The 103,351-nt window shown below is 48.4% G+C and overlaps 6 protein-coding genes and 1 pseudogene across 6 annotated transcripts; 4 read left to right on the top strand and 3 right to left on the bottom strand.

The window, feature by feature from the left end:
- Nucleotides 1-2,510: 2,510 nt before the first annotated feature.
- Nucleotides 2,511-19,204, bottom strand: NUDC (nuclear distribution C, dynein complex regulator). The gene is made up of 9 exons (XM_063105397.1): nt 19,016-19,204; nt 16,612-16,689; nt 5,659-5,862; nt 5,500-5,565; nt 4,879-4,998; nt 4,580-4,774; nt 3,409-3,492; nt 3,198-3,316; nt 2,511-2,775 (listed from the first exon to the last, which is right to left on the bottom strand). Exons 1-9 carry the CDS (start codon nt 19,094-19,096, stop codon nt 2,724-2,726), a joined length of 999 nt encoding a protein of 332 aa, XP_062961467.1. The 5' UTR covers nt 19,097-19,204; the 3' UTR covers nt 2,511-2,723.
- On the top strand, nt 11,804-12,178 carry LOC134385187 (HIG1 domain family member 1A, mitochondrial-like; annotated as a pseudogene).
- A 7,625-nt stretch (nt 19,205-26,829) lies between the features above and the next one.
- Nucleotides 26,830-28,792, top strand: NR0B2 (nuclear receptor subfamily 0 group B member 2). The gene is made up of 2 exons (XM_063105727.1): nt 26,830-27,366; nt 28,551-28,792. Exons 1-2 carry the CDS (start codon nt 26,838-26,840, stop codon nt 28,790-28,792), a joined length of 771 nt encoding a protein of 256 aa, XP_062961797.1. The 5' UTR covers nt 26,830-26,837.
- A 7,478-nt stretch (nt 28,793-36,270) lies between these two features.
- GPATCH3 (G-patch domain containing 3) lies at nt 36,271-44,698 on the top strand. Its single transcript, XM_063106652.1, has 7 exons — nt 36,271-36,721; nt 40,443-40,864; nt 42,428-42,602; nt 42,929-42,988; nt 43,559-43,680; nt 43,813-43,940; nt 44,408-44,698. Exons 1-7 carry the CDS (start codon nt 36,271-36,273, stop codon nt 44,622-44,624), a joined length of 1,575 nt encoding a protein of 524 aa, XP_062962722.1. The 3' UTR covers nt 44,625-44,698.
- A 660-nt stretch (nt 44,699-45,358) lies between these two features.
- Nucleotides 45,359-54,272, top strand: GPN2 (GPN-loop GTPase 2). Its single transcript, XM_063105275.1, has 5 exons — nt 45,359-45,957; nt 46,536-46,692; nt 48,476-48,636; nt 50,269-50,399; nt 51,954-54,272. Exons 1-5 carry the CDS (start codon nt 45,547-45,549, stop codon nt 52,024-52,026), a joined length of 933 nt encoding a protein of 310 aa, XP_062961345.1. The 5' UTR covers nt 45,359-45,546; the 3' UTR covers nt 52,027-54,272.
- Nucleotides 54,273-61,964: 7,692 nt separating this feature from the next.
- SFN (stratifin) lies at nt 61,965-63,362 on the bottom strand. Its single transcript, XM_063105123.1, has one exon. It carries the CDS (start codon nt 63,197-63,199, stop codon nt 62,453-62,455), a length of 747 nt encoding a protein of 248 aa, XP_062961193.1. The 5' UTR covers nt 63,200-63,362; the 3' UTR covers nt 61,965-62,452.
- Nucleotides 63,363-69,430: 6,068 nt separating this feature from the next.
- On the bottom strand, nt 69,431-102,190 carry ZDHHC18 (zinc finger DHHC-type palmitoyltransferase 18). Its single transcript, XM_063104542.1, has 8 exons — nt 101,788-102,190; nt 96,299-96,459; nt 76,354-76,503; nt 74,697-74,834; nt 74,545-74,593; nt 73,937-74,039; nt 72,392-72,504; nt 69,431-71,399 (listed from the first exon to the last, which is right to left on the bottom strand). Exons 1-8 carry the CDS (start codon nt 102,102-102,104, stop codon nt 71,282-71,284), a joined length of 1,149 nt encoding a protein of 382 aa, XP_062960612.1. The 5' UTR covers nt 102,105-102,190; the 3' UTR covers nt 69,431-71,281.
- Between the last annotated feature and the right edge of the window lie 1,161 nt (nt 102,191-103,351).

Raw genomic sequence — 103,351 nt, 5'->3', positions numbered from 1 at the left:
GGGCAGTGCCCACTCCATGGTATGTTCTGTTAAGCAGTTTGTTCTGGTTCTTGGCTGGTGTTCTACATGTTAACATGACCATAATTGCAAGTACAAAGGTCATAGATGTCTGCCTGGTCATCTCAGCTTTGACATTGTCCTTTCTCTCCCATATGCCTTGCCTAACTGCTGCCCAGAGCAGGAATAGGTGTCCATCCTGGCTTAGTGTCATGGGGTTGAAGTCAGGTTAAATGGGAACAATTTTACTCTAAGTTCCAGGAGATAAAGCCAAGCAGTGTCTGTACCTGAGAAAGGTTTGACAAGTTTTTTGTCACAGGTGAGAGGGTCTTCTAGGGAGGCTGTCTGGACTGCCCCTGCTCTCTCAGTCCTCCACCTGCAGGCTGACCTGCTTCTGCCCACCCCTCAGTTTCCTCAAATCCTTGATCATTTGTCAGCTCCCAGCCTCAGGCCTGCTGCTCCCCTTCACCTCTCTCCCTGGTGCTAACAGAGTACTGTGGTTTTCACGGTTATTTTGGCCTTTTCAACAACCCTGGAGTGGGGTCATTGTTCTTTCAGAGAGGGAGCTTGGGGCTCAGAGTGACCAAACAGCTAGTAACTGTGGCTCTGGACCTGGAAGCTGACCTCATGGGGCAAAAGCAGGATCCAGTGCCGGCCTGTGGCTCACTCAGGAGAGTGCGGTGCTGATAACACCAAGGCCATGGGTTCGGATCCTATGTAAGGATGGCCGGTTAGCTCACTTGGGAGAGTGTAGTGCTGACAACACCAAGTCAAGGGTTAAGATCCCCTTACTGGTCATCTTTAAAAAAAAAAAAAAAAAAAAGCAGGATCCTCGTTTGGACACCAGCGCCCAACTGGGTTCCAAAGGACCCTGCTTAGCTGCTGCTCACATGCAGGTATGTCTATTACAGTCCTCTTTTGGCAGAGGCCAGGGCAGGCCCACCAGCCCATTCTTGGCAAACAAGCTTGAAGATGTTCAGGATCCCCCTGCCCCCACCTCATCTACCGCCCACATAGCCCTTTTTGTTCCCATGTGCATCCTTTGGAAAGTGACAACTAGACCAACTGTACTTGTTCATCCACTTTACTATCCAACACAAAGAATGGTCCCTTGGGCTATGACCACAAGGCCCAGTTGTAACTCCAGCTTTAGCAATAAAATTGGCCCCTTTCCGTAGGCTCTGCCATCTCATCCAGGTCAAGGCCTTTACCAGACTGAAATGACCACAGGATGCTGGAGCCCAGAGTAGGAGTGTAGCACCATGGTCCCTCCACTCTATCCTTGGCCCTAGGGTACCATCTTCCAAACTCAGTATTGCAAACCACTATTGCCATTCCCAGAGAAAAGGGCTTATCAAGTTTGGGAAACAGACAAAGGTAGGTACTATGCAGCCTCTTTGAAATCCTTAATAAGCTATTCTGAAATTCTAAAAAGGACATATATGTTCCAGAAATTCAAGGGTCACCTATGGTCCACAAAATAAAGCCCTCAGGACAAGTCAGCCTAGACGTTCTTGCTATAACTCCTGTGGCTACCTGCACTCAGAGACCTTCACCCTCTGGCCAAAGGTGGGGCAGGGGTCAGCTCTGTGGGCTAGATCAGGCAGAACGGAGCTGAGTGCCTCCTCAGCCCTGGCACTGCCCTGGACGCTGGTAGAGGAGGCTTAAGTTCTGCAGAGGTGAAGGTCAGAAACACAAAGATGGGACCCCACTGGACTTGACCCTGTCCTCCCAGCCAGGTCCCCCACCCCCTGATCTAGGCAACATCACCCTAGCCCTTGCTGCTCTTTTGCCCCTGTGATACAACAGTCCATAGTTTGAAAAACACTTGATTCAGGTCTGGAGAACACACCCTTTGCAGTGGGAAGCTGTCTCGGAGATGAAAATCAAATCAACAAGTCCAGCTGGTCTTAAACTTTGCTGAGTCATGGGCCTCTGAGAATGTAACATACAAAGGTACTTCAAAAAGTTCATGGAAAGAAAAATTTAAAAATTTAAACTTAATTTTTAAATGATTTAAAAAATCATTTAAAAATTTAAAAAAGTTCATGGAAAGATTCATGTCATGTTTTTTTCTATTTTTCCACAAACTTTTTTTTTTTTTTTTTGGGACCGGTAAGGGGATTGCAACCCTCGGCGCATTATGGTCTGCAACGCACCACGCTCAGCCAGCAAGCACACCGGCCATCCTTATATAGGATCTGAATCCGTGGCCTTAGCACTACGCACTCTCCCAAGTGAGCCACGGAACTGGCCCTCCACAAACTTTTTGAAGTACATGTATGTTTTGGTCTCTGTACCTAGAAAAACTCATCTTTGCTCAGAATCGTACACAAACTAAAAGCCTTGTTTTAATCCTCCATTTAAGTAATGAGGAGAAAGAGGCCTAGAGGGGGCAAGAACTTCCTTAGGCCACATGGCAGAATCTGGGCTGGAAGCCAACACCCAGATCCCCGCAGCAGCCAGAAGAGGCCCGCCCCCAGGGAAAGGCCAGAGGGAAGACAGGACACAGGTAGAGCTGGGTAAATAGCTTTAATATGGAACAGTAGCCAATTGGGGAGGACAAGACCTCCAAGGCCCCAGCCCTTCTCCCATGATGCCCTGGGACCTGCATGCCTGAGCCAGTCCCATGCCTGCCCCAGGCCCAAGGCCCAGAGAAGGGTGAGAAAAGAAGCCATATGGCTGGGGGCTCCCGCCCCCACAGTTCAGGGAGGCAAACACAGGAGCTAGTTGAATTTGGCTTTGGAAAAATCCATCTCTGGGTGCTGATCCATGAACCTGGGGAAGGGGAAGTAGGAAGAAGGTGAAACAGATTGTGTCTCTCCCTCAAAGCTAGTCCTTTCTCCAGCCCATGTCAGATCTCATCTCTTTAGAACCCCGAGCCAACCAGAGCCAGGCTGGGCAGGGGTGGGATCCCACATGTCTGAGGCCCATTTGAGCCCCTGAGGCTGGAAGCTGAGGTGCCAATACTGGCACTGTTTTCCCATAGCTGGCGATGACTGCCTGTTACCCCATACTTCCTACCCTGAGCTGGCCTTGCCCTCAAGATAACCTTGGCAAGTGATTAGGGTAAATAAGTCAAGGCTATAAACTTGGTTGGCTCATCCTGGAAGGGGGCAGGGCAGCTCCTGAGTCCTGCTTGGTGACCCACACGCAGCTGGCACCCACCCTCCCCATTGTGCCCTCTCTGAATTGCTCACTTCTTCAGAATCTCCTGTTTCTTCTGCTCGTCTGAGGTAGGCAGCCCCATGGACTTCTGTCTCTGATCATACATCATCTTTTCCACCATGCTGCGGGTCTCACTGTCCAGGTCTGACAGCTGGGGGCAGATAGTGACAGGGATGGGTGAAGCTCCAGGACCACCTGGGCCCTTCCTCCCTGCTGAAGCTTCCCTAACCAGTCAGGGCTCACCTTGGAGTTCTCAGGATTAATCTTCTTGGTATTGATCTCAGGGTCACTGGACACTAAGCGGCTCCACCACTCCATCTTATTGATCTGTGAGGAATAGGAGAACCAGGGGACAGGAGATGGCTCACGCTGTGCTCCAGTCCCTCAGCACTTCCACAACCAAATTCTCTCCCATCACACCCTGCACCTGAGCCCCCAGCAGGCCTGTACTGGGGACAGGTATGCCATGAGTAGGACTCTGCCCTTTTGGTGGCTGGGGGAGACAGACACAGAGGCAAGCAGTTTCAGATCAACAGGATAAGAGAAGGAATTAAGTATGGAGGGAGACAGTCATCCAGAGTGGAAGGAGAGCAGTTATAAAGTGACACTTGGGCTAAGACTTAAGACACAAGTGATATACCAGATTAAAAATGGGAAGGAAAAAAAGAAAAGAAAAAAGGGAAGGACATTCCACCTGGGAAGAAAAGCAAGTTCAAGGGCATGAAGGACGAGTGAGAGGCAGCCATGCCAGTCACGTAGGCTGGGACAGGGCCTGTGTGCCACGGGAAGCTTTCCTCGGACTCTTAGCCCTTTACAGAGACCATCTTTAGTTACTGAGGTTCATGTTCCATCTCTCTGTGAAGGCAATGAGGTAGAGAATGTAGCCTTCCTGAGGGCATGGATTTTTCTATGTTTTGTTTACTGTTCTCTCTCCAGCACTTAGAACAGTACCAGGCACAGAGTGGGTGTTCAAACATCTGTTGAACTGAACATATGTACAAACCTAATGGAAAGGAAGAAGCTGTGGTACCAAAGACTGTTTCAATCCGGATTCTGCCCCTTCCTAGAGACAAGAGCTTGGGCAAATCTCTGAGCTCTTTTCCTGACTCTAAAATGACGACAGACCTACTTATGTTATTTGGGTTTGTTTGTTTTTTTGTCAGCTAGCTGGCTGGTATGGGGATCTGAACCCATGACCCTGGTGTTCTAAGGCTGCGCTCTAACCAACTGAGCTAACCAGCCAGCCCCAGGACAGACCTACTTTAAAAAGTCTTGTTGGGGAGGTGGGGGCAGGGAGCCTTATTGTGGGGATTAAATAAGATCATTCCCCAAGTCCAGCCCCCGAGTGAATAAGCAGACATCCTCCCCTCTTCCTCTCTCGACACCCAGGCTGAGAGGGCTAGGCCTCGCACACCTTCTCCAGATGCACAGTCACCACCTTGCCATCTTCAATGAGCCACGAACTCTCCTCCACCTTCACTTCATTGTACAGCTCCCCGTTAATGATGGCCGGCTGCCCCTTGAGCCCCACCCGGAGGTGCCGCCGCTGGATGTCCACCACCACGTCCTTCCCCTTCAGCCGGAAGTTCACTTGGAAGGGCACTGCCAGCTACATGGAGCAGAGGCAGTCAAGAGGGGTAAGGAGGGGCAACGAGGGGCTGCCAGGACCCCAAGCTGGCTCCCTAGCCTCCTCCCCTGGCCCCTGCCACTCACGTCCAGCTCTGACAGGGTCTGGGTCCAGCGGTAATTGGGCAGGTCTGCCCCGTTGCCCAGGTTGGGCTTCAGTTTTCCTTTGTCCTTCTCGTCTTCCTCCTCCTCCTCCTCCTCAGCCTCCTGCTCACAGTCAGGGATGCTCAGCTACTTACCTGACAGACATAGACTAAACCCCCACTGGGCAAACAGCCGCAAAACAAAACAGACCTGGTCCCTGCACACTCCATGGAGGATAAATCCCCAAGCCTTGGCCAAATAGGAATCAGAGGTAAAACCTGGTCCTGATTTCCACCTGAGAGGAGCTCAGACTACTATACCACGTGACAAAGGACATGGCTGGGTCTGCTGACCCCCGCCCACCTCAGATGGTACCTGTACAGGTACAGCCCTCTCTGGCTCTTAGGCTCTTCTGCCCGAGGCTTAATGCCAGTAGGTATTTTGGTTTTTTGTTTTTTCAACCCGAACCCTCTGGTCCAATGTTTCTGAGTAAGATCATGAAGTACTGGGGATGGAGGTGGGGAGTCGGATAGGGTAGGGCATTCCAGAGAAAGGCGAAGGTCGGAGAGTCCCTGGAAATTCCCAAGCCCCCAACTAGTCCCGAGTGCATCCGGTCCATCTCACCTGCTTCCCTGTTGAGTCAAGGCTGCCATTCTTGAGCTGAGCCTCATGATTCTCTGCATCCTTTTTCTGTGGCAAAGGGCACATCAGTTGGCAACCAGGGCCCCGGCTGCCCGGTGCCAGTGGGGATCTGGGAGGTGGAGGAATGAAGCCCACCCTCACCTGGTCAATCTCCAGCTGCAGCCTCTCTGCCTCCTCATCAGTCAGCTCCTTGATCTGGGGCCCGGTGGTCTCTGACTTGGCTTCTTTAGCCAGCCTGGCCGCCCGCTCCGCCTTCTCCCGCCGCTCGGTCTCCTGCCGAGCTCTCTTCTCCCGTCGGGCCTTCTGTGCCAGCTGGTTGTGGTGGCTGAAGGTCTGTGTGATGAGCTGGGGAAGGAAGAGAAGGCATGGAGACATCACAGCAGAGGACAGTGTCCCAAGGCCTAGAGTCTAAACCCACTTCTCCCTGCTGGGTGCAAAGGCAAAGCACTGCACTCAGAACCTCAGTTTCCTCATCTGTAGGGATAATACAGCTATCTCATACAGTTGTAATGAGAATACCTGTGAAGGACCTAGCTCAAAAAATAGTGGCGACTTTAAAAAGTGAAGTGTTACAAGCAGAACTCAAGCCTTAGCCCCTCTAGGAAGGCTTTCCTGAGCTCTCAGGCCCACACCAACCTGCTCCTCTGACTGATCTCTCTTACCTGCCTGCATCCTGTCTCCAGGACCACAGCCCCAGCCATATAGCACTCATAGCACTCAATACCATACCCAGAATGGCCACATTAGCTGGAAGCCAGAGAGTTTTCCTGAGGGCAGAGGCTGGTCTCCCTCTCCCCAGCCAGCAAGCTATCAATTCCAAATCTTTTCTCTCCCACTACACCTTCCCAGGATGTTTCCACCCCACAACCTGCTATAGCTAGCCTCCCTGCCACCTGAGGGCTCCCCCATTACTATTACCACTATCTGGCTCTGTGGCCTTAGACAAGTGAACAACTTTGACTCTTTCTAAGCCTGTTTCCTTATCTGTCATGAGGCGACAGCACCCATCAAGAACCTGGTACAGTCCATGCCTCATCACAGCTACATAGAAAGGGTTGGCTTGACTGGCTGGGGCCATGCATGTCAGTTGGTGGGGGTGGGGAGACACACCTTCTCTGGGGTAGAAATATACTGCAAGAGATGACACTGCCTCGATGGTTACACCAGTAGCCCCCAAAGTGGGGTTCCCCGAACCTGAAGCATCATCACCCAGAATCTCGGGCCCCACTCCAAACCTACTGAATCAGAAATTCTGGGGTGTGGCCCAGCAATTTGTATTTTTACCAAGCCTGTTGGACAATTCTCATGCATACTTGAGCCACACCTAGATTGAAGTTCCTGGTCTACTCCTTCTACCTGTGTGAGCCCAAGGTTGTCTCTCCATTCCTCTATTTTATTACATCTAAAAGCAGTCTTGGTATATGCTGTTCTTTGCCTAGAACATCCTTGTCCCCATTCCCAGGTCACTTAGCAAACTCATATTCATCCTCGAAGATCAGCTCAAGCATCTCCCAAGTTTCCCTCTGGTACTTCAGCAGGCCCTTAGGAAACCCTATGCCAATCCACACTCGGCACACATGGATGCACATGTGCATACACCTGGAGGCCTCACAGGACACTCTCCTCGTCTCAGTGGTCAATAAGCCATCTTTCAAGCATCTCTGAGCCAGAGCTAGAGGGAGGGAGGTGTCTGCAAGGGCAGCTCAGGTTCACAGAAGTCACCCATGGGCTCCCAGACCTTAGAGTTCTGCCAGATGCCCTGTGGATTCTCATTCCTCCGAGGCCAATTCCTCGTGCTATTCCCAATCCCCCAGCTCCACGCCACACTGCTGTAGCTCCATACTCTGCAAGGTTAAAAAGTACCAAAAGTGCCCCCCAAACCACATGAGTTAACAAAATGGGGGAGTGACAGAAATGAGCCACCTGAAGGCCACTCTGCTATCAATAGAAACAACAGGTCACGAGATAATTATGCTGGTGGAGGCTGTTCCACCACAAGGCTTTTGTCCAAAGTTCCTAATCAGGGAAACCCTGAACTCAAGCCATTTGCCAACCAGTCACCAAGGGCAGGTGGGAACAGGACCCTCCCCTCTCCCAGCTCCAGTGAATCATGTCATATCCCATTCATCCTGTTCCTTCCTAGTTTCGGGAGGTTAAGAGAGGACAGAGCTAAATCACCAGGCAGAGTCAAGGCCAATCATAGTAGCCTCTGACTCCTCCTCCCAGTCTCCTACCACCAGCTTTACCCAGGTCCAGCCCCAGACAGACACCCCTGGTGGAATCAGGGTGGCCTACCTGGAGGCACCAACCCAGAGGTTGTCACAGAATCAAGCTTTGGTTGCTGAACACAGCTTTGGGAACTAATGCCCAGCAGGGAGGGGAAGGAATGAGGAGGGCTGGCTTGTTCTAGAAGACATGCCTCCAGACTGCTCAGTGGCCATACGTGAGCAGGGGCTTTCCCTGACCTAGGCTGGGAAATAGGGAGTAAAAAGTGGTTCCTACCAGCCTGGCCAGAGCACATCATAAGAGGTATTTAAGCTGAATCTGAAGGAGGTCCTGAACCTGACCACCTGGGGGCTTGGGGCTGTGATGGGGGCAGGGGGCACACATCTGAGAGACATGACACAGCAAACAGTAAGCAGCAGTGCCTAACTTTGGCAGGGATTCTCAACTAGGGGTCCCTGTTGAATTCCTCCCCACCTGAGAGATTCTCCTACTTGCCTCCTTCTACCTCATCCCTACCCCCTACCCGTACCTGAGAAACCACAGGGCTGGAGCAGTGCACAAGGCTCCTAACCCTCTCACCACTTCCCAGCTGCCCCTGACACAGGGCCCCTGAGGAAATAAGGACCAAAAAGTATCAGCCGTGGGAATGCCTAGAGGGAGGGGGAATGGGAGGTGAAGAGAAGGCAGGCCTTCATGTAAGGCACAGATCCAAAAGGTCCCCAACACTCCAACTACCAGAACATCACTGAGACCACTGCTGACCATCCCCAGAGCCAACTCGGGGTCTCTCCACCCTCACCCACAAGCCAGAGCCCTCAGCAACTTTCTCCTCTTCCTGTGGCTCCCATCTTGAGGAATGGCATCACTGTCCACTTATGTGTCCAGGGAGAGAGCAGAGAGTCATCTGTGAACTTCCGTCTGGTACCAATCCTATCGCACATACCATCCCGCTGTCCTCACCACCTCAGGCCAAGCCTGTCATTCTCCCCTGGAGTCTGGGCCTCCCGCAAAAACATCAGCAGATCCTGCAAATAATGGACCACAGCTCCCCATGGCCTGAAATGTAGAGCCCACGCCCCTTGGCCTCTCTCTGCATGGGTCTTTCTACCTGGCCTTCTTGTTGATCTTGATCTCCCGGGAGTTCCTCCTCAGCCCTCCAGATCAGAGCCAATTTGTGTGGACAGCAGCCATGCTCTCTCCCAGGTGGATTTAGGCTTTTCCTCTGTAATTCTATTCTGAGCACATGCTTCCCCACCTTTGGGCCTTGTCCATGCCACCTCAAACACCCTTCTGCCCATCCTCAGCTGTCCAAATCCTACTTCATCTTTCAAGACCATTCAGATGCTCAACCATTCTTACAGCACTTTCTTCCTTAAGTTTAATAATCAGGCTGTGCCTTATCTCCCTTGAAAGCAGCAGCCTTGCCTGATTTATCTTTGTAACCCCCAAAGTAGTTCAAACATTTCCCTGAAGGCTGAAGAATTTTATGAAACAACTCTTATTAAAATGCTAATCTACTAGGGAACTGAATCTGAATAAAAATAGGAAACAAAGAATCCCATGATACAAAATAGCCTCAGGTATCCACTCCTGAGAGCCAAACAAAAAAAGAGAGAGAAAGCATATTCACCTAAAAGTAAGGAGAGGGGATTTGGGAAGTGTGAGAAGGAGTAACAAAGAAATCTGCTGTGGGGCAGGGCTATGTGGCAATAATTCACATGGAGCACACATGGGGAAGGGGAACACGACTTCACAACGGAGGCACTGGTACTGGTTTGGAGTCTCACACTAGTATCAGGGGCCAAACTGATCTATCCTTAGAAATAGATTTCCACTTTGACTAACTCAATAAGAAATATTGAAATGACGTGAAACACAAAGTATACTTAAGCCTATGAGTTTATGACAGCAATGAAAAAAAGAACCCCACCTCATTGGTCATCTTTGGAAGATGCTAGGTGTAATTATTCAGAATAATTATTCTGAAAGCAGTTTTCCTGTGTATCCTCTCAAGGTAGCCAGCTAATGAGGGAACACTTCAGCTAACAAAGGAAGAAAGAATGATAGAGTATCAGCATTTTGCAAACCTCTAAGAATGAAATAATGGATTTAGGCATGATCAGAAATTACAAACACCACAAAAGAGACAGAGCCAAACACTATGTGCTCCCTGATGGAGTGAACAGACGATCTATGAAGTAGTCCTGGGAAACAACAACAAAAACAACGGAATCAAATCAAGCCTCTAGATATAACTACCAACATTTTGGAAATCCAAAAGACAAACAACAGGTTAAAGGACACCATGGGGATAAGTGACACAATAAGAAATACATATTTGGTCTTTGTCCCAGGTTTGTAACATGGAGCTCCTAAATTCCCTGGAATTTCCTGAGTGACAGGAGCATCTTTTGTCCTAACGGGGAAACTCTTGTTAGTCCCCTAGATAGCTCATCCCCACTCCCCAACCTCCTAGGAGGAGAAAAGGTCTGGAAATTTAGTCACCAATGGCCAATGATTTAATCAATCATGCCTGTGTAATGAAACCTCCACAAAAACCCCTAAATGATGATATACAAATGGCCAACAAGTATATGAAAAGGTGTGCAACATCACTAAACATCAGAAAAATGCAAATCAAAACCACAATGACATACTATCTCTCACACCCATTAGGATGGCTTCTATAAAAAAAAATAGAGAATAACAAGTGTTAACAAAGATGTGGAGAAATTTGAACCCTTACATACTACTAGTGGGAATGTCAAATGGTGTATCCACTGTGGAAAACAGTATGGTGATTCCTAAAAAATTAAAATAGAACTACCATATGATCCAGCAATCCCATGTCTCAGTATATACCCAAAAGAATTGAAAGCAGGATCTTGAAGATTTATTTGCACACTGATCTTCATAGCAGCATTATTCACAATAGCTGAGAGGCAGAAGTAACCCTAAAATCATCAACAGATGAATGGATAAACAGAATGTGGTATATACATACAATGGAATATTATTCAGCCTTAAAAAAAAGGGAAGAAATCCTATCATATTCTACAACACGAATGAGTCTTTGAGGACATTATGTTAAATGAAATAAGCCAGTCATAAAAAAGACAAATATTGTATTATATCATTTATATGAGATATCTAAAGTAATCAATCAAATTCATAGGGACAAAAAGTAGAATGGCGGTTGCCAAGCACTGGGGAAAGGGACAAAGAGGGAGTTGTTTAATGGGTATTGTTTCGATTTTACAAGATGAAGAGTTCTGCAGCTCTGTTTCGGGACTGTACACTTAAAAATAGTTAAGATGGTAAATTTTATGATGTGTGTTTTTTACCACAATTTTTAAAAAAGAAAAAATAAACAGCAGTATAGAAAGTATTGAGGGAAATGAAACCCTGAGTGGATATTTGGTAATATTTAAAGAATTACTATTCCTTTTTGGATGAATTGATAATAGCATTACAGTTACATTTTAAAACAATAACATGTGGTGCTGATAACACCGAGGTCAAGGGTTCGGATCTCCATATCAGCCAGCTGCCAAAAAAACAAAACAAAAAACCACACAATAACTTTTCCTGTTACGGGCCAGCTGCCCCCAAATATATTTTTTTAATTAAAAGTAAATGAATAGAGGGCCAGCCCGTGGCTCACTCGGGAGAGTGCGGTGCTGCTAACACCAAGGCCATGGGTTCGGATCCCATATAAGGATGGCTGGTTAGCTCACTTGGGAGAGTGCGGTGCTGACAACAACAAGTCAAGGGTTAAGATCCCCTTACCGGTCATCTTTAAAAAATAAATAAATAGGGGCCGGCCCGTGGCTCACTCGGTAGAGTGCGGTGCTGATAACACCAAGGCCCCGGGTTCGGATCCCATATACGGATGGCTGGTTCACTCACTGGCTGAGTGTGGTGCTGACAACACCAAGTCAAGGATTAAGATCCCCTTACCGGTCATCTTTTAAAAAAAATAAATAAAAATAAATAAATAAATAAAATAAAAATAAATGAATAGGGTTGGATCATGACGGTTTTGTTGCTCTCGATTCTTCAAACAATCACTATGTCAACCGACACAGATGTTTCTCTTTCTTCATATGCTGAAGATCAGGTATCCAAACAACCGAAAAGCTGAAGAAGCATCATCTTTCCCCATTGGAATGGTGGGTTTTACAGCAATTATTACATATGGATTATACAAATTGAAGAACAGGAGAGATACTAAAATGTCCATTCATCCGATCCACATGTGCACGGCAACCCAAGGCTTTGTTGTGGGAGCAATGACTCTTGGTATGGGCTATTCCATGTATCAGGAATTCTGGGCAAAACCTAAACCTTAGAAGAAGAGATGCAGTCTTGGTCTTGTTGGAGGAGCTTGCTTTAGTTAGACATCTCATTATTTAGGTTACATGTTTATGTTGAAAATAAACTGAGTGGGTTCAGACAATAACACGGTATTTTGAATACTGGCTTTCTTTCTTGCAGGTTTGATTTGCCTAATGACCAAATTAGTAGTGAGTAGTTCACTAACTTGGTCATTAAGGAAAGTCAACACACAAGAAACATGTCACTTAAATGCACTCGATGGTGTTAAAATATCTTTCTTAAACCTTTACAGTGAAATTACAGTAGTTCTAAAAGATAGCAGGCCAACCCTGAAGTATTCCCTGTTTGCTGCAGAATATCACACACTTTTGGATATTATGTAGGAGTCCTGATTACCCCAATTATTTTTTCTGCCTGCCTTGTGGACTGTTTGAGTACTTCAGTTTTTAGGACTGGTTGGCTCAAGCAAACTCTTTGAAAAAAGTACACGCAATGTGACTTGTAAAGCCTCCCACAATTGAGAGAGAGAGAAAGAGTGTGAGAGTTGCAGAAAAGTAGTATTTATTTCAGAATCACACTTGTAAACATGAGAATAACTTAACTATGGTTCCAGTTTAACTCTTTTGTAATTGCAGAATTATATTCTTGTTGCTAATGTTATATTTGAAGAATTTTTAAGTGCCAATGTAAAGGTAAACACTTTTTAAATGTGTGTAGTACATTTACTTTCTCTGTAAGAATTGTAAATGTTAAGCTACACAAATGACCTATAATGGAAGTGATTAATGATTTATGAGCAACTGGTTGGTCAGACATTATACACAAACTTTGGTATATTACAGAGTGCTTTATTACACTTGTGAAGTTCTCTTGTCTAACCTAAACTTACATTCCATGGTCATAATAAGGAATGTGCACTGTTATTAAAAGTAAGTGAATACAAAAAATAAATAGGGCCGCCCTCTGGCTTACTTGGGAAAGTGTGGTGCTGATAACACCAAGGCCACGGGTTCGGATCCCTATGTAGGGATGGCTGGTTAGCTCACTTGGGAGAGCGTGGTGCTGACAACACCAAGTTAAGGGTTAAGATGGTCATCTTTGGTAAAAAATAAATACATACATACGTAAATAAATAAATAGCTTTTCTTTTAGATGGAAAAGTCTGCCAGAGGGAGTAACTGCTTGAGCTAAAACTTTTGTTTTAGATATTCACAAAATATTTACTAATCTAAAAATATGCCTTTAGGGCTAGCCAGTTAGCTCAGTTGGTTAGAGTGCAGCCTTATAACACCAGGGTCACAGGTTTGGATCCTGTACTGGCCAGCTGCCAAAAAATAAAAATAAAAAAACAACTCTGTGTGTGCGTGCATGCGTGCGTGTATGCCTTCAATTTTTTTAAGTTATAGTAAAAAACATAAAATTTATCATCTTAGCCATTTTTAAGTGTACAGTTCAGCAGTGTTTAAGTATATTCACATTGTTGAGAAACAGATCTCCAGAACTCTTTTTAGCTTGCAAAGGTGAAACTCTATGCCCATTAAACAATTCCCCTTTGTCCCCTCTTCAAAGCCCCTGGCAACCACCATTCTACTTCTGTCTCTATGAATCTGACTACTCTAGGCACTTTTCAAGTGGAATACAGTATGTCTTTTTGCAACTAGCTTATTTCACTTGATATAATGTCCTCAAAGGTTCATCCATGTAGCAATGAACAAGATTTCCTTCCCTTTTAAGGCAAAATAATACTCCAGTGCATGTATACCACATTCTGTTTATCCATTCACCTGTTGATGAACACTCTGGTTGCTTCCACTTTTTGGCTATCGTGAATAATGCTGCCATGAATGTGGGTGTGCAAATAAATTTTCAAGATCCTGCTTTCAGGGCTGGCCAGCTAGCTCAGTTGGTTAGAGCACAGCTTTATAATCTCCAGGTCACGGGTTTGGATCCCCATACCAGCCAGCCACAAAAAAAAAAAAAAAAAAAAGATCCTGCTTTCAATTCTTTTGGGTATATACCCAGAAGTGCATTTGCTGGATCAAACGGCAATTCTATTTAAAATTTTTGAGAAACTGCCATACTGTTTTCCACAGTGGATGCACCATTTCACATTCCTACCATCAGTACATAAGAGTTCTAATTTCTCCACATCTTTGTTAATACTGTGGTCTTGATTTGCAATTTCCTAACGATTAGTGATGTTAAGCATCTTTTATAATAAAAAGTTTTTAAAGAGCTACAATTCACTTTTACCAGAAATGTCCAAGATTACCCTTTTCTCTACATTCCTGCAAAATATATCCTTTTTATTTTTGTCAGTCTGACAGGAAGAAAAGGGCATCTCAGTTTCTTTAACTTACATTTCCTTGACTACTAGTGAATTTGAACATCTTTTCATATGCTCTTTGGATCTGCTCTTCTTGTCTTTTTTTTTTTTTTTTTAAAAGATGACCGGTAAGGGGATCTCAACCCTTGACTTGGTGTTGTCAGCACCACGCTCACCCAGTGAGCAAACCGGCCATCCCTATATGGGATCCGAACCCGCGGCCTCGGCACTCCCAGCGCCACACTCTCCCGAGTGAGCCACGGGCTCAACCCATGGATCTGCTCTTCTTGGATTTGTCCATTTTTCTGCATATCCTGTTCTTGTCAACTTAATTTATAAATTCCTGCATATTAAATTAACTATTAGATTTTATTTGTCCTCTGCATTATATTTTTTCCTTAGTGTTCTTCCATTGACTTTATATGTCAATGTCTCTTTTACCATACACAAAATTTCCAATGTTTGAAGATGCAAACAGCTATCTTTTTTTATAGCTTCCAGTTTTCTAATCTTGAAAAGCCTCCCCCACACAAGGTTGTACAGTTTTGTAAGTTTCTTTGCAAGACTGTTACAGATCTGCAATTTATTTTTATATATGAGTAAAACAGATGGTACAATTTTATTTTTTACAAATATATATCCAGTTCTAGCAGCACTCCTTATTAAATCATCCTTTGCCTACTGAATTAGCACATTAGATGCATAGTCCTCACATATGCTAGACTTTATTTCTGGATTCTCTATTATGCTTCACTGGTCCATTTTTCTCTCATGGCAATACCATACTGACTGATCGTTATAGCTATACTCAAGTCCACAACTCCTTCTCCATCATTCTTAGCCCCAAAAGCTATAAAAACTATAAGTGTTTTGTACTTTTTGTAGGTTTGTAGCATGAATATTTACAGCCTTCATCTCTCCTACTTGGTAAGAATATCAATATACATTTCTCTGCAGAAACATTAATGTGTTTGATTACAGGATGCTGCTCTAAACCCCTGGATTGGAATAATGTATGTGATGTACAGTATGCACTGTACTGCCTTCATAAACTCCAAAGAATTCTAAATCCCAAAACACTCTGGCCCCATGGAGTTCTGAAAAGGGACTGCGGACTTACATTCTCATATGCCAGACACTTCATCTGTATTACCTTTTCTTATCCTCACAACAGCCCTGTAAGGATTACTGCCTCTTACAGGTGAGAAAAATCAGGCTCAGAGACTTAGTGATTCACCCAAGGCCACACAGTTGTGAAGTAGAGGGAATGGGAGTGGGAGGAAAGAGTAAGATTCAAACCCACATTTTCCTGACTCTAGAGCCCATGCTCTTACTCACTGCACTTGGAATTGATGTACCTGTGGCTCTGTACACAGTAGGTACTCAACACAAAAGAGTTACTGTGTTACAACTGGAGACTAAGTATGGAGGCTGAATAGGTTTCTACCTACCTGAGAGTCTGACCAACCTCGTGGAAAAAAGCTGACCCTACATGAACAAAGAGCCCAGGAGCATGACAGGGTCTAAGAAGTTTCAGTAGATATCAATATATGGTACCTATCATCATCCCCATGATATTTCTGAGGAATCACTTCTTTTTTTTTTGTCATTTTTGTGACCGGCCACACCGCGCTCAGCCAGTGAGCGCACCGGCCATCCTTATATAGGATCCGAACCCGCAGCCTCCAAGTTCCAAGCACCACTACGCTCCCAGCGCCGCACTCTACCGAGTGAGCCACAGGGTCGGCCCCAAAGCCTCAATTTCTAACACTTGCCCACTCTCATCTTCCAGCTAGATAATTAGTTAAAACCTCCTCAGCAGAAAAGGAATTGAGAACATGGTGTCAGGCGCAGGAGGCAGGTTTACAACAGACTCTGGTTTCAAGCCTGGTTCTCCCACAACTCAGCTCAAGACTTTGGAGAATGTGCAAAACATCCCTGAGCCAATTTCCTCATTTCTAAAATGGAGATAGTTAACACCTGCCCCTCTCATAAAACTGCTAAAGAATCATGGGTGGGGGGGAAGGTGGATATAGTACCTACAAAGGAGTGGGGCTTCAATAAATGACAGCTTGCTTCCCCTCCCCCACTCTTGACCCTCGGCATTTCACTGCTGCGGAAGGTTACTATTAAGCCAAAGGAAGGCCAGGTGAGCTTTTGTTCAGAAAAGAGCTGCCCAAGGGACAGCAGTTCCCAACACTCACCTTCTCTGCCATTCCCTCTTCTCCTCCAATGAAGAAGTCTGTTTTGCGTCGAAGGAAGCTGAAAAAGGTGTTCACAAGCTGCAAGACAAAGGGAAAAGACCGAAGTTGTGGAGGTGCCATATCGGGACCCCCTCAAATGCACAGAAGTCAATTTCCTTAGTGTAGGAGGGAACTTGGGACTTGACCATTTCACCTCTGAGCCTCCCAACGGAGGAGACATCCTCCCCACAAGACCCCCTTGGTTACTTCCACCATGAAGTCTACCCTAACCTATCTCAATCACTTGGAAGGCAGATCTCTCATTTCTCGTGTGTGTGTACACATTTCACCTTCCTTGTGGTGCTAGAAGTAGCCTGAGGATATGGAACACTCCTCAGCGTCCAGGGCATGAAATGCCGAGGGCCCAGCTTTCCTCATCAAAAAGTAGAAAGCCCATCAAGACACTAGCAAAGCAACTAGGGCAAAGCTGGAAGGAGGGGAGCACATGAAGCCACTTCAAAGAAAGTTAAAATAGACTGTCTGGGATATCAGTGTAGTCAAATGGTTAAGTGCATGGGTTTGATTATCAAACTGATATATATTAGCTCTGTGACTTTGGGGCAGTTTCTTAACTCTGCAGAACAGGAATAGCTGCAGGACCTATTTCTAGGGACCCTGTGAGGACTAAATGAGTAATGAAAGCGAGGCCTTTCCAGTGTCTGGCACTAAGCAAGAAACCACTGGTAAAGGACAAATTTCTCACAAGTAGGAACCATGAACTACGACTAATTCTGTCTACATATGCTATGCAAGGCACCAGATTTGGCTCAGAGTACATGCTCAGTAAAATTATTATAATAATAATTATTATCATTATTATTATTATTATTTTGGCAGCTGGCCTGTATGGGGATCTGAACCCTTGACCTCAGTGTTATAACACCGCACTCTAACAGAACTAACCAGCCAGCCTGCAGTAAAATTCTTGCTGAAAGAAATGCTTTAGTGATCTAGGGTTAGCACATACAAACTCTTCTTTTTCAATTCATTCAAAAATGAACTCACTCCCACATCCAGTTTTGTGTCAATAATTTAAGGGAAGAGAGACAAGGTGTCTTCTCACGCTTGCAAAATAGAAACACCCTCCCTACCTCTAAGGGCTTAGAAGCCCTTGGTCACCACAGGCACCTAGGTGAAAGAAAGGCAAGGTAAAGATCAATGAAAACCTGTGCCCAGTAAGACGTAGAATTAGCAACTGACTGTAGAAAGCATAGTGGACTATGGAATATGGTCCTGCCTGTGTCAGGAGCCTGTAGGGTGATCTTGAGTAAATCCCTGCCACTCTCTGGCCCTCAAATGCTTTACAGAATCAGAGTTCTGGACTGATCTTGACAGGCTTTTCTACCTCTGTTTCATTTCCAAAAAACCAACTCCAGTATCTACGCTAGCTGGTCCTCATCATTCACACACTATGTGTTATTGTGTCTGGTCACTCAGCATGAATTATGGTTTGTTTGTTTGTTTCTGTGACCGGTAAGGGGATCGCAACCCTTGGCTTGGTGTTCCCCGCACCACGCTCAGCCAGTGAGCGCACAGGCCATCCCTATATAGGATCCGAACCCGCGGCCTCAGCGCTACCAGCGCCGCACTCTCCCGAGTGAGCACGGGGCCGGCCCGAATTATGCTTTTGAAGTCATCTTTGAAAACTCCATCGGGGCAAAGACAGGTTCTGCTCACTTTTGTATCCACAAGATCCAGTTGCACGAGTGTCTGGCACACATTAATCACTCAACAAATACTCACTGAATGAACAAACCTCATTATTGAGAACTCACTGTCCTCCGGTTCAAGACAATAATCTCTTACGATTCAGGAAAATAGGAATTCGTAGTTCCGTCCTACAGACAAGGAAACTGAGGCTTGGAAGATGTGGAAAGGTCCCAAATTGGCGGTGAAAACCAACTGTGAACAGTCTTCCTATTCCCCCATTCAAGGCCTAAAAGGACCACGTGCTAACATTACCCCGCCCCACCCTAGCACACATTCGTCACTCCTTCCAGTCTTGGCAGATGCAAATCATAATGTCTGGGATGGTTCCTCCTAAGTGATGCTCTGTGACAGCGGCCATCAAAGGGGAAAAGACAGGAAGCATGTGTGAGAATACGGGAAGATCCTAAAGCTCTGGGGGAATTTCAGGGGCGGGTTCAGGGACGCCGGGGACTGATCCGAAGGGTGAGACCGGCCGGCAGATGGCCAGACCGGAAGCTGGGCGCGGAGAGAATGTGCGGGCATCCTAGAAGCCCGCGAGACTCGGGGGTGGCTCTCGGCCTTCTTAGGCACAGAAGGCCAGTGGGAGCGTGGCTAGAGCTGCCGGTGGGGCGGACGCCGCTGGGCCAGGCCGGGCCGACGCCACGCGGGCCGTTACCTCCTGCACGCCGCCCTCGTGCTGCTGCGCCATGGCCAGCAGCATGCCGTCAAACCGCTCCTCCTCCTGCTCCCCGCCCATCGCGCCGGCCCTGGTCCACGCTCCGAGCTCTGCACTCGCGTCCCGCGCTCTCCCCGCTCCTTCGAGTCGCGTCCGGTCCAACGGCTCCAGTCGTCCGCCTTTCGCAGCGGATCCGGAAATACGCAAGCGCCGGGTCGCCCAGGCCCGCCCTCTCCCCCGCTCTTCCCGCCTCCCTCCCGGCCCGCGGCCATTGACAGCGCGGCAAACAGCCGGCTTAGCCGACCATTGGTCGACTTGGTGAGCCAATCGAAGAGCTCGTCGGGGAAGCGGTGGGCGGAGCCGAGGGCTCGAGAGTTTGGCATGAGTTGCTATGGTCACCAGATGCTTTGGAGCCTTCTAGAAAGACTCGGGCTCGAATCTGGCAGGTTGGACATTAAAAAGGGACAAACTTTGCTCTTCCGCCTTGTTAATGACCTCCCAGCTTGTAGAACGGTGGAACTAAAAGTACCCCTAGTCATCTCAACCAATACTACTATGAGGCAATTGAGGCCCAGAAAAAAGAGGAGACTGGCACAGAGGACGGCCGACCTCCGTGCTTATCATCACGTACTCCACCAGAGCCGGGTTCATGGCCCTATGAACTGTGCAGACGCACGGGACCCCAGACTCAGAGGGGCTCCACGCCTGGTTTAATGATCTTCTGTAGCAGTCTTGAAATTCTTAATAGAGCTGGCCAGTTAGCTCAGTTGGTGAGAGAGTGGTGCTGCTAACACCAAGGTCCAGGGATTGAACCTGTACTGGCCCGCCGCCAAAAAGAAAGAAATTCTTAATAATTTTTTAGTAAGCCCTACATTTTTATTTTGCACTGGACCCCAGAAATTATGTAACAGGTGTTGTAATTGACCTTCATTCTTGTTAATGTGGGGGACAGGTCACAGCCATTCAAGGCGAACCATTCCACTTGTGCCATGAATCTCATCATCTTGGTCTTTTCAGGGGTCCTGTCTCTGTAATTATCCTTTTTTAAGCTCCAGCATCACAAGTTTCTTTCTTCTGGATCATTCCCTACAATACATGCTTTAATGTTTATTTTTTTACTATTCCATGACCACTTTTTCTGCCACCACCCCCCAATTTTTAGCTCTCATTCACATCAAAACTTGAAAAGATTGCTATATTTGTTTCTCCACTCCCTCACCTTCCATCTCTCTTCAAATTACTCTTAATAGTCTTTTCTTAAAAGGCTCTGATAAGGTTACAGTGCTACATATTGCCAAAGCCAATGAACCACTATTAGCTTACTCGACCTTTCAGGTACTTGTGACAACACAATTGACTCCTTTCTGGAAACACTTGTTTTCCTTTAGGCATCTGTATGGACTAAATTGTGTTCGCTCCTTTTGACTGGAGACTTTTCCTTTAGACTGGAGACTCCTAAGAGTTGACCTGTGTCTTCCCTATCAGACTGAGGGCTCCTGAGGGCAGAACTGTGTCTCCCTCTTCCGACTGGGGTCAGGGCCTGGGCAGAGGGCAGTTGATGGACCATCTCTCTGACAGAAGTCTCCCACCTCTGTGAGCAAAGGGCCTCAGTCAGGCTCTGGGATGTAGAGATCCCAGCCAAGGCCTTTCCTCACCCTCCAGGGACTCCAGAACTGATACCCTGGCCACACACAAGGCTCAGAAACCATAGTTCCCCACCATGCAAAAAACTCAAAACTTAAAACCCAGGGACCTAGCTTCCATACCAGCAGAGGGATCTCCTCCCTTCTCCTAGGTCTCCTACTCCTCAACTTCCTCTTCCAGAAAATGAGGGTGATAGCAACAGCAATAATAATGACACCTGCCATCCCCTATAGAGCACTTGCTGTGTGCCAGTCACTTTATGTCCTCATACTGACCTCATTTGAGCCTCATAAACACCTAGGAAAGGCAATACCAGAGGCAGATTTTTTGTGAAGCTGATAAAACTTGAACTTCAGGACCTTGCAGTTGCACGGGCTCGTCCTGGGCATAGGGAGAGGTCCCAGCAATGTCTTTGTAGGGTCAAATACATATTTTTTTCTCTTTTTAACTTGTAAAAGTGAACTTTTTTTTTTTTTAAGATGACCAGTAAGGGGATCTTTAAAAAAAAAAAAAAGATGACTGGCAAGGGGATCTTAACCCTTTACTTGGTGTCGTCAGCACCACACTCTCCCAAGTGAGCTATCCGGCCATCCCTATATAGGGATCCGAACCCGCGGCCTTGGTGCCATCAGCACCACCCTCTCCCAAGTGAGCCACAGGCAGGCCCTGTAAAAGTGAACTTTTAAAACTACAATTGGAGATTTCCTGTTTTCTGTGATAGTTTGGACTGAGATCTGAAACGATGAGGATCTCTGGCATGTTAGGAGGGCTCCTCATGCTTTTTGTGTTGATTTTTTTTTTTTTTTTAAGATGACTGGTAAGGGGATCTTAACCCTTGACTTGGTGTTGTCAGCACCATACTCTCCTGAGTGACCTAACCAGCCATCCCTATATAGGGATCCGAACCTGTGGCCTTGGTGTTATCAGCACCACACTCTCCCGAGTGAGCCACAGGACGGCCCCTTGTGTTGATTTTTGATCTTGGTGGATTGTCTGTAATCTGTAGTGCATCCTGGCTCCAGGTCAAACTTAGACAAATGTATCTAGTGCATGAGCTGCAATCTCAGCAAAACAAACTCTATCTAGGAAGCGGCTACCCTGTAAACATTATTGATTTGGATTTCTTTGAATTCCTTTATCTTGTATCTTATTGTGGCATCCAGGTTCATGAACACCCATTAAGTATTCTCAGTGAAGGTTCGATCACATATGAACCAATGAATTTAGATTTCAGTTACTTCAACCCAGTGTCATGCTACATTCAAAGAAAATTTCCAATGATCATAGTGATGAAAAAGGCGGGAGGATTATAGCTGTGAATCCAAAAGGCCAGTGGGACAGAAATGCTCAATGTCTTATGAAGTTGAAAACTTGGGAACCCTCCCAGTAGTGTCATTTGGGAACAGTCGTCCCTTGTTGAATCACATAGATTTTATCCCTTCCTATTAAGTGTAGGAATTAAACTATAAATTGTGGACAGTGAGGTAACCTCACTAATCCTGGTTCTCTGGCTGCTTGAGGACCTCACTGTCTCTTAGAAGTTGGGTGAAGGGCCGAGCCCGTGGCACATTCGGGAGAGTGCGGCGCTGGGAGCGCGGCGAGGCTCCCGCCGCGGGTTCGGATCCTATATAGGAATGGCCGGTGCACTCACTGGCTGAGTGCCGGTCACGAAAAGGACAAAAAAAAAAAAAAAAAAAGAAGTTGGGTGAATACCCATAGATATCATCTGTTACCATTTCAAATATGATCTTTTTAAATGAAAAACTTGCTCCACTGTCCATATTTATAAACTTTTTGAGTGAGGAAAAAGGAGCTTACCCAGATTTTAAATTTGTAATAAGGGCACTTTAAAAAAATAAAAACAAAAAAACTACAACTGGTTTAGACCACTGTTTCTTCCCACTCTGTCCCACTTTCTCTTGAATTAGGTGCTGTCAGAGAGGCCACAAGGATTTGGGGATCCATCTAAGGGGAAGTTGAGTTGGGGATATGCTTAGTTTGGATCTGGTGGGATGGCAGTTAGGTGGTTGGCAGTCATTTCTGTGTACAGTTAAGTCCTTGTGAGCTGTCCAGGTGTAGGAAGGGCGTTCAGCAATGCTTCTGCCATTCGCTGTGCAACATGACCCTGGCTATACAGGGTCAGAGGTCTTATCCTAATATAAATGATTCCCAAAATACCTGGGAGTATGTGAGTGGCAGGAGTGAAAGAAGTATATATGTAGAACAAGAAACAATTTGTGCAAAATCCTTTCAATCATCACATGTATAAATTGTCATTTCATATTGACACCAACTCAGAAACAAAGTTATCTCCTATAAGGAATATGCAGCATATACAATTGTAGATGCTCCGTGCATAGTTTTCTTTGATAGGAATTATACAGGCCGGCCCGTGGCTCACTCGGGAGAGTGCGGTGCTGATAACGCCAAGGCCACGGGTTCGGATCCCATATAGGGATGGCCGGTTAGCTCACTGGGTGAGTGTGGTGCTGACAACACCAAGTCAAGGGTTAAGATCCCCTTACCGGTCATCTTTAAAAAAAAAAAGGAATTATACAAAGTAGAATTTATCAGAATTCCTACTACAAACCTATAAGCTGTCCCACAAGTAGCGAATACATCTGTGTGTGAAGAAGTAATATGTTTTATGTATCCCAACTATGAGGAATAAAAGTTGTTTTAATCCATCATGCAAGAGGAAAGACAGAACCATCTCTTTATTCTCACTGTTGAAATTTATTTTATTTATTTATTTTTTGAAGCTGCCAGCACACGGATCAAATCCTGGACCTTGATGTTAGCAGCACCACACTCTAACCAACAGAGCTAACTGGCCAACTCAGAAATTTATTTTTAAAAATCGCTCCCCATTAGTATAGTGGTGAGTAAAAAATTTGATAAGAAAAAATAGAAAAAAAAAATCATTGACAGCTCTATCTGTTTCTCTTCCTGAAAATTTTAATCCTAAAAGGGTAGAGCAGAACTAGTCTGTGCCAGAAGAGAAGGGAGCCACAGTGGCCCAGAGCAGATGTCAGAGCCCGAGCAGGGCAAACAGAACATCCACAGAGCTGCAGCCTGGCATGGGGTGACAGAGGCTTAGCAGGGTGAAGAAGGTCTCTGAGCAGGAGGGGACAGCTTGGCACAAGGCATCACAGTCCAAGTGGGGTGAGGAGGGCATCTCACAGGCAAGGGGGTGATGGTGGAGATGGGAGAGTGGTTACAAACAGGGCTTGATCAAGTCAGTAAACAAATTAAGAATAACGGACACCAAGTTTCTCAGTGTGTCCATTATTAGAAGGGAGCTATAAATATAGAAAAGGGCAAAAACTAGAATGAACCCTGTCATTTTGGACTGGAATTGGAGATAATAGTCTGAACTCATGTTTTTTTTTGTTGTTGTTGTTTGGTTTTTTTTGTGTGTGTGTCTGTGTGTGTGTGTGAGAGAGAGAGAGAGAACATTCCTTAGTTCTGGGAGGGCTTGGGAGTAGTGGTACCCTAATAGCAATGGGCTATTCAATGAGCTGTTCTAAATACAATTCGAGTGCCCAAATCATGGTTTTCAAATACCAGAGGACAAAGGAGTGATCAAAGGATGGGAGCCTGTTAAAAGGACACAGACTCAAGCTTGAAGGGTCTCCCATTGGCCACATCTGTGACAATCTGAGCATCAAAATGAACAACGATAGTAACAGATTATGAGCTACCGAGCAACATAGGAGATCTTCCCCTGACCGGCCAGCTGCCAAAGCAAGCAAGCAAACAAACAAAAAAATAGAAGCACATGGGTTCATACATATGTAAATAAACAAAAGCAAGCAAACAAAGTACATACATACATGCAAAGTATGAGGAGGAATGTCTACACGGTTGCACAAAATACTGATTTCTTACCAAGGGGGAAAGAGTAACTACAGTGGAGAAGCAAATATTGTTAGGCACTTGATGAGTAAAATTATTTTATTATTCTCCTGGGTTTCTGATGTTTGTGTTTTCTGTCAGCTTATTTTAATTTGTAACTTGAATGATATGTTTTCTCACTCTAAATATTCAGTTTCTTTTTTTATTTGGTGGATATGCAGTTTGGGGATCTGAACCCTTGACCTCGGCGTTTATTTATTTTTTTTATTTTTATTTTTTTTTAAAGATGACCGGTAAGGGGATCTTAACCCTTGACTTGGTGTTGTCAGCACCACGCTCACCCAGTGAGCTAACCGGCCATCCGTATATGGGATCCGAACCCGTGGCCTTGGTGTTATCAGCACCACACTCTCCTGAGTGAGCCACGGGCCGGCCCCTTTTTTTTTTTTTTTTTTTTTTAAAGAGACCTCGGCGTTTATAACACCACACTCTAACCAGGTGAGCTAACTGGCCAGCCCAATATTCAGTTTCATACCTGATTTTCTACTCTTTTCTTGACGAGAACCCTCCAAATTATATAAGTTTCAGTTCCCATAAAATCAATATCCTCTTCTGGATATTCTTGTCACCATTTTAAAGATGAAGAAACTGAGGCCCAGAAAGAGAAAGTCACTTGCCCAAGGTCCTTCAGCTAAGTGATGAAGTAGGATTCGGACCCAGGCAGTCTGACTCCAGAGTCTCTTTTGAGGGGATGCTATGAGGATTCAGTGAGATAAAATGATATGAAAGGAAGTTTATCAATGTAAGGATTAAGATTATTTACAGCCAAATGAGAGATGCATGCCTCTTTGCTGGTACTTAGTTCCTTAGGTAGACGAGAGCAGGGAGTAAGGTCCCCCTACTGTATGCCCGAAACTGCTTGGAATCTGACATTCAGGACCTCCCTTTGTGCTCACAGCAGCCTTGCAGGCAGGCATTATTGTCCCTAATGAGGTACTGGAGGCTCACAGAGGTTTGGGGATCAGCCCAAGGTCACACAACTGGAAAGTGATGGAGCCAGGAGCAGCTGCCAAGGCTGCTCAGCCAGATCCTCTCTCTCAATCCAGGGCACCAGGCTGCCCAACAGCATGGCAGCAGAAGACCTTCCAGGCTGGGCTGGCCAAGGTCCAGGAACATGACACAACCAAGGTCCTCACCCCCACCCCCTCTTGTACCCCATGCCTTGAGACAGATGCACGGGACAGAGCAGCCACGTGGCAGCAGAGCAATGTTTCTGCCCAGATCACAAGAGGACGTTGCAGAGCAGGCAGCAGCAGGGTGGGGGCCTAGCTAGCCACCAGCTCTGCAAAACTCAGGCTCTGGCTGCACAGTTGGGCCAGTGAGTCCAGGAGAACAAACAAGGACTTTGGAGCCAGACACATCTGGGCTCTGTCCCTTCCTGGTGGGATGTCCTTGGGCAAATTGCTTCACCTCTCTGAGTTTCACAAAGTAAGAATCTAACCTCACAGGGAGGCTCTCAAATCAGAGTGGAAAGTACCTGACACATAGTAGGTGCTCAATAAATGGCAGCCATATTTCATTATAATTCTGTGATATAACATATCAGCAGACATGGCCTTCTAGGAGATGTAGGGATCTAGGCTGGGGATAGGGATGTCTGAAGGCCCTTATTCCTGCAGGGCCCCTATAGCTGGAATCAGAGGGAGGGGACCTCCTAGACTGAAAAGTGGGCAAAGTCCTCCCAGCCCCCCAGGGTCCTGGCTTCCTTCCCTGCAACCTGTTCCTTGCTGACAACAGAAGCAGGGCCCCAAGGTTGGGCAAACAAGCTAGCGATAAGGCATTTCCAGGTTGGGCCTTATGTTCAGGGTTTTGTCCAGCTCTGGGGCTGGCTTCCTGGCTTAGTGACAGTCCTGGTCTTGTGCACACACTAGAAGGGCACCAATAGGGCCACCTGCCACAGTCACCTGCTGATTGTGCACCTGAAGCCTTGGTGCCCTGGTACAGCCTGGGTTAATGACCCTGTTTATCCACTTGAGTCATCCGATAAGGTGTAGCCAGCCAGCCCTGTGCCCTGCACCAGCCATTTCATTGACTGAAGTGATACCAGCACCACGTGGAACTCCCAGTGTCCCATCCCCCACCACTTCCCCATCAAGCCTTCCAGGGTCAGTGTGTGTGTGTTGTTTTTTTTCAATGAACATGACTTCTGGAGTCAAGGTTGTCGGGCATTCCCCCCTTCCCCCACTGGGGACATAAATAGCACCCAGAGCTCAGAACAGAGGGCCAGAGAGCTGGGAGGAAGTAGGAGCAGATCCCAACCATGAGCTCCAGCCAACCAGCCTGTCCGTGCCAGGGTGCTGCGGGCCGCCCAGCCATCCTATACGCACTTCTCAGCCCCAGTGTCAGGGCTGTCCCCCCACCCCGTAGCCACTGCCTGTGCAGGCAGCACCGACCCGTCCAGCTGTGCGCACCTCATCGCACCTGCCGGGAGGCCTTGGACGTTCTGGCCAAGACGGTGGCCTTCCTCAGGAACCTGCCATCCTTCTGCCAGCTGCCCGCACAGGATCAACGGCGTCTGCTGCAGGGCTGCTGGGGTCCCCTCTTCCTGCTTGGGTTGGCTCAAGACACTGTGACCTTTGAGGTGGCTGAGGCCCCAGTACCCAGCATACTCAAGAAGATCCTGCTGGAGGAGCCCAGCAGCAGCGGGGGCAGCGGCCAGCCGCTGGACAGGCCCCAGCCCTCCCTGGCTGCCGTGCAATGGCTGCAGTGCTGCCTGGAGTCCTTCTGGAGCCTGGAGCTGGGTCCCAAGGAGTATGCCTACCTGAAAGGAACCATTCTCTTCAACCCTGGTGAGCTCCCAGATACTCCTGGGTGGGGGCCAAGGCTGATGGGGGCCAGGGCTCAGCCAGGGAAGGTACCTTCTAAGGGCTTGACATCCCTTATCTCATTGGGTCACCACTTTCATCAAATAACCATCTCACAGAAGAGGCACAGAGAGGCTAAGTGTCTAGTCAAAGGTCATGCAGCCAGGCAGGGGCAGAGCAGGGATGGGAACTTAGGTCTATTCACTCCAGAGACTAGCCCTTGCCACTCTGCCTGAGAAATTTACCTTGACCCTTAAGGAAGACAGGAGTGGGGGAGAGGGGAGGATGGGCAGACCATGTGGCAAAGTTCCGAAGGTAAAAAGTGGGTTCAGAAAGATCACATGAGGGCCGGTCTGTGACTCACTTGGGAGAGTGTGGTGCTGATAACACCAAGTCAAGGGTTGGAATCCCCTTACCGGCCATCTTTTTCAAAAAATTTTTTTAAAATAATAAACGAAAAAAAGAAAGATCACATAGAGGGGAGGAATGAACGGGGTGTGGGGGAGGGCAGGGAGGGAGTCTTTGTGGAATTCAGCCAGGAGAGGAACAGATGGTGATAGCGTTCTTTGTAATCCCGAAAACATCCGAGATGAGAGTTCCCCACCAAAAGGTCCTCGTGGCAGGCGTAAATTATAATAATTAATTGTAATAATAGCAGTGAATACTCATATTACACTTAGCATCTGTTAGGCCCTACTCTAAGGGTTTTGCATATAGCTCATTCAAACCTCACAACAAGCCTAGGAGATAGGTACTGACCAGTACAGGGATCTGAACTGTGAATTGGTATTATAAGGCTGTGCTACAACAAACTGAGCTAACTGGCCAGTCCAAAGACAGGTACTATTATTATCACCATTTTGTAGATGAAGAAACTGAGGCACAGGGATGAAGCCACTTACCCAAGGCCACCCAGCTACTAAGTGACAGCACTGGGACTCAAACCAGGCAGCCTGGCTCTAAACCTTTACTCTATACTGCCTCCCCATAAACGGATGGACAAATAAAATGATGACTAAATAGATGGACGAGGTAGTAGTGGGACTTCGAAGGCCAAGCAAAGGGGACAGAAGGGTGGCTGCTGGTGGCCTTGGATCTTGGGCCAGCCTCACCCTTTGGTGGCTGGGGGTGGGGTACTCACCAGCCCTCTTTGCCCTCTCTGCCCACAGACGTACCCGGCCTCCATGCCTCCTCCCACATTGGGCACCTGCAGCAGGAGGCTCACTGGGCGCTGTGTGAAGTCCTGGAGCCCTGGTGCCCAGAAGGCCAAGGTCGTTTGGCCCGTGTCCTCCTCATGGCCTCCACCCTCAAGTCCATTCCACCCAGCCTGCTTGGGGATCTCTTCTTTCGCCCTATCATTGGAGATGTTGACATCACTGGCCTCCTTGAGGACATGCTTTTGTTGTGGTGACCTGGTCCAGCCCAGGCAGCGATCAGGTGTAGGTTGGGTGGAGGCTGGCAGTGCTGATTCAGACTGGCTGTCCCCAGGGGTGACCCAATGCTCCTAGCAACAGCCCCTCACTCAGCCACACCGCATCTTGGACTTCCTTGGTTTGAACACAGTGCTCCAGCTGTCTGGCAAGCCGTTGGTGGTCCCCAGAGCCTCTGGGCCAAGACTCCTGTTCCTTCCTGGGATGGGTGGAAGCTTAGGCTGCTCATTGGGCCAGGAGTCCTACTGACTTTGTACAGAATTGAATTAAGTTATTGGTTTTGTAATAAAAGGTGTGACACCCTTGGAGCCTGACACTGTCATTTGTGCATATTCAAGGGACCATTTCACTTCCAAGACCCACCCTGACCTTATCAGAGTGAGCCCAAGGGAAGGTGAGCATACAGGCTGCAGGTGTCAGGCCTCAGGGAACTGGGGATTAATTTTTCAGGATGGTACGGTGATTTTATTTCTAGGGATGAGATTTATTTTACATCTGCGTCTGAATCCAGGAGATAGTATCAGTTTACAACTCTGTCACCTCCTTGCCTTTTTCCTTGGGAGGAGGGGTTTTCTCTCCCTGTTCCCAAACCCTCCACTAACCCCTCCCCTGGCTCCCACCCCCTACAGGCTACCTCTCAACTCAGTGAAAGTCAGATCACAGCCAATCAGGAAGGAGCTCATTCCCAAACTGAAACAGACAAGGTCACTGCAATTTCTGCAGTTTGGGATCATTCACTTCTCCCATTCCTGCAGCTGACAGAAGGCGGGGGGGGGGGGGGGGGGAGTCCATTATTCTCCCAATAGGAGGGGCAAGGGCACCCAGGACTGGACTGGCAGCTGTTTGGAGGCAAAGGCAGGCTGAGGTTTAGCTGGCCTGCAACGGTATGGCCACATCAGTTCTTAAGGTCAGAAACACTTCCAAGACAGCTGGTTCACAGCCACTGCCCCTCTGCCCCAGCCCCTCTCCTGGGATCCTCCTCCTGGACATTCTCATCGTCTAGCAACTAGAGAGGAATGCTTGGCGTAGCCATGACCTCCAGGACTGCTCCATTCAGAGCATGATTCGGGTCTGTTCTGATTGATTGATGTCTGTGCCTCAATGTTTGTTAAATATCTTGACCCAGTCACCCTGGGTGACTGACCTGAAGGGTGGACCGGAGGAAATGATAACAACACACATGCCTATAGGACTTTCAGGCCTCCTCCTTTCTCCAGCAATAAGGTCTGCCCTGACCAGCCCCACCCACTTCCCCACCACAGTTTGGATTCTTCTCATGGTGGCCAAGTTAATTATTGCTTAATGAGAGGTCATTCTCCCGGGGACCACAGTCTGGGAGTCATCATTTGGGCCTTTGTCCAGTTAGGACCACAGCTAAATGGGCCATGTACCCATTATGGGCACCCAGTGCCAGTAGCAAGGAGACCCCTCTCCCTTACCCAACCTTCCACTGACAAGTCAGACATCAGAAAGAGACAGAGACACACAGCTCGGATTCCACAAAAAAGACACATGCAACTCAGACCTACAACTCGGACACACACGTACTAAGACATACAACTCACACACACACAGACCCATAAAACAGACCCTCCAGCCACCCACACTCAGCACAGAAAAGCACAGCCCAGATATACTCACTCGGCAACACAGAGCAGACCCAAACACATTCACACAACAGAGGCAGCCACCCCACACCCCTGCACCCAAGGTGGGCACACAACACGGAGACACCCTCCCACCAGGGCACATTCCTCATCTTCCCTACGTCACAGTAAAGGGAAAGGTGGTCCCCAGAGTAGACAGACCTCCATCTGCACATCTTTAGGGTCTGCCCAGAACTTGCAAATCCAGGCCAAACTGGTCAGCCTGGCCTTCAGGACCTCAACTAACCAATCACCCCTTTTCCCCATGGTGACCCCAACATTCACCCTCCTCTCAGCCGGACCACACCATGCTCAGTAACTCCCCCCAGCCAGGATCTAATCAAATCCCCTAATAGAAGCATCCTTTAGAACCCAAAACAAGCCCTGATCCCCCACCTCTCCCCAGACCCCCAGACCCAGGCCTCAGGCCCCAGGCCTCTCCTCGCCCTGCCCTCCCCAGCCTTTTGGCACAGACCTCCCCATCTAAGCCTGCAGGCATGTGGGGCCACTCTTTTAAGAGAAGAAAACTTGTTTCCCCCGTAAGACCCAAATCCAGCAGACTGGGGGATTTGGGGTCATTCTACCTCTTTTATGCCCTTCACTAACTGCCTCCGTTCATTAACTGCTGCACCTCTCCGAATCCTCAGGCTGAGTCTCCGGCCTCTCACCCTTCCCCTCCTCCAACCCCGACCAACCATTAGGAAGCATTCCTCTCCATACCCCACCCTGGCCTTTTTTTCTTCAACTTATTTGCTGTTTCCATCATCCGAATAGCTTCCCTTATTAACTCTGCCTTGTTCCCTTTCTAGTTTCTTCCCTATCCCTCCACATGGTTGGGGAGCTGCACTCCTGTCTGTTTCTTATCTGTATGCCTGAGCCATTCCCCATGCCCTACCTCTAAGCCTTGTGCAAGAGAGACAAATATGGCAAAACTAAAGAGATAATTATGGTTCCATGTAAAAAGGCAATAGTGCTCTATCCTGCACTATTTTTATTTATTTATTTATTTATTTATTATTTGTTTTTAAAAGATGACTGGTAAGGGGATCTTAACCCTTGACTTGGTGTTGTCAGCACCACACTCAGCCAATGAGCAAACCGGCCATCCCTATATAGGATCTGAAGCCGGGGCCTTGGTGTTATCAGCACCACACTCTCCCGAGTGAGCCACGGGCTGGCCCTTCTCCGGCATTATTAAGACTGCAGGCTTTCCAAAGGTGGGGGACTGTGTCTCAATTTTCAGCATCCTGGGGTGTGACTTGTGTCTCATTTCCAGGGAGGTAAGAGGAAGAAACAGGCTCAGACATCTTACTCAAGGTCTGGGGTGATCACTGTGCTGAGATTTGAGGCAGACCTGTGTGACTCTGGAGCCTGAGGTGCCACCAGCACAGACTAGTATGAGTCATGACTAGAATCAGGCTGTCTGGAGCCAGCTCAGCCACTGTTTACTGACCATCTACCTCTCAAGTCATAATCCCTGTCCCCAGGTCCATCCAGAGATGACTCACTGGAAATGAGGAGAGTGGCTGTGGCTCTGCGCTAGCCTAGGGTACCATTTTATTGCCATCATTATCTCTACCTTCATTAGCCAAATCATTGACTGCTTATTAAGCAGTCAGGCAGCTGACACGTGGTGTGCCCTGCACTAGACCCACCCTGCCCTTGAACCTATGATGCCAGCAAAAAGCAACACCCACTCCCCCTCCATCCATTCATTCCATCACTCAATATCTCTTGGTGTCCACTTGTATCAGACCCTATGCTAGATACTGGGGTTGGGGGCACAATAAATAAGATATAGTCCCCGCCCTCATGGAACATCCTGTCTACGGCAGATGAAGACACATACGTAATTGTAATACAGAGTGATCTGAACTGTGATGGAGGGTTGTAAAACAGGCGGCAGGAGTGATTAAATCTGCCTGGAGGTAGGAAAAATGCTTCACCCAAGTGGTGACTGGCTTGAACTAAAGAGAATGAATAAGGGTTTGTTAGGCAAACCAAGGGTGGGCATTCCCGACAGAAGGAATGACATATACAGAGGCACAGAGATGTCAGAGAGCAAGGGGTGCCTAGCTAACTGCAAACAGTCTGGGGCACTTGGGGCCCAGGTCAGCAGGAGTTGGGTCTGGAGATGTGGACAGGGACCACATCATCACAGGACAAGAAAGCAGAGAAAGAAAATCCCAATGAAACTGGTGGAGGCAGCAAGGCTAAGGTCTCAGGGGAATCAGGATTGACAAAGGAGACCTCCTATTGCTGCCAGGGCCTGACCAGAGGAAACCCCAGGCTGTGACTCACTCTGTGCAGCTACTAAACAATAACCAGCTAACATTTGTTGGCAGCTGTGCTCTAAACACATTACATGGATTATGGTTTTAATTCTCACAACTCTGTACTGGGAGTACTGTTATTATCCCCATTTTATAGATGAAGAAACCAAGGTACAGAGAGGTTAGGTAACATGCTCAGGTTTACACAGTAAGTGGCAGAGCCAGGTTTTGAACTCAGATGGTCTGTCTTCAGGGTCCACGCTCTTTTTTTTTTAAAGATGACTGGTAAGGGGATCTCAACCCTTGGCTTGATGTTGTCAGCACCACACTCAGCCAGGTGAGCAAACCGGCCATCCCTATATAGGATCCGAACCTGTGGCCTTGGTGTTATCAGCACCGCACCCTCCCGAGTGAGCCCGGGTCCACGCTCTTAAATACTTCACTATCTTGAGTCTTTAAAAGTCAGGGATGATCAACTGGAGAATAAATAACAGCAACTAGACTCCTTCTCCTCCCCACCCCACTGTAAGGTGAAAGAAGAGTAAAAATGAAGTCTTCACTACCTTCAGGTTTTAGTTATTGATGAGAAATATGGCCTGCGAATTCCCCCAGGGAAGTGGCCCCCTTTCCCTAGAGAAGGTCCCTAGCCACACCCAGGGCACAACTCATGTCAGTGCCAGGAGTATTCATTCTGTCAGTGACGATTTACTGGCAGTCTCCTGTGTACTGCACATCATGCTAGGTCCTAGAAATTTAGTTCCACAAATGGCAACTGTGAATAAGTACATAAGTGCATAACTTCTTGGTCATCTAACGGCTCTTCCAGAGCACATCATCTTTATTTTAGCCTTTATTATTTGCTATAAAGCACTATATCTCAACTTCCAGATTTTAAAGGGTTGATTTAATTAATTTATTTATTTAAGATGACCAGTAAGGGGATCTTAACCCTTGACTTGGTGTTGTCAGCACCACACTCTCCCAAGTGAGCCACGAGCTGGCCCTTAAAGGGTTAATTTTAACTAAACATTTTCTGTATAATATACAGAAAAGTGCACAAATCATACGAGTACGGTTTGATGAATTATCACACAATGAGTATATCCCTGTAACTATCACCCAGCTCAAGAAATAGAGCACTGAGAATCCCCCAGAAACCCTCCCCATAGCTACCCTCTCCTTCCTCCCCAAAGCTCGCCACTAGTCCAGTTTCTAACATCATAACTGAGGTTCTTCATCTTAAATCTTACATAAGTATACGCAATTGCATGTACTTTTCTGTGTTTATCTTCTGTCACTCAGTATTATGTCTATGAGATTCATCCAGCTGCTTGGGTGACAGTAACCTATTCATTTTCATTGTTGTAAAGTATCCCCTTATACCACAATTCATTTATCCATGACAGTGCTGATGAACCTTTGGTTTGTTTCCTACTTTGGCTATTACAAATAATATTGCTAGGATCATTCTTACACATCTTTGATGCAGAGATGTTTGCAGATCTGTTGCTATATAGAACTGGAATTACCAAGTCGTAATGTGTGCTCAACTGTAGTAGATCTTGCCAGTTTTCCAAAGTTGTTATACCAATCTACACTTCCACCAGCAGATGTTAAAATCCAGATATAATGTCCTTATGTGCAATTATCCAAACATTCATTACAACCGTTTTTTATTTCTTTATTCACCATATAGGTGTATATTTGTGATCACTACAAAGTAACACTTGTTTTATTGCTTTCTAAAATGAGTTATTTTCCCTTTAATTTTTTAAAAAATTAAATATTGAGCAAAACAAAATATTTATAAAGTATATGTAAAGTAAAAAGAATAACGGTACAATGAACCCTCATCATTGTTCCATTACTATCATCAACTTTGAAGTCCCCTTCCAAATCTATCATCTCCCCCCAAAAGTAGTGACTGTCCTGACTTTCGGGTTAATCATCACTTTTCTTTCTAATTTTAAGGCATACTTATTTATTTGCATCTTTTAACTTTATATAAATGGAATAATTCAGTGTTTTCCAACTTGCTTTTTTCATAAACCTGAGATTATTAGTACAATGTACCAAGTTTTTGCTCTTACAAACACTGACGCTAAGAATATTCATATATACTGTCAAATAATACGTAAATCTGGACTTTGTAAGGAGAGACTTTATTTGAAAGAATTACAACAAGGGAAGAAAGGAACTATTGCAACAGGGGGAAGGGGGCTATTGCAGTGGGGATAGGTCCGACCATAAGATCTGCAAGTGTCTCAAGGGTAAGGCAAAAAGGACTTTTCTTTCATAGGGGAGTAAATAAGATTAGAAAGAAGTAGGTGTGAGGAAGTGGGGTGACCAGGAGTGGCACGATGGGACAGTAGACCAGAGAATTTTTTACCCCGAAGCCAGCCTGTTCTCAGGAGGGGCTGTTGGGAGTTGTGTACTGGATCAAGCTGAGGGTGGGCCAAAGTTCAGGGACCTGAGGGAAAGAGAAATTTAACCAAAGTTTGTGCCGATTGATCAGTGGGGACAAGAAGTTCGTCTAAGCTTTTACGAGGCAAAGAAGTGGAATTTGGAGTCTGTGTCCGGCCTTGTCATGGGAAACAACGGGGGGCCTCCGTGAGTCTTATCTAAGTCATATAGGGAAGAGTGTTTGTTTCTCTGCAGGAAGCTGTGTTCAGAACACAAAAAAGGTGGGGGGATTTCTTAAACTTCACTGTTTTCCAGGATCACAGGGCTCGGGTAAAGTTCAACACTGTAAATACATCTCCTGATAAACATGTGCAAGAATTTTTTTAAAGTATTTGCTTAGAAGTGGATTTGCTGGGTCAAAAAATAGAGTAGCTTCACTTTTACAAGATAATGCCAAACTGCCTTCCAAAGTGTTTGTATCAATTTACACTTCCACCAACAGTGTATGAGAGCTCCAGTTGTGCCACATGGTCACATACATTTGAGGGTTTTAAAAATTTTGCCAATGTGGTGGATGTGAAGTGAGTCTCACTGCATTTCCTTCATAACTGAGATTGAGCATCTTTCATGGTTAATTGAACAAGTACCTGTTTCCTCTTTTATAAAGTACCTTTGGCCCATTTTTCTATTGGTTTATCTTTTTCTTACTGATCTGTGGAAGTTCATCAACATGCTTTGAAAGAATAGGGCCGAGCCCGTGGCGCACTCGGGAGAGTGCTGAGCTGGGAGCGTGACGACGCTCCCGCCGCGGGTTCGGAGACTGAGATTAGGTTTGGGAGATCCACAATTAAATATCTTAAAAATGACCACTCCTGCAGGCTTCTTACTTGTTCCTCATTACAGCCTTATGAAAGAGCTCTGTAAGTCCATTTCTCAGGTGAGTTTTTCCATCATCTCCAGCTTCCCTTGGTGGGAAAGGGACCTGAACGACCTATCCGAGCACATCTCACCTCCAGGTTCCATAACCACAACCAGGATGGACTAATCACGTGCTTGACAACAGCGCAACGCAGACGACTCGTGTGGCTCGCGGTGTTCTCGCGAGAATTGATTCAGCAGCTCATGTGACAAGCTAAGATGGCGGCGCCCAGCGAGGCGGAGGAGGAGGCGGCAGTTTACCTCGTAGTTAGCGGTATTCCTTCTGTGTTGCGCTCGGCCCAGCTACGCAACTACTTTAGCCAGTTTCGGGAACAGCACGGTGGTGGCTTCCTCTGTTTCCACTACCGGCATCGGCCTGAGCGGGCTCCTACCCAGGCCGCTCCCGACTTTGCCCTAACTTCTATTGACCCTGCCTCTGAGGGCCAGCTTCTCATCCAGACTTCGGCCACCGATGCCCAGGATCGCTCCACTCGGGACTCAGCTCCGGTCCAGACCCGTACCTGCTGCTGCGTCATCTCGGTACGGGGGTTGGCTCAAGCCCAGAGGCTTCTTCGCATGTACTCGGGCCGGCGGTGGCTGGATTCTCAGGGTACTTGGCTGCCGGGTCGCTGTCTCATCCGCAGACTTCGACTACCTACTGAGGCATCAGGTACGAGTGAGATAACAGACTGGGCTTACGGGCCCTGGAACAGAGGCCCCTTTCCTGAGAGGTGATGATGATAAGTTAGGCCTCTGGTTCCAACTCTTTTAAGAGTTTAGGTCAAGGCCGGCCCGTGGCTCACTCGGGAGAGTGTGGTGCTGATAACACCAAGACCACGGGTTCAGATCCCATATAGGGATGGCCGGTTAGCTCACTTGGGAGAGCATGGTGCTGACAACACCAAGTCAAGGTTGAAGATCCCCTTACCGGTCATCCCCTTAAAAAAAAAAAAAAGTTTAGGTCATTTCTGAACAGAGCTTCAGGCTCAACTTACACGTTAGTTTATGGCAGGGAGGAAAAAAAAAAAGCAGAGAGAGGCCTATTCGGATGATCTTCCAATTTATTAGGTCCCTTCTAAGACCCTTTTCTGTCTGAGGGGTTGATTTTGCACTGATACAGAAGACAAAAAGGAAATCAGGTTTCTAACCCTCTTACTGTCTGTCTTGCACTCTCTGTTCCCCACCCAGTCCTTCCGGCAAGATACAAATGAAACGACAATCTCTTTCTCTGGACAGCTCCCTCTTTCATGGGAAATCTTTTTTTTTTAAAGATGACTGGTAAGGGGATCTTAACCCTTGACTTGGTGTTGTCAGCACCACGCTCTTCCAAGTGAGCCACGGCCGGCCCGAAAATCATTTTTATGGAGAAATAGGAACACAGTGGCCGGCCCGTGGCTCACTTGGGAGAGCGTGGTGCTGATAACACCAAGGCCACAGGTTTGGATCCCTATATAGGGATGGCCGGTTAGCTCACTTGGGAGAGCGCGGTGCTGACAACACCAACTCAAGGGTTAAGATCCCCTTACCGGTCATCTTTTTTAAAAAGAAAGAAAGAAAAGAAATAGGAACACAGTTCAGAGCCCTCCTATTCATTCATTCAACACATGCTCATATTGCTAGACATAGTGTGACTCTAGCTGGGTATGCAGAGAGTGGGTGGATACAGTTGTGCTCAGAATCCACAGAGGAAGACAGATTTGGAAAAAGGAAATTATCACAGACATGTCATTGTAATTGTTAACATTTATGGAACATGCTCTGTGTACTTACTACGCACTGCTCTAAGCCTTTCATTTTTATTGACCCCTAACAACAATCCTATGAGATAGAGATAGGAGCTATTCTTACTCCCATTTGATAGGTGAGGAACCTGAGGGATGCAGAATTTATGTGACTTGCTCAAGGTTACAGAGCTCCTAAGTGTCAGAGCCACAATACAAACCCAGGCATTCTGCTCCAGAGCCTATGCTCTTTATCACCAAGTGCTGTGAGATGACACAGAAAGAAGGAACTGACTTCCTAGAGGGATCAGGAACTGTGCAATTTTTTAAAAAAATTTTTATTGAATCATAATTGATTATACATATTTTTCGGGTTCAACGTTGACATATGTTGATCAAATCAATATTACTAGCATATATATTGTTACAAATCGTACTTATTCTTTTTTTTTTTTTTTTTTGTCTTTTTTGTGACCGGCCACACCGTGCTGAGCCAGTGAGTGCACCAGCCATCCCTATATAGGATCCAAACCCGTGGCCAGAGCACTTCAGCGTTCCCAGTGCTGCACTCTCCCGAGTGCGCCCCAGGGTCAGCCCTTTTTTTTTTTTTTTAAAGATGACCGTAAGGGGATCTTAACCCTTGATTGGCGCTGTCAGCACCATGTTCACCCAGTGAGCTAACCGGCCATCCCTAAATGGGATCCAAACCCGTGGCCTTGGTGTTATCAGCACCACACTCTCCCGAGTGAGCCACAGGCCGGCCCAAATCGTACTTATTCTTTATGCCCCTTGTCCAATCTCTCCCTCTCTCTCTCTCTCCCTCTTCCCTCCCACCTCTGATAACCCTAGATTTCTTCTCTCCTTCTGAAAGAGTAATGGTTACTCTGTTAATTTGTTGCCTAGATGATCTGTCCAATGCTGAGAGGTGTGTTCAGGTCCCCCAATATCATAGAGCAGATGCTTTTTCTGTCTGGGATGTGCTTGTGGAGAGAGACATCCTGTTCCTTTTTTAGGTCTCTGCTGATAACTCTCCTTGTGTCAATGCACTCCTCCAGTGGCTAGCAGACCATCTGCGTGGTGGTTGTGGCGTCTAGCCGCTTTCGTGGCAGTCATGATTATTGTGGTGGCTGTGGTGGTCCATTCACATGGAGGTGATGTTTTTGACATGCTCCTTCATGGCGTGCCTGGTTGTGGGACGGGGATCTGGTCCCTGGCTCCAAATCTCAGATCCCCGAGCTGGCCCTGCGGCACTGGCAGTGTGCCTGGGCCTGAACTAATTTTTTGTCCTTTGCTTACTTCTAAAATGGGGGAACTTCCTTTGGGGACCAGTACTTGAGCTGTGTGATTTAGCTAAATTGCTGCTTTGCTGCTGATTCCCTAGGGAAGGCTTTTTGTGCAGCTCAGGTTTAATGGTTGACTTTATAGGTACTTCTGGCTCTCTGGGGCACCTGGGTTGTGTAGAAACTCCGATCTGGGCCTGAGTCTTCTCATCAAACTGCACCCCATGCAATTATATATTCCTGACCAGTCTCCTCTGAGTGGTCCTTCGCTGATTGGGGTTCCGGTCAGCTGTCCTTGCTGTGCCCCAACGTTCCCCCATGGGCCCGTCTCCCCCACCACCCATGCTTCAAACGCTTCCCATGGGATGGGCCATGCACCAGTCCCTTGTGATGACTGACTGGCCTCTGAGTGGCTCCTTTTTTTCAATTGTTGTGGCTCCTTGCTCCTATGTGGGTTTACAGGAACCCTATCAGTGGTTTTTTTTTTTTTGTCTTTTTGTGACCAGTAAGGGGATCGCAACCCTTGGCTTGGTGTCGCCCGAACCGGGCTCAGCCAGTGAGCTCACCGGCCATTCCTATATAGGATCCAAACCCGCAGCGGGAGCGCCGCTGCGTGCCCAAGCGCTGCACTCTCCCGAGTGTGCCACGGGGCCGGCCCCCTATCAGTGGTTTTGTTGGCCTTAGAGCCACCAAGGCCCTCTTCTCCCCTGCTGCCTCCAAGCAACTTCATCTGAAGGGCACAGCTGTGACTTTTGCCAGCTCCTGCTCTGTGTGCTTAGCATCTCCAGCCTTAAAGCGGCCGAAATATGGCTTTTCAACTGGATCTTGAAACATAAGTAGGAGTGTGTAGGAAAGAATGGTGTTCAAGGTAAGTGACATTTGCAAAGACACAGACAGAGATGTGAAAGCCCATGAAACTTTCAGGGCATTTTTTTTTTTTTTTTTGTCTTTTTCATGACCGGCACTCAGCCAGTGAGTGCACCGGCCATTCCTATATAGGATCCGAACCCACGGCGGGAGCTGTCGCCGCGCTCCCAGCGCCGCACTCACCAGAGTGAGCCACGGGCTCGGCCCTCAGGGCATGTTAAATTGTTTGATGTGGCTGGAACACATGGTATGAGGTTGTGCAGGGAGTGGCAAGTAGTGACAGTTGAGAATCAGTAGGTCAGCAGGAGCCAGATCTGGAAGAAACTGTGTGCCTGGCTGAGGTGATGAGAAATGGCATGAAATTGCTAGGTGTTCTGTTTGGGAAGGGAGGAAGGGACTCTGGAGAAGTTTGAAAGGGAGAAACAATATTAGGCTAATGGGTTTAAACCTTGACTGATTTCTGGCTGAAGTGTTGCTGGAGGTTTCTGGGTTTCAAGATCCATTCTTCTCCCTCCTTCCCAAGGTTTGGGTTCCTTTCCCTTTAAGACTCGGAAGGAGCTCCAGCTTCGGAAAGCTGAGAATGAAGCCTTCACCCTGGCGGACCTGAGGCAACTGCCAGAGCTGAACCCACCCGTGCTGATGCCCAATGGGAATGTGGGGACACCCCTGCGGGTCTTTTTGGAGTTGATCCGGGCCTGCCGACTACCCCCTCGGATCATCACCCAGCTGCAGCTCCAGTTTCCCAGGACAGGTTCCTCCCGGCGCTACGGCAATGTGCCGTTCAAGTACGAGGACTCAGAGACTGTGGAGCAGGAAGAGCTTGTATACACAGCGGAGGGTGAGGAAATACCCCAGGGAACCTGCCTGGCAGATATACCAGCAAGCCCCGGCGGAGAGCCTGAGGAGGAGGGGGAAAAGGAGGAGGAAAAGTCTCATTCAGATGAAGTGAGTACAGTGTGCCATCCTGTTCTTACTGGCAGCTTAAAAAAGCCAATGCACTAATAATCTCACTCTTCTATTGTATATTACAAGGGTTCTTAACCTGGAGTCCTCAGAAGGGTTCCAGAGAATATAATTCCCTGACATTGAATGTAAAACCACATTTGCATGTGCATATATGTGTTCCTTTAGGGAGAGGATCCAGAGCTTTTATCAGAAGATTCTCAAATGGGTCTTATTTTCATTCCCTCAGAAGGAATATAAGGAGAGTTCCTTTTCATAGATGAAAACATGCTGACCAAGAGATGTGCATTGACTTGCCTAAGATCATCGAAAGAAGTAGAGGCAGAGCTGGGATGTGAGCCCAGTCTTCCTCACTGCGTTTCTAACCTCTGTGTGCTTTCATCATGTGGCTGAACAGTCACCTCTGTTTTCTGACTTTGAGTTGGTGGATTGAACACTAGCTTCCACTCTAACTTTATCAGTGAAATAGACATCTCATTGACTCCTCTCTCCAAACTTGGTTGTTCATCCATAAAATCAAGAGAGGTGTAATTTGTTGGGAAAACTTTTTTTTTTTTTTAATGTGTACTCTGGGTAAAAAGTAACTCATCATGTTTCAAAGCTCCCAACTGAGAGCTGGTAACACATCTGGACCACATCCTTAGTGTGGTACTGGCCTGACTTTTCTCCAGCACCTGCTCTGGAGCAGTGATTCCCGAGGCCCCTTGGAGTTTAACCAGGACAGAGTTAAGGGTTTCAAGCCAGGAGTTATCCTATCCACAAGTCTAATAATGTAGTTGTAAGACAAGGACTAGTGCAGGATTCCAAAGATATTCTAAGATCCATTGCCTGCCCTCGAAAAGCTTAAAATTTCCCTGAAGAGAGAACCAGCCTCTGGAGAGGCTGCATGGTGTGGTGACTGGGGTTTACATGCTGGCTCTGCCACTCTCTTGGTGTACTATCTAGGGAAAGTCATTTTACTCTTCTGAACCTAGGTTTCCTCAGGGTTGTTGGCATGATTAAAGGAGTAAAGTTATGGGAAGGGTCTGATACAGAGTAGACAATAAGTGTTAGTTCTTGTCCCTTCTTTCTTTGTGACATAATGTATACAGGCCTTAGCAGTGTGTACTGATTAGTACTGAGAGTTCAGAGACCAGTGACAGAGCTGTGGGCCTAAGTGTGAGGGGGTTCATGGCTGTAGGAGGATTTGACCCAATGGAGAAGAGAAGGCTGAGGAAGGATGAGGAGGATTCAACCAAATGGAGAAGAGAAGACTGTGGAAGAGGAGGGCAGATATTTCAGGTAGGGGGAATAACATGGCCAGAAGAGATAAGAGGGAGTCAGTCTTGTGGGGAAAGGAGCAAACTATGTTGAGAAATACCAGGGGATGGAGAGATGTGTTGGTTGAGGCTTGAAGGGCTAAATATGGGCTGCTTCTTGGAGAAATTTGAAGGAATGAAGTTGAGGCCCCAGTCTCACATGCCTCCTGTGCCCCGAGCGTCTCTCCTTCTGGGCATGAGGTCAGGAAGCTAGACCAGCACGTCATCTCTCCCTGCCTTCTCCCAGGATGATGACCGGGGTGAGGAGTGGGAGCGGCATGAAGCGCTGCACGAGGACGTGACTGGGCAGGAGCGGACCAAAGAGCGACTCTTTGAGGAGGAGATCGAGCTCAAGTGGGAGAAGGGTGGCCCCGGCCTGGTGTTCTACACCGACGCCCAGTTCTGGCAGGAGGAAGAAGGAGGTAATGCTGACACCCAGGCAAGGGCGGGGTGATCCCAGCTGCATTCTCTTGGGGTTCCCTGGCAGTAAGCCCAAACAAAAGGCTAGGGAATAGGCATACCTTTATTGTATATGAGAGGCCAGTCATTCTTTTTAGGAGTGGGAGATCAGTGGGATGTAGAGAAAAGCACCTCCCCCCTCCCCCCCAAATTCTGAATAACCCTCAGAGAGAAGAGATTTAAAAATACAAACAAAAGTCCCAAGTTCTGGAATATGTGTCTAGGTTTAGCTGTCAACAGAACTGAGAGTGCTTAACCCAATCTTCTGGATGCTTTTATATCCTTGCAGACTTTGATGAACAGACAGCTGATGACTGGGACGTAGACATGAGTGTGTACTACGACAGAGGTACTGGGCAAGGGGTGGCATTACTAAGAGGTGGAACTGGTGCCCTGGCCTTACAGTGACACTTTGTCAGAGACTCTTAGCAGAGGCTGAGACAGGGGAACAGTTCCTTGGGGTGGCCCACTGAGAGGGTTCCCCTCTTAAAACATCTCTAGTTGAATACAGTAAGTGCTGGTTGTGGACAAATTCTTTTTCCTTTGTGTGTAGGAGAGGAAGTATATATGGAAATAACCCTCAGGGAATTTTGGGTCTGATGGGCAGGCCTGGTAGAGTGGGATGGTTGGGAACTCAGGCTCATAAGAGTTTAGATTCTGGAGTCAAAAATGACCTGGAGGGAGACCTGGGTTCTAATCCCACCTGTCATTTGTTGGCTCTGTGACTTTTCTGCATCACAACTTCCTCATCTGTATGGTGGGGGAGAGCCATGGCTCCTACTCTTGGTGAGCTCCCAGTCTAATGAGAGAGAATATCATGAAAATTAATGGGTAAATCTTGTGAGGGGTTCCTAGAAACCTGATTTTTCCCCCTTCTGCTGAGAGGGACCCTTCTGCAAACTGGGATCTGGTTCCTCAGATGGTGGAGACAAGGATGCCCGTGATTCTGTCCAAATGCGTCTGGAACGTAGACTCCGTGATGGCCAGGAAGACGGCTCCGTGACTGAATGCCAGGTGGGCACCTTCGAGCGCCACACCAAGGTGAGTGAGCACTGTGGCCAATCCATTTGACCTCTCTCTTTTCCCTCTTGACCTTCATTCATTCTTCCCCAATCCCTTTCCCTCCCACTCCCAGGAACCTCATTTCTTGAGTCTTATCCCTTCCCTTTACAGGGCATTGGGCGGAAGGTGATGGAGCGGCAGGGCTGGGCCGAGGGCCAGGGCTTGGGCAGCAGGTGCTCGGGGGTACCAGAAGCCCTGGATGGAGAAGGCCAGCATCCCAGGTGCAAGCATGGATTGGGGTGAGTGTGGCTGAGGGACTTCTCTGGAGTCCCAAGCCTTTCTGCTGTACCCTGGTTTCCTTCCTCACTGGTTTTGGGATGGGTGCTGGACACTCCTAGGGAATGAACTTCAAAGCAGAGTTAGAAGAAAAAAGTGGATCTGGCACTATTTTTTTTTTTAAACCAAGCCGTAAGGCTTAACAAGATTATTGATCCCCTGAAAGAGTCATTCTCCCTAGTCTGAGGAATGAGACTTCATTGCTGTTAGGGAGTCTGTAGTGACAGAATAAGTTGTATTTGAGGCCCTTGGTTGCTGGTACTGATTATCAATGGATAGATGAGGGAGCTAGAGAACAAAGATCCAGATTTAAAGCCTCTGTCTTTAGGACAAACCAGATACATAGTAACTACACCCCTGTCCTTTCCCAACTGCTTTACGGGGGTTTGAATGAGAGCAGCCCTCTCATTGGGAACCCTTTTTTATCCAGGTACCATGGAGAGAAGCTACAGCTATTTGGGCAAATTAAGAGGCCCCGTGGAACCGGCCTGGGGCTAATCTCCACCATCTATGATGAGCCCTTTCCCCAGGACCAGAGGGAGTCACTGCTCCGCCGCCAGCCACCCACTAGCATGAAGTTTCGGACAGACATGTCCTTTGTGAGGGGTTCCAACTGTGCCTCAGACAGAACCTCAGAGCCTGAGTGACTGGGTTGGGGGCTTCCTTGGTCAGGAACACCCATAGCTGCATGAAGGCAGCCTCTGCCCCGCCTTTTCTACCACTGAAGCAGAAAGGAATCTGGGAGCAGCAATCTCCTTGGCTTGTTCCGGGTGCTTTGTTCTGAGCTTGCCAGTTTTCTGCCTCAAGGGCATTTTCACAAAAAGCTCTCTGCTCCCCTTGGATATTAGAGCTTAATGACCTCTCCTCATTGGTCTAACCTGACCCTAGACCCAGTTTGGGCTTTCTCCTGTTGCCTCCCCCCATCCTCTGAAAAGCTGGATTGACTGAGGATATCAGCACAACCTTTATTGACGGGCATAAGGGGTCACCATGAAGGCCAGAAAGAGGGGGGAAAGGACCCGTTAGAGAAGAGGAGTTGTGATGGTTAGAAGAGAAGAGACGGTATTGGGGCGGACCCTCCACCGCCTCTACCCTCGCTGGCTGAGACCGGGCAGCGGAGAGCCCGCAGGAGGTGGCTCAGGCTTGCGGCGTAACGGGGGAATAAAGAAGTTTACGATTGAATTTCCCAGGCCCGGGAAATCCCGAGAGAAGTTTTCGCTTCCGGAGAGAAGTCTCACCCTTCCGACCCACCCCCCGTGGCAGAAGCGCGGCTGCGCTGCTAAGCCCTTCGGCGCCGCGGTACGTCGTCAGCGTGAGGGCGGGACTTCCTCCCCGGGGCCCGCCCTTTCCGGTGCTGTCCGGAAGTAGAGGGCTGGTCTCGTTAGTACCGGGCGATTTCCTCGCCTTACGTAGCGTGGGTCTTTGCTGTTTCGCCTTCAGCAATCCCGGGCACCGCTGCCGGCCCCCAACGAAGTGCATCTAGGGATCCCTCGGCCTCGGCTCTGACGCGGCTGCCCGCCTTGTTTTCCCGCTGAGCCGGCTTGCTCCGCTCCGGGCCGCGTTCCGTCCATGGCGGAGGCCGCTCCGACCACGGCCTTCGGGCAGGCAGTGATCGGCCCGCCGGGCTCGGGAAAGACCACGTACTGCCTGGGCATGAGTGAGTTCCTGCGTGCGCTGGGCCGGCGCGTGGCGGTGGTGAACCTGGACCCTGCGAACGAGGGGCTGCCGTACGAGTGCGCCGTGGACGTGAGCGAGCTGGTGGGGCTGGGCGACGTGATGGACGCGCTGCGGCTAGGGCCCAACGGCGGCCTGCTGTACTGCATGGAGTATCTGGAAGCCAACCTGGACTGGCTGCGTGCCAAGCTCGACCCCCTCCGCGGACACTACTTCCTCTTCGACTGCCCTGGCCAGGTGGAACTCTGCACGCACCACGGCGCCCTGCGCAGCATCTTCTCCCAAATGGTGCAGTGGGACCTCAGGGTGCGTCTCTGGTTGGGCAGGCCCATTTTGCAGATGGAGGACTGAGACAGGGAGGACAGATGCCATGCCCCCATGTCACACAGCGAGTGTAGGGGCCGAGTCACTTCGGAGTAAAACATGTGAGTTCGAATTCTGGCTCTGCCACTGACTCGCTGTGTGGTCTGAGTAAGTCAGTTTATCTCTCTGAACCTCAGTTTTCTCATCTGTAAAATGGATGTGTTAGTACCCAACTTTGGGTTTTTGGAAGTATGGAAGGAGTTATGTAGAAAGTGACGTGGTGATTGTTGTTGTAAGTTGGCGGGCAAAAGTAAGAAAAAAAAATGGAGTTAGATGGAGTGGGATTTGAACCTGTTGCCCACTGGGAAGCTCAGTGCAAGGCATCTTGTAAGAAAAAAATGCTTCACGTCTCCTGGGAGGAGGAAATGAGGGTACTGTTAGAACAAAAAGGAAGCAGGAAGAGACTGATGGGTAGGATTACACTCTGTCCTCCAGTCCCCGGTCTGATGGAGGTGGGCATAGGCCCTGATCTTCCCTACCTTCCTAGGCCACTCTCACCCTGTCTCTTCCTCCCCTCCCAGCTGACTGCTGTCCACCTCGTGGATTCTCACTACTGCACTGACCCAGCCAAGTTCATTTCAGTACTGTGTACCTCCTTGGCCACCATGCTGCACGTGGAACTGCCACACGTCAACCTCCTCTCCAAGATGGACCTCATTGAGCACTATGGGAAGCTTGGTAAGAACTCCTGTTCCGGGCAGGCAGGGAGTAGGGCAGCAGCTGGCTTGGAGTGAAGCAGAGATCTCAGCTGAAGGAAGCTGCCTCTGGGACCGTGTGTGGCCTGGTGATAGGAGCCACAGGCAGGTCCCAAGTCCTGCCCATTTATTTTGTGCTGCTCTATGCCAGGTACTATTGTAGATTTTGAAGACCTGGAAGCTAGAGATGGTGATGTGTGTTATAAAGGAATTAAAACAAGGTGATGTGACAGTGAGTGGCTGGGAGTGATGGGACTGAGGAGCTGATCTGAGGCTTCTGAGCTGAGACCTGAGTGGTGAGAAGGAGCCAGCCAAGGGAGGGCTGTTCTAAGCACAGGGACCAGTAAGGGTAAAGGCCTTATCTTAGTCTGTGCTGCTGTAACAAAAATATCATAGACCAGTTGGCTTAAGCAACAAACGTATTTTTCACAGTTCTGGAAGCTGGGAAGTCCAAGACCAAGTCACTGGCAAATGCAGTATCTGGTGCGTGCCCACTTCTTGGCCTGTAGACAGCTGCCTTCTGTCCTCACAGAAGGAGGCTGTATGCTCTTGACAAAGAGGGGGCAGAGGGCTACACACAAAGTGGAGAAGATTGAGGGAAAAGTCAGCTGGTATGAGGCAGGGGAGTTGCCCAGTGTCCCAGTGGCCAGCACTTTTTTCCTGCCAAGTTAATGCTGTGCTGTGCTGGGGGCATCAGTTCCCTAAATAGCACCCCCAGCCACAAAGGAACTTAGAGAAGAACAGTTAAAATGACCAGCACATGAGCAGGGAAAGAGGTTGTTAGGAAGGTGAGGTGTCAGAGGCCTTGTCCAGCGAGGCCAGCTGGCCGCTAGTCAGGCCCTGGAGGGATGTCAACACCTTGGAGGGGCCACCTCAGCCCGGAGTTCCTCAGCTCTCTTTAGGACAGACCTGCCGAGGAGCCCATATGCTTAAATTTTTTTGTTTGTTTGTTTGTTTGGTGGCTGGCCAGTATGAGGATCCAAACCCCTGACTTTGGTGTTATAAGGCTGCACTCTAACCAACTGATCTAACTGGCAAACCCTCAAATGCTTAAGTTTTCTGGGCAGAAATGGGCAGTGTAGGGAGGCCCACTTTCCTTCTTTTAATGGAAAGTTATTCATAGAACTGCATCGGAACCTCAGAATCATCTAGTTTGTTCACCTTGTTTTACATTAAGAAGGAACTGGCCCAGAAAGAGAAAGTTATTTACCCAAGAAGCCACCCTGCTAGAATGTAGCATTCATTCAATTTGACCAGCATTTACAGATCCTTATAGTGTGTGTACCAGGGCCTGGGGTAACCATCTAATTGTGAGCTCCATGAGGCGGGGACCAAGTGCAGTTCTTGGAACATGTTTGATGTCATTATTTAACTATCAAGCACTTCTCTCTCTCTACCAGGCACTGGGATTTATAGCATGTAATCCTCACAACAGTCCCATGAGGTGGCTACCTGCCCATGTAGGTAGTAAATGGCAGAGCCAGCAGGTAAAACCAGGTATTTTCTCCATAGTAACATCATTTCACTGTGTCAAGAAATATTTGAGTGAATGAAGACAAAGGAAAAAAGAAAATACAGTCCTAACCCTCAGGTCTTTTTTTTTTTAGCAGCTGGCCAGTATGGGGATCCCTGCCCTTGACCTTGGTGTTATCAGCACCATGCTCTCCCAAGTGAGCTAACCGGCCAGCCACCCCCACACCTATCCCCCAATCATCAGGTCATTAGCCTGATGCCAGCTGTTCCTGAGCCCTGGTTTCTCTCCGTAGCCTTCAACCTGGACTACTACACAGAGGTCCTGGACCTCTCCTACCTGCTTGACCACCTGGCTTCTGACCCTTTCTTCCGCCACTACCGCCAGCTCAACGAGAAATTGGTGCAGCTCATTGAAGACTATAGCCTGGTCTCCTTCATCCCTCTGAACATCCAGGTACAGATAGTCCCCGACTTACGATGGTTTGACTTTGATTTTTCAACTTTACAATGGTGTGAAGGTGATACACATTTAGTACAGTATTCAGTAACTTACATGAGATATTCAACACTTTATTATAAAATAGTCTTTGTATTACATGGTTTTGCCCAACTCTAGACTATGTAAGTGTTTTGAACACATTTAAGGTAAGCTATGTTGTTTGGTAGGTTAAGTGTATAAATGCATTTTCAACTTACCAGTGTCTGTATGTGTGTGTGTGTGTGTATATATATATATATATATATATATTTTTTTTTTTTTTTTTTTTTTTTTTTTTGGTGGCTGGCTGGTTCAGGGATCCAAACCCTTAACCTCTTAACGATATTTTCAACTTACAATGGGTTTATTGGGTCATAAGCCCATTGTAAGTCAAGGAGCATCTGTACTGAAGTCTAAGAGACCTCTTAAATCCTTAGCTGCTGACTCTGAACAGTGCCTGGGGCTCAACAAGCCAAAGGCACAGGAAGCTTTGAAAGCTTAAACAATGGTCATCGGGCTGGCTGGTTAGCTTAGTAGGTTAGAGCATGGTATTGATCACATCAAGGTCCAGAGTTCCATCTCTGTATCAGTTAGCCGCCAGAACAAAACAATGGTATTTGTCCTAGGTCTCACTATAATTGGGTCCCCTTGGTTTTGGGACCAGGGGCTATGGTGGGCAGGATTCCAGTAAAGAGGGTGGACCAAACATTCGCCCTATCCTATGGCACTGAGTCCTGTCTCCACATTTCCTCCTCAGTGTGAAGATGGTGAGTTCAGAAAGTCATCAGCAAAGGACTTGACCAGCACCAGGGACAAGTGTCTTAGGCCCATTCAACTGGGCAACTGCCTGTTGACTTTGCAAAGTGGTACCCAGCCCTGTGCCTCTCACCTTGCACCCTGCAAAGATAACCTGGGAGACACAGGTGCATGTTAGACTCCTTTCTGCAGTGGGTGGACTTGAACTAACTTGTCTCTTCCCTTTCTTAATGCCACACTTTTTCTCCTCTAATATGAGGAGGTGAACTATATAATGTTAATCATAACAACTCCCACTTATTTTTGGCTTTCTCTGCTAGGCACTGTGTTAAGGACTGTATGTGCATTATTTTGATTTGTCCTTCCCATCATGTGATGTATGGACTGCTCTTACCACTATATGTGAGTGAGGAAATCATTATAGATTAAATAACACGCATATTTATTGGGTGCTTACTTAGCAGTGGTACTGTGCCAGGCATAGGGGATACCTTGACAAACAAGTCCCTGACTTTTGGGGTTGCATGGTCGAATAGGGGAGGCAGAGGAGTTAACAGGCATTAGTAAGCTAGTGGGGTTACCACCTACAGTAGAGATAAAGCCCAGGAGACTGTGGGTGTGCATAGAGGAACTTATCTGTTCTAATTTGGGTGGGTTGGTGGTCAGGAAAGATGGGATTTAGCCAGGCCTCTGGGGACATGTAGAACTATCCAGGCCAAGAAAGCTACATGTCCAGAGGCTTCACAGGGCAAGATGGAGGATGGTGTATTTGCACGTTGGAAGTATTTTGGTACAGCCTCAATTCTATACACTTCTGTTTGACTCAGAGCTGTTTCTCTCCTCTCTGCTCAGGATAAGGAGAGCATCCAGCGAGTCCTGCAGGCTGTGGATAAAGCCAATGGCTACTGTTTTGGGATCCAAGAGCAGCGCAGCCTGGAGGCCATGATGTCTGCGGCAGTTGGAGCTGATTTCCATTTCTCCTCGTATCCTTGCTCTCTAGCCTCACCCCATCCTGGCTGTAGCCAAGAGGTTGAGACATGGGGTCAAGGATGGCCACAGAGGTGCAGTCACCACCCTTGTGGATGACTGATTTCATGGTGACTAGCTGGGCTCCCTGGTGAGGGATGATACTGATGAGCAGGAGCAACAGCTACAGAGGCCCAGAAATGAAAGGCCATTGGTCATTTGGGAGAATCGCAAGGGGTTTAGCTTGCCTGGTGTGTTGTGTGTGAAAGAGAAGGGGAGACGCAGGGGAGCAACGGAGGTAGGCAGAGCTGGTGATGTAGGGCTCGAGCGCCCTGCTGAGGAGTGTGGACTTCAGCTCATGGATGGGCAATGGGGATCAGGCAACCAGTGCTGTTGAACAGGGTGTGACACAGTCAGGTGTACATTTAGAAAAGCTCCACCAGGTGTAAGAAATACATTTAAGGGATGTATTTTGAGGGGAGGAGAGTTTTTACAGTCTTGGTAGGTGAGAAGGGATGAAACATTTATAATGAGAATAGGAAGAAGGTGTGGATTGGAAAAATACAATGGAGACAGAGTACAAGAGTTGGTGACTGAATGGTTATGGGATAGATGGAGGTGGAGCAGAAATTAAAATCCCAGGTTTCTGGCTTAGATAGTGGGATGGAGGGCTGTGCTAGTCACTGAGGCAAGAAAAGGAGAAGGGGGCAGATTTGTCACATGGATGGAAGAGCTGGAAGGTGTCAGATGTGCTGTGTTTGAGAGGGCCATGAGACATCTAGAGCCGTCCAAGAGGCAGTCAGACCTTTGGAGCTGGGTTAGTGACCAGTGGGGGTAGAGCCAAGGTTATGAGCTGGTGTCCCTCTGGTCAAAGAGGCCATGTGTGAGACAGGACAGGGAAGTCCAGGCCCTCTAGGCTGATGGTCTCAGATATACAGCATCTACACAGTCATACCTCAGGCCAGCCGGCCCCACAAGGCTCCCTCAGCAGAATCCTAGTCTTTAACTTTGTGAGTTTGATTTGTGTCCTTCAGCTCCATTTTCCTGCTGTCCCAGAGAGAGAGAGGCACCCTATGGCCCAAGCAGAAATTTGTCATTGTCTTTGAGCTTCCATAAGTTCCCTCCCTCGGCAGAAAAAGAGAACTCACAACTTTTATTGAGCACCTGCTGTGCCAAGCACTGTGCTGGGAACTTCAGACTCATTGTCTCATCTGATCCTCACAGATGAGAAAAGGAAGTGGCAAAATCAGTATTTGAATCCCCATGGTATGGCTCCCGAGCAAGTACCATAACACAAAGCTGGAGGACTAGTGATCTTTGGTCCTTTGATCCTCATCAATGTGGGGAAGAGGCAGATAGAGGAGCATTTGAGTGTGGATGTTTTGGGGGGGATTCTCAGACCCAGTTGGCCCCTATTGCCTATGGCCCGAAGCTATAATTATGAGGAAGAGAGAGGGATGGGAGGAATCCCAGAGATGGTTGGAGGGTGGACTTCAGTAGAGGTCAGATCCTGTCCAGACCAGTTCCCCATCCTCTGCCTATACTAGCATCCTTGACATGCCTTCCCTCAGCACGCTGGGCATCCAGGAGAAGTACCTGGCACCCTCAGACCAGTCATTGGAGCAGGAAGCTATGCAACTATAGCAGCAAGCTGGGCCCTGGAGAGCAGGGTGCATAACCCAGCACTGGGGAAAGTGGAGGCTCCCAGTGAGCAATGGACAGCTCAGCAGGTTGCAGGCCCAAGAGCAAGTCCTCCCAGCCAGAGCTCGGAGACTGGCAAGGGAACACTCAGCTGTACAAAGGACTTCTGACCAGAAAGCCAAACCGCACCAAGCAGAGCACCCACCACACCCATCCTCAGTGGTGCCCATCAGCTCTGGGCCCTGCCACCAAGAAGTTGGTACTGGCCCCACTCGGGCTGTGGTGGAATGCCCTACAATACAGGAGTTTGTTTTCTACTTTTTGTGGCTCCCAAGCTTTTCTTCAGCCCTTCAGGCTCAGGAGGTTGGGGCAGAACACGGGACTGTCACCTTCCCTTGGTAGAATCCTGTTTTTTCATACAGATCAGTGTTTCCCCAAAGCACAGGATCCATCATACTGGAGGATTAACAGTGTCTTCAGTCTTGCATTTTTGTTCATATTCAGTTTTTAACAATGGTCCTCAAGCTCGAGGCTTCACAGGCAACACTTCCAGCTAGATCTTATTAGTGTTTTGTTTCATTTTGTTTTATTTGCATTTATTTCGTGGTTTTACTCTATCTTTGTCAGGTGTTAGCTAGTTTTCCATTTATAGTAGTGATTAAAAGTTTACTTCAAAAGTAAGATTATTTATACAGAGTGAGTGGCTTAAAGGGAAATATTAAGTATGATAGTTGTCATGAGGGTGTGGCAAAAATGAAGATAGCTTGAAGTTGGGAAATAGGGGCGTTTGCTTCCTCTGCTCTTCTTGTAGTGGGTCGAATGCAGTTCATATTTTCAACCAGCAGGTGGCAACCCAGACTCATTTTTTGCATTTGTAACCAAGAGGCAGAAGGAGACTGATGGCCTGGGGAAGACTTGTGCTGGAGGTTATTTGCAGACTTTCCAGCCTGCTAACGTACATGGAGCACTTGGCATTTTATAAAGTGCTTCCACAGACATCATCCTCATGCGGTTCTCATAGCAACCCCTGGAGATAAACAAGATGGGGGATATTACTAAGCCATTACCCACTTTACAGTGAGGAAACAGAAAGGAGTTCAAACTTGTGTTATCCTGACTCTTACAGCCCACTTTGCTGACTGAATTGTGAGTGTCCCTCCTTTGGCGTACTTATTGGTGAAAGTCACAGCCCTTATCCCACAGGATTTGTATCAATCAGGAGAGAAAATTTAGTCACCTGTAAAGTATTACTGTATCATAAATCAAGGAGAAGATAGGTCACTAGGGGTTTGGGCAATAGAGGAATTCAGTTTAGTAAAAATCTGTTCTGAAATGGCATTAAAATGGGGTGACAGCTTTGCTTTCCAGTTTGGGTAGCTAGAGCTGAAGGCAGAGGAGTGAGGGGCTAGGAGGAGGCCACTGGGGCTGGGACAGTATGAAAGCAGCCAACCTCAGCTCCCACGTCTGGCTGCACAGGGGATAATAACTGGGTGCTGCTTCCCCAGCCTCTTTCATCTGAGGAGTTCAAAGGACCTAACTCCTATTAACACCCTGCACAGTAGGTGGAAAACACCGACAGAGCAAGCTGGAGAAACTGAGGCCAGGAGGCACAGTCTGGGGCTGATTGTGAGTCACCTTTGGGTTCTGGAGCCCAGGAATCCTGACGCCCAAACTGCTATACAAATCCCTCATCGGTGCGTGAGGGTGGGTGCTGTGTTTTTGAAAACATACCAATTGCTGGGGTCATGGGTTTTGAAGACCTTCACAGAGGCCTCAGCTCTCGCCAAAACAAACCAGATGTGGGGGCCGGAAGGTGTCATTTAGAACTTTATTGCCTCATATCCAAGCACTCTCAGCATTTATTCTCTGCACTCATGAAGTGGAGATGGATGGAAATAATCCAGAACTTTATTTTCAGGCCTGGGTGTGACAGCAAAGGTATTTTCTTCCCTAATGAATATAGCTTCTATCTACCTTCCACTGATAATAAAACGACTTTCTGTTCTCTGTGTATACACTAAGGTGAGTGGGAGGGGACATCACGATGCAGAAAGGAAGAGTCTGGGTTCCAAGTGAGGCCAGTCCAGTGTGAAATGTGTAGGGTAAGAGAAGGACCATTGTCCAACGTGGCTGGCACATGGCAACCATCCTTAAGATTATTTTTTTCTTTTCCTGATAAAAATAGAGAAGTAAAAACTTGGAAAATGTAAACAGAAAATAAGTCACCCGTACTCCCATAAATAACAGAAATAATCATTAATATTTATAAGCAATAATAAATGTTCTGTTCAAATGTATAAATATGTTTTGTGTATTCTTTGAGTCTTTTTTGTTTTTTAATGAGAAAATGAAATTTGTTGCTTACAGTTTCAGAGGCTCAGAAGTCCAAAGTCCAGGAAACACATCTTGTGAACACTTACTTTGGTGGTGGTTTCAGTGATGGGAGGGTATCACATTGCAGAAATGGTGGAGCAGAGAGCAAGAGCTTATTTTTTCTATATGTACGTGGGGTGGATATTGTATTTAAGTAAGGGGGATTTGTTTTTGCAGCTGGCTGTTAGGGGGATCCAAACCCTTGACCTTGGTGTTATCAACACCATAGTCTAACCAACTGAGCTAACCAGCCAACCCTAAGTGGGATTTTTTTTTTTTTTTTTTTTTTTTTTTTTGGCAGCTGCCAGTACAGGGATATGAACCCATGATGCTAGTGTTACCAGCGCTAAGTGGGATATTTTATAATAGCTTTGTATCCTGTTTTTTTCAGTTAACACTTCCACATAAGACCTTTTTGATGTCTACATAGCAATATTCTGTGGTATGGCTATAACATTTTTCACCTATTCAGACTCCCATGGTTAGCCCAATTTTTTGCTATTGTAAATAGTGCTGTGATTAACATCATTGTACCCAAATCTTTGTCTGAGTCTCTAATTTTTAACTTGTGATAAGCCCTAAAAATAAATTAGTTGACGTTTTCCAGGTTCTGGATTCATTGTGAAAGTGTTTTCCAAAAAAGTGCCACTTTACATCTCGCTGATAGTGTCTGAAATTGTTCTTCTTACCTCCAGACTTCACTTGGCAATTTTAAACAATTTCTGGAGGGAGGAAACCTCTGAGTGCCTTAGAAGGGACCTTCCTGGTCATCCCTGCTAATCACTGGATATATGCATTTCCTGGCTCTGAATTTGGGACCCCCACAATTGGAAGATAGCATGGAATTGGAAGAACTTATGAGGGACACAAGCGATTGGCAAGGATTCAGGCTGACAAAGAGGCTTAGGAGTGAGGGTGAGGCCCCAATGCCTACAGAGCTGAAGCAGATGCAGTCTGCCTGAATTAGCAAAATGCTCCCCACAGCAGGCTGCGAATAGGAATTTTTTTTTTTTTTTTTTTTTTTAAAGATGACCGATAAGGGGATCTTAACCCCTGACTTGGTGTTGTCAGTACTATGCTCACCCAGTGAGCCAACCGGCCATCCCTATATGGGGATCCGAACCCATGGCCTTGGTGTTATCAGCACCACACTCTCCCGAGTGAGCCACGGGCTGGCCCTGTGAATAGGAATTCTGATCCCATTAGGGTCTGTGGGAAGGAGAAGGGGAAGGTAGATTTGAGGGATTCTCTGTACTTTCTCAAGAATCCTGAGGGGAGGGGAGTGGCTTCAGGCCCACCCAGCATTACTCAGGCCCATGCTGTTTTTGAAGCACTGGGGAGGCCCAACTACCCCAGAATCCTGAAGGGAAGTTCTCTAGCAAACTGGGTAGCCCCCTCCTCTCCCCTTTTCTTCTCCCTTGCCCCGGGTTTTTGAGCCCTTACACACCTGATCTGGGCTGCCCAACGCATCTTCCTGCCCTGTTTAGAAGGAAGAGTCCCAGATTAGCTTTAGCACACACCTCAGTGGCATCAGGCCTGCCGAGGATCGGGAAGCCCTGTGCCTCATCTCCAACCCACAAGTCCATTTCTAGCCAGGGAGCTAGCTCCAGACAGCCCCAGGAGCCAGGTGTCCAGATGGGCTAAGACTGAGGGGCTATGAGGAGAAGGGCTGGGGATTTGGGACCCAACTGAAGTGAAAAAAGATCACTATTGGTAAAATGCTCTGGGTGAGAAAACACAGCATGATTTTATTTTATTTTATTTTTATTTTTATTTTTTTTAAAAGATGACCGGTAAGGGGATCTTCACCCTTGACTTGGTGTTGTCAGCACCACGCTCAGCCAGTGAGCGAACCGGCCATCCGTATATGGGATCCGAACCCGGGGCCTTGGTGTTATCAGCACCGCACTCTCCCGAGTGAGCCACGGGCTGGCCCCCACAGCATGATTTTAATTTTTTCTCCTCATTCCAAAACCTTGAAGCAGTTGTGAAGGAGGGAGACGAGAAACCCCTTCAAAGCCATCCCATATAAACATAAAGTCAGAAGCAGTGTGCTTGCTGTGTAATTTAGTTTGAAGAAACATCCCCTAGTGCTTGCCTTCACTCTGGGTTGTTACCTCTAAATCCTTCCTGTGTATTAATCCCGGAGCCTCCACGTTGCTTTGTGGAGTCACAGAAACAGTAAAAGGGGGAGATTAAGACGTGGGTAAGATTTCCCCCAACTCCTAAATGATACTAGAGGTCACAATCTATTTTGAGCTAAAAGTCAGTCTCCTCTTTAGTCAGACAAGGAAATTTCAGGTTAGCTTTACTCTGAAGGAGAAAAGGTAGAAAATGTGTCTTCCTCCCTCCCTTCCTTCCCTTTCAACTAATATTTGTTGAATACCATAATCTGATGTACTAAATGCTGTACCTAGCCACAGATTTGAAGACTGTGCTTTTCAGAGTCCCGATTTCCCTCTTTTATCTCTAGACAGAGTTTAATTTCCCAGGGATCTGTAAGGAGAAGATTGGGTGGAGATGAGAGATGAATCAGCCTCTGACACCCCCAGGGTGACATACCTGTCTGCTGCCCCCACAGACATTCCTGGCTCCTGACTCAGTGGGTAGGTGGGACTAGGGGGGTTCTAAGGGGAGGGGAACCTACCCTGCAGAAACCTGCCTTCCCCACCCCGCACACACAGCAGGGATGGGGGAAGGGATGGACCTTGTGAACAGGGTGAAGAATTTAAAGGAATGAAGAATGGAACCAGGTTAAGGAAATCTAGACTTGGAGAGTGAGCCAGGAAATTGGTACACTTCACAGTCTTTTCTCATTTAAGACAATTCCTTTTTGCTGAGCCCTTAGGGTGGAGCTAGACTGAGAGTAGAGTAAGAAGAAGGCTCTCTTTCTTTTTCTTTCTTTCTTTCTTTCTTTTTTTTAAGACTAGGCAAGTGCAGTAGTGAGAAGGGGGAAAAAGAGTAGAACAAGGAGTTCGATCTGGAACCGACTGTAACAAGCAGTTGAGATTACCTTCAGACCAGCCAGAGGGAGGCTTTCTTGATTCTTAGAAAGTCAGAGATAGGAGCAGGGCAGCAGAGCATAATGTGGTTCTTCTTAAACTTATTTTTAACAAGTGAAACTCCTCTATACAAAACAGACCGTTATGTATGGCTATTTTAGCCACTGTGTGGAAACAGGGGAAACCCTGACCACTGGGATCCTACCAACTGGGCAGTTTCTAGGAAACCCTCTGAACACAGTTTGAAAACAGCTGTTGTAGTATAAGGACAGCCCGTGGCTCACTGGGAGAGTGTGGTGCTGACAACACCAAGTCAAGGGTTAAGATCCCCTTACCGGTCATCTTTAAAGAAAAAAAGAAAAAGAAAGAAATCATGGGACTTGGAGTCAAACCCCATTCCACTCCCCAGAACATAAGTAGTTGTATGACCTTGGTTATTAGGTTATTTAGCTGCTCTGAGCCTCAGTCTCTTCATATGCAAAACAAAGATGATAATATGTATTGCTGTGAGGATTAAGGCATGAAACTGCTTGGTGCACAGTAGCCATGCCAGCTGCTATTATCACTGTACTCTGTTCTCTAGGAAGAAACAGAAGCAGGGCACTGTTGGTCAGAAGAGCAATCTTGTAACACCAAGGCCGCGGGTTCGGATCCCTATATAGAGATGGCCGGTTACCTCACTTGGGAGAGTGTGGTGCTGACAACACCAAGTCAAGGGTTAAGATCCCCTAACCCGTCATCTTTTTTTAAAAAAAACAAAAAACAGAAGAGCGATCTTGGTTCAAGCATTTGAAATCAAGAGGTTTTCCTGGGCCGGCCCGTGGCTCACTCGGGAGAGTGTGGTGCTGATAACACCAAGGCCCCGGGTTCGGATCCCATATACGGATGGCCAGTTCGCTCACTGGCTGAGCGTGGTGCTGACAACACCAAGTCAAGGGTTAAGATCCCCTTACCGGTCATCTTTAAAAAAAAAAAAAAAAAGGTTTTCCTGAAAAGGCACTGGACCTTTGGACATTGGACGTGTATGTGTGTGTGTCTGGTGGTGGTAGGAGGAATACCTTGCTTTTCTGGAAGGAGCCATAGTGGCCTGCCTGACCCCAATGCCTTGGCCTCTATAAGATGCCCGGTTGGTTCTGAGAAGGCAATCCCGGCCTCCGTCACTTACTCCTGTGTATCTACAGAGCCAATTTGGACTTTGCTCTCTGAAGTAACTATACATTTATAAGAAAGAAAATTAGATAACTCTTCCAGAGAATTTTAGGTTGCAAATTTTCCCCATACCACTCAAATTCTTGGGAGGGAAAGATCTTTGCAAGCCCTGGGCCTCCGTTTCCTGGGGGATAATCTGGCAGTGTAGAAAGGATAGGGCTGGGATTGCTTGAATCTTTGTGAGCCCAATCTCTGTCTAAGGCAGACAGCCGTTTCTCAGTCCAGGACCAGCTGTATTTTCATTTCCATAATAGAGGATCTGGCACTAAACCTGGTTCCAGGCATTTGGAAGGATGGTTTTATTTATTTATTTATTTATTTTTTTTAAAGATGACCGGTAAGGGGGATCTTAACCCTTGACTTGGTGTTGTCAGCACCACGCTCACCCAGTGAGCTAACCGGCCATCCCTATATGGGATCCGAACTCGTGGCCTTGGTGTTATCAGCACCACACTCTCCTGAGTGAGCCACGGGCCAGCCCTACGGAAGGATGGTTTTAAACCTAAGTTCAGCATTAGCTCAGTTGGTTTCAGCGCAGTGTTGATAACACCAAGGACAAACGTCTGAATCCCCTTACAGGCCAGCTGCAAAAAAAAAAAAAAAAAAAAAAAAATCCAAAACCTAAGTTCTGAGCACCTTCTGGTCCACAAAACCTTGCTGGAGTCACTGAGGGAAGAAAGGAGGAATCATGGGACAAACTTACTAATTCTTAGGGAGCTCTCTGAGGAGATAAGAAATACACCCAGGTCACAGCTGCAAACTCAGAGGTAGAATCAAGTAGGTATGAAATCATAACTGCATAAACGTTCCTACATAAATGTAAGGCATTGGTAAAACAGAGAGCATATGCACAGCTCTGTATATGTGTTAAAGGGAGAGGAAAGGTGGCTAGTCAAGCTTTGACCTGAGGATGGGCTTTGAAATTGGGAAAAGGTTAAAAGAACATGATCAAATGGAGGGGACACTGGGAAGAGAATGGCCACCAAGAAATTTCCAGTGGAAGTTGTCATTCTTATCTGCTTTGCCTTCAGAAGCAGATTTTTCAACTGAAATATAATTCGCATACCATAAAATTTATCTTTCTAAAGTTTACAATTCAGTGGTTCTTAGGATTTTCATAAAGTTGGGTGACTATCAACACTATTTAAGTCCAAAATGTTTCATCACCCCAAAAGAAAGAAACCCTGTACCTATTAGCAGTGGGACCAACATTTTTAAAATGTCAAATCTAGGCCAGGAAAAGATGGCATGAAATGCTCACTGAGAGATCTTTTTTAATATACCGTGGACAAAAAAGTGGGATCCTCGTGGGCTAGACCCACATCTAGCCCTAATAAGTGTCTGATTTGGTGATCTTCCAATCCATAGCATCTGCTTTTGAAATCCTTCAACACCAACACACAACCTTAACCTCATTTCCTCCCACGCAGGGCAGCCATGAGTGGTCTGGAACCAATAGGCAAAAATCAGGCTGAGAAAAAAGAAGAAAGAATTCCCTTCTCAGCACCTACTCCATTAAGAGAAAGTCACCAGACCTGTGTGGTGAGAGAAACCGGGTCACCTGCAGAGCTGAGGGGAGTCACTTGCTCTACCAGAGTCTGTCTGGCTTAGAACCTTGAAACCAGACATACCTCCAGGAAAAGAGGGGAGAAAACAGGGGACCCAGAAGGCATCTGAGTGGTCCTGCCAGCTTCTCTTGTAGAATTAGGAGCTTTGACAAGAGCCCTTCAGTTTTGAGTCCCATGGGTGTGACCAAACTTGGACTCTGGGGAACCTGATGAGGCTGGACTGAGTTCCCGCAATCTTGCTGAGTGGAGGAGTGACCCCTTGATGTCAGGTCAGCATTCCCATGGCCCAGGGAGCATGCAGGTCAGCTTTGACAGTAAAGCTGCTCCTCAGGACTGGGCCTGACAGATTATCCTGCTTTTGGCACAGAAATGTTGGATAAATCCCAGATTTAATGATGCTGGAAGGATGAATTAGTAGCTAACAATTTGTTGAGCACATGCTATGGTCTACTTTATGTGCATTTGTTTTCTCAAACTTCGCAGCAGCTCTAAGGGAAGGTGCTGTTTTCTCATCCACCCCCTTTGCTAATGAGGACGCAAAGGAAAACAAGGTTAAGAGCCTTCGCCAAAGCAGGCTGGGAATCAGACCAGGCACTTTGACTCCAGAACCCAAAATGTTCACTCTGGCTGCCTCAGAGCCTTCAGTCCAAGCCCCTAACGATACAGAAGGGAAACTGAGGCTCAGGGAGGTATAATGGCTTTTCCTAGGTCGCACAGCCAGTTAGGGACACAATCCAAGCCTCCCGGCGGGCGGTTCACGACGGCCTGGACTCTGGAGTGGAGTGGGGGCGTCTTGGTGGCCCTTTCTAAGCCGAACCTGCCACTGGCCTGGCCCAGACACCGCGGGGTGGGCGGATGACTCAAAGGGCAGGTCCTGCCTCTTGCGTCCCGCCCCGTCCCGCTGCTCTGAGGCAGCGGAGCTCTCGGCCGAGCGGGTGGCAACTTGTCTGAGTGAAACCGGGAAAGCGCCGTCCCTAAGCGCTGGGCGGGCGGCCGGGTCGGGGAAGTCGCGGCGTCAGTCCGGCCAGGCTCGGCGGGGCCGAGAGACTAGCTGCGCGCGGGCCGCCGCTCACACCCTCATTGGCCGGTTCTGCCTCGGGGGCGGTACCCTGGGCAACTCCCTCCTGTGATTGGGCGGTATCGGCCACGGGCCCCGCCTCCAACGCCAGACTGCGAAGGCGGGACGCAGCGAGGCGGCCGCAGGTCCCTGCGTGCTGCTGGCTCCCGGCATCTGTGGCGGCGGGCTCGGCCGGCCGGGCTCCCCGCAGCCCTTCCCACCCAGCTTGCGCCTCCTCCCCGCCAGCCCGTTTCCTTTTGTCCCCATCTCTGAACGTAAGGGGACGTTCCCCCTCCTCAGATCTCTCCCCCTTGCCTCGGATCTCAGCACCTGATGGGAGTCTTCCCCGCTTCCAAGTCTGGCGTGCTCAGTGCCGCTCACCGCGGCGTGTCCCCGCGGCGCTGTCCTCAGACCTCACGCCTGAGACTTCACTGGTTTCCGCCCCAGATCTGAGCTTTTCAGCTTCCAGCTCCGTGGAAGAGGAGATTCAGCGCCGCCTTTGCGCTCACCCGACCCTCCCTGCACCAGACCGGTTTGACGGGGGCCACCCTGGTGGAGAAAGCTGGACCCCGGCCGCTCTCCTGGAGTCACTGGCCACAAAGTCTCGCCTGTGGCTCACTGAGCCGGCAGGGGAGGGCAGGGCCCTAACTCAGAGGTCCAAAGTTAGGGTCTCTGTAAATCATACTCCAATCCCATTACCAACCCGTCACCAATAACTGGAAAAGACAGGAGTGTCACGGGGGAGCTTTATTGAGAGGAAACATGGTCACACCCAGCAGACATGCTTTCCGTCTCGTTCTCACGCTCGCTGTCGCACACACTGTCACACAGTCTCACACACACACACACACGCCCATCTCCAGCCTCTGCCACACAGCTCAGTTCTCAGCCACAAGGTGGGACAATCCTCGATTCCTACGATCCAGAGGCAGCAGGAGCAGGAGGAAGGCAAGGGAGGGGAGGAAGTGGCCTGGCTCCTGGTGGGGTCCAGAGGAAGGGGGTGCAGAGAGCAGGGGTAGATGGGGTGACCAATGGTTAGGAGCATGAAAAGTGGGATCCCCCGGCTCCAGGTGGCCTCAGCTCTGCTGGTCCCCCTCCACAGAGCCTTTCTGAGCTGGGGCAGAGCACTGGGGAGAAGCACGGTTCCTCCCACCCCATACTAGTCCTCTCCGTGGGGGGTGGGGACTGGAGCGGCAGGGCGGGCAGGTGACAGGCGCGGCTCAGCTCTGGGGCTCCTCGGGAGCCTCACCCCCCTCTTCCCCGGCGTTGTCGGCTGTCCACAGCGTCAGGTTGTCTCGCAGCAGCTGCATGATGAGGGTGCTGTCTTTGTAGGAGTCCTCGCTGAGGGTGTGCAGGTCAGCCATGGCCTCGTCGAATGTGGTCTTGGCCAGCGAGATGGCCTCCTCGGGGCTATTGGCGATCTCATAGTGGAAGACGGAAAAGTTCAGGGCCAGGCCCAGGCGGATGGGGTTGGTGGGCGGCATCTCCTTCTTGCTGATGTCCATGGCCTCCTGGTAGGCCGACCGGGCGGAGTCGATGATGCGCTTCTTGTCGTCACCCGTGGCCACCTCGGCCAGATAGCGGTAGTAGTCGCCCTTCATCTTCAGGTAGAAGACCCGGCTCTCGGCCTCACCGGCCTCCTTGATGAGGTGGGTGTCCAGCAGCCCCAGCACAGTGTCGCACACGCCCCGGAGCTCGGTCTCCACCTTCTCCCGGTACTCTCGCACCTCGGGGCCCTTCTCTTCCGAGCCCTCCTCATGGCTCTTCTGCTCGATGCTGGACAGGACCCGCCAGGCAGCCCTCTGGCCGCCCACCACGTTCTTGTAGGCCACCGAGAGCAGGTTTCGCTCTTCACAGGACAGCTCCTCACCCTTTTCCACCGCGCCCTTCATGAAAGCTGCCATGTCCTCATAGCGTTCGGCCTGCTCTGCCAGCTTAGCCTTCTGGATCAGACTGGCTCTCTCCATGGCTCTGGGGACAGACAGAAGGGCGGCGGGCTAACTGGCTGCCTCGGGACCCGTGTGGGACTCTGCGCCTCTCCTGCTCACGGCCTGCCTTTTGGCTGGGTGGCCTGGCCCAGGAAGGGTGGGGAGAGGCAGGGGGCGGGACTGGGGCCCAGGACCTACCTCCCTCTCCTCTTCTCCCCACACCTTTTCCGGCTCTTCCTTAAAGGTAAAAGGGCCAGGAGTGGGGGTGACTCATCGGGAGAGTCAGCAGGAGAAACCTGGGCGTGGGCCCCATATGCACAGGCACCTTTCAGGCCTCCAGGCTGCCCCCTCTTGTTCAGGGCTGCCATTTCATGGGTGCCCACATTAGGCAGCTGCCCTGGTTTCTCAAGTAAGTTCCTCCTTCACAGTGTCCTTCCACCTGGCTGCTTCAGCCTCAGCAGAGCCCATAAAGCCAGGTGTAGGAGGATGGGGCTCCCAATCCTGCCAGGTTTGTTTCTCGTCTTGGTTCAGGTGAGATAACTCATGTTTAGGTAGGGCTGCACAGTTTCCCAAGCACTGTAATATCCATGATCTAATTTAATCCTCACCATGTCAGATTGTCTCAGAGAGGGGTGAAATTTGCTCACGGTCACACAGCCACCAAGTCCCTAAAACTCTTCCCCCGCACCCTACTTCTTTTGGCTTTTCTCCCTTTGAGGTCTCTGACCTATGAGATCCAGGCTTCTTCCTGAATGTGCCTGAAGGCACTTCCATCTTCCAGTCCTTACTCCCCCTCAGGGTGCCCTGTGAGCACCCAGAATGCACAGGTGGCAGCTTTCAGGGTACCACTTAATGAAGTGTTTAACAAGCGGCCTCTGACGCTCCAGCCCAGCCTTTGTAATTAGTCACCCAGTAGGTTTGGTTTGTTGGACACCTTCCCCCTCACAGCACAATTTTCCCTTTCAAGTTGGTGGCTTGTTGCCACTTGTTTGAGCACTACCCACTAGCTCTCCACACCAGGTCACCTGCCCCCTCCAAGCCGTCTGCCATCATGTATCAGCGGGGCTCACGGAGGGTGGGGGCCCAGCTCCCTGGCTGTCCCACTTTCCTGCCTGACTCAGCCTGCCCTCTGTCAGAGGCTGGGAAGCAGGCCACCTGGGTGCTCAGTCCAGTTTGGTCCCCCAGGGGGGACGCTAGCAACCTGGGGAGAGAGACAGGGCTGAGGAAAAGGAGGTGGCAGTGACACATACCATTTAGATTTATGGGGCAGCAATCCCAGCTGAGCCATGCCTCCCCTAGCCTGTCTCTCAGAAGTTTCCCTGACCCTTCCCTTTGGCCATGGCCCCACCTCTGACTCCTGGCAGAGGCCTCAGAGATGGAGACCTCTTCATTGCCAACCTTCTGTCCCTGTTTGCTGGAACCTAGTCCTCGAGTTTCACCAAGACTTTCACCTAAGGGTGTTGGCACGGAGCCTATAAAGATGGGTTCCTGCTTATCTGCCTCACCCCAAGCTAAAGACTAGATGGGGCTCAGGGCTGGGGCTCCACTCACTGGGATTCAGCCAGTCTAATCCTTTAGCCAGGACTATTTCACAGGCCTGTGTCTCCCCTGGTTCCTCTGAGTGTCTGAATACTCACCTTGCCCTCCTGGATGAAGGCTTAGGCCAGAACTCTGAGGACCAAAGATGAGATCTGCCTCTTTGCCACAAGGAAGAGTAGACCATGCCTGGGCTAATGCCACAGGTTCCAAGGAAGCAGAAGGGATTTTAAGCTTGACATCACAAAGGCTTTGCTCAAATTGGAGCACTGACAGAAAACTATGGAAGGAACTACACTAAAATACCAATTTATAGAGGGTATCTTTAGATAGTGAGACTCAAGGTGACTTTTTTTTCCATCTGATTTTCCTATTCTCTCCAAGTTACTAATGGTGAATATATATTATTTTTCTTTTCTTTTCTTTTCTTTTTTAAAAGATGACGGGTAAGGGGATCTTAACCCTTGACTTGGTGTTGTCAGCACCACGCTCTCCTAAGTGAGCTAACTGGCCATCCCTATATGGGATCCGCACCCATGGCCTTGGTGTTACCAGCACCACACTCTCCTGAGTGAGCCACAGGCCAGCCCTCAATTTTTCTATGAGAGATAGAATAGTACAGCCTAGTGTCTTTGGGATCAGACTACCTGAATTCAAGCTGTCAAGGGTTTGGATTCCTGTACTGGCCAGCTGCCAAAAAAAAAAAAATTCTTATAAGTGGTGTGGCCTTGGTCAAGTGTCTTAACCTCTGCAAGCCTCTGTTCCTATAGGTATAAAATGGAGCATGTTGTGAGGATTAAATGAGTTAAAGGAAAGCACTTAGTAGAGTGGATGGTAACTATTATTATCATGTGAGAAAACCAAACATCTTTATTATTATAAACACATACACACAAAGCTCTAACATAGAGCTTGGTTCTATGAAATGAGGAAATGCCAAAGACCAGACCTTGCCCAGCTGAGTATCCACAGGGGAGAAAAGAGGGTAGAGTTTGCCCAGAGGCTTCCCTCTCCACCTAGGACATTCCTCTGGCCTCAGCAAGCCCTGGACCTTCAAGGACCTTCCTTTGCACTAGTCATCCAGCCTGAGCTTCCCCAAGTCCTGGGGAAAAGCTGGAGATCCCAGGACACTGGGAACTGGAAGGCAGAGCCTGGCAGGCTGAGCAATTCTAGAGCTTCTTCTGAATCCAGGGAAGGAACATTCTCTTCCCACCATTTAGGCCAGGGGACCTGGTGGTGGTTCACACCAGGGCCTCAATGCCCTCAGCACAGCCCTGAGCAAGAGCAAGGAAGCCCCTTTACTCCTCCTCCTCCTCCCCTTCTGGAGCTCAGCGTGAATCTGGGAGCCAGGCTGCCTGACACCTCTTGCCCGCTCTGGCCTGTTGTTCCTGACTCAGTTCCTGTCTCAGGTACCTCCCTTTGCCTCCAGGCTTCCATTTCCCAAGTCCAGGAGCCCATGTGGGCAGGAGGCAGCAGGCCCTGGCAGGGCATGGAGCTCCACAGTCAGCCACCTGAGTCAGCAGGATAGACGCTGGGGCTGCAGCCCAAAGGGGCTTTCCTCATCCCGCCTTCTACCTCCTCACCTTTCTGCAGAACATCCATCCTACCAGCAGGCTCAAGGCCTCCGGGCCCACAGTCAACCTGTCCTTCCTAGCTGGTAATAACAGGCTTTGAAGGGTCCTGACATAGAGAAGGCAGCAACCAGTTGCTCTCTTCCTCCACTGAGAACAGAGGACAGGGCCCTGGCTACAGCAGGAAGGACTCTGGTTAGATTCCAGGAAGAACTTCCTAGGAAAATTTTCAGTCTTTGAATGATCAAACTAAATAGGTGACCAGAGGAGGCTCTAGCACCTTCTTCCTTGGTTAGTTATGAATAAGAGTCCAGTTATCTAGCCAAGAGCTCACTCTACTAATTGCCTTTGGGAAGGGCTATTAGTGTATTTCTAAGTGATTCAGCTGTTCTGAGTCTTTTTCTCCTCGAGGCACTACCATTTAGAGTATCCCACATCTCCTAAGCCAGCCCAGTCTAGGAGACAGTATGGAATTTATGGAAAGAGAATGGAATGAGGTCAGGGAGTAGGACTGCATCCCAGCTCTGTTATGAGGCCTTGGACAGGTCCCTTCATGTCTTCGGTCTGCAGTTTGCCCATCAGTACGAGGAAGCTGGCCCTCACCATCTCTAAGCCCCATACCAGCTATGATGTCCAATTTTAGGGTTTCTCTGAGATCCCATCCTCCTGCAGCTGTATTCCTTCCTTGGGTAGTGCAGATGGAACAGAGGCTGGGGTGGAGACCAGCCTCCAATCCTGGATTTGCTGCTTTACCAGCTGGGTCACCTTGGGCAGCTCCTGTACCTTCCCTGAGCCTCTCAGTCCCTCATCTGTAAAAGGGCTGACATCACCTTCCTCATAGCTTAAGATGAGAAAACGGACCTGGCACTGGGCAAGCCCTTGCTAAATGGTAGCGGTAATTATTTTTTTAGCTCTTAGTACAGTGTGTATGCGTGTGTCTCAATGTGGGGCGGCAGCTGAGGAAAGAGGTTTCCATGAGATTGTTACCCTGGGCTGGGCTCAGTTCAGGGGTGTGACAGTCCCAGACTGGATTTAAACCCTCTGTCTCTGCCTGGGCTGGGACCTTTCAGAGTTCAGAGGTCAGCTAAGGCTTGGTGGTCTCTGGAATTGAGACCAGGAGTTCTGGAGGGGCAGAGTGAAAAGGACGTTGGCCACTCTTCCCATGTCCCTTCTGGCTTCGTTGTGCCTCTCGTAAGTCTCCAGAGCAGCACTGACCAGCTGGAACAAGCTGGACGCGAGGGTAAGCCAGATGTTCTGCACACCCACCACAGACCCCCAAGTAAAGGCGGCATCAGACAGCCAAGGATATGGCAAGAAGAGGGGAATCTTTATTTTGGTTAAAAAAGGTACATGATAGCAGACAAGCACCCCCCTCCCTGGGCTCCGCTGATTTTCCGAGGCCTGACCCGGTCTCTTTTAGTTCCTCTGGAGAACATGGGGCTAGCTAGCTCAGCCCCTCAGTGCCTGGAGCCAAGGATACAAGCACCCTCCTCGAATCCTGCCTGCTGGGGGAGTGGGGAGGTAGGGTGGAGGGGGCCCGTGAGAACAGTGTCAAGCCAATTGTGCTTAGAACAGTCACCAAACTCGTTCAGCAGCGTCATCAACCATCAACACCCCAGACGGCTCCTGAAGAAACCTGCTTAGCTTGACTATGGCTCTACCTGATTGGGGGGGGCGGGAGCAGGCTGGAAGGCAAGATTCCTTAAGAATCTTGACACCTCACAAATGTGGGGAAGGGGCAGGAAGGCGGAGGAGGGGAGGGTTTAGCATAGTACTACATTGTGCTGACAGCTGTGTTATGGCTTTCTGCACTCTGGCCAGCATGGAGTGGGGTGGGGGCAAAGAGGCCAGCCCCTGCCCCCGCTGGGGGGCCCTAGAGAGCACACATGAAGGGCAGGCTGGGGGCAGACCCTGTAGGCACAGATGGTGGCAGACACGCCACAGGCTAGGCAGGTGGAGGTGCCGGGCGGCTGGCTCCCCCCAGGTCACTCCTGGAGAAGCAGAGAGCAGCGGTCCTCAGGAGGTCCTTAAGCCCCCGCACACACTGGAGATCCCCGGCAGGACAGCAAAGAAGGAGAAGAGAGAGGATTAGCAGGATTGGGAGGGGAGGGGAGAGGCGGCCTGCAGGGGCCCTGGCGGTGGGACAGGTGCTGCCACAGCAGCTGCCTCTCCCCCAGAGAAGGGCCAAGGCTCGGGCAGCAGGCGACAAAGCAGGAGAGAAAACGGGCAGGTGAGAGGAAGCTCGGCAGGGACAGAGAGCCAGGACGCAGGAGTGGTAGTGACTGAGGGCCCCTGCACACCAGGACACTACCAGAACAGGCCCAAGCACCTCAGAGCAGGTACCCCAGTCTCTCCCCAACCTCACCCTTCACCTCCTCTTCCAGGTGGAGAGCTGCTCTGCACGAAGCTACTTCCTCAGTCCAGAACGAGACTGGGCTCTTAGCCCTGCTCCACCTCCCGATCCTTCTGCTTAGCGGGGAGCCCTGGGGCCCCTACCACCGCCAGCACACACACCACACTGCACACCAACAGATGAATGGGCCCCATGGGGTCGGCGAGGCATGCAATGAGGATGAGATGGAGTGTGAGGGGCGGGCAGTGCTGGCCGACAGGGGAGATACAGTCTTACCAGCTAACCCTCTGCAAAGAGGCCTGGTAGCGCCCGGCCCTCAGGCTGTGCAGGAGATGGCAAAATCCTGACAGGTGTCCTCCTGGGGGAGATACCAGAGAGGTGGGCCAGGGTTATGAGTTATATGGTTGGGCCCTGCTGCCCAGGTGGGGATGGTGGCCAGGGAGGCTCCAACTCTCAAACTGGAATCTACTTCCTCAAACATTTTCTTAGCTGAACAGTCACTCTGGGGATCAGAGTGGGAAGGCAGCAGGGAAGAACTTGGGGGTCTCCAAGCCCCCGAGGTAGGGGAAACAGGAGGGGACAACGAAGGGACAGGATGGCCTCTTCTCACATTTCCGGGGGCTGCAGCCCTCTCTGCTCTGCCTCCAGCAGACAGAGCTCTGGCCAAGTGAGGAGACTTTAGCCAGATCACTGGGTTGCCTGCCTTCTCTCTATCTCCCCAGAAAGAACCAAGTTGGACTGAAAGAACAGAGGGCTGCCAGCTGGACCTCAGCAAAGGTAAAGCAAACAAAAACCAAACCAAAGCAAATCAGCTCTTAAAAACAAAAGTTTTATTACAAGCAGGAACAAAGAATACTGGCTTAAATAAAAGGCAGGTGGGAACCCCCTCCTCTAGCCAGCTTCCTCCCCACCTCCCAGGGCCACTGCAATGGCCCAGGGCCCTGAGGCTGGGGCAAGCTGTTTCTCCCAGAGGGGACCCTTTGTGGCTGGCACTTCCTAGCTCTATGACCCACTAGCCTCTGGGGTGAGGAAGGGCAATATCCAGGGACTTCCTATGTTACTTTCCAAGGGCTTCAGCCCACTTGAAGGGCCAAGAAGGGTGATCAAGGGACAATTCTCTATTTTGGTAAGAAACTACAGGTCCCAGCAGAGGAGAAACATCCTCTGAGTTTCTGGCCCCAATTTAGGCCAATCTTCACTTGCCTCTTAGTCCACCCTGTTCCTTCCTTCTTTCTCTGGATGGAGGCCCCCAATTAACAGAAACACCTTGTCCTATAGTCCCTGGCACTGGGTCCCATACTCAGAGCTTGGAAGAGGGTGTGTGGCTTATAGGGTGGCAGCCACTCCCCATAGCCATCACCCCACCCATCACGCCCAGCCTCAGCCTGTCTGGGCAGGTCCCAGCTGGAAGCCTAACCTGGGGGCTGGGTGGCAGGGGTGGGGTGGGGTGGCAGAGTCCCCCACTGCTGGTTGTCTGAAGTCCATGGAGGAAGGAAAGATAAGAGGATGGAGGCTGAGCCCTAGTGGGAGCCCAGGGGTGTCTTGTGATCAATGCATATGCTCCTTGTCCCCACGGCTCAGGCTGTTCCTGATACCCAAGGGGGATGGGGGGAAGGAAGGAAGCAGCCCAGGGGATGTGGGAGCCAGCCACATTCGTACAAGGGCACGCATGAACACACACACGCACACACACACACGCACTCACTCACAGCAGAAGGTCTCTTGTAATAAATTTAATAAAACCAACTAGCCTTCTGATAACCCTTCACCTGGCACTAAACAGATAGCAATGTGGTTGACTTCTTTCTTCTTCCATTTAAAAAAGGCTACGTAGAAAAGATGTCTATAAAAGTGTGCAAAATATCCAGCATTAATAAACCCATTTCAAGTATTGCCAGCATGAGCATAACCCACCCATCCCTAGACCCAACTTGGGAGACAGGTGGCGGGGGGCAGGCTGGGATCCCTTAGAGAGCCCTCCCTGGGCAGGGGGAGGGCAAGGCCTCCACTTCCTACTGTGCTGCCCAGGAGTCGTACAAGAGCTGAGGTTCTGGGTGCCTGGCTGGCTGGTTTAGCTTCCTCTGACAGGCTCCCCCCACCCACCCCCAACCTTGCCTTTTCTACTGGAAGCCCAGCTCTAACCTATTGGCCAATTCCATAAGAAAAGAAAAAAAGAACAATGTTCATTACAAAGAGAATGAAGGAGCTCACAAACCAAAGCAGCCCACCGAGGCTTCCTCTCCCATAGCCACTGTCCAGAGCCGATGGCTCATCAGTCCCGCTTCATCCTGAGGGCCCCAGGCAGGTCCCCCAACTGGGAGGCCTCATGCTCAGTTCATGCCCTCACTCACACAGGGCTCACCCTGGCATGGTCCCCTTAGTGGCCTGCAGAGGTTCTGGCCTCTCCTTTCACTCCTGCCACTCATCAGCTAAGGGGACCTAAGGCCCAAGGCTGTGGGACCTGGGTTTGGGGAGCAGAGAGTACAGCCAAGGAACAGTTCGGGGAAAGCCACGCAGGGTGGGAAATAAATACGAAAAGACTGGAGTCTTTGGCAGCTCTGCCTCCCTCAGATGGAATGGGAAGGGTCCCGGCAGGCGTGGAGGGCGGCAGGTGGGTGCAGAGGGTGGACAGGCCAGCAGGTGGCAAGTAGTGAGCCCTGTTCAGGGGTGGCCTCCTACCATACTGGCATCAGGCTTGGCTCTGCAGGCTGGCTCATCACTTCTGATGGGCGAGGGCACCACGGTGTCAGACTGCACAAATCCTCTCCGGTCAATCAGGCTTCCAAAATACAAGGGGGTGACACATGAGGGCTCTGCCCAACACCAAAGCTCCAGGCCAGGGATCGGATGGCAGAATCCATCTCCTGGCCAAGGAAAGATCCAGTCCTAGAAAGGCTGAGGAAGGAGAGCTGCTCTCCATTTGGAAGCTCAAGACCTTTCCCTTCTAGGCTGGCCAGATGGCTCAGTCAGTTAGAGTGTGGTGTTATAATACCAAGGTCAAGGGTTCGAGATTGCAGTACTGGCCAGCCGCCAAAAAAAATTTAAAAATTAAATAAATAAAATAACTTTCCCTTCTAGAAGGACTCCTCTCTGCCCTCTGGGCACCTGGCTTTTGGCTACAGAATTTATTCACTGTTAATTCAAACTGGCCCCCATCTGTGTGGCTGCCAAGAAGCCAGGCTGCAGGTGAGGGGAATGCAAGGATGAACAGGCATTTGGAGATAGTGAGATTCCTATTGTCCCTTCCCCCCCAGGCAGGGTAGGTGACAGGAATACTGGGTGGGGTTGGGGGACGACTGTGTGGGGAAGACTTGTCCCAGCAGTGTCCACAGCAATTTAATTCCCATTCTGGAGCTCTGGCACCCTCTGGTGTCAGGATGGACAGGGAGTTTCCCAGTAGGACTGAGCCACTAGGGCTCCCTCCTGCCAGGGAATGGAGGTCCCACATAGTCCCCGCCAGCAAGTGTAGCCAGACATCCACTGTGGTACCCCTGGGGATCAGGCTTACATGTAATATCTAATCTTCTTCTTCCCTATATTTTGTACCTTTTCTACAATGAGCAAATGTGATTACAAATTATAGCTCTCCACAGAATTCCTTTACATGACACATGCCCCAAGCACATTCAGCAGGGGATGGCAGACACAGGCATTTGTGATGTGGGGAGGTCTGCTGATATTCAGAACCTCTTGGAAAGGTGTAGACTCACAGGGCCGTCCCCACTAGCTGGGCCCAATGCCAAGACTTCTCTCCTGCATCCCCTGGCTTACCTGGGAGGTAGGGGGCCGCAGAGCACAGCGCAGCAGTTGGTGATAATACTTTTATGGCTGTAGGGGTTGACAGAGGCCTCACCGCCCCTCTTGCTGGACCACGAGCCTTTGATCTGCAAGCAGGTAGGAGGCCTGGGTCAGGTACCTCCTTTTGCTTCACTTTTCTAGGAGGAAGGTCTAGAGGCTGGGGAAAGCCGGCCAATTCTGAAACCAACTCTGGTTAGACTATTGGAGGGGATGTGGTGGGCTGCTGGATGGGCGGTGGGGTGGGCCACAGAGATTAGGAGACCCCAACCAAGAGAGAAGACAGAGCAGAGCTGAAGAGAATTCTCCGGAGGAAACTCCTTCCCTGGCCAGCCACCTAACAGGAAGGGTAGCATAAGGGCACAGGGCTCAGGGTGCTGGCAGTGAACTCCGGCCCTGTCACTCACTAGCTATAGGACTCTGGAGAGATCACCACTTCTCTGAGTCCCAATCTTCATTTGAAAAATAGAGACAATACTAGTAATCCTCAGGTACCATAGTTGGAGCATTAAATGAAATCTTGACCCTCTTGAGCTCTGTGAAGTCATGGAGGCATGGAGGAGTTTAGCAGAAAAAACCTGCTTGACTTTAACCCAGAGTTTTCTATACTTTTTGGCTATAGCACTCCTTTTTGTTTCATCCCTGGTAATATCCTGAAGAATCAGCACCAAAGAAACCACTGTGAGAGATGCTGGCTGATGGCATTTCTGCTCTTGCCAATCACCCAGCACACGATACCCTGTCATGTGTAAGTCTTGTTTCCTTAAGTGAGAGGCTAAGGTCACGGAGTGTATTTTCTGGTGGACGATGGTCTGTGATCAGTACCAGGTTGCAGGCCCTGGAACAGATGCTCTTGTTTGCTTTTTTATTGTTTTGAGGATGGGGAGGAGAGGTCAGGTCTGGCCCAGGGCTGGGCACACAGTGGGTGCTCAAACAATGTTTCTTGGTGGTGGTCTGCAAGACAGCAGGTAAGGAGGGTCAATGGAGCCCCACTGTCCTGTCCTGGCTGCCCCCTCAATAAGGATGCTTCAGGGACACCCTAAGAACAGTCACAGCTCTACAGCCTGGAGGCAGAAAGAACATGGCCACGACTTCTGGGCACCAGCCCTGGCTCTGCCCCTTCCCAGCCATGTGACCCTGGGGCATGTCCTTCAGCTATTGAGTGGAGAAAAAGCACCCCTGTTCCTTCTGCCTCAGGGTTGGCAAAAGGGCCCAAAGAGATGATGGCAGCTGAAAGAACTCTTAAGGGGTCAGGTGCTGACCAGACATAATGAGTGTAGGATGTGAGTGCTGTCTTGGGCTGTGGAGAAAAGCAATTTGGGAGCCTTGGGGTTGTGCATGGTGGGGCTGAAGCATGTGGGGCTCTCCCAGGCCACACGTCGAGCACTGGCCGTCGTCTGGAGGCCCATGTTTCCCCAGCAGTCGGCCCATCAGGACCACACTTGCTGCCCCAGGCTCCCTCAGCCCGCCTCGTTCCGAGGATCCTGCCCAGGAACGAAGGATTGCTCCAGCCTTACTCACATCTTCGTTTGTTGTCAGGTTGGAGGCGACGAGGTAAGTGTGAAACCCTGAGAGGCCCAGGATGGACCAGATGGAGAAGAAGCAGATGACCAACTCCAGCACGGTGAGGGGCAGTCAAGGACCCACGCAGGGTGGAGGGTGGGGAGCCTCCCCGGGTCCTGGAAGCTTGCCTTCACTATCCTTCCATGGAACTATTTCCCCAGAGAGGTGATAAGTTCTGGAACCTTCTTTTGGCCCAGTCACCACTTCTCAGCAGGATCACTGCCTGGGCCCCAAGGAGGGGTCAGTAGCCCCCACAAGAGCAAGACAAGATCAGGGCGATGGATGGCAGACACGGTCCAGGGAGCTTGGTGCCATAAGGGACACACTCTCTTCTAGGCCCCTGAAGACAGGGATTGTCCCTCTCGAGAGTTCTCAGCCACCCCAGCCCCACAATGCCCCATTTAGGATCAGCTCTAGCCTGGGTATGAAGAGAAGCAGCTGTTGGAGTCCAGAGGACAAATGCAGGCTCTATAACGCTCCCCTCTGTTTATAAGGAAGCATAGGGACTTGCCCCAGTAAAGGGGCCTCAGTTCCCACTGGGGTATCCACTAGCTGACAAAGGATATCTTGCTGGTGTCTCCTTCAGAGTGGAGAGGAAGTTGCTTCCCTGAGAGCCTGGGGAGAAAGACAGGAGAGGACACAGTTCAGAGGGGCGGCAAGCACAGCCCCTTGACCTGGCTGAGCCTGCTGGCCAGCCCCTCCCACTCCCTCAACTCACGCAGTGTCAGGTGGGTGACCACGCAGGCAAAGATGAAGGCTGTCAGGAATGACAGGGAGAGAATAAACGCGTAGAAGAAGCGGTAGTTCCGTCTCCCCACACAGTTGCCCACCCAAGGGCAATGATGGTCAAACCGTTCTGGAAAAGGGCAAGGGGAGACGGGTTAGTTTGGGTGTGGCCTGCAACCAGCACAAGTGCTCAGAGGCACACCCATGGGTGGGCTTTGCCAGTCCCTCCACTCTCTCCACATCAGCTGACTTCCAGGCCCCTGGACACAGCCTGCTTCTGATGCTTTGTGCACTGGTTCCCACTACCTGACACCTTCTTGTCTCTTTACCTGTCTCAGCTGCAAAGTCACTTACTTGTGAAAGTCCCCTCCAACCCCAAACTAAGTGAAGGTCCCCTGTTATCTGCCTCATCACTTCTCTTTTGCAGCACTTTGCCCATGTGTATCTACATCCTAATTTATAATTACTGGATTGGCCAATGACCCCTGCCTGATCCTAAGCTCCAAGAGGAGCAGCCTATATCAGCCTGAATCCCCAGGGTCCAATGCTGCACCTGGTACAAAGACCTACAAAAAGTACTTGTTGCCTGACCTACTATCCCAGCCACATGCCAACAGCCAATGACTCCTGTCCCTTGCTCTAGGACTGGAGGCCCAGGGAGGGGCTGGGCTGCTATGTAACTCATGGGAGCTGGCATCAGAGGCCAGGTCAGAGGGCTGAACTCATAGCAGCACTGTGGCCCCGGGGGTGGGTCACACCCAGACTGGTGAGGAAAGTCTCTGTGGGAATGTGGGTCACAAGCCCATTGCAAGCCTCATGCCAAGGCCAGCACCCTTTGCAAGGGACGGGTGGGGCAGATTCTCAGGAATGAATGACACCCACCGAGTCACCCACTTCACTGCTTGCCGTCATGGGGTGTTCCTCGCTATTCTCTTGCTCAGGTAGTGCTGAGCTAGCATGATGAGCTCACTGCCTTGGGAACTGTGCATAGTCACTGTGGCTCAGCTCACCTGAGTCCTCTCACACAGCGTTTCCCTTATGACACCCTCCCAGGGGACCACCTTTTCCCTATCAAAGCTGCATGGCCTCTGGAGAGCAGGGAGAGGGGACAAAACAACCACTGCAGTTGTGAGTCAGGAGCCTAGCTTCCAGCCCTGGTCATGTCCTCTCCACCTCACCGGTTTAAACTCCTCTGTTCCCAGATTCTTGTCCATCCCAAACCCTGGGAATAGATCAAAGTCTTTCATTATAGCTGGCCCTGGGACACTGGATAGTACATCATTCTCTTTCTGGCCTAAACATATCTGAGTGTTATTGCTCCAGTCTCTGGTTCCTAGAAACTTGGACCTACTCAGGACCAGGCTACAGCCTAGGAGAAGGTTTTAAGGCCTCTCTGTGTCTGCGGCACACTTCAGAGCTAGGGGAAGGAATCAACCAATCCTGAGCTGAAGCCAAGACACCACTGGTCACACGCAGAACCCCTACCCCTGAACCCTCCTCAGTCAGGGCACATCTGGGTGAAACCAGACTTCCTGCCCACCCCCGGATATTTCAGACACTGCCCACCCCACCCTCTGGCATGCCCCTTGTCCCCAGGATTCAGTCTCTCCTAGGAATCCCTGCATCCCTCCCTGCTGCCTCCCACTCACCCACACAGTTGTCGCAGACACTGCAGTGTGAGGTCCGGGGCGGCCGAAACATCTTGCAGGTGAAGCAGTACTTCAGCTTCACCATCTGCCCATTGATCATCACCTCCCGGGTCCGCGGGGGCGGCCGGTACGTGGAACTGCCTGTGTTGTCTGTGGGTGGGAGGAGAGAAAGGTGGGGGGTGGCCAAGGCAGCCCGGGGCCAGAAGCCCCAGCAAGTGGGGAGCTACTGCTGCCTGGCCAGAAGGGAGAAGCCTCAGGGAAACTTTCTCAGGAACAAATGTTGGGGAAAATGTCTGGCCTAAGGCAGGGACAAATATTAAGAGCTGCTACCACATCCTGAGACTTCCTACGTGCCAGGCACTATGCTAAAACCTCATACCTGCTCACACACCAGCTGGCCTTCCACAGCTCTAAGAAGGGCTATCAGAGAAGGAGACCCCAGCAAGGCTTAGTGAGGTTTATCTGCATCTAATCAAGCCCAGACCTAAGTTCCAGTTCACAGGAGGTTTAGGAAATAGAGGAACAAAGTAAATAATCCTATGAGGAAACAATCAGATTCAGAACATGGGACATCTACAAGACCTCTGGCCTGATCTCTAACAAAAGTCAATGTCACTTAGAAGAGATGGTTCTAAACTAAAAGAGATTTAGGAGACATGAACAAATACAATACATGATCCTTGAATGGATCTTGTTTTGGAAGATAAAGCAAAACACAGCAACAAAAGACATATGGAAGGCGATTGGGGAAATTTTTTTTTGGCGGCTGGCCTGTACAGGGATCTGAACCCAAGACCTTGGTGTTATAATGGTGTGCTCTAAACTGAGCTAACCAGTCAGCCCTCAATCGGAGAAATTTGACTATCGATTAAAAATTAGGGAACTATTCACTTTCCTAGGTACAATAATAGAATTGTGATTACATAGGAGACTGTCCTTAGATTTTGAAGATACATGTTGAAATATTTATGGGTACAGTATCTATAATGTCTATAATTTAAAAATTGAAAAAACTAAGAAAAAAGAAAAAAGAAAACAAAAAAATATATATAACGTCTGTAATTTACTATAAGACCATTTCATAAAAAATTATAATAGAAATATATATACATAAAGCACACTATTAAGTATTGAATCTAGATGGTGAATGTATAATCAATCATTCTTTATACTATAATTCTCACTTTTCTGTATGTTTGAAATTTTTCTTTTTTTTTTTTTTAATTTAATTTAATTTAATTTTATTTTTATTTTTTTTAAAAGATGACCGGTAAGGGGATCTCAACCCTTGGCTTGGTGTTGTCAGCACCATGCTCAGCCAGTGAGCAAACCGGCCATCCCTATATAGGATCCGAACCCGTGGCCTTGGTGTTATCAGCACCGCACTCTACCGAGTGAGCCACGGGCCGGCCTTGAAATTTTTCTTTTTAAAAAAAAAAAAAAATTTTTGGACTTGCGGTCAAGATGGCGGAATAGACGGTCCCTAGCGTCATTCTCTCCCACAAATCAACCGATCTAAACTATAAAAACATAACATCAAGTGCATACAGAATGGGGAGACGTCCAGCAGGGGAGGCAGAAGCTCCACGGAGACCACATGCCCTGCAGGGCTGCCGTCGCATGATGCAGCAGATAAGCTTCACCGCCGCCACCCAGCTCCATTCCCAGTCCAGCCCAGTGAGCACAGAGTGGGGAGACGTCCGGCAGGGGAGGCGGAGGTTCGGCAGAAACCACACACCCTAGGGGCAGAGCCCGTGGCGCACTCGGGAGAGTGCTGCACTGGGAGTGCAGCAACACTCCCGTCGTGGGTTCGGATCCTATACAGGAATGGCCAGTGCACTCACTGGCTGAGTGCCAGTCATGAAAAAGACCAAAAAAAAAAAAAAAAAGAAAAAAGAAAAGAAACCACACACCCTGTGGGGCCGCCACTGCGTGAACCAGCAGGTAGGCTTCACCACAGGCACCCGGCTCCATTCGCAGCATGGCCTAGTGCACTCAGAGCAGGGAGACATCTGGCAAGGGAGGCGGGAACTCCACAGGGACCACACCGCTGCCGCGCAATCCAGCAGCCCGGCCCAATGCGTACGGACCACAGAGATGTCCAGCAGGGGAGAAAGAAGCTCCATAGAGTCCACACACCCTGTGGGGGGGCTGCCGCTGCACAATCCAGCAGCAGGTAGGCTTCACCACCGCCACCCGGCTCCATCCCAAGCCCGGCCTACCGCGTGCGGAGCAGGGAGACATCCAGCAAGGGAAGGGGAAGCTCCACAGAGACCACACGCTCTGCGGTGCCTCCGTGCATCCCAGCAGCCCGGCCCAGAGTGCACAGAACAGGGAGAAGTCCAGCACGGGAGGTGGAAGCTCAGCAGAGACCACACACCCTGCGGTACTGCCCCGTGATCCAGCAGCCTGGCAGAGTCCAAGCTGACGAGACAGGTGGCTCCCCAGAGAGGCCCAAGACCTGAGGGAACCACACACGCAAGGCTAGTGGCCAACTGAGCAGTCACTGAGGTAGCCATACCAAATTGGCAACCACAGCAACATCTTAGTCAGTCAATAGGGTCAAACCTGTGGACCGTGAAAGAATAAACATCAAAGAAAAGATACCAGAAATATGAAAAATCAAGAAAGTACACCACCAAAGGGTAATAACTCTCAAGCTCTAGATCCTATAGAACAAGAAGCCCTTGAAATGACTGACAAGGAATTTCGAGTGATAATTCTAAGGAAACTGAATGAGATACAAAAAAACTCAGCTAGACATCATGATGAAACGAGGAAAGGCATACAGGACCTGACAGAAGAAATCTACAAGGAAATCAATGCCCTGAAAAAAAATGTAGCATAACTTGCCAAACTGAAGAAGTGATTCAGCAAAATAAAAAACACAACAGAGAGTTTTACCAGCAGGCTTGTGGAAGTTTCAGAGAGACCCTCTGAACTTGAAGATGGGCTGTTTGAAATAACACAGGCAGACAAAAAAAAAAAAAAAAAGAAAGAAAAAAGAATCAAAGGCATTGAAGAAAATCTGAGAGAGATATCAATATCTGAGCTCTCAAATACCCGAGTCATGGGTATTCCAGAAGGGGAGGAAAAAGGAGATTGCATTGAAAACATATTCAACAAAATAGTGGCAGAAAACTTCCCAGGCATAAGAAAAATCACAGATCTTCAGATCCAGGAAGCTCAACGATCTCCAAATGTATTCAACCCAAAAAGGTCTTCTCCAAGACATGTTATAGTCAAATTGGCAAAACTCAAAGACAAAGAGAGAATCTTAAAAGCTGCAAGAGAGAAGCATCAAATCACCTATAAGGGAGCCCCAATCAGGCTAACATTAGGCTTTTCATCACAAACCCTAAAAGCCAGAAAGGAATGGGATGATATGTTCAAAATACTAAAAGACAGAGACTGACAGCCAAGAATACTCTACCCTGCAAGGCTATCCTTCCGAAATGAAGGGCAAATAGTATATTTCTCAAACAAACAAAAACTGCGGGAGTTCACCACCACACAACCACCCTTATAAGAAATTCTCAAGGGAGTACTGGGTTTGGTTCCTGAAAAATAACTACCACTGCCATAAAAACCCAAGAAAAATCAAAACCCACTAGTATAAGAAAAATGGCAATCATGAAAAGTAAACACACAAACCAAAAGGCTATCTACAACCCAAGGAACCAACAAACACAGAAAACAAACAGTAAATCAGAAAGCAAGGAATAAAAGACACCTAAGACAACCAAACAATAATCAATAAAATGCTAGGAATAAATCAACACTTTTCAATAACAACTCAATGTAAAAGGCTTAAATTCCCCAATCAAAAGACACAGACTGGCTGACTGGATTAAAAAGGAGGACCCAACTATATGCTGCCTTCAAGAGACCCACCTCACCCATAAAGACTCACATAGACTAAGAGTGAAAGGATGGAAAAAGATTTACCATGCAAACAGAAAAGAAAAATGAGCTGGAGTAGCTATTCTTATATCTGACAAAGTAGACTTTAAACTAAAAACCATAAAAAGAGACAATGAGGGACACTACATAATGATAAAAGGATTGATCCATCAAGAAGACATAACAATCATAAATATATACGCACCCAATGTTGGAGCAGCCAGATTTATAAAACAAACTCTAATAGACCTAAAGAAGAAAATAGACACTAATACCATAATAGCAGGGGACCTGAACACCCCACTGTCAATATTGGACAGATCATTTAGGCAAAGAATCAGCAGAGAAACACAAGATCTAAACAATTGGACTTGGCAGATATCTACAGAACATTCCATCCAACAACCTCAGAATATTCACTCTTCTCATCAGCACATGGATCATTCTCCAGGATAGATCACATATTAGGTCACAAATCGAGTCTCAACAAATTCAGAAAAATTGGAATTATACCATGTATTTTCTCAGACCAAAATGGATTAAAACTAGAAATCAATAACAAACGAAATTCTGGAAACTATACAAACATATGGAAATTAAACAGCATTCTACTTAATGACATATGGGTCCAAGAAGAAATCAAGCAGGAAATCAAAAAACTTATTGAAACTTATGAAAATAATGATACATCATACCAAAACCTGTGGGATACTGCAAAAGCAGTACTAAGGGGGAAATTTATTGCATTAAATGCTCACCTCAGAAGAATGGAAAGATGGCAAGTGAACAACTTAACACTTCACCTTAAAAAACTAGAAAAACAAGAACAATCCATACCTAAAGTCAGCAGACGGAAAGAAATCATTAAGATCAGAGCAGAACTTAATGAAACTGAAACCCAAAAAGCAATAGAAAAGATCAATGAATCAAAAGGTGGTTTTTTGAAAAGATAAATAAAATTGACAAACCATTAGCCTGGCTAACAAAAAAAAAAAGAAGAGATTCAAATAACAAAGATGAGAAATGAAAAAGGTGATATTACAACTGATTCATCTGAAATACAAGGAATCATTCGAGACTACTATAAACAACTAAACGCCAACAAATTTGAAAATCTGGAGGAAATGGATAAATTTCTGGACACACACAAGCTCCCAAAACTGAGCCATGAAGACGTAGAAAATCTGAACAGACCAATAACAATAAAGGAGATTGAAGCTGTTATCAGAAGGCTCCCAACAACGAAAAGCCCAGGACCAGATGGATTCACAGCAGAATTTTACTAAACATTCAAAGAGGAATTGACACCAATTCTTTACAAACTATTCCAAAAGATTGAAACAGATGCTAATCTCCCAAACTCATTCTATGAAGCAAACATCATCCTGATACCAAAACCAGGTAAAGATATAACCAAAAAAGAAAACTACAGGCTGATATCCTTGATGAATATAGATGCAAAAATCCTCACTAAAATACTAGCAAACAGAGTACAGCAACACATACATAAAATTATTTACCACGATCAAGTGGGATTCATCCCAGGGATGCAAGGTTGGTTCAACATATGCAAATCAGGGGCCGGCCCATGGCTCACTCGGGAGAGTGTGGTGCTGATAACACCAAGGCCACGGGTTTGGATCCCATATAGGGATGGCCAGTTGCTCACTGGGTGAGCGTGGTGCTGACAACACCAAGTCAAGGGTTAAGATCCCCTTACCGGTCATCTTTTAAAAAATTTTAAAAAATAAATAAATAAAATAAATAAATAAATAAAAAACATATGCAAATCAATAAATGTGATACACCATATTAATAAAATCAAACACAAGGACCATATGATCATCTCTATAGATGATGAAAAAGCATTTGATAAAATTCAACATTCATTCATGACAAAGACCCTCTCTAAGTTAAGTATAGATGGAAAGTATCTCAACATAATTAAAGCCATATATGATAAACCCACTGCCAATATCATCCTGAATGGGGAAAAGCTGAAAGCTTTTCCTTTAAGAACAGGAACTAGACAAGGATGCCCACTCTCACCACTCCTATTCAACATAGTGTTGGAAGTACTAGCCAGAGCAATCAGAGAAGAGAAAGAAATAAAGGGCATCCAGATTGGAAAAGATGAAGTCAAACTGTCCCTGTTTGCAGATGACATGATCCTATATATTGAACAGCCTAAAGTCTCTACAAAAAAACTCTTGGAGTTGATAAATGATTTTAGCAAAGTAGCAGGATACAAAATCAACACACAAAAATCAGTGGCATTTCTATTCTCCAATAGTGAACATGCAGAAAAGGAAATCAAGAAAGCTTGCCCATTTACAATAGCCACCAAAAAAATAAAATACTTAGGAACTGAGTTAACCAAGGATGAGAAAAATCTCTATAATGAGAACTACAAACCACGGCTGAGAGAAATTAGAGGACACAAGAAGATGGAAAGATATCCCATGCTCTTGGATTGGAAGAATCAACATAGTGAAAATGTCCATACTACCCAAAGTGATATACAAATTCAATGCAATCCCCATCAAAATTCCAAAGACATTTTTCTCAGAAATGGAAAGAACTATCCAGACATTTATATGGAATAACAAAAGACCACACATAGCCAAAGCAACGCTGAGCAAAAAAAATAAAGCTGGAGGTATAACACTGCCTGACTTTAAACTATACTACAAAGCTATAATAACCAAAACAGTATGGTACTGGCATAAAAACAGACACCCCGATCAATGGAATAGAATAGAGAATCCAGAAATCAACCCACACACCTACAGCCATCTGATCTTTGACAAAGGCACCAAGCCTATACACTGTGGAAGAGACTGCCTCTTTAGCAAATGGTGGTGGGAGAACTGGATATCCATATGCAGGAGAATGAAACTAGACCCATACCTTTCACCATACACTAAAGTCAACTCAAAATGGATTAAAGAATTAAATATACACCCTGAAACAATAAAACTTCTTAAAGAAAACATAGGAGAGACACTTCAGGAAATAGGACTGGACACAGACTTCCAAAAGCACGGGCAACCAAAGGAAAAATAAACAAATGGGATTATATCAAACTAAAGAGCTTCTGCACAGCAAAAGAAACAATTAACAGAGTTAAAAGACAACCAACAGAGTGGGAGAAAATATTTGCAAAATATCCATCTGACAAAGGATTAATATCCAGAATATATAAGGAACTCAAACAACTTTACAAGAAAAAAACAAGCAACCCAATTAAAAAATGGGCAAAACAGCTAAGTAGGCATTTCTCTAAGGAAGATATCCAAATGGCCAACAGACATATGAAAAAATGCTCAACATCACTCAGCATCCGGCAAATGCAAATCTAAACTACACTGAGATACCATCTCACCCCAGTTAGGATGGCTAAAATCCAAAAGACTCTGAATGATAAATGCTGGTGAGATTGCGGAGGAAAAAGAACTCTCATACATTGTTGGTGGGACTGCAAAATGTTGCAGCCTTTATGGAAAATGGTATGGAGGTTCCTCAAACAATTGCAGATAGATCTGCCATATGACCCAGCTATCCCACTGCTGGGAATATACCCAGAAGAATGGAAATCATCGAGTCGAAGGTATACCTGTTCCCCAATGTTCATTGCAGCACTCTTTACAATAGCCAAGAGTTGGAACCTGCCCATATGTCCATCATCAGATGAGTGGATACAGAAAATGTGGTACATCTACACAATGGAATACTACTCAGCTATAAAAACGAATGAAATACTGCCATTTGCAACAACATGGATGGACCTAGAGAGAATTATATTAAGTGAAACAAGTCAGGCACAGAAAGAGAAATACCACATGTTCTCACTTATTGGTGGGAGAAAAAAATAAATAAATAATTTCACACACACACAAAAGAAAAAAATACCGGGGGGGGAGAAGAAGACATAATAATTACAATTCCTTGAAGTTGACATGACAAGCACACAGAAAGGACATTGTTGGGTGGGAGCGCGGAGAGGGAGGAGGGAGGGAGGTTTCGGTAATGGGGCACAATAATCAACCACATTGGAAATCGACAAAATAAAATTTAAAAAAAAAATTTTTTGGGGGGGGTGGCTGGCCTGTACAGAGGGATCAAACCAGGGACCTTAGTGTTAGCACCATGTTCTAACCAAATGAGCTGAAAATTTTCATAATAAAAAATTTAAGAGAAAAAAATGCAGAGATATGTTATATTCATGGATTAGAAGTCTCAATATTATAAAAGGATTTATTCTCCTTAAATTAGTCTGTAGATTCAACATAATCCCAGTCAAAAATCCTGGTAGCTTTTTGTTGTTGTTGTTGTTTTGGCTACTGGCCAGTATGGGAATTGGAACCCTTGACCTTGGTGTTACAAGGCTGTAATCTAACCAACTGAGCTAACTGGCCAGCCCCTGGTAGGTTTTTTTTTGTGGAAACTGACAAAATCATTCTAAAATTCATATGAAAATGGAACCGGCCAAGAATAGCCAAGGCAATCTTGCAGAACAAATCTAGAGGACTTATACTATCAGATACCAAATCAAGACCTATGATAAAGCTATAGTACTTAAGACAGGCTGGTTTTGGTGCAAAAGGACAAACACTGGTCCATGGAACAGAAATGACTCCAGAAGCAGACCCAACATGTGTTTTATGACAAAGGCAACACTGCAGTATAGTGTAGGAAGATGGTCTTTTCCCAATAAATGGCACTGGGTCCACTGGATATACAAATGGGGAAAAAAATGTATCTGCACCCATGCCTCCCACCAAACATAAAATTCAATTCCAGGTGGATTGCAACTCTGAGTGCAAAAGTTTTGCATTAAAGAAAGTAGAATATTTCATGATTCTGGAATAGACAAAGATTTCTATAACAACACACAAAGGGGCCAATCACGAAAAAGCAACTTGATAAACTGCATTATAGGGGCCGGCCCGTGGATCTCTTGGGGGAGTGCGGTGCTGATAACACCAAGGCCATGGGTTCAGATCCCTATATAGGGATGGCCGGTGCGCTCACTGGCTGAGCGTGGTGCGGTAACACCAAGTCAAGGGTTGCGATCCCCTTACCGGTCACGAAAAAAAAAACAGGGAAAAAAAAAAAAAGAAAAGACAAAGGTTAAGATCCCCTTACCAATCATCTTTTTAAAAATAAATAAATAAATAAATAAACTGCATTATATCAAAATTAAGAACTTTTCTTGATCTAAAGATATCATTAAGGCTGGCCAGTAAGCTCAGCTGGTTAGAGTGCAGCCTTATAACATCAGGGTCATGGGTTCAGATCCCAGTACCAGCCAGCCACCAAAAAAATTAAAAAATAAACATATCATTAAATGAATGAAAAGATAACCTTTGGGCCGGCCCGTGGCTCACTCGGGAGAGTGCGGTGCTGATAACACCAAGGCCACGGGTTCGGATCCTACATAGGGATGGCCGGTTAGCTCACTGGCTGAGCACATTGCTGACAACACCAAGTCAAGGGTTAAGATCCCCTTACCGGTCATCTTTAAAAAAAAAAAAAAGAAAGAAAGAAAGAAAAAGATAACCTTCAGAGTAGAAGATATTTACAATATGCTTATTTGACAAAGGACAAAGGACTTGTATACAGGATATATAAAGAACTCCTAGGGCTAGCCAGTTAGCTCAGTTGGTTAGAGCACGGTGTTGATAAAACCAAAGTCAAGAGTTCAGATCCCCATATGGGCCAGCCGCCAAAAATAAAAATAAAAAAGAACTCCTATAGGTCAGTAAGAAAATGTCAGACAATTGAATACAAATGTTGACAGAAGACTTAAGTAGACATAAGAGGCTGTCCAAACAGCCAATAAACACATGAAAAAGTGCTTACATTCATTAGTGAGCAGGGAAACACAAATTATATCAGTATGCTAACATTACACATGCACCAGAATAGCTAAAATGAAAAAAATTTAAAATGCCAAGTGTTGGCAAAAAAGTGACCAGAAATGTCATATGACCACTTCGGACAACTGTTTGGCAATAACTACCAAAGCTGAACATATGCACATCCAGCAACGCCGCTCCCAGGCATCCACCTGAAAGAAACGTGCATGAGATACTACGCATCAAAAGACTTGTACAAGAATGTTCACGGCAACAATTCTCACAACAGCCAAAATCTGGAACTACCACAAAGTCCCAATAGTAGAATGATTCTTTTTAAAAAGTAGTATATTCACACCATGGAATTCTATACAGCAATGAGAGTGAATGATCCTCAACTACACACAATATGAATGAATTTTATAAACCGTTAAAGTGAAGAAACCAGACACATAAGAACACAAAATGTTCAAAAACAAGAAAAAGTAATCTATGGTATTAGAAATCAGGATCACGGAGGTTGGCTGGTCAGCTCGTTGGTAGCTGGTTAGAGCACGTAACACCAAGGTCAGATCCCCATACTGCCCAGCTACCAAAGAAAAAAAAAAGAAAGAAACCAGGATCATGGTTACACTTGGAGGGTGACAGTGATAGGAAAGGAGCACAAGGGGGACTCCTGAGATGATGGTCAATATAGTATTTCTTGATCTGGGCACTGATTATGTGTGTTCAGTTCGTGCACATTCATCAAACAGAACACTTATGATTTGCATATTTTTGATAAGCCTGTTACATACACCACCATAAAAAAACAAGAGAAAGAAGAAAAAGAAAGGTTTATGTAACTTAGTGGAGGTCCTGCAGCTGGCATGCTGGCACAGCAGGTATCTGAACCCATGTCTGCCATATGCAAAGCCCCATATGCTACCCATTGAGCCTCTCAGTACTCCAGGCCAGAGAGGACCAAAGTCCCCAGAACAGTGGCTCCTTCTCAGATAGAAGTCTCAGAGCCACCTGCAGCAGCCTGGGATCCCCAGCTTTCACCCACATTCCCAGCCATCACTTCCACTGGATCAACTCCCCAGATAACAGCTCAAGGTTGACCACTTGCCTCTATGATTATTTATTGTCGGCATGTATCAGTGAAGCAAATAGACTCCAGTCTCACATCTCCAACTACCAAAGAGACTTCTGTTAGGTTGTTTCACCATCACCTCAACCACAGCGTGTTTAAAATGAAACTAAGCATCTGAGCATTTCCTTCCTAAAACCGACAGTATGGTAAAGGGCTGGGGATTTAGAGGCCAACAGATACACCCTGAAACCTGGCTTTGTCGCCTTAACTGGTTGTGTGTGAAGCCGAAGTCAAATAGACTTCTCTGAGCCTCAGTTTATTCATCTGTAAAATAGGAACAGCACAGAATGGTGAATGAATCCTGGCTCCACTTCCTCCCAGCTGGGTTTCTCCTGATGATACCATTTGCTAGGTGTGACTGGACAAATCATGTGCCCTCTTTGTGCCTCAGTTTCCCCAATCACTGAAATGGGGATAATCATAGTACCCACCTCATAGAGTTGTTGTGAGGATTAAGTGAATTAATATACATGAAGTGGCATAAAGCAAATGCTTAAGAAGTGTGAGCTATTATTATTAGCTCACAGAATTACTGAGAGAAGGGAAGAGGCATGGGAAAGGGAACAGTTCACTGAGTGCCTACCTTCTGCTGAGCACTTTGCAGACATGATCTCTTTAATTCTGATAACATCCCCTCAAGGTAAGATTATCACTATCATCACCATGATACAGCTGTGCAGACTTGTTCAGTGAGATTAATAGACTTGCCCAAGGCCATACAACTAGCATGAAGTAGACCAGAATGTGAACCCATGTTTCCAAAGCGTGGGCTTGAGATCTTTTTTGTAAATGTTAAAGTGTCATAATGGGTATTATTATTATTTTTTTTTTTTTTTGTCTTTTTCGTGACCGGCACTCAGCCAGTGAGTGCTCCGGCCATTCCTATATAGGATCCGAACCTGCGGCGGGAGCGTCGCCGCGCTGCTAGCGCAGCACGCTACCGAGTGCGCCACAGGCTCGGCCCATAATGGGTATTATTTATCCCTGCCTGGTTCCTTATCTCTGCTGATGTCACAATCCAAGAGCCGAAAGGAACCTCGGAGAGCATAAAGTATACATGGCACACAGTGGATACTTGATGAGTCCCCCTTTGCTGACTGCCTCTGTTCTAACCCCTTCAGTTTACAAGTAGAAAAAGAGAGGCCCAGAGAGGTTAGGGGATTTGCCCAAGGTCACACAGTGGCAAAGGCAGAGAAGCTGAGTCTGGAGTCTCTTTGCAGACACCTTCCTTCCCCTCATCCCTGCCTGGCCAGTCACTAGGTGTGGTAAGGTTCTTTCTTCATAATTCCTCACCCTCCACCTCCACTACCAGCCAGGCCCATGTCACCAGCCTCCCCAGAAGACTCCCCGCTCTCAGCCCCTCGGCTCTGCCTTTCAACCACTTGCACACACCGCCACATTCCTCTAAATACCTCTTTCAAATCACTTCCCAACTCAAAACCCTTTACTGGCCTTCCCTAAAGAAGCAAGACAAAGGACAAACTTCTTGTCCTGATATTTAGAGTCTTCCACAATGGGGCCCAACCTCCCTTCCCAGCTTTTCTCCTGCTCCTCTTCCCTGACAAGTCCCTGGAGCTTTGGTCTTCCTGCTTTCTCCTTGCTCACGAGGACTCGCTCAAGCCCTACCTAGCCTCCAACAGCCTCTCTGACCACTTCAGCCTCAGTGGGCTCTCTGGCCTCGCACACAGCACCTGAACACACTTGTCACTGCTGGATGCTGTGTTGTGATGGGCCTGCATGTGTGTACATTGTCTCTCTAACTAGACTATGCCCCTGTAGAGCAGGGACAGTGTAATAGGCATGTAGTACTGGGCCTATGAACTACGAGGCAGTAGGCAAAGAGGAGAGAAAACATGCTTAGGCAGGCTTGGGGTTCAAATCCTGACCCTTTCATTTATTAGCTGGTGTCCTTGAGGAAGTTACTTAACCCCTGTAAGCCTGTGGTTGCACCTGTAAGAGCAGACAAATAAAAACTACTTTGAAGGGTTGTAAGGATCAAAAATAGTACAGTAAAGGAACTGGCACTTGGTAAGTACTTACTAGTAGCTGTTTTCATGAGGGGCAGCAAGGCACAGGCTTTGGAGTTTGAGAATACTGGGTTCGAATCTTGGTTGGAATCCTACCTACTTGCTACTTAAGGAAGTCCCTTCAATCTCTCTGAGCCTCAGTTTCTTCATCCTTAAAATGGAGATAAGATAGTCTCAAACTCACAGGGTTGTGGTGAGGGCTAAAAGAGATGTTCCAAGAAAAGCCTTTATTATAGGGCTAGATTCACAGGAGCCACTGATATTAGTCCTGACCAACAGTTCACTCTGTGACACTTCAGCATGCAGAACTCCCCAGCTCTTTCCAAAGCTGTTGATGCTACTCCAAACCAAACCCTAAATCCTGCCCCATGCTGTCTCCTGGACGTGCACACAGGCTTTGGAATCAGACAGACATGTGGGTATGAACTTCAGCCCAACCACTTACTAGCTGAGTGAGGTAAGTCAAGTCACTTCTCTGTACCTTCATCTACTAAAAAAATAAAATGTAAAAAAAAAAGAAAATAAATAAAATAAAAAGGAACAGTCCACATCAGAGGGTTGTTGGGAGGATTATATGAGAATTCATCAAGGTTTAGCAAAGTGTCTAGCACCTGGCAAGAGCTTAATAAATATTACTCATTATTAATGTTGTTGCTATGAACCACTTACATTCCAAACAACCAAGTTATGAAGGAACCTTAAGAACACAACCCAACTGAGAGTGAAGAACAGCCACAGACCCTCCTCAGCACTAAGAGAAGTTACTGGAATCCTCGCTGGATTCCCACAGGTCCTCCCCAGGGTAAAGGGGAGCCCAAGCCTCTCCCCCAAGGCAGGGAGGGAACTTCTATCAGCATGTTCTGGCAGCCAGGCTTTCTCCTCTCTAGGACTCTGCAAAAGAGGAAGTGAAGTTCTGCATACCCAACTTCCTCAGTCTGCCAAGAGTCGGGGGACGAGGAGAGAGCAGTGTCATGCTGGAGCAAGGGTACTGCCCAGCTGCTGAGTGAAAGTCACCAGAGTTGGAGCAAAGGAGGCTGTGCAGGGTCTCTGCAGGGGTTGAGCCCCACAAGGTGGGGGAAGACAAGCAGCCATCCCACTGCTTATTCTCAGACCGGACAGTGATAACCAATCATCACCCCAGACTCAGCCTCAGAATCCTCCTAATCTCTTCCTTCTGGCAGCCGCTACCAATGGCAGCTTGTTAGCACCTGGAGAAAGCCTATTCACTATTCTTGACCAAAAGTGTCAAGCCCCTGAAGTTTCCATATGGAAAAATGATTTTCAAAGTGTATTGACTTTCCTGTCTCACTTGATCACAGAGAACGCTCTGGGCTGGACAAGGGGACACATGCCCACATTTTAAAGATGGGAAACTGAGTTCACTCCTGTAGCATAAGGTGGAACTGCAATTAGAACACTTGTCTTCCGGCCGGCCCTTGGCTCACTTAGGAGAGTGTGGTGCTGATAACACCAAGGCCACAGGTTCGGATCCCTATATAGGGATGGCCGGTTAGCTCACTGGGTGAGCGTGGTGCTGACAACACCAAGTCAAGGGTTAAGACCTCCTTACCGGTCATCTTTAAAAAAAAAAAAAGAGATGCTATCCTTGCCCTAAAGGAATCTATGATCTACTCCAGGGCTCCTTTTGCTATGTCAGTAAAAGTGTGCCCTCCTGCCAGTGAGGCTCTTCTGCTGACTTCGATATGGGAAACCACAGCCTCCAGGGAAGTGATAGAGAGGGGAGAGGCTCCTCCTCGCTGAATGGCTGTGAGAAGCAAATGAATTTCCCCACAGCTTCTGGTCTCCCACCCCAAGGCAGCCCTCACAGAAGAGCAGCAGGCATTCTGCAGTCAGAGCCTGAATGGCTGGGCTGTGACTGAAGCCCAGTGGCTGGTGAGGAAGCTCCTGGGGGCTGGCCATGGGCTACTGAGAAGGCTTAAGCCAGGGAAGGCTGATTACCCTTCTGACATCACCACCTGTGGAGGAAATAGCTGCAGGACTGCGGTTTCCTAGCTTCCAGGGCCAGCCCCAGTGCCCAGGCCTTGAGTGCTAGTCACATAATCCCCACCTGACCATTTCTGCTCATTCCAGAGGTTTATGGAGCTCCCATGACATACCAGGCTTAGCACCAGGCTGGGGATACAGGAAGAGCTCAGCCTGAGGGCAGGGTCAGACAGAGAAGCAGATAACTACAGAGCCTGTACAAGGCACTGTGAGTCAATTCCAGCAGGGTGGTGACTCTGGGCCGGCCTGGTATCATTCAGAAACCTGGCATGGCCACTTGTCAGCTTGTGACTTTGAGGAAGCTGCTCAACTCTGTGACCCTCAGCTTTCTCACCTCCAAAATGGGTAATAATATCAACCTTGTAAAATTTTTGACAAATTAGAGATGATATAACATCAAGGTCTAACCCCAGCTTGTCAAGGATATTATTGGTGTCTACATTCAATACCTCAAGAATACACAGGCGAGTAGAGCATGTGGGATGGGGGCAGAAGGTGGCCTTCAAGAAAGCAACAAAGAAGTGGCAATTGAGCTGGATCATTAGGAATGAGACCTCAGGCTCACCAGGGGAGGAGGGCATGCATGAGCACAGGCACAGTGCACCCATGGGCACCGAGAAGGGGTGCAGGGAGGCAGGGGGTGGGGGAAGGGCTAGACTTTGCCTCCACTCTTCATGCAAGTTTTCAGGAACATGGAAGATTTGTTTCCTGACCCTGACACTAAGCAACATTGAATCATGTGATGAGAAAGTTATTCTCTTTTCCAGTCTCTTTCAAGACTTTGACTCCATCAAGGAGAAAGTCTCAACTTTTTTTTTTTTTTTGGCAGCTGGCCAGGGATCCAAACCCTTGACTTGCTGTTATAACAGGGGACTTTAACCAACTGAGCTAACCAGCTGGCCCAGTCTCAACTTTTAATACCTAATAGTTGTGAACCTCACTCACCTCAAAGTGATTGCTTTCCAAAGGCAATTATCACCACCAAGAAATTTGTAACCTTGTTTTTGTTTTTATGATCTATTCAGCGTGAGTGAGTCTGGCTTTCCACTTACAGGGGTGATAGAAATTTTCCTTTTAAAATATATTTTAAAGTCAGCCATTCAAAGGAAAATACAAAAAAAAAAAAAAAAAAAAAAAAGAAGAAGGTACAGGGGGCTGGCCAGTTAGCTCAGTTGGTTAGAGTACAGCCTTGTAACACCAAGGTCAAGAGTTCGGTTCCCCTTACAGCCAGCCACCAAAAACAAAAACAAACACATCTCTCGATCATTTAAAAAAAAAAAAAATGGGGCCGGGGGCCGACCCTGTGGCGCACTCGGGAGACTGCAGCGCTGGGAGCGCAGCGACGCTCCCGCCGCAGGGTCGGGTCCTATATAGGAATGGCCGGTGTGCTCCCTGGCTGAGTACCGGTCACAAAAAAGACAAAAAAAAAAAAAAAAAAAGGATGCAAAATCGGCAAAAATCAAAAAGGCTGAACTCAAATGACTGATATTTAGGAAACACTGCTGTGTACACTAGGAAGTTACCCAAATTCTGAGCCAAGGAGGGCCTTGGAGAGATAACTACAACTGAGGGGAGAGACCAGGTATGGGGAGTCGGCAGAGCCCTGAGCCAGTCCAGGTGGAGAATGAGGCAGATCTGCCCTGGGCAGGTGGGCTTCAGGACAAGGACGGGGAGATGTCCTAAAGATGGACAGGATGGGGTTTGTAAGCTGGTGTGTGGTAGCAGAGGGAGAAGCAGCCTTTGCATCTGTCCTATGGGCTGCAGTTGGAGCTACGTGAGCATCTGTCACTCAAATTCCCACATCTCTATTGTCTCCCATCAGACCAGGAGTTTTTTGGGAGCAATATTCCCATCTTCTACCTCTTTTCAACTGCCCAGAGCTCACAGGGTGATCCAGCTTCATGGCTCACCAGCTGACAAGTCAGGATCTCAGACTAGGTGACCAACCACCCCTGTTTGGCTGGGATGAGGGGTTTCCCAGGATCTGAGATTTTTCAGTACAAAAACAGGGCAGTCCTGGGCAAACTGGGAGGAGTCGGACGCCCTACCTCAGACTATCCTTGGAGGGCAGGAACCCAGGGGCAGAACCTGTTGGGCTGTAGTTGCTGGCCTCTGGGGCTGAAGCGAGAATCCCACACAGTCTCCAGGGGCCCAGGACCAGGTCCTCAGTTCACGTTTATATGAACAGTGCCACCCATCTCAGAGCCAGCTCCCAACTTTCTTGAAAAGGCTCAGAGACCTTAGTCCTTTTCAAGAAAATATGTTTCACCTCGGTTAGAAGCCTCCTGGCCACACCCCAAAATTTAGCTTCTATTCAAGTTTGAGAATTCAAAGGCCCCAAAGATTCCACTTTCAGAATTGGCAAGTGTTATCAAAGGAAAGTCTTAGGTCTTGACATTCGGGGTCCTACAAGAACTGATTCTACCCTCTCCCTCCAGCTGTAAATTTCCTAAATCTCAGAAGACCTCCTTATGTTCCAGCCAACATGGCCTGCTCAGCAGCCCCATACCTGTCCTTCCTCCTTCCCACCTCTGTCCCCTCTTCCCTCTGTTCCATCTGCCTGGAGAACTCCCTGCACACATCTTCCTGGGCTTCAATTCCCCGCAAATTTCAAAGCTTGGCTCAAACATAACCTCGCCAAGTCCTCCAGGTGGAAGATGCTCCTGATTCCTCCAATCCCCTTCCAAAGCCTGCCTTCACCTGTGGTGGCCATCAGGCCTTCCACCGTGGACTGAACTAGACTGGAAACCACTGGAAGGCAGGGTTCACATCAGATTCATTCTTGGCCCTCCTCCTCTTTCCCCTGCTGTCAGAAGTCAGCATATAGAATTAATACACAAAAGACCAACCGGTAATGTCTAATTGGCAGAAGTTCCAATTGTCTCTTGACCTGTCACCTGGGGATAGCAAGGAGAGCCTTCACACAGGCTCGTTCATTCCTCAGTCATTCATTCATCCATTTACCCATCATCACCGAGCCTTTCGTGTGGCAACAAGGTTAACAAGACATTTGTGTCCTGTGCCCTCACAGTCCCATGGAAAGGACAATTCCATAATGGCCACTGTGCAGCACAGGGACAGAGAATGGAAGGAGAAGGCACTCTGTGTGTCATGGAGGTCCTGGCCCAACCGGGGTCAGGAAGGCTTCCCAGAGTACAGGACACTGGAATGGAGACCCAGGATGAAGGGATGTGTTCCTGCCACATTTCCAAAGAGAAACAAGGGGCTTGGGAGTCAAAGGCACCCACTCCATCTCTGCTCCTTCACTCCCAGGCATGTGATCACTGGCCTGTTTCTGCATTGCCACAACTGGTTAACACAGTCACCCTCCCAGAGTTCTTGTGAAGATTTGTGGGGATAATGGATGGAAGGCAATCAGCACACAGTCAAGCTCTCCCCAAACATGGGGATACTGTTGTCATTATCACCCAAGCAGCTCACAGGAGGCCAGTGAGCTGGACAATAATCCTGCCTCACGATTAGCCTCGACCTGAAAGGGACAAGCAGGGTTGCTGCTGGGCCTTCCCAGCTGCCAGGAGGACAGGCCCACGGGTCACATCACAGGATTCTGAAGGAGCAGATTCCAGGAGGCCAGCAGCCCAGGGGTGTGAGGAGGAAGGAAGCTGGCTGTAGGGGAGAGGAAGGCAGGCACCGTGGGCGTTGCTGAGGACAGGCCTGGGCAGAGGAATGAGATAAAGAACAGACAAAGCTTGAGATAACATCTCTCCCCATTGGCCTCCCTCTCAAGCTGCTCCCGAGAATGAGTCAAATTATTTCCAGTGATGGATGCAGCAGGGCTCTGACATTTACAGGCCACTAGAGCTCTTCAGGGCCAGCTGGGTGTAGGCCACCCCATTAGGGGAAGGAGCCAACCACAGAGCGGAAACCCCCGAGGTGTGCAAATACCCATGTCGTCACTTCTCAGCAGGAAGGAGCTGGGGTGGAGCAAGCTGAGATTAAAGCCCTGGCCCTAGTGCGCAGCACCCAGGGGAACTCACTCACACACCAGTCTGGGAGGATCAGGGACCACCTGGGATGCCTGGGAGCACAGGTGCTCTCTGCTCACACAGCCTTTCTGCTATTCTTCAGCATACCCAGCGTGTTTGCCACTCCGGGCCCTTACCGTTCCCAGATACTCGTATTCCTACCACACCATTCAGGGTTCATTTCCAGTGTCACCTCCTTCTAGAGGCCTCCCCTGACCACCTAATCTAAAGGAACCCACTCCCTCACATCTACTGTGTGCTTCCCCAGATACCCACATGGCTCAAGCCCTCATCTCTTCAGGCCTGTGCTTCTTTGCTCAGATGTCACCTCCTTCACGAAACCTTCCCTGACCACCCAATTTAAAATCACACACCCTCCCCCAGCTCTCATCTCTCCTCCCTTCTTTCTTGTCTAACATCCTAGATATTTAATTGTTTGTTTATTGTCTTCTCCTCCTGAATATCAGCTCCAAGAGGACAGGGATTATTGTCAGTATCATTTACTTCTAGAAAATCTAGATGCCAGCACCTAGAAAAGTGCCTGGCACAGAGTAGGGGCTCAATAAATGTTTGACGAGTGAATAAATAGGTATATATGAATGTTTAGGAGCAGGGGCTCTGGCCAGACTGCCCAGATCTCATCCCAACTCTTCCACATACTGTGTGACCTTGGACCATTTACTTAACTTCTCTGTGCCTCAATTTAACTAATCCGTAAAAGGAGAATGACAATAGTACCTACCTCATAGGATTATTGGGGGATTAAATAAAATCTTGCATATAAAGAACTTAACACAACGCTCGGCCCCCAGGAAGCAACTCAGTTCCATGTTGGCTGCCATCACAGCCTTTGCTTGCCAGCATTTCTTGCTTATTTATTGCTCAGTTGCTTATCATCTGTCTCCCTTTACTCCAGCGTCAGCTCCAGCCTGCCTTGCTCACTACTGCATCCCCAGTTCCTATCATAGTGTTGGAAGGGAAAATCAGGCCTCCTTTCAAGTTAAGGAATGCCGAGCTGGGGAGCCTCACCAATCTGTTTCTCCAGGGCGGCTGCCTCACAGACCGTGGCCCGGGGCAGGATCCCGGGATCGGTGAAACTCGTCTGCAGCAGGCAGCTCATGACGAAGAAGAAGAGGATGGCAGCGATGATGGGAATGGCAAGGGTCAGTTTGCGGGCCAGGTAGGGACAGCTAGAAGGAGAGATGGAGAGAGAGAGATCAGCAGATACCCCAAGGGCTCCCTGGGGCACAGGGCTACAGCACTAGGCAGGTGATGACCCCAGCAAACACCATCACATTCTTTTTTGTTTTTTTCTTCACCATCACAATCTTGAATAGAGCGTCTCCCTAAAACAGAGGTACAGCTCTTTGGTGAGTGTAGCCACTCCGCCTGTAAGTGTCTGGAACAGACATCACTAACTGATCCTTGCACTTTCCCCCTAAGCCTATGGCAGGTGTGATCAATAGATCCCAGTGCTCTTAACCCCCACACTTAGCTGCAGCCTCAGAATCCTTCTAAACCCAGAGCTTCAGGCAGGCACTGCCAATAAAGTGGACTGTTACTTGAGATGAACCATCCAGGAAATATCCATTCATTCATTCACTTAGTTACTCACTCCACAAATATTTACTGAGGTCTTCTTTGTGCCAGACAACACCTTCAACAAACAGAGGGGATAATGGCAGTGAATAAGCTAGAGTCCCTCTTCCATGTGGTATTTGGTCTAAAACAGACGTGTAAATAGGGAATTGCCACACAGGGTGAGGCATGCTGTAATGCAGGAGGAGAAAGCAGTGGAGCAGTCAGAAAAGGCTCCCTGAAGGAAATAATGCCTAAGTTGAAACCCGCAGAATGAGCAGAGGGTTGGGAGAAAGGAAACAGCATGGTCCAGCCACTGCCACTGTCATCCAAGGGATGGTATCCCCAGGGCAGTTGTCAGGCCCCCTCACCCTAATTGGCTCAGAGAACAGCCTGTGCCTCCTTTTCCACCAGGCAGGCTGCCTACCGCAGGGTTCCACATCCCTCTTTAAGCTTCCTCCTCCGTCTTAGGACTGGAACATTCCAGAAGTCCTGGACACTGGTAGAGGTATGACTTCTTAAGAGAGTGAACCTATCAGGGTTCTCTATAGCCAGTCTTCTCTGTTGTCACTCCACTGTCCACCCAGAAGTCAGAGCCATCTTTTGGAAATGTAAATCAGATCATGTTATTTCCCTGCTTAAAACCTTCCAGTGGCTTCCCATTATATTTTGAATAAAATCCAAACTCCCTATCACAGCCTTATTTATTTATTTTTTTTTTAAAGATGACTGGTGTTTAAAACTCTTGACTTGGTGTCAGCACCATGCTCTCCCAAGTGAGCCACGGGTGTGCCCTTCTACCACAGCCTTCTATGCCAGGCATGATCTGGAATCTGCTAAAGTCTTCTCCAGCCTCATTCTACAAAACTTTCCCCTCGTCCCCTCACAGTGGCCTCATGACAGTTCCAATAACAAGAGTTGCTCTTTCCTACCTCAGAGCCTTTTTTCCAGGCTCTGATCAATATGCTGCACCTCAGGGCCTTTGCATTTGTGGTTCTTTTTCTCTGGAATGCTCTTCCCTCCTCAGAAGGACCATCCTTGACAACCCTGAACAAAGCAGGCCTCCCCAATACTCTTTTATGTCCAGCATAGCATTTATTATAAATTTTATTTTATTTATTTATTTTTAAAGATGACCGATAAGGGGATCTTAACCCTTGGCTTGGTGTTGTCAGCACCACGCTCAGCCAGTGAGCGAACCGGCCATCCCTATATAGGATCCAAACCCATGGCCTTGGTGTTATCAGCACCGCACTCTCCCAAGTGAGCCACGGGCCGGCCCTTATTATAAATTTTAATTACTTGACTGTTTACAAGTTGACTGTCTCTACCCTATTAGGACATAAGCTCCTCTGAGGATACAGACTATGCTCTCATGTTCACCCTAATATTCCCAGCACACCACACTGAACCTGGCCCCAAGAAGGTGAATAACTGTTGAATGAATGACTAGTTCTCCCATCCAGTGCCAAGGTACTGAAAAATAGCCACCATTTTTGAAGGCTTACTATGTGCCGGACACTACTCTAATTAAAAAATTATTAATAATAATATCGAGGTACAGATAGTTACTATGTGCCAGGTACTATGCTAAGCACTAGCATCAAATCTTCATCGCGGCCCTCTGAAGTTATGCTCCTCACTTTACAGATGAGGAAACTAAAGCCCAGAGAGCATAAGTAAGCTGCCCAAGGTCATGCGGCTCAAGAGTGCTAAAGTGGGACTCAAGCTGGGTCTGACTTTGAAGCCCATACTTTTAACCACCATCCTGTGCTGCTTCCCAGCCCAGAGCCAGAGTGGCACCTGATGACCAGCTGCTGGGAGACCTGAGATCAGCCAAGGTTCCAGGAGTCGGCACAGTAGCAGGAAGCAAACCTATGGGCATCTGCACACTGTCTCTGAAGCCTCCCTCGTCAATGTTCTGGGCCCCCAAAAGCCCCTTCCCCTGAAGAGCAGACTCCAAGGTCCAGGGCTCCAAGTGGGCCACGCTCTTCTCCACACAATTCACTGCTCCTTGGGTCCAAACAGAATCTTCAGTGTCATCCACATGGCAACTCATCCGGTTCATGTCCAACCAGACTTCTTTGGGGAAGGCTTGAAATCTGAGACCTCAGGAGCCACTAAGTCCTAGCCTCCTGATTTTCTAGATGGGCACTCCTAGACCCATAGCTAGATTCAAGGTCACCCAGCCAGCCAATGACAGGACTGGGGTCTCTGGGCTCCCAGCAAATGCTCAGTCCATTCATTCATTCATTCAACAAATATTTACTGAATTGAGCACTTACTACACACCAGGCACTGATTCTAGGCACCAAGGATATGATGGCGAGGAGAACAATACCTTCCTCTCATGGACAAAGACAGACAAGAAACTAACAAGCAAATATACATATAATACATCAGATGGTGGCAAGTGCTTCCTTCGCAGAGCAATAAGGGTAGAGAGATGGGATGGAAGGGAGAGGTTTACTATGTTATACGGATGGACAGGGAAGGGCTGAGGAAAGTGAGAGAGTGCAACATAAGGCTCCCTAAAGGAAAGGTATTTCAAACAGTGCAAAGGCCCTGGGGTAGGACTGTGCAAGGAGCCAAGGCGGATCCCAATCTGACTTAGAATTAAAGGGGCACTCCAGCTGCTATGTGGGGGTAGGAAGTAGGGCAGAAGCTGGGAGCCCTGCTAGGAGGCCTGTGTTACAATCCACCTCACCAAACAATGAAGCAAAACCATTCACAACAGGAAAGGCCCCAGAGAGCCACCATTCACTTTTCCCAGAGCAGTAAGGGGGTGTGAATGCCTCCCACCCTCTCTGCCCTCACTAACAGTGTTTCCATGATGCCAGGTCCCTACCAAGGTTTTACCCCAGTCCAGACCCAGGTGAGCCCTCAGCCCAAACCCAAAGCCCTCCTGCTAAATCCATCATCCCAAGTGAGGAAGAGCAGAGACAAAAGGCAGATGATTCACAAGCTCTACCCAAACCCATAAGTCCTTGCTCCCTCCCTCTCTGAGGACAAATCAGTCACCAGTGAAAACACCCACTGAGCCCAGAGAAGGTCCTGATTCTGAACTGACCTAATCTTCACACTGCAGGGTCACAGGGGCCAACCACAGCAAGCACCGCTTCCTCCTGTCTCGGGGGCAGCCCTGGCAGCCCAGAGAATACTAGAAAAGGCCCTTCCCAAACACCCACATGATGGATCTGAAACTCAGTCCAGGAGCCATGCTGTGCGCTGGGCCCCCCCAGGAGCTTCTGCTTGTAAATCATCCCTGAACTTTTTATCCATCCTGACTCAGAGAGGAAGGGCAGAGTCTTTGGCGGAAAGGTGAAAAGGAGAAGCTAATTTATAGGAAGTCTTCACCTTGCTTCACGGGGAAACCCAAGGTTGCAGATACATGATCTAGCAGCTGAAAAGGGTACCTGCGGGCTGGTGTCTTTATGACAGCCTTGCCATGGCCACATGCCCTTGGGAAGTGTTTTTTGGTGAAGACAACAAATACTAACAGCAGCCAACATTAAGTGCTTGTTACTGGGCTAAAAGTGTGCATGGTGACCTCATGTCACCCTCAGGACAACCTTAGAGGGAGGGTCCTATTATAAACCACATTTTACAGAGGAAACTGAGGTTCTGAGAGGTGAAGTAACTGTCCCGAGGTCACACAATTAGTGCCTGGTGGAGCTGGGATATGAACCAAGTCTGTTGGTTCCAGAAACAAGAGTTCTTGGGCTGGCCCATGGCTCACTTGGGAGAGTGTGGTGCTGACAACACCCAGTCCAGGGTTAAGATCCCCTTACCGGTCATCTTTAAAAAAAAAAAAAAAAAGTTCTTAACCACACTGTATTATGAAGGAAGGTGACCACAAATAATGGGGAGAACTAGTACTAGGAGGGGAAGATGGGGCTCGTGCAGCATGGGGTGGGTGTGCGCAGGTGGCTCAAGCTAGAGACCCAGGGCAGGGTAGATGGAAAACTTCCCAAACTAATATGTGACCCTGGTAAAGTAATAAGCATCCACTTCTCCATGCATAAGATGGAGACACTACGTGGGCCAATCCTGGGGATATGCAGAGGTCAAACATCATTGGGGCAAATATGACCTGTCACACAAAAGCATTCTGGACTCTTTCTTGAAAAATAACAAGGACTGGGAAAAAAAAGAAAGAATTTTTAAAAAATAATAAAAAACAACAACAACAACAAAAACCCCAACAAGGACTGCAGCTGTTCCTGATGTGGAACAGGCCAGAGAGACTCTCCAGAATGTTAAGGGAAAGAAAGCCAGGAGGTCAGGAGTGAGGATGAGGGGACTGAGGGAAGGACAGGAAGTTCTGGAGAAACTAAGGAAGGTGCTGGGGAAGGAAGGAGAGGCCTGAGAGGCCCAAAGATGTCTCGGGGAAGATGTCTTGGGTCCTGAAGATGACTGAGGGGAAAGCAAGGGGTGGGGGTGCAGGGTGGCTGAGTGTCATCTCCCTGACGAGAGGACCCTCAAAGGAGCTGAGATGATGACTAGGGAATTTATGGTGCAGTGTACACAGCCAAAGGACCCAAGAAATTGAGAAGTTGTCCGAAAGGGATATAAAGGAAAGATGCCTTGGGGGGTCAGAAAGAATTGGCGGATGAGCAGGAGACGGTCCCTGGGCAGGAGGGATCTATCCAAGGAGCCAGGAGGCCTCGGGCACAGGTTCTGCGAGGCAGAGAGAATGGGGGTGTGGAGGGGCACGGGAGGGTGCTGCTCCTGGCAGAGGCAGCAAAGGCAGGGTGCCAGGGCATGGGACGAAGGGCTGCCAGGGCGGGGCCGGAGAGGATGAGGAGCCCGGGAGGGGACCAGGAAGGCAGACGACATGTGCAAGGAGCCTGGAGAGGCCTGAGGGCAGATCCGAGAGGGTGCCCATCAGGGGCTGGGAAGGTCGGTGCGCGGCGGCGGCTGGGGGCGAACTCACTCACTCGAAGACGAAGAAGAGGACGGTAGTGGTGAGGATGAGCAGCAGCGTGAGCGCGAAGACGCCGCCGTGGCCGGCCAGCATGAGGCGGCCGCCGCAGAAGAAGCGGTTGCGGCCCGGGAACACCTCCCACTTGCGCCGCGGGCGGCGGCCGAGGCTCCCGCTGCCGCTGCCGCTCCAGCGCGGCGGGGCTGGCGCGCCGGGCGGCGCGGGCCCGGAGCCCGGGGCAGGGGGCGCGGCGGGGCCGGGGCGGCGCGCCCCGGGGGAGGCGGGCGGCGGGGCGGCCCCGGGGCTGATCTGCTGGTACTCGCAGTCCTTCATGCGGCCGGCCGCGGGCCTCGGCTCCGCGCCCCGCGGGCGGGCCGGGCCGCTACGGGACCGGGCCGAGAAGCGGAGGTGGCGGCAGCGCGCTCGCCGCTCGCTCGCTCGCTGAGGGCGGCCCCGCCGCCGCTCCGCCCCCGGCCCGCCGCCGCCCGCCGCGGCCTCCCGCCGCAGCGCCCCCTCCGCCTGGGCACGGGATGGCGCTCGGCCCGCGGCCTGGCCCTGACCCGCTGCCGGACCCTGGCCGGTCCCTGCCGCTCCCCTAGCCCTTTCCCCTTCTGCACAACGAGGGAGCAGCAGCTGCGCGCTCAAGGGCTCTTCCTATTCTTCTGAAATCAAATCATTTGTTGGGCGTCCACTGTGTGCCAGGGCCGGTGCCAAACGCCGAGATTCAGGTGGAGGACTTCGTGATCTACTTCTGGCAATCCGTAATTCCAGGGCTAGGCTTTGGCCATCTCTGAGGACTGAGTGGACAGGAACTTTGGAGGGCAGGCAGGCGTGGGGGTGGGGGACACAATTTGCTTGGAAAGCCAGGGGTCTCTTCTGCCTTTAAGTTCAAAGTGCCCAATGGGTGTGTGTGGCACACCCCTGGCCTCCCTGACCCAGCTCTGTATCCTGGGCCCAGACGCAGGGTTAAGTAAGAATCACCAGATGTAGTGGTCATGCCTGAGGGCTCCAATGTTTTTTTCAGGAATTCTGGGTGTATTCATTTTTCACTGCTGTGCAACGAATTACCATAAACTTAAGGCTTAAAACAAGGCACAATGTTTTCTCAAGGGTTCCAGGTTAGGAGCCCAGGAACAGCTTAGCTGGGTCCTTTGCGTAGAGTCTCACAAGGCTGCAATCAATGTGACAGCCAGGCTGCATTCTCATCTGGAGACTCAGCTGGGGAAGAATTCATTTGCAAGCCCATTCACATTGTTGCCAGAATTTATTTCCGTATGACTGTAGGACTGAAGGCCTGGGAGTTTTGCTGGCTATCTGCTGGAGGCCTCCTTCCGGTTTCAGAGGCCACCTGCAATCCTATAGATTACCACAGTTCCTTGCTGTTGGGTTGGATCACAGACCCTTCTATCCTGTCCTGAGTCAGGTAAGCAAAAGAAATACTGAGTAGCTGCTGGCAAAATGGATATGCTTTCTCTTCAGACAGGAGCTCTGCCGAACAGCAGTTCAGAGCCATTGCCTTCCATGCCGAAAGTACGTAATAGCAGCAATGAGCCAAAGGCTACATGGGCATGCATGTGCAC

This window comes from Cynocephalus volans, chromosome 8 (genome assembly GCF_027409185.1).
Source record: "Cynocephalus volans isolate mCynVol1 chromosome 8, mCynVol1.pri, whole genome shotgun sequence".
Taxonomy (NCBI): Eukaryota; Metazoa; Chordata; class Mammalia; order Dermoptera; family Cynocephalidae; genus Cynocephalus; species Cynocephalus volans.
The sequence above is the reverse complement of the archived record's forward strand: the minus strand, read 5'-3'. Positions and strand labels throughout refer to the sequence as shown.

Bases quoted from the DNA above. Each gene is read 5' to 3' on its own strand.
- GPN2 (XM_063105275.1), top strand. From the start codon at position 45,547: ATGGCGGAGGCCGCTCCGACCACGGCCTTCGGGCAGGCAGTGATCGGC. The intron at 46,693-48,475 runs GTAAGAACTCCT...TTCTCTCCGTAG, and splicing joins TGAGCACTATGGGAAGCTTG to CCTTCAACCTGGACTACTAC. The intron at 50,400-51,953 runs GTATCCTTGCTC...GCCTTCCCTCAG, and splicing joins GCTGATTTCCATTTCTCCTC to CACGCTGGGCATCCAGGAGA.
- GPATCH3 (XM_063106652.1), top strand. From the start codon at position 36,271: ATGGCGGCGCCCAGCGAGGCGGAGGAGGAGGCGGCAGTTTACCTCGTA. The intron at 36,722-40,442 runs GTACGAGTGAGA...CTCCTTCCCAAG, and splicing joins ACTACCTACTGAGGCATCAG to GTTTGGGTTCCTTTCCCTTT. The intron at 40,865-42,427 runs GTGAGTACAGTG...GCCTTCTCCCAG, and splicing joins AAAAGTCTCATTCAGATGAA to GATGATGACCGGGGTGAGGA.
- NUDC (XM_063105397.1), bottom strand. From the start codon at position 19,096: ATGGGCGGGGAGCAGGAGGAGGAGCGGTTTGACGGCATGCTGCTGGCC. The intron at 4,775-4,878 runs GTGAGTGGCAGG...TGCTCCATGTAG, and splicing joins AGACCCTGTCAGAGCTGGAC to CTGGCAGTGCCCTTCCAAGT. The intron at 3,317-3,408 runs GTGAGCCCTGAC...ATCTGCCCCCAG, and splicing joins TTAATCCTGAGAACTCCAAG to CTGTCAGACCTGGACAGTGA.
- SFN (XM_063105123.1), bottom strand. From the start codon at position 63,199: ATGGAGAGAGCCAGTCTGATCCAGAAGGCTAAGCTGGCAGAGCAGGCC.
- NR0B2 (XM_063105727.1), top strand. From the start codon at position 26,838: ATGAGCTCCAGCCAACCAGCCTGTCCGTGCCAGGGTGCTGCGGGCCGC. The intron at 27,367-28,550 runs GTGAGCTCCCAG...CTCTGCCCACAG, and splicing joins AACCATTCTCTTCAACCCTG to ACGTACCCGGCCTCCATGCC.
- ZDHHC18 (XM_063104542.1), bottom strand. From the start codon at position 102,104: ATGAAGGACTGCGAGTACCAGCAGATCAGCCCCGGGGCCGCCCCGCCG. The intron at 72,505-73,936 runs GTGAGTAAGGCT...ACCTGCTTGCAG, and splicing joins ACCTGACAACAAACGAAGAT to ATCAAAGGCTCGTGGTCCAG. The intron at 71,400-72,391 runs GTAAGCCAGGGG...GTATTTTGGAAG, and splicing joins TGCGGCCCCCTACCTCCCAG to CCTGATTGACCGGAGAGGAT.